The sequence below is a fragment of the Stylophora pistillata genome, chromosome 12 (genome assembly GCF_964205215.1).
Source record: "Stylophora pistillata chromosome 12, jaStyPist1.2, whole genome shotgun sequence".
Classification (NCBI taxonomy): domain Eukaryota; kingdom Metazoa; phylum Cnidaria; class Anthozoa; order Scleractinia; family Pocilloporidae; genus Stylophora; species Stylophora pistillata.
The window spans coordinates 22,514,117-22,658,295 of record NC_142530.1 but is presented as its reverse complement, the minus strand read 5'-3'; the positions used below and the strand labels follow the sequence as shown (position 1 = coordinate 22,658,295).

General features: G+C 39.4%; 5 protein-coding genes, 2 long non-coding RNA genes and 2 pseudogenes across 13 annotated transcripts; 7 read left to right on the top strand and 2 right to left on the bottom strand.

Annotated features, from left to right (window-relative positions):
- The first annotated feature begins 463 nt into the window (after positions 1-463).
- LOC148719303 (UBX domain-containing protein 4-like) lies at positions 464-11,172 on the top strand. The gene is made up of 14 exons (XM_088740089.1): positions 464-551; positions 962-1,024; positions 2,698-2,747; positions 3,160-3,215; positions 4,184-4,212; positions 4,647-4,765; positions 4,991-5,179; positions 6,489-6,541; positions 7,305-7,359; positions 8,387-8,676; positions 9,078-9,187; positions 9,576-9,700; positions 10,102-10,286; positions 10,843-11,172. The coding sequence occupies exons 1-14, from the start codon at positions 464-466 to the stop codon at positions 10,976-10,978; spliced, it is 1,548 nt and encodes a 515-aa protein (XP_088596215.1). The 3' UTR covers positions 10,979-11,172.
- A 1,327-nt stretch (positions 11,173-12,499) lies between these two features.
- LOC148719302 (uncharacterized) lies at positions 12,500-20,975 on the top strand. The gene is made up of 2 exons (XM_088740735.1): positions 12,500-13,128; positions 15,355-20,975. The coding sequence occupies exon 2, from the start codon at positions 15,381-15,383 to the stop codon at positions 20,073-20,075; it is 4,695 nt and encodes a 1,564-aa protein (XP_088596861.1). The 5' UTR covers positions 12,500-13,128; positions 15,355-15,380; the 3' UTR covers positions 20,076-20,975.
- Positions 20,976-29,342: 8,367 nt separating this feature from the next.
- On the bottom strand, positions 29,343-33,761 carry LOC148719301 (uncharacterized). The gene is made up of 3 exons (XR_015993901.1): positions 33,466-33,761; positions 30,014-30,064; positions 29,343-29,432 (listed from the first exon to the last, which is right to left on the bottom strand). It is a non-coding gene; the product is annotated as an uncharacterized LOC148719301 (long non-coding RNA).
- A 3,904-nt stretch (positions 33,762-37,665) lies between these two features.
- Positions 37,666-42,391, top strand: LOC148719300 (uncharacterized; annotated as a pseudogene). The gene is made up of 3 exons (XR_015994278.1): positions 37,666-37,781; positions 38,416-38,526; positions 39,049-42,391. The product of XR_015994278.1 is annotated as an uncharacterized LOC148719300 (transcript).
- A 12,027-nt stretch (positions 42,392-54,418) lies between these two features.
- Positions 54,419-91,082, top strand: LOC111346152 (uncharacterized). Of its 3 annotated transcripts, XM_088740732.1 has the most exons (11): positions 54,419-54,574; positions 54,659-54,730; positions 56,539-56,658; positions 57,275-57,325; positions 59,607-59,679; positions 67,104-67,213; positions 69,225-70,422; positions 71,730-71,843; positions 74,429-74,863; positions 78,224-78,334; positions 86,135-91,082. In XM_088740732.1, the coding sequence occupies exons 6-11, from the start codon at positions 67,196-67,198 to the stop codon at positions 89,845-89,847; spliced, it is 5,589 nt and encodes a 1,862-aa protein (XP_088596858.1). In that variant the 5' UTR covers positions 54,419-54,574; positions 54,659-54,730; positions 56,539-56,658; positions 57,275-57,325; positions 59,607-59,679; positions 67,104-67,195; the 3' UTR covers positions 89,848-91,082. The 3 variants fall into 3 exon arrangements, with proteins under 3 accessions (XP_088596858.1, XP_088596857.1, XP_088596859.1); XM_088740731.1 differs by lacking the exon at positions 56,539-56,658; XM_088740733.1 differs by lacking the exons at positions 54,419-54,574; positions 54,659-54,730; positions 56,539-56,658; positions 57,275-57,325 and having other exon boundaries at positions 59,589-59,679.
- Positions 91,083-101,929: 10,847 nt separating this feature from the next.
- On the top strand, positions 101,930-108,045 carry LOC148719299 (uncharacterized). 2 transcript variants are annotated; one of them, XM_088740738.1, is made up of 2 exons: positions 101,930-102,182; positions 102,297-108,045. In XM_088740738.1, exon 2 carries the CDS (start codon positions 102,323-102,325, stop codon positions 106,085-106,087), a length of 3,765 nt encoding a protein of 1,254 aa, XP_088596864.1. In that variant the 5' UTR covers positions 101,930-102,182; positions 102,297-102,322; the 3' UTR covers positions 106,088-108,045. The 2 variants fall into 2 exon arrangements, with proteins under 2 accessions (XP_088596864.1, XP_088596865.1); XM_088740739.1 differs by having other exon boundaries at positions 101,930-102,191.
- Positions 108,046-111,979: 3,934 nt separating this feature from the next.
- LOC148719298 (uncharacterized) lies at positions 111,980-126,169 on the top strand (annotated as a pseudogene). Its single transcript, XR_015993888.1, has 3 exons — positions 111,980-112,248; positions 114,352-114,910; positions 120,140-126,169. The product of XR_015993888.1 is annotated as an uncharacterized LOC148719298 (transcript).
- Positions 126,170-132,123: 5,954 nt separating this feature from the next.
- LOC148719296 (gamma-glutamyl hydrolase-like) lies at positions 132,124-139,512 on the bottom strand. Of its 2 annotated transcripts, XM_088740763.1 has the most exons (8): positions 139,397-139,512; positions 139,199-139,236; positions 137,971-138,082; positions 136,162-136,212; positions 135,484-135,568; positions 134,428-134,593; positions 133,656-133,762; positions 132,124-132,177 (listed from the first exon to the last, which is right to left on the bottom strand). In XM_088740763.1, the coding sequence occupies exons 1-8, from the start codon at positions 139,510-139,512 to the stop codon at positions 132,124-132,126; spliced, it is 729 nt and encodes a 242-aa protein (XP_088596889.1). The 2 variants fall into 2 exon arrangements, 1 of the variants encoding a protein (XP_088596889.1); XR_015993891.1 differs by lacking the exons at positions 132,124-132,177; positions 134,428-134,593; positions 135,484-135,568; ... (2 more) ...; positions 139,199-139,236; positions 139,397-139,512 and adding exons at positions 132,906-133,032; positions 133,264-133,357 and having other exon boundaries at positions 133,656-133,947.
- On the top strand, positions 132,905-133,583 carry LOC148719297 (uncharacterized). The gene is made up of 2 exons (XR_015993900.1): positions 132,905-133,043; positions 133,488-133,583. It is a non-coding gene; the product is annotated as an uncharacterized LOC148719297 (long non-coding RNA).
- Positions 139,513-144,179: the final 4,667 nt, after the last annotated feature.

Below are 144,179 nucleotides of genomic sequence, written 5' to 3'. Positions count from 1 at the left end.
TTGCTGTCTGTAATCAACGAAGAACCCTTCTCCAGAAATTTCCGCCTTCGCGACTGGTATTATACTTCCTGTAAACCACTGCATGTTAATTTTCGAGCTCTTTCCTTTGGTATATACGTTTTTCAATCTAAGAAAACCGAAATCATCTGATGAAAACTTCACAGTACGTGTCTGTTGGTTGTCTTTTGGTCCCGAGCAAGACTTAGTAACCGAGCAATCAGGTCAAAATTATTTTCAGTAGGGTGGGGATGGAAAGGATACATTTCATAAATAGATTTCATTTTCTTTCCCCCAAATTTTGGGCCACAGTTTCTGAAGGACTTAGATAAATCATAATGATAATTATATTTCAGACCAAGGTATGCAAAAAATAAAAATGTTGCCTTTCTATTTATGTGGACAGTGAATTTGTGTCACTCGTGCCTCTCCCCAGAAATGCGAGAACTTGCCTCGCAAATCCAAGATGGCTGCCATTGTAACGAGAAATCCTCGCTTATTGAGGAGTCTGTCTGCGTTTGTTTGGCAGTGCAGCCTTCCTAGCATTACGATGGGTTTGTCCAAAAAACAGCTGAGATGGAAGGGACACAGAGTTTGGAAAATTATCTCTCGAAATCATCACAGCAGTGCGCGGTGAGATGAAATTCCTGGCAGTCAACAACAGCGAAAAATATAGTCATTTTGGGTGATGCTCTATAACTGAAGAGGGCTGTTACATACATATATTGCCAGCGGTCTGTGGATCCCAGAGATTTAGAGCTGACCTACTACCCCTAATAACCACTTTAAATGAATTAGAATTACATATATTGATTAACGCGTAAGTTCTCCTCACATTTCAATACATAATTAAGGTAATAGGCGATGAGAATATGCAACGTTATCGGCAAAACGATGATATAATGATATAACTCCTTATTCAGTTAGTACTGTAATGAAAAACTTGTTCGAGGCTTGCCATGAGAATTTCCAGCAGCCATATCAGAATCTAGACAGAAAGGAGTCGTGTTTATCGTTTATATTGAAGGTAAGGTGTGTATAAGTTAGCTTAATTTTTTTAGTGAATCCTGCAAGTTTGCTTTCGTAATAATTATACCTAAGCAAAAATCGTAAATGGTTCTTAAGCTATTTCCCCCCTTCTGCACTGATCTAACTGAGATCCATAAATGAATTCGTAGTTACTAAAAGTTGGAATCACCTGAAACCACCTGAAACCACCTGAAACCATCTGAAACCACCTGAAACCACCTGAAACCACCTGAAACCATCTGAAACCCCCATGGAAACCATCTGAAATTACCTGAAACCACCCAAGAAGCCATCTAAACCCACGTGAATTAAACATTATCGCAAATCGGTATCTTAATTTTTAGCATGACGCAAAGCTTCTGTATTGCTAATTTACTCTACTTTACGTCTATTTTTATCTGTTATCTCACTGTCACTGACAATGAAATTAGTTTCAGTTTCGCGACGCATTCCAAGATCTCGTTTGATAACAAAGGGAAGAGAGATAAATCTTGTAATTACACACTGTGTACACGTTTTTCGAGCTGCGCGGTCTGCGGTCTGCGTTCTGCGTTTTTGAGGTCTGTGTTAACGAGACACCTGAGTTGCTTTGTACGATTGTACCAAAAATGATTTCATATAGTAGAAGTACTTTAACGTTAAAACAGATATTCCGAGATCTCGTCTGATAACATCAATGACAAAAGAGAGATAGATAAATCTGGTAATTACACACTGTATACACAAAGGAAAACTGATTGCGCACACGTCGACTGACTCAAAAGGCACACACATAACCTATGCAAGACTGGTACGGCTCGACAGTGGAGGGTCGTAACTGCGATATGTTCAATAAGAATTCAACTCCAATGTTTACATAGCAGTTTCGCTTACGCATTCCGTGATCTCGTTTGATAACAAAGGGAAGAGAGATAAATCTGCTAATTACACACTGTGTAGACTTTTTTCGAGGCGTGGCTATTCGAGGTGTGCGGTTTGCAGTCTGCGGTCTGCGTTCATGCCTGCGTGCTCTCATGTAATTTTCAGGTAATTTCAGATGGTTTCAGGTGGTTTCATTGGTGGTTTCAGATGGTTTCAGATGGTTTCAGATGGTTTCAGGTGGTTTCAGGTGGTTTCAGGTGGTTTCAGGTGGTTTCAGGTGATTCCAACTTTTAGTAACTACCTAAATGAATTCCCTCTCAAGTTATGTTAAGTTATGAGAATGGGCAAGATTTTTAGAAAGAGGGTGTTATCTTGATACACTCCCAAGATCTCATTATAGTAACTCTCCATACTGTTTGCTATACGATTCTTATGATGTTGGCTCAGAGAATTTAGTAGTGGATCAACTAACAATCCCCTAATTTATATTTTTCTTTGTTCCCATCACTTGTCTTCTTGATGCTGTATTTTAAGGAGAAATTCTCATGTGTCTTTCACAAGGAAATGTATAGAAGTCATTACATTACAGGATCAGTTATTGGATCTTGGAAGTGACAAGTTCGATTATTTTTCTCAATGCTTCAAGAGATCTGATAAAGCATTGCATTCCACATTTGGCAACACCTCTCATGACTAAACATTTCACACTTTATTGTATTTTCTTTGGTTGTAGCCAGGCTTGTAAAAAAACAATAAAAAAGTTTAAAATTAACCATTTAATCTGGATCATTCCAATTAAATCTTCTACAGGAGACAATGAGGAAACAAACAGAATGAATATAACATGGCAAGATCCAAAGGTACATAAATTATACTTCTACATTTCATTTCAATGCTCTCAGATCCTCTTTAAGATTGGTAGGATCGACTGTGTTGCATTTGCTTGTTTGTTATGTTATTAATTTTGTATGGTTGGTGGTTTTGTTTGTTTCTTTCAATCTTCTGTTGTAAAAATTGTGGTTGTAGAAAGTTAAGTCCCAATCTTGCATTTGTTTGGAAAAGGGAGTTAGATTTTGGATTAGAATTCCTTCCCCTGCATGAGTTCCTTTTTTCCTTAAAAAAAAAAAAAACCTTCCCTATCTCTCTCTCTAATTTTAGAGAATTTTTCATACCCCTCCCTCAGCGTTAATATTACATAAAATTTAGAATAAACTAGGATTTAAAGAGCTATACAAATCAGGGATAGGAAAAGCTAATGATAGTTAAATTCAGATTGCAGGGATATTTTCAAGAGAAAAATGCATAGCAATAAAACTGGATCACAAAAGGTAAGTACTGTGTAATAAATGCAATTTTGCCCCTGGAATACAAAATACATTTATTTGTAATGTAATATTTAATATGTAATAATAAATGGATACAGGAGCACTTGAGTGGATATTTTGTGAAACTTTTTTCTATAATATTGAGGTTGTAGAGATAATAATTATTTTACCTGAATTCTATCCTAAAAGTTAGCTGGAGTACTTGCAATGTGTGATCTCTTTCTTCATTCAAAATAAATATTTTAGTACAGTCTGTAGATTGAGACTTACGGCAAAGTGTAGGCTTTTTTGTTTTCAAGTGAACAATCAGGGTAGTCCTTGTAAGCAGATTGCCTTAGAAGCTGAAAAGGAGTCTAACTGAAGCTACTCACAAAAATGGTTCCTATAGGCAGCCTCCAGAGGAGACTTAGAAATTATGAACAAAGAAAAATGACTTAGTCTTAACCTCTCAGAGTGACTATGGCTGCAAGTGATAGTCAGGACTTGAATGTGTCACATACAAGTACAGAGTTTCACTTGTAGCTCAGTGTAAAATAATGCAGAGTTTTCATGTGAATTAAGATCTTTGCATAATTATCAGAGAAAGTGTCCCCTGTACTATGTTTGTGCACTCTTCAGTTATTAAGGAAAATTAGTGTCCACTTAATCTGTTTTGTCTGTGTTAAATTTTACACATCTGGGGCCTGTTTCTCAAAAGTCCCGGTAACCTAACAGGCTTGAAGCCATGTTTTAAAATCAAAATTTAAAGGATAGGAAAGCAGGTTCTAGCACCTAAACTAGCCCTTTTTGTTTCTTTAGCTGATAGTTTTATTGTATAATTATTTTCAAAACTTTTGAAATCCCCATCTTGAATGAAAACAGAACAGCTTTACAGGCCCATTAAGTTATCAGGACTTTTGAGAAATGGGCCCCCGGTAACATAATTCAGTAAGATAATTTCAGTCTTTGAATTTCTTCTTGATCAACTTTAGTGAGGACTGTAAGCAGTTTTCCAAACTTTGTATCCTTTGAAAGCATAGAAGTCACTTGTGATTGAAATTGTTGCAGATGAATCTAAACAATTATTATTGTTGACTTTCTTCAAAGATGTGAGGGAAACAATATATGATTATTATATTCATCCATTTGCGTTACAGTCGTTGAATTGCTGTGTATGGTTAGTGGTCAAAGCTTCAGGAAAACAACCTTTTTTTATATGCTTAACATGCTTCCAAATGTAGTTGTAACTTTAATAAAAATGTGTAACCCTGGAGTGACTGTTAGGAAAATGGATGAGAGCTAAATGACAAGGAAACCCTTCTAAAAGTTCACTTATTGATATGATTATTATTGATCTGTAGCAGATCTGTAGAAAATTATAATAATATGCTGCTTGTAGAAAGACTTTCTTATGTAACACGAAAAAATTCCTTAATTTGTCATCTTAATATTCAGACCCTATAGTTTGCATTCCTGCCACTTATTTTATTGGTGAAAGTGGTTTGCCTTTAGAGGTTGTTGGTGGAAGTCTTCCTGTTGACCAATTTGTTACAAAAGCAGAGAAGGTTTTTGAGGTACTATGAATATTTATATTAAAAATATGGTAGACTTTCTCAGTCATGTGTTATTTGAAGGGTAACCCTCATAAACTATGTATCAAGGTATACTGGTTCTGAAATTTAATATCTATCAAAATGCAGTCTTTATCTAATTGAAAATTGACTTGAAGCATTTAATTTTCACACCCTATTAATTATGCTAACTTTATCTTTTGAATTTTGGGCTTTGGTACATTTTAGACTCACTTGAAGTCAGCTCCAAAAAACCCCTCAACAAAACCTGCACAAAGCACTGTGTCTCAGAACAAAGAAGCCTCCAGTGCAAGCCAGCAATCTTCTGTGAGTAGCACTCCTTCGGCAGAGCCTTTATCACAACAGAACCAAGAGATTTCTAACAGAGAGACTGAACCTAGACCAGGGCCATCAGAGGTGGGAAAAATACTAAAGAGAATAAAAATTTTAAGTTGTGTTTGAGTTGCATGTTGATATCAGTCAGAGAAATTATGTGAAAGTGATTTAGATTGGCAAAAGCTTGGAATAATAAAGAAAATACATTAGTTCAAGGCCTCTGTATCAAATCATCCACTGATCCAGAGAATGTTAAAGGCCCATTTCCATCCGAGATCCTTTGCTGTCGTTTGTTTTTGTTTTGGAATCGCGCTATTGTTAAATGGCGAACTCTGATAGTCATTCACAAACACTATTAAAAAGGAAAACAAAGATTTGGTGAATAACACAGTAAACAAATTTGCAGCTAAATATTTGAGACTGAGAAATCATAAATCGAGTCTTTGTATAAAACTTGTACAAAGCTTACCTGATGTTGAAGGAAATTGTTTGGCTTCAACACTAAATAAAATGTAAACAAATAACCAATATTGGCCAAAACTGATTTACTTTATGCATTTCAATTATAGAATAATGACGTCTGCAAATGAGATCGCTTACATACATATCTCAGGATCTCAAGTAAAAATCAGTCAAATAATTATTCTCACCTCGAAAAAACCTCCCCGGAGTCTCTAGTTCCATCGTAGGAACAATGCAATAACATTTCTGCAAAAGCACTGTCTGTAGTGTTACCGAAACCCATGGTTGTTTTCCTTGCCCTCCATAAATCATACACAGACTCTCAAAGTTGAATAACCTTTGCCAAGCCAGGCAGACTCGGCCTTCCTCTGGACTGCTTCTTCGGCGGCATCAACTTTTCAAATGACGTTTTTCACCGTCATACATGTAAGAATTAAAAACTATTTACTGATATGGATACTATGATAGTTTGTTGTTCACAAATGGTTCAAGATGGAACTTTGAAAGCCCTAATTAGTAATATGGAAGAAGATATCAAAGCGATTCCGCAACTACAAGGAAAATAGCGCATTTTTCATATATGAAAAATGATCCAGGCACACAAGGCATATCTCGGCTGGAAATGGGCCTTTAAGAATGTGAACTGTTATATCGGAAAAATACTTGGAAGCTAAAACAATCAGATTTTCCTTTAGACCCCTCAAAGCAGAAATTAAAGAATTTGTATCACAGTGTGTGCCATTAAATCATATTGTCTATTTTTGGAAATTTTTCAAGGGAACAAGTCATGGTTGGTGTTTGTCCCAGGCCATGGTTGTACATGTATTTCTTAGACCAAAAAAAATCAAAATGTAATGGATTTGAGCTTTTGTAAACTTAGGAATAGTATGAACCACAACAAGTAATTATTTTTATGGTAAATGCTTAGGAACCTTACAGCAGGGATCAACAGGGAGAATTGCTAGATGATAAAGTGGAAAGGTTAGTCTTATATCTGTTGAAAAAGTTTGCACAGGTCACCAATCTATTCAATGCATATAAGCTTAAGAAAGTAGCCTGTGGTGTTAGGCTTCATACAAGGATGGTTTTGTGTATTCATGTTTTGACTTGTCAATATTGTGAGTAGTAGCCAATTTGGAACGCTTCTAGAACTAATTGTTGAACATGTTCAAATCTTGATTAAGTGTTTTCAAATAATTATTCAGGGCTTGACACTAACTTTTCAACTTACTAGCCAAGTTGCTATAGTGACATCTTAGATGTTACAACAATTTCAGTCTGTTGCCAAACTGGCTGGTGGAAATAGAAAACCATTAGCCAAAACTGAATTTCTACTAGTCTGTGGCTAGTGGGCTACTGTTACAGTAGTGTCGAGCCCTGTTATTCATAACTGACCGCTACTATAATGGATATTATAAAAAACTAGATCATTGGATAATGCAATTCAAGACTTTTTATTGGCTTAGCCATTATGGTATATGAGCCAATATACCATTATCTACAAATATGGTAAGTGTACGCGTCAGCTTTAAATCAAAAGGGAGCTAAAAAATCCAGCTTCTTACAAAATAATAATTTCTTGGGGGCGTTTTTAATAAAACAATTATTCCACTCGCGCTTGTTGCATATGAGATGATTATAGCCAACTCGGCGCTACGCGCCTCGTTGGCTATCTATCATCTCATATCCAACGCGCACGAGTGGAATAATTGTTAATTACCTCTCCTCTACTGTTGTTGAGCAGAGCAAAGCAACTCATTGAACAGAGGAGACTTGGGAAAGAGGAATCAGAAAATCAAGTGAGTCTGATTTTTAATCTAAATAAAGTTGTGGTATTTTTTTCTGATTGTTAAAACTCACAGTGTAGCTCTGCACTTTATGAATTATGGATGAATTATCAATTAAACTTATTTTAGTAAATATTTGTGTGAAATAATGCAAGGTAGTTGCTAACAGGTACTTGTCAAAATACCTAGTAAAAGTGAAAGGTTATTGGCTCTTAATAAGAACGTTGCTTTGAATCAATCTCCAAATTATTTATCTCTCTATGACAGAAACTCTTTATTATTATCTTAGTCATTATTACAGGTGGTATTATAAATCTTATTAACATAACTATTAGCATTATTAGTATTATTATTATTATTATTATTATTATCATTATAAGTGTTATTGTTATTATGGTTATTAATCTTATTCAAGCTGTCTAGAGGTTGAGTTTTGTTTCGGGTTCAACACTATACACTAGTAGAAATTCAGTTTTGGCCAGTGGTTTTCAATTTCCACCAGCCAGTTTGGCTAGTAAACAAATTGAAATTGTTGTAACATCTAAGTTGTCCCAAGCCACCTGGCTAGTAAGTTGAAAAGTTAGTGTCATTAAGCTTTGTTATTTTTTCCAGTACTAACTTACTTTTTTAAGCAGTATTTGTTCCTTAAAATAAAGTTTGTTTGTTCAAGAGCCAAGATCTAGCTTATCCCAGTTTCTACAGCATCACCCAAAGTAAGGAAATTCCCTTAAAATGAGATGCAGTCCATTGGAAGATATCTGGTATTCTCTGAGGTTTTCTACATGTTTGTACACCTTGGTGGAGAAGGATTCTGTGATTATAAATTGTTTCATTCAATCAGGGGTCCAGAATAATACTTATTGCCAATAGGCAATCATGTTTGTTAACTTTGAGCTGAGTATTTGTCAAGTTCAAGAAAGTTAAATAAATGTTATAAATCAATCACTCTGCTTTGCCACTTCAATTGAACTACTGGTAAATACAAATTTTGTTATCTTCACTGGCAGAGAGATGATAGAGGGAATTCTTTGCATTTTAGGAAACTAAGAGGAAAGAATTTGATAGACGTCATCAGGGACAAGAACTTGGTAAAGCCAAAAGGGACCGAGAGGAGAGACAGGCACAAGATATTGTCAATCAAATCAAAGAAGACAGAGCCAAAGAGCACGCCCACAGGGAAGCTGTGCGGCAGCAGATTGCTAGGGATAAAGTGGAGAGGGAAGCAAGGAGGAAGAATGATGCGCAGGAGAGACAGCGCACTCAGGCTGCCTCAGTCTCACCTTCACCTACCATGACTGAAGGCAGTGAGAGGCTGGGAAAGAGTGAGTGGTAAGTTTAAGGTAGAAATGCAATGAAACATGCCATTTGTAAAGGTTTAGAGTTCTTAAATATCCTTCACTTATCTTATAGTAGTAGTAGTAGTAGTAGTCTTTATTTCCACAAGATAAAAAATACATATCTTATGTTACAATATTTGAGTAAAAAGTATATATAAAATATCTAAATATATCTAAAATATAAACTTACACAGCTAAATTGTATTTAAAAATTAAGCGATTAATGAAAGAGTTCTTGAATCTATCTGTATTAACTTTCGGATACTGACTTGTTCGATACCTTAAATTGTAAAGATCAGTTAAATTGTAAAGATCAGTTACAAGTTTATTTTATATTGTCAATAACTACTTTGTACACTTTCATGTGACAGAGACTTTTTGTTTTTTACTCAGCATTTCTACTTGGCTCCAGTTTCGTCTTCCAGATGGCAGTTCAGTAACCAACTCTTTCCCAGCGGATACTCCTTTGGAGACCATACATCAGTATGTCATTACTCTGAGTGGTTGACTTTTTCATGTACTTGTATAACAATTAGCAGAATTTAATGTGCTTTCAGGGAATTCTATTTAGATAAGTACGGGAGAATTCTGTGTTAAATATACTTCAACTACAATTGTTAGGTTCTTATTTTAGGGGTCAAAGAAATTTTTTTCTTAATTTTCCACTTGTTAGTTCTACATTAGATTCTTAATTTTCTGCAACCTTGCCCATGTGTGTCCAAATAAGAATTCCCTTTAAGACCATTATTTTGGTATTTGTTAATTGTCCTTGCAGCTATAAACCTTTCAAAAATATGATTGAGTTCTTTTGAGCAAACATGTCATGTTAAAATACCAATTTTTTTTTTTATGATTATTAATGTGGTCTTTTCAATTGTTCTCAGCAACTAGGACTCAGCACTAGCTCAATAACACTGTACACCACCTACCCCAGGCGAGAGCTGACTGAGGAAGACCTGGGAAAGAGTTTGGCTGAGTTAGGTCTGGCACCAAGTTCAACTTTAATTGTAGCTGTGGTGAGTTTGAGATCAACATAAGGTTTTCTGTAAACCACCGGCATTGAAAAGAGTGAACATTTGTCACATGGGAACCTTGCTTATGGCTTGGCCCACCCATGAGTTCTTTGTTTATATGAATGTATGAGTTATAGTTGCAATTTTAAGAAATAAAAGAAGGGTTGTGTTGTAGAAAAGCTTGAGTGCCACAGGCATCCAACTAAGCAATTTTTTCTTCACTCTCTATGAAAGTTCAACCTATTCTTGTTATTTTTTTATTTTTCATTGGTTAATTATTACAATAATTGTATTCGTGGAAAATCTTTCTTTTTTCTTTAAGTAAATTTCCAGTTCCCCTCTACCAATCAGAAATTTCACAAAACTTAAAAAGATAAAAGCAATACTAAACTTTCATTTTACAGAAAGGAAGTAATGCCCTCACTCCATCTGGGAACTCATCATTCCCTGAACTGTTGTTATGGATTCTTTCGCCTTTGTTCACATTGATTAACTTCCTGAAGGCTTTCCTATTTGGAAGTCGAGATCAGTCTAGAAGGAATCCTCCTCCACAGAGAACAAACAGCAGCACACAGTCACCACCATCAAAGTGAGTCTCTCTCTCCATTTTTTTGTTTGCTCTGTGTAAACAGCTGCACAGTTTGTAGGTCAACTGCATCAAAACTGTTTAGTTGCCTTTTCGTTGGTGTCAAGAATGAAACTTTTCTCAAATATTAAAAAAAAAAAGGGAAAAGAATTCCCTGAAATTAGGTGTAAAGAATTTGATTTATAGTTAATTTTATTGCACATAATTTTTTTTTTTGTCTCAATGGTCAACGAAAAGTGCTGGAAGATTTAACAACTTATGACTGCTTGAAAGCACAAGTTTTATTCCACTGGTGTCTTTGGACTAAATATTGAATAATCACAGTTTGCAAATTTCACAAAAACAAATCTGATCTCTTGGTTTAGATTGTCATTTTCAAGGAATACAATGTTGTTTTTGTGTGAATTTTGGCACATAAAAACATACCAAAAATAATAATAAATAAGATAAACAGGCTCTTAGTCAAAGGGAGGGTCATGCACAACAACTAAACCCCTACTTCCTAAATCTGCATGCCAATCTTGCTGTGGGTTTTGTTGTTGTTGTTTTTTCGTGGCAGTTCTGGTGTACGTCATAGAGTCCCAGGTGGTGTTTCATCCATAAAGAAAGAAGGTGGAATTCACCGGCTTCACAACATAGAGGATGAAGATGATGACAATAACACATGGAACGGAAACTCAACTCAACAGATGTGACCAAATGATCCAAGATCACTAAAGACGTATAGAGAGTTTAAAAATTTTTGCTTTCTCATTTGGAATGAACCTTGTTAAACACATTTAATGTAGAGATAAACTTGGTTAGAGTGATGGGAGTTGATGGCACATAATACATTGATAAAGAAACGATGTTCCTTAGAAAGGAAGTAAACAGCTCAATTTTGTGTACAGTTCTATCTTGTGACTAGCCTGTTTTGTCCGTCATTCACAGAATATCAAAACAATCGAAAACAGTTAAAAGTTAATTTCCTAGAGTTGTTGATTGTTAATGACACCACAAAGTCAATTTTCGAAGTCTCACATAAAGTTCTGATCAACTTCCAGTTAATTATGACAGTTACAGTGAAATGTTAAAGAATATCACTCCCCAGTCTTTAATCTTCAAGAATGCAGAGAGAAATATGGGGACAAGGCAAAAATGCAATCTATTTAAATGGCATTGGAGTGAGCGGTATGAAATAAAAGAAAAGGAAGTTTTAAACAACTTACGAACTTACGTCATTAACATTTCTTTTTTCGAAAGTTTCTTTATCAGGGAACTCAATTAGACCATGAACATATGGCTGTTTTTATTTTCTATCAGTAATATGTTAGCAAGGGCTAAATACACCATGAAATACCCAGAAAAAATTCATAAAGTGAGACTGGGACACAAAATTGCATCCTAAGAAAAGCCAAGGCAAAATGAGAATATTGGATTAAAAGACAACAACAACAACAATAATAACAACAAAAACAAACTTGAGCCGCTGTCTGTTTTTCTTCCCACCTCACGATTCTATTATCCATATCCCTATTACTCTCCTTTCACTATTCCCAGGTCCCCAAGCGAACCGTAACATTTGTGCACAGGCTTACCTGGTTTTAGGTTTCTATGGTAATGGGTTCTGACCAGTGGCATTTACATAGCCGTTAGCAATGTAGTTCAAATTTATTGCCTCTAGAAGCTGTCCCTAGTAGCCAGTCTTAAAAAAAGTCAGCACCGAATAAAGATTAATAGTTCATTACTTGTTTGGAAGTGTTTTTTTATGCCAGAAAGCCTCAAAATCGCTCGTTTGGGGCTTTCAAAGTTCGGCGGTTAATATATTCGGCTCGCTCTTTCAAGTGAAGAAATGCAACAAGGCAGGCAGCTTAGGTCTCCAGATCCCACACCACCTCGTATTCGAGGCAAAAATGTTCTACCTTCTAGGTCTTATTTTCCTACCGAAATTCAACTGGCATTTCTTCACTAGAACGAGCCGAATTAACCGCCGAAGTTTGAAAGCCCCAAACGAGCGATTTTGAGGCTTTCTGGCAGAAAAAAAACACTTCCAAACAAGTAATGAACTATTCATTTTTATTCGGAGCTGATTTTTTTGGTGAAGACTGACTACAAGGGACAGATTCTGGAGGCAATATAAATTATTTGAACTTCATTGATAAGACAGATCTGAATAATGAAACGCTACGTCAGAGGTTATGCGGCCAACAACGCGGGCTCAGGTGTCCTAGGTCTAAAATTTCGCGAAAAATTAGCGGAAAATAATGAGGGCTGACTTTTAAAACCGAGGAACTCTGTTTTCTTTGAAGGCACTTTCCTATTTCCGAAGGTTTTAAGGAGTAAATTAATATTTGAAAATTTTTAGGGGGTGTACCAAGTTTTTGGAGGTTGTTCTGTAAAAGAAAAGCGGCAAGGAAAACGACGCCTCGAAGCAACAGAATAGGAAATCAACCATGCGAACGGCTCAAAATCCGTGTTTCCGCGGCAAAACCTAGCACATGTGTCTACATTATTCAGCTCTGTCCATTGATAACGGCTATGTAAATGCCCTGGTAAATGCCATAGGAAGCCATTACCATAGAAACCCACAGATATTTAAGATGGTAAGCCTGTGATTTGTGTTGATCAAATACTTTCAGTTTCGACTTCCGCTCATTTCTTCGATTTATAGTTTGGCAGTCAGTCGCTGAATTGCTGTGAAAACACTTGGGAGCTTTGATCAATCGCTTCAAGACCTTGGCACTGATAGTTAATCTTCATTTACGGTGATGTTGAGGTAATTGCTGTCTGTAATCACGAAGAACTCTCCTCCAGAAATTTCCGCCTTCGGGACTGGTAATCACGCGATGTAAGATCAGGCATTGTGGTAAGATTGCTGATTTTTTTTTCCGCTTATGTCTGCTAATGTTGTTTCCGTGCACTTGGTGGCTCACTACCAAGATTCACTAGACAAATGCAATTCCTCCTTGCGATAAATTTTTCAAATGGGCAATTTAACCGTTGACTTGACTTTGACTTCCACAAATCAAGAAAAATAATTACGATCAATATCTGTTACGCAGTTACTAATTGTTTGTACTTAATACATGCCTCTGTTCAGACAAGTATAACATCGCAGTAGTTTAGTTAGGGGTGCATGTGTACTAACTTATTTAGTAAAGCATGTAAAACTATATGCTCCATAAAGTGGCACGTTTACACTTGAAATCCCCGACTCTTGTAACAAAAGTGCACTCCAGGGAAAGCGTTAAGTTTCATATATTTCCGCGCAGTGGCGCACGGCTTGTTGTGGTTATACACCGCGGTGTGTACTTGACTAATAAGTTGTTTGTCTGATGAAGTAGTCACTCAGTCTAAGAAGGATCTCATTGTAAAGGCGCCTCACATTAATCCAATCACTCACTTTGCTGAAAGGCACTCTCTTAACAATAGTCACTTTAATCAGTTATCTTCTAAAGAATTTATTCGCCGCCTGTTTTCAAAGAAGGCGACTAAACATTGTAGATTGTTCGAGCTCGCAGTGGCTACCACATCGACCAAGCCCCATAGAGGAAGACCGCTGTGTTCTTAATGAAGTGATCACGCTTATTTTTAGAATTCGATACAAAAAAATCATTATCGTAGAATTCGTTTTTCTTTCCTCGTTTCTGTGCGGGATGGAATAGTTTCTGGAATATTTAAGGTATTTTTCAACAACTTCTCGTGAAGCTCCGACGAAGGGCTAACGCTCGAAACGTCAGCTTTTGTAATCATTACGGTGGCCAATTTACCATTTCAACTTTGTTGATATATCCAAATTATTCTCGTGAAATCGCCTAATTTTCCATGCAACTCAGCATTTGGAAACGACACATGTTCAGCGTCGATGTGCGTGACAGACTTAAAGAGAAAACGATAGGTCACGCGATGGCGTTGAATAAATATAACCGTTTACGGTCGTGTCGATACAAAGTCATTTCAATATAAGTTGATTCGATACAAACTGAAGTTGATTCGGTACATCGATTAAGTCGATTCTATCCACGTAGAGAGTCGTTTCGTCACAAATTCAGATAAAAACTCGTGAAGGTTTATCATTCAGACATCCAAACATCCGTATTAATTATTTATCTTTTTCAAAATGGTGTAGATCGCGCGTGCAGCTCGGTTTAAGGATTGCACAATAATTGCCGGGGGTGGAAGGGGGAAGGAAATCGAGAGGGGGCGGGCAGTATGTAAAATCATTGTTTTAGGGAGGTCGGGTAACGTGTCATTCTTTGTATGAGCTATGTGGTAAAACGTTTGCACATGTGCGTTTACTCTGAACATATCTAACATATCCTTTGAAGAAGAATTTGAATTTAAATAAAATGAAATTTAAATGAGAAAAGAAAAGAAAAACAAAAAGAAAACTACAAAAGAAATTGAAGCAGCCAGGGCTTGAACGTGATACTTTCGGACTCGAGTAGAGTAGGTAGCGTTAGATAGGTAGATATGCAAAGCGCACGAAATGGCGAGCTTTTCTACTGAAATAAAGTTGATGCACATTTTAAAAAATGTATTAAAATACATGTACCTATTCGGCTTGTCAATTGAACAGTGTTCAAAGTCTGCTCTAATTAAGTTTGGAATCGATAAGAGCTGTTCATTAACCTCTCTACATTTTATACCACATTTCTTTTCTACCTACATACAGTCATAGACTACCTTTTAATTCATAAGTATCACAATTTTTTACTTTTGGAGTGTTTCGGATAATTCCGAAATGATCCAGGATGTTTAAAAATGTTAAAGAATATTGCGGAATTTGACATGATGGTCTGTGGTCCTGGTTTTATAAATGAACCTTAATTCCCAAGCTTTATTCTCTCTTATTTACTTTCTACTTCCTTTTATTGATTTTCATGACTGAATGATTTGAAATTGATTCATCGACTAACGCTCTGCAAGAAGACTGCATGACGTCTTTCAGTACGGAGCTCCTTTGCCGCTAACACAGGTGTTAAAAGTACTGTTGCCAGTATTTTGCCTGAAGTTGAAGTAATTTGATTTCTAAAGTTGTAGATTTGTTAATTATTTTTATCATTAGCTAATAGACGTATTTTCAACAAAGGGTTACAAGACACGTCTGCAACAGACATGGCCGCTGCAAAAGAATATACCGATGAGCAACTAAACTATTACAGGATTTCTTCCGTCACAACTGATATCCTAACCAAAGGTTTGCGGACAATTTTCAAACAAGAATGGGACAGTCGTTACAGGATGACCTTTGGAGAATGGAAAGATGATCCTGGTAATGGGAAAGACTTTTACAATGCAGAGTCCCCGCCAAACCAAAGGAGGAACAAGCATCTATTGGCGACCATGATTAAAGGAAACAGAGCAGACTGGGACTGTACCATGCTGTTTTACGCCATTCTCTACTCCGATTGCATCTCTGGTCTAAACGCGGTAGTAAAAACGAATGTTGACAATCTCAGAAAATTTCGCAATGAAGAATTTGCTCACATGCCCCAAGGTCGACTTTCGGAGTTAGAATTTAACACTGCTATTGGCAAAGTTGTCGCTGCATTCCAGGCACTAGGTCTTTCCACTACAGAAATTCAACAGATCGCAAACCAAAAGACGTTTCCGACGAAGGAGTTAAGAGATGTTTTAGACAAAGTAAACGATTTAGAAAAAGACTTACAAGAAAAAGAGAAAGAAAACATGGAGATTGAAGATCAGCTAAAGGAGATAGAGACTGAACGGCAGAATCTGAAAGATCAGCTGAAGGAAAATGAAAAACAACTGCAGGGTCTTAAAAATGAGATCGAAGAAACAGAAGGAAAACGAAAGGGCCTTGAGGATCTCGTAGAGCGAAGAGAAAATGAACTGCAGGAAACAGACGAACACCGCAGGAACCTTAAAGAGCAGCTAAAGGGAACAGAAGAATTACAAAGGAACCTTGAAGATAACTTAAAGAAAACAGAAGAGAGACGAAAGAGCCTTGAATATCAGTTACAAGAAAAAGAAAAACAAGTGAAGAGCCTTGAAGATCTGCTGAAGAAATTTGAAGACCAACGACAGGTTCTTTCCGATCAACTGCTGAACGACACTTCCCCATTTTGCATTCTTCCTCCTAAACCTTCACACGACCTAGCAAGTCGCGATGTTGAGGTTGCTGACATCACAAAACAGTTGCATGAGCTTAAGCGAGCTGATGAAAGCAACTTAAGCATCTTGTATATCTCCGGGAATCCTGGCAGCGGTAAATCGCAACTGGCCGGTCTTGTAGCCAAAAGATTTTACGAGAAAGCCCAAAAAGACTCTTACTCTGAAGTGTTTGTAATGACACTGGATGCGGAAACGTTAGGCTCACTTCTGGAATCTTACATCAAGCTTGCTCGACAAATGAAGTGCCCGGAATATGCTATTACAAACATCCATAGATCAAAGGATTTGAAGACAGAGGAGAAGATCAACAGCCTGATATCCTTAATCAGCACAAAGATTGGTCAGTACGAGTCCTGGCTTCTGTTGGCTGATAACGTTAAAAGCTTATCTGAACTGCATGTTCATTTACCTCAGCAAGGACATGGACAGTGGGGAAAAGGTTATCTGTTGATCACGACCCAAGATACCTCCTGTATACCGTTACCAGGCCTTTCCATTCAACACATCTCAGCAAGCGAGGGTATGCAGTCCCAGGAAGCCTCTTCTTTGTTGGCTCTGATTTCTGGTATCAGTGACAATGAGCTGGGAGAAGTAGTAGCTAGAGAGCTCGATTACCAACCTCTTGCGTTAGCAAGCGCTGCCACCTATGTGAAGCAACTTCGACAGAGCAAACGTTTTTCGGAGTTTGGTTGGAACGACTTTCTGAAAAAAGTAGAAAAAGGGCAACGTGATGCGACAGAGACTCTACTTACAGAGATCAACCCTTGTTACAAGAAATCGATGACAACAGCAACAACACTGGCCGTTAAAGAAGTGATGAAATCAGACAAAATCATTGATCATGCATTAAGTTTTCTCTCCCTCTGCTCGTCACAGCCTTTAAATGAGGATATCGTGGTGAATTATATTGTCAACGCAGCAGGAATAAAAGATAAAGAGATGATAATTATAAAACTCCAAAGATGTTCGCTACTTTTGTCACATGAAGATGAGTTTGGTGTCCACATCCGGGTACATCAGGTTGTACACGATGCCGTTACGTCGTTGATTCAGGGTTATCCGGAAAGCCGTCGCGTGAAAAATTTGAAAAGCGCTGTGGCGGCGTTTAACCAGTTCATAGATAACGACTTACCAAATGAACCATCAGACTCAATTTTGCAAAGCTACGCCCTTTCCCTACATTTAAGATGTTTTATTCTTAATTTTAAAGACCTACTTTCAAGGGTTGCCCTTTCCCGAATCGACCAGCCTGAAATGGAGAAGCTGGGTGAAATTTGTAAGAACCATTGTCATTTTCAGGCCGCAAAGAAATGTTATGAAATTTTACTACAAGCCGCTCTCAAAAAGTTTGGAACTGAGTCCGCTTATGTTGCATATTATTACAATTGGCTGGGTGTGGTTAACATTGAGGTAGGCGACTTTGAGAAGGCCAAGGAGTATTTCGAAATTACTCTGAGTATTAGAGAGAAAAAGCTGGGACATGAGCATGTAACAGTGGCAACTATTTACAACAACCTGGGTGCTGTTCACAAGCAACTGGGCGACTTTGAGAAGGCCAAGGAGTATTACGAACTTGCTCTGAGCATTAGAGAGAAAAAACTGGGACCTGAGCATGTAACAGTGGCAACTAGTTACAATAACCTGGGTTCTGTTCACGAGGAACTGGGCGACTTTGAGAAGGCCAAGGAGTATTACGAACTTGCTCTGAGCATTGAGGAGAAAAATCTGGGACCTGAGCATGTAACAGTGGCAAGTAGTTACAATAACCTGGGTTCTGTTCACGCGGAACTGGGCGACTTTGAGAAGGCCAAGGAGTATTGCGAACGTGCTCTGAGCATTCAAGAGAAAAAACTGGGACCTAAGCATGTAACAGTGGCAACTAGTTACAATAACCTGGGTTCTGTTCACCTGCACCTGGGCGACTTTGAGAAGGCCAAGGAGTATTACGAACTTGCTCTGAGCATTAGAGAGAAAAAGCTGGGACCTGAGCATGTAACAGTGGCAAGTAGTTACAATAACCTGGGTTCTGTTCACCTGCACCTGGGCGACTTTGAGAAGGCCAAGGAGTATTACGAACTTGCTCTGAGCATTAGAGACAAAAAGCTGGGACCTGAGCATGTAACAGTGGCAAGTAGTTACAATAACCTGGGTTCTGTTCACAAGGAACTGGGCGACTTTGAGAAGGCCAAGGAGTATTATGAACGTGCTCTGAGCATTCAAGAGAAAAAACTGGGACCTGAGCATGTAACAGTGGCAACTAGTTACAATAACCTGGGTTCTGTTCACCTGCACCTGGGCGACTTTGAGAAGGCCAAGGAGTATTACGAACTTGCTCTGAGCATTAGAGAGAAAAAGCTGGGACCTGAGCATGTAACAGTGGCAACTAGTTACAATGACCTGGGTTCTGTTCACACGGAACTGGGCGACTTTGAGAAGGCCAAGGAGTATTACGAACGTGCTCTGAGCATTCAAGAGAAAAAACTGGCACCTGAGCATGTAACAGTGGCAACTAGTTACAATAACCTGGGTTGTGTTCACCAGCACCTGGGCGACTTTGAGAAGGCCAAGGAGTATTACGAACTTGCTCTGAGCATAAGAGAGAAAAGGCTGGGACCTGAGCATGTAACAGTGGCAAGTAGTTACAATAACCTGGGTTCTGTTCACAAGAAACTGGGCGACTTTGAGAAGGCCAAGGAGTATTACGAACGTGCTCTGAGCATTCAAGAGAAAAAACTGGGACCTGAGCATGTAACAGTGGCAACTAGTTACAATAACCTGGGTTCTGTTCACCTGCACCTGGGCGACTTTGAGAAGGCCAAGGAGTATTACGAACTTGCTCTGAGCATTAGAGAGAAAAAGCTGGGACCTGAGCATGTAACAGTGGCAACTAGTTACAATGACCTGGGTTCTGTTCACACGGAACTGGGCGACTTTGAGAAGGCCAAGGAGTATTACGAACGTGCTCTGAGCATTCAAGAGAAAAAACTGGGACCTGAGCATGTAACAGTGGCAACTAGTTACAATAACCTGGGTTCTGTTCACCAGGACCTGGGCGACTTTGAGAAGGCCAAGGAGTATTACGAACTTGCTCTGAGCATTAGAGAGAAAAAGCTGGGACCTGAGCATGTAACAGTGGCAACTAGTTACAATAACCTGGGCTCTGTTCACGAGGAACTGGGCGACTTTGAGAAGGCCAAGGAGTATTACGAACTTGCTCTGAGCATTGATGAGAAAAAACTGGGACCTAAGCATGTAACAGTGGCAACTATTTGCAATAACCTGGGTTCTGTTCACGAGGAACTGGGCGACTTTGAGAAGGCCAAGGAGTATTACGAACTTGCTCTGGGCATTGATGAGAAAAAACTGGGACCTGAGCATGTAACAGTGGCAACTAGTTACAATAACCTGGGTTCTGTTCACGAGGAACTGGGCGACTTTGAGAAGGCTAAAGAGTATCACGAACTTGCTCGTACCATTAGACAGAAAGAGCTAGGACCTAAGCGTGTTGAAGCTGCGTGTTTCCCAGCTACCAAAAGTTCTGTGGTGTCTGTTGATCCGGCTCTGGACATTTTAGAGGAAACCGATGAATATCCTGATCGTGCTCTTAACTTTCATTTCCGGAAACGTGCGGCTGAAGATGGTCTTGCTCCAGTGTCAATCGATGGTTTCTGTTAAACCTCGTTTGAAAGAGGTGTTACATCCACTAAAAAGCGAAAGATTAAAAAGGAGTGAAAAAGAGGAGGACAGAAATTGTTAGAATTACTCAAAGTTATCTTCTTGACCTCTGAGATTCCCAAACGAGAGAATGACAGGATTTATTTCGTGTTAAAAGACTTGAATACAACTTACGAGTTTCCATGCATATGTTGAGTTAAGATAATTGGTAACAGCCCGTGTTCAGTATTTTTCTAGGCAACTTTCCGACCAGGTGGAATAGATTTGTTTGTGGCTTTTCCTTTTTTCTGTTTTGGTCATTTTCTTGCTTATGTTTTATTTTGTTTCTTTCTCTTTTATTTAAAGGGTAGTTTTTATAGCCTTGACTTTTTGTAGTCGTTCTAATTTTCCTGGTTCTTTTTCTAATATATGGAACGTGGGCTGTCTAAAATATCATATATGTATATATGCTTAAGGCAAGGGCTGAAAATAACGAAAACCATCAATATTCTACACGGCTCTCAAGAGGGCTCCAACTTAACTAACTGAATTAAAGTAACTAACTAAATTAATAAGCAAAAATATTGATTAGGTTCTTGGTTTTCAGTCAGTAAATTCATTGTCTTAGGTTAAAAGCAAACCATTCTAATCTGGCAATTTTTTGTTACCTTACCTTACAGCTTTGCCATGAAAAAAGTGTTTAAAAGCCAACAGTAGTTTAGCTTTTCAATTGTACAAAGTACACTTATTGCGTTTGGAAACTGTTTTCTTTGATGATGCTATCGTTTTTACATCAGTACATTGGAAGCCTTAGTTCATTTTAGCAAAACATCCTTAGTTTTTAATTTTTGTCGTTCTTACATCAGTATATTAATAACCTTAGTTCATTTAGTGGCCAAACATCGTTCGTTTTTAATTTTTTGTCGAGTTTTCCTCTCATAATTGCAAGCGTGTATAGTGCCGTAGCAAGGGTAATATGAGTGGGGGGCACGCGAGCGCCGGAGGAGCCAGCCGCTAGGGGGATCTAGGGGCATGCTCCCCCAGAAAGTTTTGAGATCTTGAGGCTTGGAAATGCCATTTCCAGCGTTCTCCAAGAGCTATTTGTGATTTACGCTTATCGCGAACTATTTACTTCGTACACTGTCTCAGCAAACCAATGCACATTGAGTATAACACTTACAACGTCAATTACAAAATAGAAAACCGACTATCTTTGTATCTTGAAACCAGCAAATGTTTCACCTTTCAGAGTCATCATAGTAAGTTCGTAGTTATTAAACTGTCTGAGCTGCCTTAAAGGCAAACGTAGACTTTATCGGCAGGTCGTTTTTTGAAACAGTCACTTGTGCCGCCAGTTGTCCCCCACAAACAAATTGGCGACCTGCACCATGTCAATACCATCTGCCAATTCCTTGTGGAATTTTTTAATCTATTTTTTAATTTTTTAATTATAGACTAGTGAGCAGCACTTCTTCGAACAGTAGTTGTAAAACTTCTTGTATTTTCCTACGCTTTTCGTCTAACTGTCGTAGACTTCTTCAGGGAGTTTTACAAGTATGACTAAACGCCTGCATTTATAAGCCAAAGTTACAGGGGCCGATGACCGTAAAAGCTTGGCCGGACTTACGAACACGAACAGGCGAAGTTGTGAAAAATTTGTGAAAATTTAACACGTGTAAGGCAAGGTGAGAAAAGTATTTTGGGGGCCAGGGTTTTAGCTAAAACCGTGGCCCCCAAAAAACTTACATAGATTAGCTATTGTCACAGTTTTCTTGTAACACACAGTACAATCTAAGTCTGGCAGAATATTACTGATAACCTTCTTAATACGGGCGTGACTGCAGTTGAACGTAGTCTGAAAGGCAAGAGTCCTGCTTGGCCGAGATCTATGTTTAGGTGGCCGGGAGATCCAGGTCTCCCTGTCGAGGTAACGCACACCGTGAAACAGCGGCAGTAAAAAACTTAAAAGGATAGCCTCAAAGTTGCATTCGCTTCCAGAACGTATCCCTAGTCTCACAGAAAGACTCAAAGGAAGAACTGTTTCTAGCATATCTCATAAGCACCCCTTTTATAAAAGCTTTCTTGTTGCTAGAGGGGTAAAACGACTCGAATGGTATGTAGAGATATTTGTTAAGAGGCTTCTGATACGTAGAAAGTTGCAGCACGCTTGAGGAATTATCCTTATGCAGACAAAGATCTAGAAAAGAAATACTACTGTCGCTGATACAATGAGTAAGCTTGATTCGATCATTTTTAGTATTAAGAGCCCCAGGAAATTTCAGGAGGGTATCCTTGGGTCCACACTAAATAAAAAAAATGTCATCAATGAAACGCTTATAGAGCACGAGAAATTGAGAGTACTGCTCCACAATATCTTTTTCGTGGAAATACATAAAAGCGTTTGCGACTGTGACGGCGAAAGGAGTGCCCATAGCAATACCAAACACTAGGTGAAAAATAACCGGACTGAATTCAGATGATAAATAGTTATTGTTGAATACAATTCTGGCGAGCTCAATCAGTAGTGGAGTTTCGGGAGCCCTTGCTTCGCGAAGGAGCAAGTCGAGAGCCACTAAGGCTTTTTTGGTGTCTACGTTGGGATATAACGATCCAACATCCGCGGTGACAGGAAGATAGCTTCACTTAGGCAAGACTGTGCTCTCAAGTAATTGAATAAGCTCACCAGAATCCCTAAGGACCGTAGGCAGATGTACAGCGGGCTTAAAAAGCTCGTCAACAAAAATACTAATTGGCCTAGTGATATATGAATGGGAGGCAGCAATTGGTCTCCCCATCATGGGGTCTTTATAAACTTAGGGATGATGTAGAACTTAGCCGGGTTCATAAAATGATCGAAACTACGCAAAAAGCGAGCAACATTAGCGGAGATAAATCTGCTGTAAAAAGACATGAGCCTTTCGCGAGAATTAATTACATAAGCACGACTAGCATACCAGTCCTGTTGCGTGACTTTGCGGTATGACAGCTCGTCATACAGATGTCTAAGTGTCTCTGCTTGAACCCAATTCGTTGACAGAAGAGCTGGTCCAAGGTTTTTATCCGTGGCCAGAATTTTAATGTCAGCATTGGATTTCAACTCGTGGAGGTCTTCTCGCTCTTGCTTCGAGAGATTGTTTCTCCAGTGCGGTTTTTCAGCCGTGATGCTCTTTGGTAACTCTTTGCGAAGCACGAAGAGTTTGTCTTCAAGATCTTGGTTTTCCCTCAGTGGAATCCAGCCAGTTGGATCGTACAATCTGGGATTGAAATCACTGCTTTGAGGTTGTTTGGAAAACTTATCTTGGAGGCGAACTCTTCGGCAAAAGTCTTGAATTTGCTGGTCGAATTGAGGAACAGTCGGAGGTCGCAGGGAAGGTCTGAACTTCAGGCCTAGGCCCAGAACCTTAGACTGCCACTTAGTCAGCTCAACAGAAGTAAAGTTGTGGATTTCCGAGTTTCGTGGAAGCAGGTCAAATAGAGGTCGATTGGCCATCTTAAATAACCATTTCTGGAGTGTAGAACGTCTGTCTACTTTACGTGGCCGGAACCTTTGCCTCGGGCGTTTTTTGACGGCGCTCGAGAATTGTTAGGACTTGATTTTGACCTCTGGCGTTGGTTGGCCTTTCGGTGTTCGGGTCGGCTTTTCCGCGGGTTGCTGTCGTGCCTGGCACTGATTTTACCAATGCGCTTGGCACCGGTTTGACTGTTTTGCTTTCCATGAGGACCGGAGTGGACGATAGATACTTTGCGCTGTCGACCTGTATCGACACGGTTTGTTGTGCCAGAGGAAAGACGGAGTTCGTTTCGAACGATCTCTCGGATCGAAGTTTCAGAAGACACAAAACCCTCACCAACGTCCATGTTAACAAGACTTTTATGTTTTTCCTTGCGGTCCATCTCTGTTTGAAGAGCTTTAGAAGCTCCAGAGACTGCACTGTCTTTAGAAAGATCTTCTGCGAAGGCTGAAGCGGCGACACAGAGGCTGCTAGCTTGATGTTCCGAAATATCGGTTTTCCGGAGCACAACCTTCCATCGCGCAATCGTCCCTTCAATATTGGCAGTAGTGGAACGAACAGCCTCCTGATGGACTTTCACTTCAGCACAGAGATGATCTTTAGCAGCTTCCAACAGCTTCAATTCTGCCTCGCGAACAATATCGTCGAATTTGGCTTGAAGCTCGTCGACATTATGACCTTTGGCTTGGATTCTCATGATCCTAAGACCAGATAGAGTTATAGCTTGGCCCGCGTGAGTCTCTAGAAATTTGATTCTAGCTTGGAGAGAGGAGTAGGCTTTCTCGGCATCTGCTCGCATTCGAACTGTCCTTCGGAGGATGGTTTATGGTTTCGATAGTGGGGTCGAGTCTGGAGGAACTGCTTACTGGACCTGGTAGCTCTGGATCCAACAAGGCTGAAGATCGGCGACGTTTTGCTCCGGAGCGACTGTCACCAGTTTTGTTCGCCATGTGGCTTCTTCTAGTATTGACTTGAACAATTTTTTAATTATAGACTGGTGAGCAGCACTTCTGCGAACAGTAGTTGTAAAACTTCTTGTATTTTTCTACGCGTTTCGTCTAACTGTCGTAGACTTCTTCAGGGAGTTTTAAAAGTATGACTAAACGCCTGTATTTATAAGCCAAAGTTACAAGGGCCGATGACCGTAAAGGCTTGGCCGGACTTACGAACAGGAACAGGCGAAGTTGTGAAAACTTTGTGAAAAATTTAACACGTGAAAGGCAAGGTGAGAAAAATATTTAGGGGTCCACGGTTTTAGCTTGTATTTGTGCAATGATATGCAGTGTTCAAATGGTAAACGCCTCAGTTACAGAAGATCAGAAACAAACAAGTATGTTCTATGGCTTTTCTGATTAGGATTACATCGATTATTACAAGAAATTCAGAATAAGTGACTGTTGGAACTAGGTGCTGACTACTAATTCCTTAGAAGGCCACTAAGGATGATCTCCTTGTACTAGGAAATCATATCGAATTTTTGTTCCTACAGGTAAGGCTGTATTTACTAAGCTATTTTCCCCTGATTTAATAGCGTTCCCGTCGAATAAAGACTGAAAGTATGGTGCAGCTGGAAAAGCTATAATGGTAACCTAATCATTCTAAGCAACATACGGCAATCTGCGGTCTTTCCTTACACTTAGGTAGCACGGAAAGCCGTAAAACTCTTGAACAAAAGCTCATCTTTCAAGCCGGCAGTCTAAATCCCACAGGTATCAACGAACGCTTTTCATTCCACTAATTTCTTCGTGTTTTTCTCGTTGCCATGTTCCCACCAATCACGTAGCTCCATTTTCTGCCTTTAAAAGGACACACAACCCACAATTCCTCTATTCGCTCCGACGAAGGACTAACGCTCGAAACGTCAGCTTTTATAATCGTAACGGTGGCCAATTTACCATTTCAACTTTGTTGATATATTCAAATTATTTCGTTACCCCCGCCGACGCAGCCCCAAACTTTTCTTTAGAAACTATCAGCCTTTATTCATTTATAATGGTAACAGACGGTCTTGAATAAACTTACCAACAACCTAGTAGTCGTAAAATGTTTCCTGCCGATGTTGCCAGAGTAATAACGAAGAATCACCGCAATCGAATGTATATGATCGCGTTCATCCGTGAAACCATTTTTTCCATCCAAGAGGTTATGGAAAACATAAAGAGAGAATATTGTAAAAAAGTCCTGGAATTTTACTGATTGGAAAGAATACGAACCGTTGGTATGTTTTCTTAGTTCCTCAATTTAAGGATTTAAAGGTTTCATGTTTAATCACCAGATTCAAGACAGTACTTTGAAATCAGCTTAATTTTTTTCGAAGTTCAGTGGAATCCTCAGTACTCGAACTGTTAAGGGAAACGTAACGCAGTACGATATACAGGGGGGAGTGGGGTGAGTGAGCTGAGCTCACTTGGGATGGGGCACTACATTACTTTGCAAATCGCTCGCCAACTGCTAGTGATTGACACTTCTCATTCCATGTTCTTTGAACAGTCTGCAACGTTAATTAAGCCGGTAAACCGATTGAAAGTGCAGTATATTGCTTGAATGATCATTTTCGTGAATCCCGTCTTAGCATTTAAAAGTCGTTCAGTTTACATGTGATTGATTCCACTATTGGTTGGTTGTAGTCACCCATTTGGGGCAGCCCTTCGTACTCTTTTACGGCTGTTCAACATATTCCAAGTCTACGGCTCTTTGAAGCAAATACAAAAATACGCAATTTCAAATTTAAAATTATACATTATATTTGTCCACTCATGATTCGTAACCCATTTACTCTGAATTTGAACTAAAAAAAACGCAATTGAAATTCCCTGGCCATCAGCTCTTGTTTCGAAAAATCTGGTCTGACACCAAACGATTAAAAACAACAACAAATGTCGTTACTCCATTTAACGTTCCAGAAGAAAATCAAGTGTGGATGTCTTGTCGAGAGGCATTGTGCAAAGTGGGTGATGTGCTGGCTTCGCAGATCTTTCGAGACAGTTCTGTCAGTAGAGGGCTTAAAAGGTAACTTTCTCGATTATGAATATGGTCGATTTGGATCATTTTGTATGTGTCTATTCTAGAAGAAAGAAAGAAAGATCACAGTAAGTGACAAAATCCCAAATTCAGCTCATATGCTCCTGAGGGGATCGCCTTGAAGTTTCCTAAATCAGTCACTCCCATTGGCGGAGATCTCAGTGATAACTCAGAAATATCCATTTACGAGTTGTCCTCGCTAGGGTGAAGAAAGATGAGATGCACAAATCTATATAATGACAGGACATCAGTAATTGTTCTATCTACCTAATGGAGTAGGTAGACTGGGTAGCGCTTACCTGAGAATAAGGTAAACCATTTATATTTACCAAAGCATTTGATAAAGAAGTTCTTCTTATTTTTTCATTTATTCATTTAGGTTTTTTTTTTGCCACAAAAAACATGCCACGTAAAAACTTTGCGATTGAGTAATTAGAGAAGAATTATAATATTACAGTTATTTACAAATTTTCAATGACTATATATGAATTGAGTTCCTTATTTTGGGTTCCTCATACTTTTGATTCCTACCTTCCAAAGTTGAAATAAATTCAAGCCCTTGCGATCTTTGCTGGTAGAGACAATTCTAAAAAAGGCATTCAGGCGTCTGTACTTGCGATAATTCTGGCGCAAAAGAACAGAGTAGTGTTGGTCAATGTATAAACTGAAACATGTTAGGGCGTAAAGACTCATCCCATAACACGCTCTGATCACGATGCATATTCTCTTCACTGTTCTCTATACATTTCCCAGGGTGCTGACTAGGAGAATTTCCATTTCAGCCTCAGGTACAAGTGAAATAATGGCCGATCCCTTAAAACTTCACGATGAATTGAACAAAAAAAAAAAATTAAATAATAATTATAATAGTCACTAAGATTCCTCTTTGAAGAATGCAAGTAACATATTTCGACCAACCTGTGGGGTAATGGCCCACTTGTGGTTGTTGAATGTTGCATAGTTATTTTGTAGGAATTTCACAACGTTTCTTGGAGCAAATTTCCACAGAGAAGTTGTTTTGTAATCTACCGAAAGAAAATACGTTGTATCAGTAGGGGTCGCTCTAATATTTGTGTCTATTTGACAGTTCAAACTGAACTGTGGTCACCCTCTGCTGCAAATCTAATATACAGAGTGTTTTGAAAGAGGGCCTCAGTGGGGTGCTGGCTTTAACGGCTAAAAGCAGGTTAACATTTTAGCCATTTTACGGCTAACGGTTCATTGGTTTTGCTCTTTTACGGCTAAAGGTTAACCCCATAATATAATCTGTAAAGTTCAAAGATACCTATTTATACATGGGTTATTTTTCAGTGGTCAGATATCCACCAGAAAGGGAGCTAAGTAAATTGCTACGAGTTCGTTTGAAGTACAAAAACATTGAACTTACAGGGAGAGTTTAAAAAATGCTCAAAGGGTTATTCTGCAAGCTAAAACTTTCGGAATGTCTCAGGAAATTGAATCCAACTTTTTTACAAATAATATTGGTGCTGCTATGATAGAGGATACATTTACTGATTGCTGACATTATTATTAGCATAACTAATAAAACAGATGTGTAACGTTCTTCAGAGGTTAGACTAAAGAAGACCGATAGAATAATGAACGCAAAGCAGAATGCGTGTTGAATCAACTCTATTAGAATCAAAATCAGGACACACCCCTAAAGCGGGTTGGATTGGATAATACCGACCTCTAGGAAGAATTAATTTCAGGCCGACATTTTTTGCATCGACATTGCTGAAAAATTCTTGGTCTAGCTGCCCCTTTCGAAAACCTCTCCCAGCAATTAGCATTGAAAGCAACTCTAAGCCGAGACATTCTCCCCAGATCGGAAAGATGTCGCCTTCATCATAAGCCTGCGATAAGAAATAAAATCGTCGCACTTTGTAATAAAACTTATTATACTTTGTAACAAAAAAGTTATTGCACTTTGTAAGAGGGTCTCAGTGGGGTAAACCGATAGCCGTAACACGGCCAAAAAAACATAACTGCTCGTCGTAATTGAAGTTAACCGTAAAAATGTTTTTCCTCTCCTAGAGTGTGCCATTTTGGGCTAACCGTTTGCCGTAAAATGCCAAAATTTTAACCGTTAGCCGTAAAAGCCTTCATGCCACTGAGACTCTCTTGAGGTTTACATGGTAGAGAGGTCGGCAAGCAGGTAAACCCAAAAATAACCATCATCCCTATTAGTAACGACATTATAATATAATAATGAATATCAAATAATAATGTAACTTACTCAATTGTGCACCGTTTGGTTCTTTTCTCGTAGTGATAATAATAATAATGATTTAAGTAATAGTTTTAGATAAAATAATGATTTTATGTTTCGTATTTGATTCAATAGATGACAATAATAATAATGATACTGGAAATAGTATTGATTTAGCAGTTGATTAGGATTAATATTTGGAACATTCCAATGAAAGAACCTAAAGCAAAATCATAGGCTGCTATTTTCGGTGGTTCAAGACACAAATTAATTCTTTATTTGACAGTTTATTTGCGTATTCGCAAACAAACATGTTTTGTTCATATCATTCAGCTAGATGATGATAAATGGGTACAATTCGCTGACGTGTCTTAAATATTTCTTCCTTCAAAAAACTATCACTTGATGAATAAGTTTTCACCTTCACTGAGGGAGGTCTGGGGACGACAATTAGGGAAACAAAGCTGGTCTACACGTGACACGCCTCCCCGTGAGATAACGAATTGAAACCACTTGTGGAAATTAATTCATTTTATCTGAAATTTTACCTTAATTGACAGCTCTAAGATCTGTTTCCCTACTCTTGTGTAGTTTGTGTGGTGTAATGACCTATGGCCTCCAGGATATATGGCACTAATTTACGTAAAAGTCAGAGAAAAGGAGAAGAAAGCCAAATGAAATAAGTTAAGTATCATGAAAAATTGAAGTGTATTATGGGAAATTTCCCGTGGGAGGAGGGGTGAGGGTGGGGCACTATAGAGACGAAGCGAGGATTTATCAAAGAGAACGTTATCCCAGGTATGAATTTCTGTCAACTTTACGTGAAGTAGCTATGTTGTGTATCAGTGGGCTGATATTTGTGCGGTGAGTAAATGGATTATCTGGCACTGGTGAAAAGTTGTGCCTCATAGTCTCAAGTCTGATTTATAAAATGTGAATTTTGTAGACCTCAAAATAGTAATACTGTAATACTAATAAGAATAATAATTTCACAAAGAGGTTTACGGGAACCCCCCTCCCTCCCTCCCTCCCCCTCTTAATTTTGACTACGCCCCTACAACAAGCGAGAGCGAACATGGTGATGAATGCTAGTCTTAATATGATCGAAGTTTACACCATTCTATTTTTTTATCTAGCATAACCGTAAAGAATACCTTAAAAATAAAGGATTTTGCCACTTTCAGGAGGTCGGCTTTGTCCATCGCTCTACTTACCCATTAATCGAATAAAACAACTTTTCAATTTCTTCAGCGGTGGAGTTAGTGCTGCAGAATGTTGATTTAAGGATTAAGAATCGCATATCGCTAGGAATGGTACAAATACAAACAGGTTCCCAGGTTCAATATACTGTCGTGTAACGCTCCCGAACAAGCTGGCAACACGACCTCAGGAAAATCAATCACGGAAAACTCTCTGAATTAAAAAAGGTGTTGTCAGTTTTTTTTTATTTTTAGAGAAAAAGCTTCGAAAAAGGTTTCCAAGTTTGTATTCCTGCTCTAATTGTTACCCAGTCCCCTCAACTCCTCCGCTCTGACGAAAGGCTAACGCTCGAAACGTCAGCTTTGACGGAAACCCTTCTGACGGTGGCTAATTTACATTATCAATTCAGTTGATAAAACCTAAGTTACCTTGTTACTCCCATCGACGCAGCACCACAGTTTCTTTAGAAACTCGCCCCTTTATTCTTATTGCTACAGCTGTAGCAGCCCACGGCCTCCAAGGAAAAATTGACTAATGGTAAATGGGTATAAGTAAAAGGTAAAGTTTGCACCCGAGCCAAGTGTCCTATCCAGCGGAGGCTTATTCCAATTTTTTTTTTTAATATGAAAAAGGTACAAGTAGTGCTACTCCCCTCCCCCTCCCTGGAGGGTCATAAAATATTCCAGAATGTTCTGTTATTTATCATGTTGTGCTTGTTACGAAACGTGTTATCGCATAATTAATAATTGCAAAAAAACAAATAGATAAAGTAAATGATCGGTAGAATGTTAGCTTATACACGCGAGTGAATTATCTAGAGGAATTTAAGGCGTACGTTTGGGCTGGAACATCCTGTAACACATAGAAATATGTGACACGTGCTCCGCAAATAGTGGGTGTGGGTTTAATTGCTAGGGGCTAATTGGATTAGTCTGGGTAAGGACGCAAGTCAAACTGTGCGACAGGAAAATGGCTTAGTTAAGCGCAAATAAGCATTGTGAATCTCGAATTTACGTAACTAGGTGTGTATTTCCGTTGTGATAAATAGAGATAACATGCTGTAATTGAGGGCATTCGGAATAGACATTCAGATCGACTGAACGTAGATTATACGGAGATTGTAGAGGCGTACGCGGATCGTAAATAAACTTGAAAAAACCAGAAAGATACAGTCCTATTGATTGCTGTACCAGCGGAACGCAGGGATTTTCCTTAAAGTGCTACTGAAACGTAATTTTCATATCCGAGATTTTTGCAATATAATAGAGTTTGAACGTTATTTGCAAACGCTGTGTACTTTTTTTGGGCCAACGCATAGCGGAAAGTACATTTTTAACAATTCGAAGTTGACCGGCTGAGATCAAAATTGGCGGCCATCTTGGCGCGGCCAAAACAGCCCTGTGACGTCACTGGTTGTGTACTTCTGTGAAAGAAGGGTAAAAGCATGGACTGTGGCTTGCATGTTGGGAAGCCGAAAAAGGGGATTTCGGGCAAAATGCCATCCTCGTTTTCTTCATCGGCGGCCATATCGGCATCTTGGCTATCTGCGAGAGGTTCGCCTGGATAGGGAGCAAAATTCCCGACTGATACCGACAACGAATCTCTACCAGTCTATTTAGTTAATCGCAACTGACGAGATCCACAAGATTAGGATCGAAACCACGGTCTTGCCTGACCATCTACAGAAAATGTCGAAAGACATTATAACGGCAGATGGGCTACTAAACGCCCCGGACCAAGGCAATGCCATTCAGAGAATGAAGAAAACATGGAAGCCTCATACGACATCGCCACTGAAGATGATCTACTTGGCAAGTCTGAGGATAACGAACAAATCCCTCTGTACAAAATGCCTAGCAGAACATGCCTAGAATCCCTACAATATAGGGCGAGGGCCAAAATAAGAGCAGACGAGGATTTCAAAAATGAGATATAGCAAATCCTTAACAACGCGGAGCAAGAAACAGTAAAGGCGATCATGTGCTTCTATGAACGTGAAATCGGTCGTTTTAATACCGAAATAAAGAAAAGAAAACGAGCCAAAACGGCTGGAACACCGAACACTGAGAGCTGTAGAACGATCGAATCAGCGCGCGTGGCGCAAGCTGAAAGCAATCAAGACAACTTAACGATCGAGACAGTAAAAAAAAATAGCTGTACATCTACAAAGGCGAACGATTCGAAAAAGACGCAATCCCTGATGTGGGTTCTCAGTGCTACACAAAAAGCAAATTCTCATGAAAAACTGGCATTTAATAGAAACACAACCACTACTGAGCGAACTATACAAAAATCCGCCGCTCGTATCTTACAAAAGAGGGCGGTCGCTCAAAGACATACTCGTGAGGGCTAAACTTTGAATAGGCTACTCTAAACACACGCTGGGGAGTCGTGTAGGCCTGTCAACCCCATTTTACGGCACCATCTTCCTCTTCGCTACTGGAGACAACTTCGCTTCGTTCAGAAGAAGATTCACTTGACAAATCTTCAATATCTGCCATCTCCTTCGCCCACGAATACAAACAAACAGTAAGTGAAATAAACCACGCTATCGGAGTGAACACAACCAGTGACGTCATCAATCCATTTCGCTCGGTACCAGAGCCCGGACGTGGTTTTGTGTAAAATTTTTGATTCGAACGGTTAAAAAAGATATCTTTCGCCTCATTTTGGCCAAAGCAAATTATCTCATGATGATCACCATATTCAAAACTACAGGTTAGAGCAAAAATTTCAGATACGAAAATTTCGTTTCAGTAGCACTTTAACGCAGTGGAGAATTCTGCAACAGTGCTTAACCATGCTGAAAATGACTTACCAATAGAATTTGATGGAATCATATAGAATGATCTATCTATTTGAGTGGATTTCATTTCCATCTGTTGAGGTAGTCACTCGATAAGCTGTCATACCCGCCAGATATCTAACCTCCCCCCGGCTAGGTCAATGGATAGAGCACTGGACTGATGTGCAGGAGGCCGAGGGTTCGAGTCCCGGCCGGACCAACACTCAAGGTCTTAAAATAATTGAGAAGAATATGCTGCCTTTCTATAACATCAAGAAATGGTTTAGAGATTCTAGTCTTCTTGGATAGGGACAAATAAATGGAGGTCCCGTCTCCTGCAGGGTTAGGGGTAGGAGACGTTAATTTCCCACGCATGAGATTACTGTGTGATGGATGTCCTCCCCTGGGATAGGATGGGTGGGTTGTTGTCTTGCGTTTCATACATGAGCCTCTGGCTCGGGCAATATGGGTAACCATGCCCCACGTAAAGACATTAAACTTTGATTACTTACTAGTATTAGACCCCCTTCCCTTACCGGGATACCAGTATATTGCAAGTTAACCTACGGCATTTTGTCAGGGTAACCTTGCTATAGTTGATTCATATTCCCAGTTATTTTACATCTTAGAAGTGAATTAACTAACACATGACTACTAGTGGGCCAGAGTAATAAAGGATACAAAATAGGGACCATTCTCCCTCCTGCAGACTCGATAAACTTGACGTAAGTGGCTGCAATTAATTGACTTCCGAATTTCGTCACATTTCGATCCGTTTCTTGAGCAAGCACACCTTCATTGAAGCAAAAATAAGAAACAATAATAACTGAACAATATCGCCCATTTTCCTTTTGACACCCCTGTAGAATTTAGCATTCTTTGCATTTAATTTCAGTTTATTAGCATTCCCTCGGGAATACGTTTTGTTTTTCTTTCCCGCGTTCGGTATAATTTACATGTTGTTAATATTCTAGCTTTTTAGTTTCATCGTTGATTTCACCTAGAGAACATCTGGTTTAGAGTTGCCTTTTTTCGCGGCCTACAGCGCCGATACAATGTAAGTTCCTAGTTATTATGTTCATTGCGTTCGCTTTAGCCGCCTTTCAGTTTTATATTTCTGCATTTTGTAAACTTGTATTTTTGTTGGTTCTTCATTAGTTCAAACCTCTCCCTCCGATGGAGCGTTTGAAATCATTGCTGCAAGCGGCCACGAAAAGACCCGCCTTTTGGCAGTAACAACCCCTGCGATCGCAGCGTACTCAATTATTGTGCTCGAGCTTATAATTGTTTTTTTATTTTGTTTACCTTAAAAGATAGTGTTCGCTCTATATTTCTATATTTCTGGGAAAACATCTCGCAAATTTTAATGAGGGCGTCTTTTAGAGGCGTTTTATTCATGAAATCATGAAGCCAAATCGCAGTTCTTAGTTCTGTTTCTGCACCAGTAGCAGAAAATAATTATAGTTTACTGCTTGACCAAACAAGACTTGGCAAGACAGCGGAACTTCAAAGATGATAATAGATCTTTTCTTATGACGAGAACACTTCCACAGGCGTATCATTATTTTTGTAATGTTTGCTTACTTACATACGGCTTATACTATTTTGCGAAACGAAACGAAACGAAACGAAACGAAATTATACTATTTTGCGAAACGAAACGAAACGAAATTTTGCGAAATGGCGTTTTTTCGCCTTTAGTTAGCAAATATGTCCTCCTCGTCCGAAACAAAATGTTTTCACTAATAAAATGATCAATATTTCTAAGAGCCTGCTCACCTCTCATTTTATTGACCATAGTAGAATTCGTTTCGCAAAGTAGTAATTTTTGACAGAATTACTATTTTGCGAAATGGCGTTTTTTCACCTTTATTCGCCAAATATGTCCTCTTCGTCCAGAACAAAATGTTTCCACCAATAAAATGATCAATGTTTCTAAGAGCCTGGTGACCTCTCATTTTATTGACCATAACAGAACTCGTTTCGCAAAGTAGTAATTTTGACAGAATTTCTATTTTGCGAAATAGCGTTTTTTTCACCATTATTTAGCAAATATCTCCTCTTTCCCCGAAACAAAATGAAAGACAAGTACTTGTTTTTGTTCTCGATTGCTCTTTATTGGCTCGGAGTTTACTGTTTATTGTTGTTATAATTCTGTTTTCTATACTATTTTGCGAAACGAAACGAAACGAAATTTTGCAAGATTGCCTTTTTTCGCCTTTATTTAGCAAATATGCCCTCTTCATCCGAAACAAAATGTTTCCACTAATAAAATGATCAATATTTCTAAGAGCCTGGTCACCTCTGGTCACCTTATAACGTATTTTTCTAGCAGTTTGACCAAACATCGAGCGTTAATTGAGTTCGGCTGGAATTGCCAGTCACGCATGTGGCTTGTTGGTCAGCTATAAAATCGAGTTGCGGCAACCATAAAGAGAACAGAACAAAATACAAGGAATACAGAGCAGAATAGAAAACAGAATTATAACAACAATAAAGAGTAAAGTCCGAGCCAATAAAGAGCAATCGAGAACAAAAACAAGTAGTTGTCTTTCATTTTGTTTCGGGCAAAGAGGACAAATTTGCTAAATAAAGGTGAAAAAAACGCCATTTCGCAAAATAGTAATTCTGTCAAAATTACTACTTTGCGAAACCAGTTTCTATTATGGTCAATAAATTGAGAGGTGACCAGGCTCTTAGAAAGATTGATCATTTTATTAGTGGACATATTTTGTTTCGGACGAAGAGGACATATTTGCTGAATAAAGGCAAAAAAACGCCATTTCGCAAAATAGTAATTCTGTCAAAATTACTACTTTGCGAAACGAGTTCTGTTATGGTCAATAAAATGAGAGGTCACCAGGCTCTTAGAAATATTGATCATTTTATTAGTGGAAACATTTTGTTTCGGACGAGGAGGACATATTTGCTACATAAAAGCGAAAAAACGCCATTTCGCAAAATAGTAATTCTGTCAAAATTACTACTTTGCGAAACGAGTTCTGTTATGGTCAATAAAATGAGAGGTGACCAGGCTCTTAGAAATATTGATCATTTTATTGGTGGAAACATTTTGTTTCGGACGAAGAGGACCTATTTGCTAAATAAAAGCGAAAAAACGCCATTTCGCAAAATAGTAATTCTGTCAAAATTACTACTTTGCGAAACGAGTTCTGTTATGGTCAATAAAATGGGAGATGACCAGGCTCTTAGAAATATTGATCATTTTATTAGTGGAAACATTTTGTTTCGGACGAAGAGGACATATTTGCTAAATAAAGGCGAAAAAACGCCATTTCGCAAAATAGTAATTCTATCAAAATTACTACTTTGCGAAACGAGTTCTGTTATGGTCAATAAAATAAGAGGTCACCAGGCTCTTAGAGACATTGACCTTTTTATTGGTGGAAACATTTTGTTTCGGACGAAGAGGACATATTTGCTGAATAAAGGTGAAAAAACGCCATTTCGCAAAATAGTAATTCTGTCAAAATTACTACTTTGCGAAACGAATTCTACTATGGTCAATAAAATGAGAGGTGAGCAGGCTCTTAAAAATATTGATCATTTTATTGGTGGAAACATTTTGTTTCGGACGAAGAGGACATATTTGCTAAATAAAGGCGAAAAAACGCCATTTCGCAAAATTTCGTTTCGTTTCGTTTCGTTTCGCAAAATAGTAGAAGCCCTTACATACCAATAATTGGACGAGTGTTAATTGTCCTCCTGTTATCACTGCTATGTAGGGTCGGGAACAGGTTAGAAGGTAGGTGGAAGTAGCCGGAAAGGAATATGAAAAAAATCGACAATTAAAATTTAAGAAAGATGGACTAATGCTCGAAACCTTATTGGAGGAAGGAGAAATTTGCAAAAATAAGATTTTGAATCACCGTACCTGCTTTTTCCTTGGTCGTGTTTAGGGAGTGCTGCGAATGTATTAAATTCCACGGCCATAGAAATCTGCGCAACAGAAAGCAAAAATGTAATTTTCGTTATGTTTTCCCGTCTCATATTCCCTTTTTGACCGTCTTGAATCAATTAACTGATCCTCCGTGAAGCTGGTCAATAATAAATTGGCGTTTACTCTACAGGCTTACTGACCACAAACCACGTTAATGACCCCACTTGATGGGATTTATTTGAAAAGAAACTTGACAGGGTGTCGCTTTGTCATGGCCAATCAGCGTTGCGGGTGTCTTGCGGGTGTTCTCACCCTGAGTATCTCAGGAGGGTCGTTAAATTAATCAGGATTTTACTACAGGGTAACCTTTTAAACAGTAAAACAAGAGATTTTACTACAGGGTAGCTTTTTAAAACTAAAACAAGAGATTTTACTACAGGGTAGCCTTTTAAAACTAAAACAAGAGATTTTACTACAGGGTAGCCTTTTAAACAGTAAAACAAGAGATTTTACTACAGGGTAGCCTTTTAAAACTAAAACAAGAGATTTTACTACAGGGTAGCCTTTTAAACAGTAAAACAAGAGATTTTACTACAGGGTAGCCTTTTAAACAGTAAAACAATAGATTTTACTATAGGGTAGCCTTTTAAACAGTAAAACAAGAGATTTGTGAAGAGACCTGCAGGTTGCACGTCACTTTTGATTTCCAAAAGGATAGAAGAGACCGACCACGAATTTCTTATTTTTCCGGCCGTTTCTTTCTGCTGAAAATTGCTTCGTCTACAAACAGAACAAAATCGTTAAGAATAAAGTTGTAATGGAACAACAACAAAAATTTTTTGTGGTTAGCAAGATTTTTGCCCGTTACAGAGAAGGACTCGAGAAGGACTATGACTATGTCGTTAAGAATAAAGTTGTAATGGAACAACAAAAAAAATTTTTTGTGGTTAGCAAGATTTTTGCCCGTTACAGAGAAGGACTCGAGAAGCACTATGACGGAACACTTTAAACAAATTTTTCCAATATTTCCATACCAGCATACAAAACATCAATGAAAAGTTGGACACCCAGCTGAAAGAGGACACGAGGAATGGAGGTAAACAACTCAGCAAGATAAAAGAGCGTTATAGTAAAATTTTTCACAGGGAATATTTAAACTGTTGTGGACAAATACTCAGAAGCCACTTGATATTTAGTGGGAGTTACGTTAAAATATACTTGTGGAATATTCCAAAGATTAAACGATTTAGAGGTGCATGACTCGCTAACACTTACAGCTTAGATTGTGAGGGCAGAAGATAAGCAATCTGCACGCCGTGTTCGTGCGTTACGGGGCACATATGAAATTTTGTCAATTTATGTTCATTGGCCAACATATACCTTACTGGAAAGCTGATATGATGGTCTGCCAAATATGAAAGATAAACCTCTCCTAGAAAACTGCTTTTTGTTCAATGTTTTCAAGTCGGATATACCATGTTGAGATTAAATGTAAGCTGCAAAGGCACGTGTTAACTCTACTAGCTAGGTTCATGCAATCGCACTAATCAGCAAAGCTAAAATCGTTTTAAAGGAAAAGTTATGCTACTTTAGCCGGCGACCAAAAGATAACGGGTCCAAAGGCGCTAGTTAGTGGGCCACGCTGATCTTGGTACAATTAAGTGTGAATTTAGAATCTGTTATTTAACAATTTCAGCGGAAACTGAATAAAGAGAAATATTGTTTCGCAGAAAGTACCACACAAAAACTAAGTGAGATGAAAGGTGATATTAAAACGGTCAAACGAACATTGGATGACTTGATGAGCAGGCCACCATCTAACAAGAGACCTAGGAAGGAAGGTAAACGCTTTTAAGTAATAAATGTTAGTGTTGGATGATTCTAAAAAAGAAAATGGTGTAATGTGAGCAGAATCTTCCTACGTTCTATGATGCCAAGAGGAGACATAACTCTGCTAAACTGCTGGAGCTGATCAAACCACTCAAAGCATCACAGAAAATTCAACTTAAGAATCACGAGTTTTTTTTTAACCCTAACGCCTCTCCATGTACTCAAGCAGTGCCACCACTGAAACAGAATAGGGGCGCTTTCTGGAATAGGAGCGCCTAGTAGAAAAAGAGCGCTTATTAGAATAGGGGTGCTTATTAACAAAAACCTGATTCGAGAGGGGCACTCATCAGAAAGGGGGCACTCAGTGAGGCGAGGGCGCTAAATTGAATCCATACGGTACTCTATTACCTTTTATTTCCAGCGAGCATATATTGTCCAGAAAAATATCTCTGTTTTAAAGAACGTTCCTAGAGACAAGAGAAAAATCATGAGCTGACGCAGTAATAATTGCTAACGAGTAATTTTTACTTTAGATGACTTTGACCCCGCGAAAGTTATCGATGACGTTCGTCGGCTCTACAAAACCCGTGAGGGTTGGCTGGCACCGTTTTCCTGGTGTGAGCGATTTCACTTCTCATTTGGTGGCATCTACACCAGACTTAAAGTCATCTACAGAAAGAAAACGGGAGGAACAGCTACGGACCGAGTTGTCACGATGTCGGAAATCTTCAACCCGCACGAAGAATGTGAAGAGCCAAGAGTTGTGTTAATCGAAGGGAGACCTGGTATGGGAAAGACAACTTACTGCAAGAAAGTTGTTTTCGACTGGGCTACAGGAAAACACGCAACTGGAAATACCTTTAAAAACTTCCTAATGGTGCTTTTGATCAAATGTCGTGATATTCAGTCTGGCCTTTGGGAGGCCATTGAAGATCAACTTCTGCCTCGCGAAGTTGGTGAAGACCAAAGAGAAAGATTCTTCGACTTCATTCGCCGCAGTCAATCTAATGTTCTCTTGGTACTCGATGGATTGGATGAAGTTTATGAGAGGAAGCTATCTATGTTTTTAGAAATTATTCAAGGCCGAGTGCTGGCAAAATTTCGCGTTGTTGTTACGGCACGGCACAAAGCTGGAGTTAACGTTCGAAAATACTGCGACACACTGCTAGAGGTGAAGGGTTTTACAGAAGAAGACGTGGAAACCTTCATCGAAATTACTTTAGAGCGAACCAAGACTTGGCTGCGCAGCTTATCGAACGACTGTATCATGATAAAACCTTCTGTGAAATGTCAACGAATCCTCTCAACGTTGCGCTTCTTTGCCTGGTCTATGAAGATTTGAACGGTGTCTTTCCTGAAAGCAGAAGTAAGCTATACATGGACATAGTGGAGTGTGTCCTGAGAAGATACAAAACAAAGCAGTACCTACCAGAAAACGGTGAGGACCTTGTTGAACTTTACGAAGGCCAATTGAAACACCTTGGCTCGATAGCATTGACAGGTTTACTGGAAGACAACATGGACTTTGACGAGAAGGAGCTCGGAAAACACAAAGCGAGTGATTTACCTCAATTTGGATTTCTTTCGGTTCAGCCCGGAGGTAGTAAACGAAGACCGACTAGACTTTATGGCTTTCTTCACAAGACTTTCCAAGAATTCTTCGCAGTATATTATCTCAGTTTTCAGCTTATCAAGAAAGAAATAAGTACGGACAGCATAGCTGCTAACAGACGATATCGCTATCAGCTGAGAGAAGTGCTTCTGTCTACATTTGGCATTCTAGCCGCATGTTGCAAGGAAACTGTAGAGAACCTTGTCAAAAGTATGGCAACAAAGTTGAACCAGGAGGAAGAAAAAGACGCACCTGGTAGTTTGGTGTTTATATTAGAGTGCATTAATGAGTCCAAAAATAACAACAACGATTTTAGTATAAAGTTGGCTCGCACCCTTGGTGCTTGTCTGCGAATTGGAGCTGTTGACTATCATGATGCGAAGGAAATAGATGAAGCACTAGTTGTCGTTTTGGCCAACGTCCTTAAAACCAATTCAACTGTGACAAGGTTGGATTTGACAGGTGTTGTCAATGGTGGGACTGCTCTGGCTGAGCGTTTGAAGGATAATATATCTGTGACACATTTGACTTTGGCTGCTAATCGCATTGGTGATGCTGGTGCTGCTGCTCTGGCTGAGATTTTGAAAGGAAATACATCTCTGACAATGTTGGATGTGAGTGGTAATAACATTGGTTTCTCTGGTGCTGTTGCTCTGGCTGATTGTTTGATAGAAAATACATCTCTGAAAGAGCTGCGTCTGCCTGAAAATAAAATTGAGGATGCTAGTGCTGCTGCTCTGGCTGAGTTTTTGAAAGAAAACTCATGTCTGACAAAGTGGTATTTGCATTGGAAACATATTGGTAATGCTGGTGCTGCTGCTCTGCTGAGTGTTTGAAAAAGAATACATCTCTGAAAACGTTGTATTTGTGGAAAAATAACATTGGTTGCACTGGTGCTGCTGCTCTGGCTGAGTGTTTGAAAGAAAATAAATTTCTGACAGAGTTGTGTTTGAGGGAAAATAACGTTGGTGAACCTGGTACTGCTGCTGTGGCTGAGTGTTTGAAAGAAAATTCATCCTTGGGAAAGTTGGAATTGTCTCAAAATAAAATCGGTGATGCTGGTGCCGTTGCTCTGGCTGAGTGTTTGAAAAGTGATGCATCTCTGAATACGTTGTCTTTGTGGAAGAGTAACATTGGTTGCTCTGGTGCTGCTGCTCTAGCTGAGTGTTTGAAAGAAAATACATCCTTGAGAAAGTTGGATTTGTCTCAAAATTGAATTGGTCATGCTGGTGCCGCTGCTCTGGCTGAGTGTTTGAAAGAGAATACATCTGTGACAAAGTTGGTTCTGTCTGACGTTAGCATTGGTTACTATGGCGCTGCTTCTATGGCTGAGTGTATGAAATATAATAAAACTCTGACAAAGTTGTATTTGTATAGGAATGAGATTAGTGCTGATGGTGATGCTGCTCTGAATGCTGCGCAAGAATGTCATCCATTTCCGACAATTTACTCTGATAAAGAGTACAGGAAGCGTTAACGTCAAGAATAACGAACCACTATTGGCTTTGAACCCGCGTAGGGTAAATGTGCAGTAGCTTCTATTTGTTAATGTCAGTGTTTATACAAGACTTTATATGCTGCATCTATTACCTTTAGTGAGAGATTTTAAAGTGTAACACGTTGAAAGTTTGGCCACCGTAAAACTTTACAACGATGTTATCTAAGTAGCGTTTACTCTGTTTGCGATTGATATAATAATTAACTTTTCATGGCATTGCATTAGAAAGTATGCTTTATCCATGACGGGTGTGTGTAAACCGCGAGAATGTCCGCGCGAGGAATAAGCTGAATGCATTAAGGTCATATGCAAAAAGGCTGCCTCGGATTTTGTTTACAATGAAAATCGGCTGAATTTTTTTTGTCTTTAGCTGTAGATTCACCTCACATTTTCTTTAAGGAAATACCGTCAGATTTAGTCAAAGGTTAGAGTAATTATTTCTTTTCTGATCAGTTCCTCGATTCCCATCGACCTTGCGTGTGATAATGTGCTGATACTCTTCTGTATTTTGAGGAGAAATTTGATATTGCTAACTCTTGGGTTATAAGGGTTAATAAAATGAGTTTTAGTCCTGTCTTATCGTAAGACACTCACTGATAACTATATGAAGCTTTGTTAAGACCAGAAAAAACAATTTTTCTGTCGAGGTGAAACTTGTTTTAAAAATGCTGCCACAACATATATTTTCACTTTGTAAGGGTAACTTAGACGATAGATGTACTTCTGAGGACTTTTAACTGATGTAAATAAAAGTATTTTCGATAGATTTTCATTTTTTATCTCATATGGCTACCTATCCTGATTACATATTCCCATTATCCCCAAAAAAATCCATGCAATCTGAATGTTCTTCATCTTGTTGTTGTTTCCTCATCGTTTGTCAACTGGCCTTGAGTTTATGTTGAAAAGTCGTCACAACATGGACGCATCGGGAATGAAATTTGTCTCAAGAGTTTAATGTTTCATGCTCATTAGAAACCGTTCATAACATATTGCCTGAGGGGAGAGGGGTCGAGTGATTTTGTTTCTTTCATATTAAAACTAACCTGATCCTCACTAAGGCTCTTTAGAATTCTAATGACCCCTCCCTCATTTTCAGTATTTTTTCCATTATCCCCTGTTAGTAACCCAGAATCCTGCGACCCTTTACTCCCCCCCCTTCCCCCCTCGGTGATAAATGATGACTAAATGGAGCTTAATACGATTCCTCGGCTCACAAACAAGACCGATACAACGTAGATAAGTAAATTTTAAGACGGAGCACTATATTTCGGCTGGCCAAACCAGCCTTCTTCAGGTGCAGGTGCTCTTTCCGTTGTGGTAGAAACTGAGCTACTTGCCCCTACATCTCTGACGGTCTTACTAACTATACCTTTTTTTCTACCGGCGAACCACGTCCCATTAAATCTCACTTGACCTGTGACACTAAAAACCTAATCGACTTAATTCAGTGTAACCGCTGTAACTTACAATGCATAGGAGAAACTAAACCACGTTTAAAAGACCGTTTTAATGAACACCGCCGTACTATTGATAAACCTAACTCTAAATCTAAACCTACTACAGCGGCAGAACACTTCATTTCCTCTCCTAAACACTCTGCTCACGACATGGAGCTAATCGCTATCGAAAAAGTGTTTTCCAAGAGAGACTCGATACGCAAGGCCAGGGAAGCTTTTTTAATTTCAAGAGGCAACACTATTTATCCAGATGGCCTTAACGCTCGCGAAGAAATGTATTAGTTTCCAGTTATTTATCCAATTTACCTTACTTCATTTCTATTTTTGCTCACTATTTCTATTTTTATTGTTATCTCATTGTCAATCAAATTAGTTTTACATATTTCCGCTGTTACATCATACAGCTATCTATGAAGCATCACCCCAATTCTCTGTTAATTCCCACTGCACCTGAAGAGGGCTGGTTTGGCCAGCCGAAATATAGTGCTCCGTCTTAAAATTTACTTATCTACGTTGTATCGGTCTTGCCTCTATATTTATATTTCATATTCGTTAATTATTTTGGGCCGATCAGATCATCGCTGATCTAACGTACAAGAGTAGGAGTATCGTCCACGGTTGCCTGCTGAACATTTCACAAACAAGCTATTTGATCGTTGTTTGCGTCCAATGACAAGGCAGGATGAAGAACTAGGACAGCTCACGTGATGTGTGTAAACGAGCTCCTGCAAGATTGGTGAGACTGGTGAGAGAGTCTAACCATAGTTAGTAGAGGGGGACTGGTTAGGAAAGCCGGCGAACTACAGAGAAGTATGTTGTTGTTCTAGTTTTTTCGTGGTCACGTGGTGTTGACCCTGCACAGCATTTTCAACAATATGGCGTCCGATGTGCGATCCCTGACTGGGTAAGTGCGATCACAAAGACAAGAGTCTCGGACAAATCCTTCAAAGAACTAGTTGCTAAGGATAGGGTTTACATATGTGAAAGACATTTTGCTTCTAATAATATTGAAATATGTAAGTACTTGGTTTTTATTTTTAGTTTCTCACTCGATACTTCGTTCGATCTCTACAATATTGTCGTGAAAGGTTTGCTTACAGCTTTTCTCAATTTTCATGAAATCGTATCTGATATGTGTCTGTTCATACTTTTCGCAGTTACAACTGAGAAAATGATAAAGAAAAAGCCACGATTTGGTGCTCTACCAACGCTTAATATGCCGATAAGAAGTTGCGAAAGCAAGAAGCCACCTGAGCGACCACATGGAGCGTATGTTGTCAAAGAATCCCCAAAGTCCGGAATTTACCGAAGCTTTCAAGAAGTGTCACGAGGACTAAAAGATCTGAAATCTCTAACTGAATGGAGCTACAAAGCCCTCGAGGACAAGGTGCTTTTAAAGAAAATTCACAATGAATTCCTATTGCCACAAATGGAAGTAATTGTCGATGATGGCTTGGGTTTTACTGTGAAAGCATTTGGCTGTTCACTACCAGATGATCACCCCGTATATTTAACACACAGAAGGTCGGTCGTTTCATAGTTAATAGAGGGGACCTCTATTAACTATGGTCGTTTACATAACATTAAAGAATCTTGTCAAAGAGTTGGAGGCATACAAGCTGTGTTGTGGAGTGACTATGAATGAACTGAATGGTAATCTTTTCCATCATGTTATTCCTATGCGTGCTACTGACAAAGATGACAACAATCCATTCCCCAACAAAGGTTATTGGAGAATTAAGGGCTGCTCATTACTATGTGATGATGGTGATGCTTGTGATGGTTGTAATCAATTCTCTTCATCTGTTAAGATTACCAATCAAGCCAAGACCCGACAATTCAATTCAATTCAATTTCAATTCAATTTATTTATTTGTTAGCAATACAGTATTATCACAGTCCTAGGTGACCCGCAATTAGCAAGCTATTCTAGGCGGGCCACCCTTCTAAAACAAGTGCTGTCTCTGCTAATGATCACATACCCGACATCACATACCCGACATCTTTCAACACGAGCTCAGGTGAAAGCGCCTGTCTCCAAAACAGATCCAGCTAGGATTAAATTGACATTACAGGGGCAGAGATTACGATGCGCAGAACTAGAACGTGAACTTAGTGCAATGCGCAATGAACTGCAAAAGAACAATGTAGAAATTGATCATGAACTCAGCAATGATTTAGCAGATATTATGACTAAAGCTGGATCCAAAGTGACTCCCTTTATGAATCTTTTCTGGCAGCAGCAGCAGAAACTGTTTGGTAGCAAGGCTACAGGTGTGCGATATCATCCAATGATGATACGATAAATCTCTTTGATTAAAACTTTTGCTTGCGTATAAGCTACCGGCCCTTGAATTCGAGTGAAGAATCGCGTACAAATCATAATAATTCCGCGAAATAAGCGCATATTTAGACACTCATTTCCTCAACAACAGCTTCTAAATAGTCCTCGAAGTCTTCATCTTCGTGTAAAGCTTTAAATATAGCATCAAAATCGTCTCCAAACAGAAAATCAGTTGTAGAAGTCCCTACCGACGCCATGTTTGTTTGGTGTTGTGTGCAGGGTCGCGGTCACGTGACGGTACTTTCAACTTAAAAACACGAACAATAGGCTCACTCTTAGAAGTTCGCCGGCTTTCCTAACCAGTCCCCCTCTACTAACTATGGTCTAACTGGGGTGACGGCTTTTACGAATAATGGTTAATTAAGGTGCCCCTGAGATCAAAATTTTCGTACATCATTTTTTTCCATTTTCGTGTTCAGTGTGTCTCCTTCACCTACTCTGCCAAATTTCAGTTTAGACCGAGCACCAGAAATATCTTTTTTCGGGCCGTTAAATTCACGATTTCGCGTCCGCCGTTATTTGATCATGTTCTGGAAGTTGATCGCAGGACTCAGAGGAAGTGACGTCAAAGGCTCAACGCGAAAATCTCACATGGTAAAATGTCAAGCAAACATAACAGAGTGCTTTACTCTATTCTTCAAAAACGAAACAAAAATGACCGGGCATTGATGCGTAATTCAAAGCTGAAGTAATCGAGCAGACCATGCTGCAGGTATTTCTTTACATTGGAGCCTTGCAAATAGATCAGAGCGGGAAAAACGGACGCGATTTGTGCGACCTCGCCGGATAAACTTCAATCTACAGAAATATTTGTGATCTACTCCGAACACTTCTCGGAGGACTGTTTCGAGAGATCTGTGTACTTTGAAGGATCTAAACGTAGAATTCTGTCGGGTTCAGTGCCTACCATTGAAGAGAAGAGGGGACAAGAAAAACCGTCCTCAGTGCGATCTCGACGCCGGAGAGCGAAGTCTACGAACCTCCACGGGTTTTGTCACCTTTACATATGAGCTAATCAATATCCACCTTTAACAACTCTCTGGTAGAATACCTGACACAAAGGAAAGAACTCGGTGAACATCGTAAATAAGAATGATAAAATAGCCGAATTGAGGATTGAGATTTCTGACCTCAAAGAGCTCATTTTTATACAAAAGAGATGAAAAATATAATTGTGTTCTCTGATTCTAAAAAAAGCTGGCTTTAATACCAGCGAAAGCAGAACAAACAGCCTAAGATATAGAGCGTAACAACACTTTAAAATGTAGGCTTGCAGCCAAAAAACCGAGAAAATGAAAATTTCTTTAAAAACCTGTCAAAATATCAACCATCTGACAGCCAAGTCAGCTTGCTATCGAAGGGTCTCAAATTCAGCCCAACGCCCGTGACAAACGAATTTAAAATCAGGCCAACTTTTGCGAGATTTATTCGCAAGACGAATGCGCCTCCGTTACACCTTTCACGGACAAAACAAAGAACCACTTCTGTTTCATATCAAACTGAATGCCATCGGTTCAGTCTTCTATCGCCCTTCAGAGCTACTTGGAAAATTGTCATAATGCTACTTGCAGACTTCATCTACATATATACATCTACATTTGTTAGTCTTGCAAAGAGAGGCCATCACGCAAGACGCATCTAAGCCAAAAAATACTTTGTAACGCAATGGGGTCACGGCTCTAAAAGAGTTGAAACAAACTCTGCTTTAAACCTCACCGAAGCAACACAACAATAGTCATCATGATTAAGACAGAAAAAGCAAAAGAGGCCAAAGTGCAACTCAACAACAGAGTTCACTTCAAACCTCTCAAAGCACCGATAGTAAAAAACACGTAGGAAAGGGTTAATGAGATCATTGACCAAATGCATAGGGGAAAACACATTGATGACTTAGAAATGGCTTTCACAAACTCTCAATATCCGCCTTCGGATACACAATTAGCCATTGCTGAAAACTATTTTTACTAATCACCCGATCATTTCTTACAAAAAAGGAAAATCCCTTACGACAAGCAAAAATACAGTTCGGAGGCGATAAAGCGATGCGACCTACAAGAGCCACACGGGGAGTTCGTGCCGTTCTGTGTTTATCTTTATTCGCATAGCAAAAATTCTTCGTTTATCGGCGCAAAACTATCCACAGAAACTTCAGATGATTTCTGGGACAATTCATCGTCTGAAAAAGTCGAAATTTCCCGACTGACAACGAAACAGCCTTTGACGTCATGATGACGTTTTTACGCGCTCGGCTGGAACATGTTTTCAGCAATGGCGGACGATTTTTGGACGACTTTGAAGCGGTAAAAATTGGTCATCGAAGGTTTTTTTTTGAGTTTTTAATGGCAAAAATGGTCTTAACTTGACCCAATTCAAGATTGTGTAAACAATTTAGGCCAAAATAAAATGGTCAATTTTCGTCTCAGGGGCACTTTAAGACTTTCGCCATTTAACGACTAACGGATAATAATGTTTTGGCCGTTTTAAGGTTACTTCCTACCGTTTGCAGGTGTCCTTCGGGAAAAAATTCGTATGTGCGCTAATTGGAAGAAAACCCTAATAAACTATACATCAAAACAAAGTTTAATAAATGCAGTTTACGATAAAAATATAATTTAGGCGATTTTTTCATTTAGAAAGTGTCAGGAGTCGGCAAGGCGTGAAACGACCGAGGGTCCTTCTCTTGAATTATCGGGTATCGGATACCGCGGCACGAGAAAAATGGCTGCACAGTCTCATTCACAAGGTATCAATCAACAAAAGTGTGTCAGGCTATACATGTTATTCACCAGCCGCCCGGGAGGTCCGTATTGGGAGAAACTGGGCCCGAGGTCTTGGATGCCGCCCTCGGCCTACGGCGTCGGGCGGTACTCAAGACAGAGGGCACAGTTTTTCCCAATACGGACCGACCTATGCTGGTGAATAACATTTTTATTTTTATCTAACACATAACGAAATGATTGCCAAAAGAACCTGAATGATTTAGGGCTACAATTACGAGTTTAATTACGGAAAAATCTTCCATAAACTTAACAATTTGTTAGCGAGTGAATGATAAAGAAAACAGACGTTATTCAAATTAAAGAGAAAGCTTACATCGAAATATTTTATTCATAAATGTATCTTGAAAGGCTTCCGTGCAAACTTTGAAACATTTTTTGACAAGTAACTGTCACGATCTGACACCTGTCAATTGAGGAGGAAATACGGTCTATGCTTTTGCATAAACAACAGCACTTGAATGACAAACACACACGAGTTAAATGACCATGGGACAATCTTATCGTAGAAAAAAAAAAACAAAACAAAACAAAAAAACACTCAGAGATCTTACGGAAAGTACTGTTTATTTCCAACGACAATTAATCTTCGAAGATTTACCAGCTCTGTTCCGAATCCGTTTTGAAATGTCACGGAAAGTCAAACTGTAAGTAAACGCAATGTGTTTTGGAGTTGTCAGTCTGCTTGTTCGTTTTCTGCAATGGTGTGTGCAAATCTGTCTTTCTTACACTGAAAAGCTGAAGTCAATGAGACTCTTTCCAGCTAGACCCAAGGGGATTTAATGCGACTTTTACTCATCTAATACCTCCGGTTTCTGTTGTGAAATTTACGGTAGAAATGTCCAAATTCATGGCGTTTGCGAAGACTAAGCGAAAGTGTATTTATAGAAGAACTTAACCTTTGCTCAACCTATCACAAACGAACGAACTATGTGGAAGAAGGAAGAATTCAGATATTAATGAAGGAGAGTCACATTGATTAACGTAATTGTTAACTACAACTACCTCTCGTTTTAACTTTCTGAGTTACTTTTTGGGAAGGATTATTTTATAACAAATTGTTTTTAGGTCGCGTTTCAATCGTTTTCAAAACAAATTCAGTACCACCAAATCTATTTCGAAATCAATTTTTACAAAAAAACCAAAGTGATTTGAGAGCGAGAGGGGAGGAAGAATTAAAATTATTTATCACCAAAAGGTCGTGACCGAAGTCTTTGCTCCAAAATTCTGCCCGGCCTGCAAAATAAGATATATTTGTGAAGAAATTGCAACGAAGCTTGAGAGGTTCTGCAAAGACACTCAAGCGAAACGGATACCGCCCGCTGTGAGCGGGCCGGACGGGGAGAATACTGCCCGCTCTCGGAACCAATCAGATTGCAGGATTTGTAGAACACCGCCCACCCACGAACCGAGAAAAAAATTATTTCCGATATTCTGATTGGCTGTCTAGATATTCGCATCTAAAGTTAGAGTAGCGAAAAATATGCGAAGCGTGTTGCGTAAATGGACACCACGTAAAAACTATTTCAAATATCAAACTTTCCTGATACACTTTTGTTGGTCATCATCTCAGGAATGTAATATTTAGATATATCAACAAAGTTGAAATGGTAAATTGGCCACCGTAACGATTACAAAAGCTGACGTTTCGAGCGTTAGCCCTTTGTCGGAGCGAATGGCGAAGGGCTAAGGCTCGAAACGTTAGCTTTTGTAATCGTTACGGTGGCCAATTTACCATTTCAACTTTGTTGATATATCCAAATTATTTCGTTACTCCCACCGACGCAGCCCCAAACAGTTTCTTTCGAAACTATCAGCCTTTATCTCAGGAATGTGTTGGCGAAATTTCACGAAAATTGGTCAAATCTACATACCCTATAAATTCGCTCAAAGTGGATGTATTCCTCTCAAAATAGAATGCGAGATTTTAGCTCCAAAAGATTTGTAAACAACTAGCGCCATACCAGGAGATTATCTCGCCCCCTGAAACCAAGACGAGATCTCCTAGCGTCAATAACAATGTATCAAGATTTTCCCGGGAAAAGTATGGCGTAGCAATCACTTTTTTTTTTTTTTATCTCGCTCTCTTGATCGTTTAGTGATGGACAAAGTCGGCGAAGAAAAGATCCGCGGCAGAAAGGGTAAATCTGTCGCATTCTTCTTTTTCTCCATCGGTTTCCTCAGATCTGACGAAGAATCTTGTTTACAACCTTCTTTGGTATTGACTTTAACTTTTAAGCTGCTTGCCCCAAGAATAATCGAATGCTACCGATCGTCAGCGGATGCCGAGCTTGTCGAAGGCTCTTGGCCAAACTAAGAGCCTTTGTCGCTTTCAACAAGGACTGTTTTTTTTTTTCATTTGTTTCTTTTTTTTTTTTGTTTTTATTTTTTGACAAAATGCTACCATTTCTCTATTCTTTGGGCCTGTTTTTTTTTTTTCCTTTTCTTTACCCAAGGACACCTCTCTAATTTTGAGTTATGTTTTTTATTCATGAGAAAAGGCTTTCCACGAGCAGATAACTTCCACGTGTGGATTTTGTCATGTGCGCGATGTAAACAAAATATGCAAATGAAATGAAACTGCCGCGAATATTTCTCTGGGGGGTTCGCCCATTTACGAGATTGTGACACCTTCCTGATTTATTAACTTTTATTTGGAAATACGTTTTTCTAAAGAAGTCGGAAGCTTTTTGAGATTTTTAAACCTTTTTTTCTGTAAACGTTAGTTAAAATGTCTAACTTCAATCTAGTGCAAAAAAAAAAAGAAACGATTTTTTCGGCCTCTGAAGGTAAGAAGTAATCTTACAGTCAAACTAAGTGAAGCGTACCCCTCAAGATTACATTAATAAATTGATCATTTGGATATTGAAGCCGCCAGTCGTTTCAAGAATGCAATAATAAATTGATTATTTGCCATTGAACCCGCTAGCCGTTTCACGAACGCAATAATGGATTGATTATTTGAATATTGAACCCGATAGCCGTATCCGTTTTGAAAAAAGGCTGGTAGTTTCGAAAGAAACTGTTTGGGGCTGCGTCGGTGGGAGTAACGAAATAATTTGGATATATCAACAGAGTTGAAATGGTAAATTGGCCACCGTAAAGGCGCGGATCATTGATCAAATTAGAAGTCCATCTCTGAAGTTCAATGAGATTGTTCTATTTGACGAGGAATCCTGAAAATGAACAAACTGCACTGTAAAAACACTGCGAAAACTGTCGATCGCAAATATTTACGAAATAAAAAGTCTGGCAATGGCTTCGCCCGTAAACTTTTTTTTCGACCATGAATACACGCAAGAATTTCTGCAAGCTCGTCAAGATGTAAATAGGCCAAGAAAGCTCTCGATAACATTCCATTTACGGCATTTACAAGAAGTTCTATACAGCACTCGAACTCACCTTTCCCCCCAAGTCTGACGCCATGTTGAAATAGTTCCGATCTATCATCACGTGGTCGCACAATCCAATCAGTAATGGAATTCGGATTTGAACAATGATCCGCACCTTTTCAAAACGAATACGGCTATTGGGTTCAATATTGAAATAATCAATCCATTATTGCATTCTTGAAACGATTAGCGGGTTCAATATTCAAATAATCAAATCATTAATGTAATCCTGAGGGGTATGCTTCACTTAATTTGACAGTAAGAGTATCAGTTAACTCCACCGAAACCTCCAGGTAAGTCTAGTAACCCTCACAGAAATAAAATTTAACGTCAAAATACCGACCAAATATCGCCCGACTAAAAGACACATTTGGTAGAAGACTTTTCAAAAGAAAAATTATATGTAATCAAAGCAGGACACAGTCTGAAAAAGTCAGAAGCTCTTTTTCATCTTTTCTGTAGCACGGGTTTTTCCTCCACCCAGTCCTGCTTCATGTTCAAAGATATCAGGCGCATATCAGAAATTGTTAACCATAAACTGATATGCAGTCTCGCCAACTGAATGACGACACGCGTTTAGGCTAAGAACTCATCCAATAACTGTGCTAGTTTTATCTCTATATTTTGAGATGATTCTATAAGGCTATATTACGATCATGTTTGTAATCCCTATCAGACTTTCATTAAAAAAATTAGAATTTTTCACTAATTGGTTAATTCCATTCTGTCTTTTCCAAGAGAAACAGAAACAGCCGCGTTCTTTTTTTGTATTATTTTTGAGACTGGACCAAGTAACTTGTATTGTATTTCACTCAATCGGAATAAAAGAAAACAGTATTTGTAGCCACGAGAGTTATTTTTTATCAGTTCTGTCGTTCGTCTTTGTTAATTGTAAATGAGTGCAAATAGTTCTCGTCTCGATAGTTCAGTTCTGTATTTATCAGTTTGTATTTTTTCGTGCTGTCAAAATGTAAATTAAGTTTGTCAGCGTTGTTTCATGTAATCGCCTTTGAGTATTGTGTAGCTTTGTTTAGTCTGTTGTTTTAGCCTTTATCCGCTATATAACATCGTAGTTGTAATTTTTCTTTCAGTCGTTGTTATTCCGGAGTGCCGTACAGATCTTGTAAGTAGTTACGCCTTCGTTTGTATTTTCCTGTTTTTTTTTCGTATTCATTTCGTCGTATTTCAGTTTCTTTGGGTTTAAGTTCGCATTGTTAATTCTGTATTTTTTTGTGTGTGTTATGTATAAGTGAATCGTCGAGACTAAAAAAGGTACGCATTTCAAACTGTGACGAAGTGTCAGTTACAGTATTCTTCCAACAATCGTTTCTTCTCCCCGTTTCTCATCTTTCCTTTCCCAATCCTCTGATCCTGAGTGTCAATTGAAAGTACGGGCATCATATAAAGATCAAGATTTGATATTTCCTGTTAACAGCTCTGCTGATTTACCTCTTCAGTCAGTTTTTTTCTCTGTCACAGTGGGTCTTATTTACATATTCCACACAGGTCACTAGTTGAGACCGCTGATTATGTATCGCGAGAAGGGGAGAGGGGGGTGTGGTGTTGGAGGACTTTGGTTGTGTCATGATGAAATTTAGCCGATCCCCTCTCTAGGCTCTTTGATATTCTTTTACCCCCCTTATTTTTTGGCAGTTCATTGGCAGCCAATTTTCTCTATGCTCCACTCCATTTCCCTGAAAACCACGAGATCCTCTCAAAATCTTCTACATCCCCACCCCCCCCGGCATAGAATAATGACTGGTCACTAAACGTAACTTTTTCACTCGCTCTATAGCTTAGAGTTTGTGATGGTCCAAAGCTAGAAATACATAAACAACGTCCTTTAAACCCTAAACTCCCACGATAGTCTCCCTCGCAGCCGTTTTTAGTCTCGTCACGCAACGCTCCATTGTGGGGAAGAGCGTTGCGTGACGAGACTAAAAACGGCTCCGAGGGAGACTGCTACCACGCGTGACCGAGAAAGAATTTCTCCTCACAAGATCAGTAGAATTTTAAGCAGACAAGTAATGGAAATAAAGAAAAATATCAATTAGGGATTATGAGATGATCCAAGGCTAAATTCTCCAAACTCACTTCATAAGAATTGTATGGAAGACATTAAGGAGTAGGCCTAGCCACAAGTTGCCGATGAATCCCAAAAAAGTTGCCGTTAAAAGTGTCTAAAAGTTGCCAAAAAGTTGCCGAAAAGTTGCCAAAATTTTTTCTGCTTTTCGTACCCTTTTTGGGTGTTAAAGATTAAAAATTCGCACATTGCTTCTCCTCAAAACTTTATTTGTCAAAGTCCAATGATAATATCAGAGGTTCTTTCCATTTCGCTTGATCAACAAAAACTGTAATTGTCCGCCATGTTGAAAACATGCAACGTGATACCGCTGACCTCCTGATAAGGCATCACAAAGATCAACCCATCGGGGGAGCCCTAATTATTGTATTTTAGAATAAATTAAATAAATGTCTATCAAAAACTGCACAATGTGGTTCAAAACGTGAAGAATGTGGCTTCCATGAACCTCAAAAAGCCCAAAGTTGCCGAAAATTCTAAAAGTTGCCAACATTCTAAAACTTTGCCGAAAATCTCAAAAGTTGCCGAAAAGTTGCCGAGCAACTTGTGGCTAAGCCTATTACGGAGAATCACTAATAAATGAGGCCTTGGTAGTGAAAGGCTTAAGGATTTCATTACATTGTCAGTTGTATTTAGTGATACGGATGAGTGCTACTGATCCTTCGTTAACAAATGATTGACGTACGGGGGGGGTGGGGGAGTCTCTGATCACGTGATTGGGTGATGAAGCAGACATATTGCGTCGCCTCTCCCTGGACCTGCGGAATCGAACCAAGTGCAGCGTTTTCAAAATTCATAAAGAGCAACTCGTTTGTTGACATGTAAAAAATGGGGTTTGGAACCAGAAGTGCGGGTACTAGACAGACGAATTGAAGAATAACCTTCTACTTGAGGTATTTGATCGAGAATCGAAACCGAGCGGATTCATTTGAGTGAGTAATATTGTGTCTTGAATTCATATTAATTTCTTCCAATAGCTGTTGATCGAATCGATTTCAAGCGTGTGCAAGAGACTGTGTAAAATTCAAGAGAGAAGCTCAAAGCTAAAGGTAAGGGGAATGCTTTTAACAAATCATCGTGAAATAGTGATGCGGTGACATTTACGAATCGCACGTGAAGTAACGCACACCCCAATAACCCTGTTCACAGCTTCTCAGTTCTTTTAACTCAGGAACTTTATTGTTATATGTAAGCTAAATCTTACTGTAGGCTACATTTGAATTTCGAAAGTTGTTTTCTTTTTTTTACGCATAACGCAACATGCAAGAATCAACTTTGATTTCGAGAATCAAAGAAGGCGGAAGTGAAATGGTCTGAGATAGAAAGACATGGGAAATATTAATTCCTCAAGCTATTTTAGAAATCAGTTTTGTTTTCTTTGCTGTATTCTTATGAATGTAAATGATGTTTTGCATGATTTAAAGAAGCAATAAGTACATGTATATGCATACAGGTGCTGTTTGAATAATAACTAGAAATATTACACCTTCGAATTCGATTGATCGAATTACATACATACATACATGCATACATACATACATATACATACATAGTTTATTTGGTAACGCAGGTTAGTTAGTGGCAGCATTAAGCTGATGTGGACCTGCAATAAATCTAACTTCCAATCAATTAAGGTAAATTACAAAAAAAGTAGAAAACTCCTAGCATGAATTAAAATAAATTATGAGTAGTGATTCAAACTGGTTTATAATCCTAGCATAAATTTCAATACAGGTAGTAAGTTAAAATTCCTAAAATATTTAAAATTTACCAAATCTTTGTTGCCAACAAGAACAGTTTGATTAAAAGATATCTTCAATCTCAATAACAGTTGAAAGGGAACTGAATTTGTTCTTAAATCTCTTATGATCCTCTATCCTCTATGCTGAGGTAAGGAATTCCAGGCTAGTACAGACCTATGTCTAAAAGACAGTCTTCCAACATTGGTGTGTGGTCTCTCCAGAGTTTGTTTCAAATTGTCCCTCGTATTTCGTATATTTGGACTTTTCCTAATAATTGTTACAACCTGCTCAGGACAGATCCTATAAAAAACTTTGTGTCAGAGAAAGGAGCCTCATCTTGTAGAAATAAGTTATGGATTTCCAAGAAGATGGTATCAGTGATTGGGACTTGGTACCTCCAATTTTTGATTAGGAGTGTAAGACGAGGTATATGGAACATGGAGTCTGGAATGGGAATTGAGTATAGGGGTGCCGAGAAAGTCAGTTTCACAGCTTCTTCTTCTTACAGCCTGCAATTATCACTTATCATGTTTAGAGTGCCAAATGGTGTTCAAACTAATCTGAAAAACAAAAATATTCAAAAGCAGTATAATTACATACAGTATTGATCGCTTGCTGAATGTGTGTTTATACGTGTACATCTGACAGAAGCCATTCAACAAACTGAACTCAACATTTTCCTCATCCACCAACATATCCTAATTGATAATCCCATAATTTTAATACTGGAGTTCAATCCTCTAAACAATATATTGATAATGCATTGAAAGCCAGATGGGAGATTTTCATCAGTTTAACATCTAATTGCCAAGATCTAATTGTTGATTCTCAAAAAATTTGGTATTCAAGGCAAAAAGCTTCTACCTGATAAGTTTGAGTATTCTCCCTTCCTTTATAGAGTTCTATAGTTAATATCACTCCTTCTGTACAATGGAAATGTTCTTTTTTTCTGTTGTGTTTATTGCAAATAAAACACAAGCATAGTGTTGATTGTACCATGTTGAATATTAACCACATATTTGTGTTGCATTTAATATTATCACTTTTCTTTAACTAATGTTATGTAACTTAGTTGATACCTCTGTGTGGTTGTTCAACATATCCACAACATATAGACTGCTATCTGATGAGCTCACTATCTAAAATTCTGTGACAAACAGCGACATACAGCAGAACGGCTGTCTATACAATCCCTCAACAGCATGTGGACTGGTACACACCATGAAAATGAAAATGTGAGCCCATTTTGTTATAAAGTTCAGCACATCTAGTGAATTAGTATATTATTTTATTCCTTTCACTCCCATCAGATCTTCTTCGTAATTCTCCTTACTGTCTGCCATACAATTCTTATCATGTAAGTTTGGAGAATTTGGTATTGGATCAACTTAAGATACCCTTGTTGATAGTTTTCTTTATTCTCAACACTTGTCTCCTTGATATTGTATAGATGTTGTAAGGAGAAATTCTGTCTTGGTCACTCATGGGAGTTAAAGACTGAGAGTTAAATAGCTGATAAGGGACTGGAGCCCACTAAGCTATGTTAATCCTTTAACTCCCACAAGTGATCAAGACATAATTTCTCCATACAATATCAATACAATATAAAGCAGACATTAGAGAAGAGAATAAAGAAAAATATCAACAAGATGATTTTAGGTTGATCCAATACTAACATTATAAGAATTGTATGGCAGACAGTAAGGAAAATTACCAATGGGAGCTTGGGAATGAAAGTGTCCACTATAATATTACGTGATTAAAATCCTGAGCCGGAATAAGATTTTTTAAAAGTATTTTACTAAACATGAAGGTAAAGATGTTAATAATTCACGTCTGAACTTATTTCAGGAAGAAGTCAGCTCCATGCCAGGTGCATCACAGTCTTGGTATTCACGTGAGGTAAGAAAATTACCAGTAAAATGAACAGATATTGAACATTTTCAGTGATATCTTATATCACTTTTCTTAAAGTATGTGAAATCTTAAGTGATATAATTATCATGACATCATGGTTGATAGGAATTTCTGGCTTATTTAAGCTATATTAATTTTATTGAAGAGGCAATAAGGGTGGGGGGGGAGGGCACTCACTGAGCTGCACAGGTTTCACCCACATCAAAAAGTTTAAAATAATGTTGAAATGTTTAAAATAATTATCGTAATTGCGAATTCACCTCGACTACGCGCGGCGGGAAAATTAGGTCATGTGACTCATAATTTAAAAGGAAAAATTTATGCTGTAACAACATTCGAAGCTGGTCATCAACGGTTGTAAACGTAAGCATCAAGATAAAGCGTCGAGATAGCAAATCAAGGGTTCCAACTACTCAGAAACACAAATTTTGACTGATTTGTCCCTATGGTCGAAGGGGCTACTTATTCTGAAGATTAGCCCACCAGGGATCAACGTTGTCAGTTATATGTACTAGAGTGAGACACGGCTTGTTACATCCGTGGTTACGTGGTAGTCAACTGAAAATTAAATAATTTCGGGATACATTATTATCTACAATATTCTCAGTCAAAATTTGTCATAGAAGATTACGCCGAGTTGCAAAATCATCGACGACCACTGAACTTCGCATCAGTACTGACAATTTGAGCCGTCACAGATTACACGAAATCGTCATGCATGCCCTCGAATTACACCGGATCTTCGTGAAGATTAAGCTGAACTGTCTCTGCTAAGGACAAGCGAGAATATCTGATTTGTTTGACATTTTCATTTCATTTTCATCTTCATTGCTGGATTATCAAATAAGGACGGTAAAATCACAGGTGGTAACACCGCATGAAAACGAGGCTGGAGTTAAACTTGAATAAATTGAATTCTGCTTAAAATGCCGCCTAAAGTAGACATCAAAACCCTCATAGGGAAGATGGAAAATGCTGCAAGAATCCTCTACAAGTTAATAGAAGAATTTGAAATAATTTTCTCAGTAAAGCCAGAACTGCAAACACTTGAATCCGCATTCCATCAAGTAGAGACAAGATACAGGCTTATCAAAAAGCAGCAAGAAACCATTATGGACAGACTGGTCGATGATAGTTCTGACACCGACGAGGGACTCTTGCTAACAACCAGGAAACTTGGAGATAAAATCAGGGCTGATTTTCTTCAAACTGCTTTGAAATTTGCCACATATCAAAAGGAACAAAATTCCTCTGAAAAGTCCTTTACACACTTCGCCACAACACTAGCTCGTTACGTAAACGATATGGGAGATAATGGGTGCCCTGTGCTAGAATCTTCAGAAGCACCATTCCTTATGTCCCAACTGTTGTCCAAACTGGATCCAAAGGACAATCCAGATTTTGGCAGAGAAATGAAAAGAGAAGGGAAGGAAGAAACCGTTTATCATTTCGACTAAGAATATTGTAGATAATAATGTATCCTGAAATTATTTAATTTTCAGTTGACTACGACATGACCACAGATGTAACGAGCTGTGTCTCACTCTAGTACAAATAAAAACTGACAATGTTGATCCCTGGTGGGCTAATCTTCAGAATAAGCAGCCCCTTCAACCATAGGAGCGAATCAAATGCATAAAAAAAACAGATATTGAATAACTTTCAGATTCCCATATTGCAAAAAGCAAAAGTTCATGGGGTTCTCATTTCATGTATTTTCACAACAACCTGGTTTGATTGGCTTTATGAACACATTGCAAGTATTAATATAATGGCTCATCAAGCACATAGATAATTTTGCCTTCACTGAGAAGAGTAAATTATCTGTCTCTGTACATACTAGGAAGAAATATAACTATTACTTCTGGTGTCTGCCACTTTTGGAGTTCATGTATAAGTAAGAATCCTGTTTGTAACTTGCTGCAATATACATCACTATAATTTTTATAAGCACTGCAGATATTAGAAAGGCTATTGGTCTGGCCGGTCCTTTCAGTTGTCAATTTAAAGTAGTAAATTCTCTCAATGTGGTGAGAAAATAAAAATATTATTTGCATTTTTGACAATCGTTTTCAAAATTTTCACAGAGCAACCCACGTGTTATCATATAGAAGATATAGTTTAGGACCAGAAAAATGGGTAAGAAAGACAAGTTGGCGAACAACCTTCAATTTGAGGCATTTCATAGAGAATCGAGAGCGAGCGGTTTCATATGAGTGGGTTGCAGAATACTATGTGTTGAATTCACTTCAATTTCTTCCAACAGCTGTTGATTAAATCAACTTCTAGCGTTGTGTAACAGATTGTGCCTAAACCAGGAGAGAAGCTCGTGGCCAAAGGTAAGAAAAATGCTTTTAACAAAACAATGTCATAAAGGGACATAATATATGATTACATACGGGTATGATCACACATAGAGAAAGGACGCTTAAGAAACGCACATTGTCAAATCCATCTCAGCTCTTTAACTCAGCAAGGTTATTGGTATGTACAAGCTCAATTATACAGTGGGTAACAGCCGAATTTCGAAGGTATTTTTTTTCTTCTAACTTATAAGGCAAAATGCTAGAATCAAAATTTATGAAAGCAGAACCGAAGTCGAAAGTGAAATAGAAAGAACTGGAAAATATACCTCAAACTGAGTTGTTAAATAAATCAATTTGTATTCTTTGCTGTGTTGTTCAAAATGTAAGAGATTTTCTTCCATGGTTTCAAGAAGTAATAAGTGTAAGGATACAAGCGTCTGTTGTGATTACAACCATAGATTATTCTAGCTTTTGATCCGTGCAGTCTTTAATTAGGTAAGTTTACTTGGTAGGAATTGGTCGAATTTGGAGCACTATTTTACATTTCCAGCACTCTTGAGCACTTAATTGACTTTTTAGCAGAATTTGAGCATTCCTTAGTTTTTTTGAGGAGCATTTCAGCAAATTTTTCACAATTTTCCAGGTTTACATGTAAATGCAATATTTTGTCTTTGAAACGTAATTAGTACAGCCGAGTAATTGGAATTAAATGTATAATTCCACCTTTCCGCCTGACTGGCTGACTGTTCTCATAGAAATGTACGAGCTATGGTCCTTTTAAGCATAGGAATAGTCGAATTTGGTTCGTGACTTCTTTTAGCGCTCTTTTATTGAAGCTTCTGTGATGCTTCGATACAATAGATCGAAGAGAGGCTAACAACAGTTGTAGCAATACGGTTGATTGCATACAGTTCCGTGATGCTGCGTGCTTTAGAAACTATCCTTGACTGATAATAAAACGAAGGTAATTTGGTTATATCAACGAAGGTGGAATTGTAAATTGGCCACTGCAGAGAGTTAAATACTGAGCTGACGTTTCGAGCGTGAGCCCTTCGTCAGAGCGAATGGATCAATTGTGGGTTGCGCGTGTGTTTATATGCAGAAAGTAGGCTACGTACGCTATTGGTGGGAACATGGTGACGAGAAAATCAAGAGTAATATAAAGTAGTAGAATAAAAAGTGTTCGTTGATAACTAAAGGGTCAAGAGTACCATTTGAAAGATAAACTGTTGTTCAAGAATTTTGCGGCTTTCCGAGCTACCTAAATTTAAGGAAACACCTTAGATTACCATATGCTGCTTAGAATTATTAGGTGGACTAAAGTGTCTAGCGACTGGTTTGATGCGTCCTTATCATTCCTTTCTACGTTGGCGAAGGTGTTCTTGGAATTGGTCACCTAGTCGTCTTCTGTTTCACCGATCTTTAACTTTTAGCAATAAGTGCAAGTTAAACAATAGATGATGTTGGAAGAGGTGCACATGAAGTGATCAGTGATCTTAATGGATCATTAGGGTTCCGATATTTTCTCAGCGTTGGGAATGAAAAGACAAGTTTTGCATCGATATCGTGCGTGAGCGCATCTAAAAGTGCTGGTTTGGTCATTAGTTTGATAAAGTTATGTAAAGAGTTTTGTTTGACAAATGCTGTCATACTTTAAAGAAAATTGAGGGTTAAATGTTTCATAACCAGGAATATGTATAAATCTCTGCTTGGAAATAATAAAAAATCAAAAACTTAATTTCAAGCACTTTTTATAGAAATCGAATACTATTTAAGAACTTTTTTTGCCATGTTTTGAGCACTTTTTGGTGATTTTTCAGCGCAATCAAGACACGCCTAAATGTAAAATGAGGAATTTGGAATATGGAGTTTGGAATAGGAATTGAGTATACGGATGTCAAGGAAGTCAGTTTCACTCCTTCTTTTTCTTGTAGGCTGCATTTATTACATAAAATATTTGTACAGCCATAAGGCATTCAAACTAATCTAAAAAATGAAAAACATTTAAGAGCAGGATAACTTGCCCACAGTATTGCTTACTGTTGGTGTGTTTGTACATCTCTATGCAGAACATACAAAATTTATTCCAACCCATACATGTTAAGTTGGATGATATTCTCAAATTAACTCACCCGCACTAATCGAATATGTGGAAGACCACCTAGGAAACTCAGGGAGACTTACTGTGATATTTGCAGTGTTCTACTAACTGTCGAAAGAGATATGGAATGGCAAATAATGTCAGTTAAGGAGGTTTGTCGAGAGTTCAAAAAAACTATGCTATGGTGCTCTTTTCCTTTGACAGTGTAGTTACTTCATAAACCGAAAGGGGGTCAATCTTCACAGACTTTTACCATAATCTAGCTCTCAGATAAGCAATACGTTGGTGTTTTTGAGCCTTCAATTGGACTGAAAGAAAGGGGCTGTTCTCTAGGAATTAAGCTAGTAGACGTGGTACCCATTCCAAAACAGAAACCTGTTGAAGTCATCAATAAGCATTTACGACCCATCTCCCTTACACGGCCCATTTCTAAGTTAACCGAGGACTTCATGGTATCTGCGTTCATCGGTCCGGCTGTGTTGAAAATTATCGATCTCGACCAGTTCGGAGCCTTACCGAGATCCTCCATGGCCCAAGCTCTGACGTCCATGCACCACCACTGGATGCACGCAACAGATGGCACGGGATCTGCAGTTCGGGTGGTCCTGTTCGACTACCACAATTCCTTTTACTAAATTGACTATCATCTGCTCACCCGTAAAATCTACAGTCTCGAGACTCCCTGGGGCGTGGCAGTTGGGTGGTCGACTTCTTAGTGCATCGTTATCAACGCGTAAAACTCTCTGCTGATTGTTTCTCTGAGTGTGGCCCCGTACCAGCTGGCGTACCCCAGGGGACAAAATTGGGGTCGTGGCTCTTCCTGCTAATGATAAACGATCTGAGAATTCCCCAGGTTCAAACTTGGAAGTACGCTGATGACACACACAGTGTCAGAGACCATCCCATGCAATGCATCAGGTGATGCCCAAACCGCTGTCAAAGTCGTGGAGGATTGGTCCAAAGCACAGAAGATGCAGCTTAACGCCGATAAATGCGAAGTCATTGTCATCGACTTCAAAAGGCAGAAACACCATTTCACTCCTCTCCTGGTAGACGGCAAGGAATTAAAGACTGTAGAGATGGCTAAGATCCTGGGCATGACTATTTCGCGCAACCTTAAGTGGAATAACCACGTTAATAATTCCATCAAAAAACCAAAGAAACGATTACACTTTTTAGTCCTCCAAAGGAGAGCCCGTGTTCCATCAGAAGATAATAATTAATTTCTATCGTACAACAACACGTCCTGCTCTGGAATACAGCGCGCAAATATTCCATCATGCATTACCCGCATATCTTAGTTATGACATCGAAAGGGTCCAAAGGCGCGCATTATCTATTATTTCACCAGAACTGTCAGATCATCACTCCTTAGATAGGCATGGTTTAGCTTCGTTCTACGTCAGAGACAAGAAGTTATGTACGGATCTGTTTTTGTCCATCTCAAATCCATTTCATAAATTATACAGTTTGCTGCCAGATAGACATCATCCAGTGTGCAACAAAAGACGCCAGCGCGTTTTTAACATGCTGCACCTCTGCACTGATCGTTTTAAGCCTTCATTTATTCCGGCTATGTGCGCAAGGGCTAATCTTGGGTCTTAGCATCGACTGCGTTTTATTTTACTGTATAATTGTGATTATTTTAGGTCTTAAAATTTTTTGTAAATTTTGAAGTTTTATATAGTCTCATAATTATATGTATTAATAAATAATTGTGAAAAGTACGCAATTCAGCCTATGGCTGCAAAGTACTTTTTATTTTTTTGGTGATGGACTGTCTCTCTAAAAGGTACTTTTAGTATGAATCAATAGACGTTCGCAAATTAAATGCCTTTTTTCCAGTAAACAACTTGAATTTTATGATATAATCCTACCTCACTAAAATATATTTCACAAGGAACATAATGCTACTTTTAGTCAATTTTCCAAGCAATTCTCACATGCTTAGACATGTTCTACCCAACAAATTCGCTTCTGGCTAGCTTGGACTTCACCTCGTCATGTGTCAATTTCTTCATAAACATCCTGCGTCTTATCACATATTCCGCACACACCAGACAAAGTCCAGATAGATAACTACCAAATAGGGAGCCCATGTTGTTATTGATATATGCCGATACGTTGTTACTTAGTTGAAGAATGAAGACTGAAAAATATATTTGGTTAGAAGCTATTGGAGATAAAATAGTTTCATTTTGATTCTCACTATTTGAATTTTAATTTTTTTCAGACAAGTAGCTGAAAATCAGTCATTTTGATTTTATCTCTGATGAATGAACTGCATTTAAAGCATAGTCGTAGCTCGTGAGCAGACGGCAGTTTATTCCTGGCTGTGAATGAGATTACCAGAGGCGTGGCACTGCAGTTTAGTTTTGCTAACAATTGTTCAGAAACCAGTAGCAATAGACCAGAAAATATTATGTCTGAGTCTGTTTCAGATAATTTGGATAGTTTGTTTTGTGTTCTCTATCAAACTTTATTTCCACTGATATCTTTTGAAAGTAGATGCTCTTTTTCTTTAACAAAAGTGCAAACATAACCCAGGTAAAAACGCAGCCAGGATTTAGGAAGGATCCTGCCAATCTTACCTGGGATCCCAGGTGGGAATGATGGGATCCCACCGTTTCCCTGCTGGGATTTCACCTCCCACCCAGGTTTGCAAGCGGGATGAGCAGGATCCCATCTGTCCCAACTGGGACTCGTGGTTATCCCACCTGGGATCCTGCCTCCCACTCAGGCCTCCAGGAAGGATAAGAGGGATCCCATCTTGGACTTAAGGTCATCCTAACAGGGATCCCACCTCCCAGGCAGTATAAGTGGGATCCCATCCTGGCCAACATGGGAAACACATCTCAAAACTTAAGAGATGTGATTTAAGTCGTGTGAAAAAGTTTATCGAATGAAACTTTGTGTGTGAGCCTGCATCTGAGAGTTTTCACATTCATTAAAATTTAGAATCAAGTCCTGGTTCAACATTTGAAAATATAATGTGAAAGAACACCATGTGAAAAAATAATGTGAAAGAACACCATGAAAAAAAACCAGATGAAAAAATTGCTCTCAAAGGTGAGAAGTTACCCATGCAAGACTCGATCGGCATGTAAGGCAGGTCTGACCCAGATTTGCAAACTTGACATGCATGTCAACTTCTCTCATTATAATTGAAACTGGAAGACTTTCTGTGAGCTTAGAACGTTACTCACAGGACCATCGATTAATCCCATGTTAGGACAGAAAAAATTCTTGACGCACTTTAAAAACTTTCGCTACAATAATGATGCTCACGACGATAAGGACAAAAACAAATTTATTGAAGCGGAGCGATGAGACGTAAACAACGTTGAAAAAGGAGCGATGCGTAACGAAGCGTTGATTGGGTGGTATAAAGATAATGTATAAAGCGGTCTTGAAAACTAGGAGATAAATACAGCAAAAACTGTAGTGAGATCAACTAGAAACTACCTTAAAACGTCGAAAACAAACATTAGATCTCAGTAATACGATGCACAACATGCACAAAGTGAATGACTTACTTCTGTGTCCGCATTATGGATTTCACAGCTTTGACGTTCATAAAAATTATCCTCCATTACAGCTATTCATTTAAAATGGTACCAATGAATCATTAAATTTGGTTTGACACAAATTGTGAGCAAAATATGTAGATTCTTTTCCATGAAATACAATAACCTGAATTATAAATACTAGTAGGACAACAATCTTTGCAGAAATGATCACTACTGAAGCAGTAGTGAAAATGTTGGGCCTGAAAAAAAATTCAGGCCTTCTAACAGGATTCGAACCCATGACCTTTGCGATACCGGTGCAGCGCTCTACCAACTGAAATAACGAGCCACCTTGGAGCTGGTCATTATGTTGATTCTATTATGAGTCAACTTTTTGTGATTATATGTAATTATATATTTGAATTGCAGTTAAAGAAATTAGTGTACTTGACAGCGGTCTTCACAGTAATGATCACTACTTAAGCAGTAGAGGAAATAAGACTAATACTATCAGTCCAAAAATAGTCTTTAAATGAATCATTTGAATTTGGTTGATGATCCAAATGGATGGTTGATGATCTAAATTCCTCTCAGAGTAAAGCTTCTGCTTAATTTTATGTGGTTCACTTAGTAACTTCTTTGCATAAAACTCTTGTGTGTTAACATTCAAATGTAAGCTGTCAAGCAGCATTTTCATGTTACTGTTTTTGTTGATTCTGCAAATTAAAATTCAAAGATCTCAACTCAATTTTAGCTTAACAATCTTGGGAGTGAAGGGCTTATTGATTTTTTTATTAAAATCTTGTTGTAACTGTATTAATAAATTAAATTGCAATGAAGTTATCCTAAACTGCAGACTAAGCGGCTGTTTCTCGTTTTTTTCTGGGCTGACACAGCTTGTCAGACGTGACTAAAATAGTCCTGAAACCCCAATGAGCCATGTAGCCCTGTGTATGGATAGTATTTTCAAAGCAATGTAAGTTGATATACAGTATAATATAATTCTTCCGAGAAAGTAAGTTTGCTGTGCAGGCTTTTTCTGGTTTGTAGTACAATATAATATAAACCATTCAAGTAATATAATCTTTATCAACTGAATTAAGCATTTAAGTACCTTTTCAGTGTAGTTATTTCCTATATACTTGATCAGACTTAAGCTTGAACATGATTTACATTTGTGTGAGACGTTTAAAGTAATTACGATCTTTGTCAACTGAAGGCATCAGTACCTTTTCAGTAGTCATTTCAATTACTTAATTGGACCTGAACATGATTTACATTTGTGTTTGTAAATGAATTAGCTTTTCAAGTTTCCTTTGCTACATTAATTTTCCTGCTTTTTACATTTAATGGTATAATTATGTGTTCCATTTTCATATTTTTATTTTTTTTCTTACACTATAATAGAATCTTTATTCCTTAACCTTTCAATTTTCTCCAGCTCACATATTGAGCCCTTGTTTTTCATGAATAAGTGACGTGAAGTTTACATGGCTTGAAGTTTTATATGTAACCTTTTTACATTTTAGCTGCAATATTCAGTACTAAAGGTTGTAGAATTTAGCATTCTTTGCATTTTATTTCAGTTTATTAGCATTCCCTCGGGAATATGTTTTGTTTTTCTTTCCTGCGTTCGCTATAATATACATGTTGTAATATTCTAGCTTTTTAGTTTCATCATTGATTTCACCGAGAGAACATCTGGTTTAGAGTTGCCTTTTTTCGCGGCCTACAGCGCTGATACAATGTAAGTTCCTAGTTATTATGTTCATCGCGTTCGCTTTAGCTGCATTTCAGTTTTATATTTTTGCATTTGTAAACTTGTATTTTTGTTGGTTCTTCATTAGTTCAAACCTCTTCCTCTGATCGAGCGTTTGAAATCATAGCTGTGAGCGGCCACAAAAGGACACTCCTTTTGGCAGTAACAAAGGTCTTTCTGATGTCTGGGCTATCAAAGGTAACAATAATGTGAATCTTCTTATTGGATCCTGCAGGTTAGTTTTCATTGCAATGAAAAATCCTGCTAAAGCAATGCATGTTAACCTTCATTATCTGTTTATGGGTCTTTTTTAAATTCAAATATTGGTAAATGTAATTTAACATAGTCAACAACTAGGAGCAAACCTGGTCTGTTTCGTTTGGCTGGCATACCGTTAGCGTGTTAGCGCTCTGTTAGCGTTTGCCTGGCCTTTGTGCGCGTTCTGTAGCATTGCAGCAACTTTGTGGCTGTTGGTGGCCTGGGGTGGGCCGTGCCCAGGGTTTACCTTTAACTGTACATATGTTGATTCTCCCATGTGCTTGCATTATGTTGGCTGTACGTTAGCGTGGTATTGTCGTCCATGAGCATAGCCTCTCGGCGTTCCCTCCCTCCCTTCCCATTTTGAATTTTCTTAGGGGTTTTAGTGCGTTATGTTTGTTCATGTATTTATCTATTTATTTATTTCTCTCCTTATTTTTTCTGCCACTAAGCCTTCCGGCCCTAGTGTGATGGGTGCTTGTCAGGGCTCAGCACAGGGGTTGCATGGCTGGGTTGTGGCCATGGGTTGGGCAGGCCAGTCAGGTGTTCTAGTGCCTTAGGTACAACTGCGGTTGCAGCCCCCTGGCCCCTTGAGCACCTGACCTCCATTTGCGACATGGGCGTTAAAGACTTTTAAACTGTAAAACACTTAACATTATTATTTGGTTAAGATCTTATGTACATGTATTTCAACCAGCTAAGGAAATTTGATTTATAAACCAAGAAAAAACTTGTCTGACTATAGTTTTGTATACTTTACTACCGATTAAATGTTCTTAAAGACACGATACTAATTCAGGACCTCCTTGTTTGAAGAGGTAAATATCCCATTTATTACTGATTTTACTGAGGGAATGCAATGCAGGAGTCAATTGCTGTTGGCAATATTTCTGGTTTTATTTTGCCTAAAAACTGCTTCGAACAGCAAAATATTCTTGAGTTCAAGCTAATGGTGGCTAGAAAGTTTCCACCAATTAGCTGGCTATCATCAAGGTTTTGACATCATCAAGGCTTTTATTGCACAATATACTTACAAAAATTTTGTTGTTGCATGCAACTCGTTATGTGATGATGTGAAATCAACTCACTAATCTGGTTGAGAAATTTGTCGGACAGTTCAAGTAATAATTTGGATATATCAACAAAGTTGAAATGGTAAATTGGCCACCGTAACGATTACAAAAGCTGACGTTTCGAGCGTTAGCCCTTCGTCGGAGCGAGTAGTAATAATTGTCGTGTAGGAATTGTATATGAATGAGAGATTGTATCAAACTAGTGATTATTATTATTATTATATAAGAGAGTTAACTGTAACCAGTAACTGTAGATTTAAAACTGTCACACAACTCACACCTACCTATTACCTACTAACACTCTGCTGCTTTAAACTTAATGGCGTATTCTAAAATTACCTGCATACATAAAGTGTTTCAAAGAGTAAAGAAGGTAGTTTAAAAAGTGCGTGTGTATTTGTTGTGCATACAGTTATATGCATTCTATAAATAGGCGTGGCCAAATGGTTAGGGTGCTGGACTTGTAATCCGGTGTCCCGCATTCAAATCCTTTACCCTGCTACTCACTGGATTTGTTCTCAGTTGCTCCTAGTTCAACTCCTCTGCTGCGCTCTGTAAATAGCCCTCTGGTCTGCCTCCAACCAGTGGGGATTTCTAAGCTGAAAAGCCCCTAAGGGGGAGCTTCAATTACGTATTTTTATTTTTTTTTTGGTATTTTTTTTAATAGGTACATTTATTTAGATGTCAGGAGGTTGATGAAACTTTAACATGATGCATCTTATACATGTATCTGGCTTTGTGACACAATAAGAAGAATTAACACAACTACAAATTTATGAAGAAATTCATAAAACATATTTTTACACATGTACTGGTAGTTCCATTAAAGGAAACTTGCAATTGATTTCAATTGAAAACTTTTCGTTTTTCTTTTGTAGGATTTTGACATTCCAACTGTAGCCTCTACATCACAAGAAGGCCAGAAGAACAGGAAACTGAAAGTCACTTTGCTGAGCAGCGAGTGGAGATCATCAACTGATAGAGACCTGTCAACCATCAACAGAGAGCTTGCCATACAGTTAGCTAAACACTCCAGTATTGAAGTTAGTGTCTATCTTCCGCAATGCAGTGAAGAAGACAGGAACTATGCAGCAAGTCATGCTGTTCGGCTGGTTGTTGCTGAAACACTGCCTGGTATGAATCCAACTGACTGTCTGATGGTAGTTCCAGATGGACATGTCATGGATTGTGTGGTAGGACATGGAGTCACTCTTGGCAAACAAGTGCAGGTCATTAGAAAACATCACCACTGCAAATGGATTCAAGTTGTTCACACTGCCCCAGAAGAACATGGAATGTACAAAAGCATTTCACAAGGTGAACAACTGCAACAAACAGAAGTAGCATTGTGTAAGAAAGCTGATCAAGTTGTAGCAATTGGATCCAAGCTGACAGATGCTTACAAGCGTCACCTTCGTTGCTGTCAAAAAGAGCAAAATGTTTTTAATCTGACCCCAAGCATATTCTCTGAATTTTTGAATGTAAAGCAAGCCACTGAAGAAAGAGGAACATTTAGTGTTATGGTCATTGGAAGTAGTGACAGCTTGGAAGATTTCATCTTAAAAGGTTATGATCTTGCTGCTCAAGCAATTGCTGAGTTGAAAGATAAATCCTACCAGCTCAAGTTTCTTGGTGCACCAAGAGGGAAAGAAGATGAAATAGCAGAAAAACTGCTTAAGCATGGCGTTGATCATAGTCAGCTTATCATTCCCAGCTTCAGTGACGGCAGAGAAGTATTAGCTGACTTATTCTGTGAGGTGGATCTTGCCATAATGCCAACCAGGACTGAAGGATTTGGAGTCACTGCTCTTGAAGCCTTATCTGCTGGATTACCTGTACTTGTCAGTGCCAATTCAGGACTTGGAGAGGCTCTGAAGGAGGTGCCTTTAGGATCACAGTGTGTAATTGAATCTGAAGATCCTAAAGACTGGGCCAAGGAAATCAAGGCTGTGCGACAGAAAAAGAGGAGTGTGCGACTTGAAGAAACAATGATTCTTCATAAAAAGTATCTTGAGATGTACAGCTGGGAAGAACCTATTAGTAGTCTTGTGGAGAGGATGCACAGACTCGTATTTGGTAAGCAAGTCTCTGCACTAGTTTGAGAAAATCAGTTTTATTAAGACAAGTGAATTTACTGATACCTTAAGTATTCTATGAGAGTCCAAAAATCGAATTTTTTATTTATTTATCAAGTGGGAAACAAGGTTCTTTTTCCATTTTCCAGATGGGAAAATTGGTAACCAAAACGTGGAATCATAAGATTTTTGTTTCATGGCAAAAAGCAAGAACAAAGTGAGTTGTCTGAGGCGTAGGGGTGTTCCTGGTCAGCAGTCTCCTTTAAATCGCAGGGACATCAGCAGTCTTGTAGCTGTTGTCTTTGAGCTTGCATGCCTATAAGACTTATAAGGACCATAGAAACTTTAGGGCCATGGCTTCCCAAATCCATGAGCCCTTCGCTCTGTCCTTCCCAATGGTCAGCTTTAAGCATTTCTCAGTAACCTTGGAGGCTCAAGGCTTAGTTGCAGAGTTTTACCAACCATGGTAGTGTTATTCTATGTGGAAGTTGGTTGCCCATAGTAGAAGCTTTAATTTGTATACCCAAAACACCCTCCTTCCATTTAAGTAACACACCAAATCCTTGTAACTGAAGTACCACCTAATGGTATGAAAAGCTTGAACTTAGTCAGAACAACCACGTCTAATTGCATAAGTACAACCACTATGACAACTCAGTGCAACTAAAAAAAATTAGTGGAATCTCATTCACAGGGAAAAGTTTAACCCCCTGCCTTTTGTGCAGCTCTTAATTTCACCTTCTCAATTGTACAAGTGTCACAGACTAAAAAAATTTCATTTTTCATTCATTTTTTACTTTCTTGCTGTTTGAGTCTTGGCCTTTTCAAGTCTGCTTATTAAATCGTGGAGTCTCTCTTCTCAGTGTGTTAGAAAAACAAAACAGTTAAAAAGGTATTTAAAGAAAGAATAAGATAATTTTTAGTTGGTGATCACGAAATAATTTTAGAAAATTTATTGATTGTGTAGTTTTCTATTTTGGCTTGGGTGACCAAAAAGCAGACCAGTCATTCGAATTAGAGATGCAGTAAGAGGCCAAGCTCCACTGTTTTAGGTGATCAATATTCTGATCAATTTAGGAGAATTAATCCATTATGATCACCTTGTAGGCAATATTAGGATATTAAATAATTCCAATTATCCGATTTATTTTCAAATGACTCCCAAATCTAAATACCTTGTAAATTAAGGCTCAATATTAGTGCATCATATTATTTTTTCCAAAACCATTGCCTCAACTTTTCACTTTTATGAGTAAAATTAATTCATGGGGCTGTAATTCACTGCGATGATGTCTGTTTTGTCTCCAGAAGGATCCTCTGGTGGTCACACATTTCATTCTCCCGTGGAATATGGGCAGTGTCCACTTCCTGTAGCCTCTGTGACTGAAGGGAAATCTGTTCAACAAAGAGGTCCTTCTCAGGGTAAGTAAAACTATGAAGAAAAATGTTGTTTTAATATTTAGGAGTCTTCATGAAAACTATTAACATTATCATTACAATTATTGTACTTTCTACCATTATGAGAATACTTTTACCAAAGCCCAAACTTTACAACTTTTGTGCTTCATTAGTTTTGTTTCAGAAAATTAAGTATTCTGTTTTACCCAAGTAAAGTACAGTATAGGCATTTTCAGTCATGATTAATTGCTTAAAAACCGGAACTTGGTAAAGCTAGCAGACTTTTAGAAGAACACTTCCGGAACAACTAATGATTTTAGGTTTCCTGGTAATTTTTTGATGAGTTCCGTGCATTTTAATGTAAATTATTAAGTGATCAGATGATTTCTTGTGTAAAATTTTATAAATAAGCACTTCCGAAATTTTCAGGCAAACTACTCTTGTCCCAATCTAGGCTTTCGCAGTTTTGTTAGTTTGAGAATTTTCCCGTGCTATAGTCCCTTTTGTAATATTCCACACTGGTACTTCATACGTTTGATATTCTTGTCTAGTTACTCTGTCGGTAGTCTCTTCAGTAATATTACCCCCTGATACTCCAAACCTGTGATATCCATGTGTAGTCGAAATCCACAAATCCAAGAAATTCGCACCTTTACTAGTGATTCGCTAAAAGCCAATGTACATAAACAAGTTAAATATACAGAACAGGAAAGCAAAACGAAATACAAATAAAACAGCCAAAATGACGGACAAAATAACGAAACTTACAAGATTATGTGGCGACTACGACGACTAAAACATAATGACAACGGCGACAAGTAAACTACGGCAGAAGAACCTATACCAAACAATAGAAACAATGCATAAAAAATGAGCACGAAAATATGAAATGTGACGTAACCTAAATGACTGGCAAACCTAATAAATAACAAATATGCACGAAACAACTGAAAACGGAAAACAATGTACAAAGGACGTGAATGCAAAACAAAGGCGAGGCGCCGTAACTACACCATGTATAGTTCCCCTGTAGATAATCTCTAATGTACTATTCCACCCTGGTACTTCATACCTTTGAATCATTGTATCTGATTTATCATCACGGGTTTATTACTAATCAACTTAACGGCCTGCTCCCAGTTGGCTTGTTAGCTCAATTGGTAGAGCGCTGCACTAGTATCGCAGAGGTCAGTGGTTCGAATCCCGTACAGGCCTGATTTTTTTTCAGGTCTGATTTTCGCTCTTGCATAAATAGCGCTATCTACTGCGAAGGATCGTGCATCATACGAAGATTGTTCTATATGACGAGGAATCCTGAAAATGAACAAACTGCAGTGTAAAAACGCTGCGAAAACAGTTGATCGCAAATATTTACGAAATAAAAAAGTCTTGCAATGGCTTCGCCCGTAAACTATTTTCTTCGACCATGAATGCACACAAGAATTTCTACAAGTTCGTCAAAATGTAAATAGGCCAAAAAAGCTGTCGATAACATTCCATTTACAACATTTACTTTACAAGAAGCTCAACACAACAGTCGAACTCACCTTTCCCGCCATGTCTGACGCCATGAAATGGTTCCAATTCATCATCACGTGTTCGCATAATCCAATCAGAAATGGGCCTCTGATTTGAACAATGATTCGCGCCTTTTCAAAACGGATACGGCTATCGGGTTCAATATTCAAATAATCAAGCCATTATTGCATTCGTGAAACGGCTAGCGGGTTCAATAATCAAATAGTTAATTCATTATTGCATTGTTGAAACGACTGGCGGGTTCAATATCCAAAAATCAGTTAATTAATGTAATCTTGAGGGGTACGCTTCACTTAGTTTGACTGTAAAATATATTCCATATTGAGATAACTCAGAATTTCAATTATTAAATTTCAAGGAGATAAAGTCGCAAAAAAAAAACCCTGAAAGAAGCAATGTACTTGCGTTATTAATCAAGCGTAGGGTCAAGATGGCTGGATATTGGCTGAGTTGTGTTTTTGCATTTTTATAAAATGCGAAAAAAGAACGAGGTCAATATCCAACCATCTTGACCGAACGAACTTGGTTGATAAAGGATTTATTATAATGCAAAAATATTTCGCTTTATTAAGAATAAAGAATGACTTGTTTAATTCGAGAGCCAGGAAAGAAACGCAACTATGTTTGTAGCACAACAAACTCACGAGAGTCGTTTCCATTTTCTTTGTTTTGACTATCTTCTGTAGCTTTTACGTTTTCATCGCCGAAATGGTCCAAGAGTTACGAACGTAGTTCTAATTCAATTTTTTTTTTTTTTATTTTAATGCGCGAGATCAATGCGGGCAATTCCGAGCGGGCAAGATGGACCCATTTTGCCAGCTCAGGCTGCCAATCAGAACAGGATTTGCTTCATCTTGCCCACGGGCGCTGTGAGCGATGTAATAAATGGTAATAATTTTCGCGTCAGAAAGTTTTGTTTGCATCTCCTCATTGTAAACCAGGTCTATGTTTAACTAAGTAAGCCCCAATTAGTGTAATTTAACTCACATTTTAATGGATCAAATACCTATGCAATGAAAAACCAAGTAAACTGAGAAAACATTAAATTGACTTTCTTTACAAATCAACAGGTGGTGCGACAAATATTAGAGTTGATGTGGCCAGAGCAATATGTGTTGGATGCCAAACGGCTCAGCGCGAGATGAAATCTACCAAACCTGAGGAAATCCTCATCTGGATTGCTAAGAATTACCTCCAGACTACACCACCACAGTCACCGGAAGAGCACAATCATTTTATAACATACTTGAGAGAAATGAAGGTGCTCCTTACAGGTGTCTCTATAGGAAGTTTGTTGATAACTGTGAAGTGTGATTCTCTTGAAAGCTTGGAGAGATTGTGGGAAGAACACTCCTGTGGCCATTTGGATAAGATGGTTCAAGATTGTTTTGTTACTGAAAAGGTCTTGAAGGAACTGCACCTGGTAGAGCTTAAGCTGAAGACGACAATGGACATAGAGGAGTACAATGCATGCAAACTGTTCTTTGAAAGAAATGCACTCAGAGGTCAGTAAGAAGAGACTAACAAGGGTTTGGTCTTTTCATCAAATAGTTGAAAAGGCTGGGTAATGTGTTACGAGGATCGAGTTGTTTTCACTGAATCTGTCACGCAATCCCAGACTTTTCTAGAATTATCTTTAGTTTGTAATATTCTAGAAACTTCTTTCATGTGCCTCAGCAGTTTCCAAAAATAGTACAACTTCTAATACGCTCTAAATAGCAATAGGACATTCTAGATACCTAACGTAAATGTATAAAAGCTGCCTTGTGAAAAGTACAAGAAAGATTTTCCCGAGGGCTTTCCCTCGTGGCCGGCTGACTGTGAAAGCTATGATGTGACGAGGCTATGACCTTTTTGACCTTGAGATACCCGGAGAGAGGAAAGAGAAGAAAGAGACGATAGCCGAGAAAGGAAGAAGATAAAGAATACAGAGTTCACTATAGCTGTGGTCACACTACAGGGTTTTGTCCCAGGGAAACTAGACTTGTTGACAGTTTCCCTAGGGAAACTCAAATTTGCAAGTGTGACCGATTTTTCCCTAAGTAAATTACCTCGGGAAAGTTTTATCGTATACGACTTGAAAACCGCAAAAGAACAAAAGAATGTCCTGTGGATCTCCCCTGACAACTACCCCAAGGCAGAAAAAGGGAAAAATTAAATACCAGAGTAGCCGACCCATGGACGGTCGTCGGCGATCGCGCTGGTGACAGATCCGGAATAGTCCATTTTACAGTTGTGTGCTTGGTTGCCAAGCCTTTGAATGGGAGTGAGGCTAGAGATGACCTTGTTATGATACAAACCTTGCTGCCTTTCAAATGTAAATCACTTTGTTATCATGCTAAGTAGATACAGGTCTCTATCACAACAAGGTCATCTTTAGCCTCACTCTGAATCAAAGGCTTGGCAACTAAGTACACAACTGTAAAATGGCCTATTATCGTTTTGTGAAACTAATTTTGGAAGCGCTTGAGAACGTGACTTCTGTTGAAGATTTTGCCGCGTGACCGCGAAAATCTACGATGTCGCGATTTAGAGAAATCATGTGAGTATAAATCGCTTCTGAATTCCTTATTTTTCTCTGATTGACTCCAGGTTTAGTTTTTTCTTATAGATATCCATGCAAAAATAGTCAAGAATTGACTAATTGCGGTTCTTCGTCGCCTTTGAATCCTTCGAGAAATCAGGCGCTGCTGTAAAATTACTCTTGCTTGTCTTGCTCTTTGAAATAAAGTAATGAACAGCAATGAAATAAGATTAAAAGCCCCTCTTTGATCCGTTTGATTCTCGAGCATGTTTTCCGTTTTTGCGCCAAAATTTTGAACTCGCGACCTGAAATTTAATCCTTTGTGGCGTTAAACCTCCCAAAGTCCAATGGTCTCCGGTGTGACCTTTTAACCTAGGGAAAATGAAACCTGAGGTACATTTACCTAGGGAAATGTTTCCTAGGTAAAACGATTTTCCCCGGGTAAAAGCCTGTAGTGTGACCAGAACTAATGGAGTCCTCCGGAAGAGTTTGTGTACACGAAAAAACGTGATGAATCAAGAAAACCAGGCGTTGTGGTCTTCAGTCGGCGGAAGTTGGAATCCACAGTTGATCAAGACGATGAATACTTACGCGGCATAAAGGACTGTAAGCCTGCTTTACGAACTGCTTAACTTAATGATTTACATTTTATGATTTACAAGATTTGCCGACAGGCACGGACACCGCAACAGCTTTGCGCCAATTACTGCGGGCCCAGCAACCCACCCAACCACCCCAGGGAAGGACATCCATCACACAGTAATCTCGTGCGTGAGAAATTAGCGTCTCCTACCCCTAACCCTGCAGGAGACGGGACCTCCATTTATTCGTCCCTATCCGAGAAGACTAGAATATCTAACCGTTTCTTGATATTATAGAAAGGCAGCATATTCTTCTCAATTATTTTAAGATCTTGAGTGTTGGACCGGCCGGGGCTCGAACCCTCGACCTACCGCACAACAGTCTAGCGCTCTATCCATTGAGCTAACCGGGAGGCGGTTAATCTTTAACCTAAGTAGATTAGACAGTGTAAAACTAATTAAATAATAGTTAAAATGGGTAACTGCTTGTTACATTTTTGTTGCGTGCCTTATATTTTACTCGGGAGTTTAATTTCTATACATGCTATGTTAGCGGACATCTGTTGGTCATTCGTGCACGTAACAAATGCAATGCTGTAATTAACTGCTGTGATATCTACAATAGTGGTGAGCCACGATTACACACTTATCTTGTCTGCATATCTTGTCTGCTAGTGTTGTAAAGACCTTGGTAAGAGCCAAAGATTCTAGTTAATTAGCTCGCTGGCTTTTGTTTTTTTTTTTTGTTTATATTTTGTTTCTTTTTTGCTTGTGGCCCTTTATTTTAAAACGCCCTGGCTACTCCTGTGATTAATTTTTTCGGGCTTTTATTGTAAATTGCTGTTATAGCCAGAGTGTTGACTTATGTCTAAATCCTTTAAGAGGAAGTGTGGCCAAAAATCGAACTGTTCCGAAATATCATGGCAACAGCCAAAAAATCGATTCGGCTTGCTGTTTCAATTTAGGTAGGCCTTACAGTGAAACAAACCACTGCATACTTTGTTTGGCTGAATATCGATTTATTTCGAGAAAATCGATAATAACTGAATTCCGCCCAAATGCCGCTTTAGAAGCTCTTGGACCAATAAAAAGTACCAAATCTTGAAAAACAACATCCAAATTTAGGTCCTTGATTGTTTGTATACACAATCTAATTGAATTTATCCGACCTTCTTACGACTAAATTAAAAATAGGTCAAAAGTAACCCGTTATTTAACTATGTGCTAAACAAAGTAATCGACTGAAAATCTGGCTTCTGTGATTTATTTCCCATTGAGACCTACCTAACTTTGAAATGTGGGCGAAATTGATTTTTCAGCTGTTGCCGCCAAATGTGGCCATTGGTAACATTTGTTCTTAAAAGTCAATGAAAGTGTAAAAACTGTTGTAGTGAATTTGTGAACGAAGACGTTTTGAAAAGCGTTTGCAATGGTTCGTTGAAAGATGGGTAAGAGTCATTACCAAGATCGATTTTGTTCAAAAATTCTAAATGTCACAACAGTTTTTCCAAGATACATAACAACACACTTGCCATGTTAGCTTCTCACTAGATCTCGCTAAAAAAGTGGCGAATGATAATACCGGTAAGCAGTCAATATCTCCAGCACTGTTTCCGTTATCTCAACCAAGAGCGGATAATCTCGGTCCGAAGGCGCTGGTAACTGGTTCTCTGTTACCCTGAGAAAATTAAGTGTAGATTTCAAATCTGTAAGATAATGATTTCAGTAAAAGTTGATAAATGAGAAAAACTGTTTTGCAGAAAGTACCACAGAAAATCCAAGGGAGATGAAAGGTGAAATTCAAGTGGTGAAACATAAATCGGATGACTTGATGAGCGGGCCACCACCTAACAAGAGACCTTGGATGGAAGGTAAACGTTTTTATGTAAGAAATTTTAGTCTTGAATGATTCTGAAAATGAAAATTATGACAGTGTGTAGAATCTTCATATGTTCTATGAAGCCAAAAAGAGACACAATTATTCATTAAATTGTTGGGGCTGATCATACCACTAAGAACTTCTTGGAAAATTCAACTTGACAACGGGTTAAGAGATTAATGTGAGGCCAGAGATGCAACTTCCGACACAAAAAAGTGGTGAATGATAATACCTTTTCGGGTCTGAACCCGCAATGGGAGGATATCACGCCCCAGTGAGACTGGACTTGTTATGGGACCACCCTGCTAAGGACATTATGGGATATAGGAACATGTGCTTTTCACTTGAAGTTAGCAGTCTTTTCGTTGGAATAAAAGGGGTGATTTAAACCGTTGTCAAAAGTTGAAGTTATTTAGTAGTCTGAACAAAACATTATGGTCCTTCGGAGCCGGATCTGAGAAACCTTTGGGGAAGCAAAGCACTAAGCCGAAAAGTAAACATCGAGATTAACGATTACAGGATTGAATGTAGAAGACAACTGTGCATCATCAGCGGAGGAAATAGTGACTGAAATGTCTCTTTCCCAAGTCAAAGCTGAGTTACAAAGGAGAGGAATACCGGCAAAAGGAAAGAAATCGGCTCTCATTGCTCGACTTATCGTTGCTATGAAACAAGAAGAATCTAATCCTCCATCTTTGCAAAACAAAAGTAAGGAATCGACTTATATAGGCTCTAAACAGGCCTTGCCAGTTGACAACGTGCCCGCAGCATCAACTGGTGAACTTTTGTCGTCACAGTCTCCCAATCATCAGTTAAGTAATTTTCAGTTGTTAAGAAGGAAAGAAATGATCCTTAAGATGGACATTAATGCTGTGATACAAGTAATACTTGATACAAGCAAAAGTCCCAGCAACGTCATAAGAATGGAAAATTGTGTTCAAAAGTTGAATAGTTACATGGAGAGTTGCATGGAGTGAGGTAAGAGAGGAAATTATTGCTCTTATTTCTGAAAGTCCTTCCCAACAGAGATAAACGAACTGATTTATCGGAGCAGATAGATCGTGACACTCCATTTACGGCAGATAATTTTGAATCGTTACAATAGAGTAGAGCAGACATCTATATTTATATAGGAGAGCCCCTTCAGTGCAGTAAACACTGGTATCAACGGGGGTCCTGTTACCCACCCCAGGGGAGGACATTCATCACACAGTAATCTCGCGCGTTGGAAATTAACGTCTCCTGCCCGTAACCCTGCAGGAGACGGGACCTCCATCTATTCGTCCAAATCCGAGAAGACTAGAGTATCTAACCATTTCTCGATATTATATAAAGGTAGCATATTCTTCTCAATTATTTTAAGACCCTGAGTGTTGGTGCGGCCGGGGCTCGAACCCTCGACCTCCCACACAACAGTCGAACGCTCTATCCATTGAGCTAACCGGGAGGCGACAATCCGACAATGTTTCCGACAATCTTTCATGCAGCCCCAATCGTCGCCGATGAGCTGTTCTCGCGTCCACGTGGCAGTAGTAAAATAATTGTGATTTCACCGCTTCAAACGTGATGGTTGAAGGAGTAGGATTCGCTTTAACGGGTGACAGGAAAACGGAAGAAGAAGAAGATTTCGAGCTGATAGTCTTTCGAATCATAGAGTTCACAACACAAAGATTCGTCAGAAGAGCCCTTCGTTTCTTTGAAGTCGACAGGCAATTTCTGCAAATGTAAGGGGAATCCATAGACACTTTACACTCCAGCGACAGCAACTCCTCCCGGACGTTAAAACTCGAGCTGGGTTAGTCAACGAGATTTTTATCTCAATTCTGAACGATGTTTTTCCCTTAAAGAACACACAAACTCATCGCAAATTCGCTCACTTGTTATTGTGAGAGCAGTGTGTACTTTGAGAGAAGGCTTCACATTTCAGAGGTCAATTCCCCGCGAAATTGATAACCATTCGAAACCCGTGGTTCATATGATGTAATGATCTACGAGTAACAGCCAATGAGTTCATTTTCCACACATTCCGGGAAAAATCACGTGGTCCCCATACACGATTAGCAACGGTAAATCACAGACGCTCCCTCCCCGATTTTTTTGAGGGGATGGGGCAGCTGTACAAAGGCTACTTGTTGATAAGCCGCAAATCTAAGATTAAACGCTTCTTGCCTGAGGACTGCACAGATACAGATAAAGGATTCACGTTATGCGGTATTGCGTCCATTTCAAAAAAACCATTGATGAGTAGCAATTCAGATATTGCTTCTTCGACGAAACCCGCATTGGCTAAGGAAGACTTATTGTTATCTGAGAAGCTAACCGGGGCATGGAGTAAAAAGGAATACGATAGCCTGTATCTATAACATCTAAAATATACGGACTGGCACCAATAGATTTCCAAAACTGAATGTGGGTCTTAAGTCTACCCGCTACAATAATATTAGAGCGTAAACCCTGCTCATATTCATAGAAGTCATGATTTAGGTCTAAGTACTCAGGAGAAAGAATTAGAGACTTATCTCTGTTCGGTAAAAGCATGGAGCTTTCCGCGTCCATTAAATTCGCTTTCTGGGCTGATTAGCTGTGGACTGAACACCACGAAAAGGGCACTGGCTTCGAAAATGGCCAAACTTTCTGCAGGCAAAACAAGATCCTCACAGGGCGGACGAGCTGCTGGGCCAGGTAGTAGTGGAGGTATTGTGCGAGGCAGTGGCGGGAAATGTTATACGTTTGTTGTCGTCACTGTTTTCGGCAAGCTCTCTGTGCTCTTATTTATTAACCACACTTCCCAACCTTCTTCGGAGGAATCGGCGATTAAGATAAGATTATCCCTGTAAGCGAGCTTTTTCTCACCTACTTCAAGTTCTACAAGGGCCTTTTCAACTTGTGGTGGCGTAGATTGAGGAAATGAGGAGGCTGAGTGAACGTCAACAGGACTTGAGTATTCGCCTCAAACTGCTTCTCGTTGCTTTTCTTCTTAAATCTCGGTGCTGATGAAGGGGTGGATTTGAGTCTTTTTATCGCTGATTCGTGCTCTTCAGATAACTCTGTATTGAGGGATGCAAAACCATCGCGAACCTCCTCCTTTGGATTGGATAAGGTTTTGGCGAGGTCAATTCCAGGAGCGGACGGCGTTTTAACATAAAACTAGAAAAGTTCGAGAGCTGAGATGAATACATTACAAATGTGAAATCTTAAATACACCATACAACAAAAGACTCAATTAACGGCATAGCAGCCCACATGCTAACATACCAATAGGAAAATATTTACATTCTTTGTCACTGCCACTTACCGTTTAGTTCCGCCGAATGTAAATACATTGGTCTGCTGATGTACGCGCTTGTTTAAAACCTAAGGAAGGCACCAAATGGGAGAGCGCAAAAAGCTTTGGAATACCCTCAAAGACACCAACAACTTTGAAAACGCTTACTTTCCCGAAGTTGGTGATCTAGAACTCCACGTGTAGATTATGAAAAGACGCACGCTTATCGCGATTTATCAAGTAGACTGTCGAGTACCGTATTTTCTCGATTAAACGCCCATGGCGTTTAATTAAAAGTCGGGCTGATCCTCAGTGTAATAGCCACATCTGACGTCATGAGTCGCGCACTATCAAGCTTCAAATAAATATAACTCTGAGTCACGGTAATTGTGTAGTTCTCAGTAGTTCTCTCGTTCTTGTGGTTCTTGTGGTTCTTATACTATCAGACTTCACATAATATAACTCTTAGTTACGGTAATTGTGTAGTTCTCCGTAGTTCTCTGGTTCTTGTGGTTTTCGTGGTTTTCGTGGTTCTCTTGCTTCTCTTGGTTCTCGTGGTTCTCGTAGTTCTCTGGTTCTTCTGGTTCTCATGGTTCCTCCCCTCACCCCAGGTTGTGGGTTGTGCCTAAATCCTACCGGCTAGAGGTACGCCCGAGGAGCACTAGTGACGAGTTTTCAAGTTAGGCGCTTATCGGAAATTGTCGGCTATTTCAATATGGCGGACTATTCCAATAATACTATTTTCTATTTAACAACACTCAAGCGATGTGACTGAACCAGATTTGAACATTATTACATACTTTATATGTGACTAAGACATTGTAGAGGTTATATCAAGGAGATTTCGGTAAGATATTTGTACGTCTCATCACTTCATCCTCGTCGATCTTAAGTTTCTTGTTCCGGACTCAGCAGTGTTAGCTTAACAGACTTAACACTGTAGTCGCAAGGACCTACGCTTGTAATGGTAAACAAAACGTATGAATAGTATCATTACTACGTATGATGTGCGATCCTCGCAGTAGATAGCGCTATTTATGCAATAGCGAAAATCAGACCTGAAAGAAATCAGGCCTGTACGGGACTCGAACCATTGACCTCTGCGATATTAGTGCAGCGCTCTACCAATTGAGCAAACAAGCCAACTGGGAGCAGGCCGTTAAGTTGATTCGTAATAAACCCGTGAAAGTGATAAATGAGATGCAATGAATATATGAAGTTCATATATTTTGAACTGCGGTATATAGTAGATATAGTAGATAGCGCTATTTATGCAATAGCGAAAATCAGATTTTCGCTATTGCATAAATAGCGCTATCTACTGCGAGGATCGCACATCATACGTATCTAATACCGCAGTTCAAAATATATGAACTTCATATATTCATTGCATCTCAGTATCATTACTATAAAGCCCTTTTCATCGTGTTACTGGTTAGAAAGATCCCCAAGATGAAATTTATGTTGTCTTGTACCTCTACCACGGTAGGATATCTCGGAAGTCTTGGAAAATACTACCGGCTAGAGGTACAGCCTGCATATCTAGTCCACTTTGCTGAATTTTTTTACTACAGTTTGCTTCAAAGTTTACTTTTTTGCACCTTTAATTAGCCTTACACTCCTATGAATCTTTCTTTTTTTTTCAAGAATACATTTACATTTACATTTACAATATTTTATTACAGCTTCCTTTGCATTTTACAATTTGGCATTCCATGTTAGTCTTACTATACAGTGGAATCAGGTTTTTCAAGAATATCCTCTTGTCCCATGGTCATGTACCTCTAGCCCATATAATCTTTGCTGGCTTAGAAAAAACCACAGGCAAGAGGTCCAGCTTGCATTATTGGTGAATTTAGCCATAGTTAACAGCTCATTTCATTTCATTTTTGAGTTGTGGAAAACCTTTCTACATTCTACGTCAGTCTTATATAGGTGTGGAGTCAATCCATAGGTATATTTCCATGCTTTGCAGTCTTGTTCATCTGGCTAGTAGGAACTTGGAACACTCAGAGAATACTTCCAGTCGGAGGGGCTGCCTATCTATCTGAAGTAAGCTTGAAATGACTGACAATCTTATGTTTTAAATGAATTTATGATAAACAAATTTTAAACTAGTCTGATCTGTATTTTCTTTGGTTTTGGATTTATTTCAATACAAATCAAACCAGTTTTAGATGAATTTGACTTGAAATTCATTTCAGACTTGAACATGTCAACCAAATTTACTCAAGTTTATCATGTAATATTCCGCATAAGTAAGAGTGGAATTTCTCAGAATGGAATTGGAAATGGAATTTCTCTATTTTCATGATATTTGTGTTTGATCAGTATTGTTGACAAGGCCAAACATGGTTTGAAGTACTAAGTCAACTATAGATAGTTCTCGGATAATGTGATTTTAATTCACCAAATTTACATTTTCCATTTGTATTTTCACTGATATTTAACAGCATGTATGACTATATGACAACCTTCAGGCAAGTTATTCTTGAAAGAATAGATTGTTCTTTTACTATGGAATTTTACAATTGAACAAATGACACTAGCTTGTGTTGTCTTACTCATTATATTTTTCAAATGAAATTCTATTTAAGAGGGAATAAAACATTCTTATTTGAATATCAACTAACTCCTTACATATTTCCTAATAATGCCTACTCCCAAAGGGAGAACCTTGACATGTGCTTTTCTTTCAGCTGATTTCCCATAAATAGTCAGAGTTGATGCTTATAGCTTGTGACCTATGCCATCAAGTCAGTAGTTGTAGATCCGCATGGAAGGTCTTAGGCATCTCATATGAAACCCCATCTCCCTGTCACCTTCCCTGCCTTATTTGGAGTGTAGAGAAGTTAAATGTGAAGCAAGCCATGATAAAAAATTGAGCAAAGTCAACTAACTGTGCAAGCTGTACTTCTGGCCAGTAGTATTTTCTAGGTCGTTAAGATCCTACCAGTGAGAGGTACAAGACTAGAAAACAAAAACTAAATGTAAATTCATCCATGAAGAAAGTGATTCCAAGGAGTGTAAGACTAATTTGGAGAACACAAAAGTTAAATGTGAAGCAAACTGTAATAAAAATTGGGCAAAGTCAACAAAATAAGCAAGCTCTACCTCTAGCCAGTAGTATTTTCTAGGCCCCTTAAGACCTTACCAGCTAGAGGTATTATAAAGACCGGCAAATAAAAAAAGGTAAATGTATTATTGAAAAAGAAAAGATTCATAGGAGTGTAAGACTAATTAAGAATGCAGAAAAGCAAACTGTAAAGCAAACCGTGGTAAAAAAAAAAAGTTGAGCAAAGTCGACTAAATATGCAGGCTGTACTTCTAGCCGGTAGTGTTTTCTTAGCCTCCCGTGATCCTACCAGCTAGAGGTACAAGACAGTATAAATTTCATCTTGGGGATCTTTTTCCAGTCGCAAGATGAAAAGGGCGTTACAGTGGTGATACTATTCATACGTTTTAATTACCATTGCAAGCGTAGGTCCATGCGACTACAGTGTTAAGTCTGTTAAGTCTAGCACTCTGCTGAATCGAACAAGAAACTTGAGATCGCCGAGGATGAAGTGAAGAGACGTGCAAATGTTTTAGCGAAATTTCCATGATTTAACCTCTACACTGTCTTAGTCACATATAAAGTATGTAATAATGTTCAAATCTGGTTCAATCACGTCGCTTGACTGTTGTTAAATCGCAAATGGTGTTATTGGAATAGTCCGCCATATTGGAATAGCCGACAATTTCCGATAAGCGCCCGACTCGAAAACTCGTCCCTAGTGCTCTTCAGGCGTACCTCTAGCCGGTAGGATTTAGGCACAACCCACAATCTGCCGGGGGGGGGGGGGGAAGCACCACGAGAACCAGAAAACTACGAGAACCAAGAGAACCACCAGAACCACTACAACTAAGAGAAGCACGAGAACCAAGAGAACCAAGGATTCTCCCATACAGATCTCTCGCTCGGTTAATAAGAACTAAAAAATCATCTGCATTTTTTTTTCCATATTTAGGAATTATACCAGCTCATTAATTTGTTTGATTTCCTTTTTTTTTTGTTGATTTGTCATGATTATTATGCATTTTTTATGTTCTTGTAGGTCGTAAAATGTTTTATGTGGTTATTGAGAACTTTTGTGGGCTGAATGAGAAAATTTCATGTAAAATTTTTCCCAAAATGGGTGTTTGACATTGTTACATTTTCCTGCTTTTATCCAGGTCTCCCAAAGTCCAGTAATTCTGCTCTCTTTTCTTTATTATTTGATTGATTATTTGATGGGTGATTCCATGAATGAATGAAAGTTGATTTATTGATGAAATTCATCGATTTATTGACTGATTTAACTTTAAACTTTAACCTGCTCCAGGTAAATCGCAGACCGCCTTTCAGCACATACCTGTTTCGGCCCAAATACTGTTCTTAAAAATACTGTTTCTAATAGTTTCTCCAACTTGAAATAATTTGATTCCTGATGTTGTAGGTTTGGTAATTATTTTGACTGTTAGCTGATATTATTGTTTTCAACAAAGGGTTGCAAGACACGCCTAAAACAGACATGGCCGCTGCAAAAGAATATACCGAGGAGCAACTAAACTATTACAGGATTTGTTACGTCACAACTGATATCCTAACCGAAGGTTTGCGGACAATTTTCAAAGAAGAATGGGACAGTCGTTACAGGATGACCTTTGGAGAATGGAAAGATGATCCTGGTAATGGGAAAGACTTTTACAATGCAGAGTCCCCGCAAAACCAAAGGAGGAACAAGCATCTATTGGCGACCATAATTAAAGGAAATAGAGGAGACTGGGACTGTACCATGCTGTTTTACGCCATTCTCTACTCCGATTGCATCTCTGGTCTAAACGCGGTAGTAAAAACGAATGTCGACAATCTCAGAAAATTTCGCAATGAAGAATTTGCTCACATGCCCCAAGGTCAACTTTCGGAGTTAGAATTTAACACTGCTATTGGCAAAGTTTTCGCTGCATTCCAGGCACTAGGTCTTTCCACTACAGAAATTCAACAGATCGCAAACCAAAAGACGTTTCCGACGAAGGAGTTAAGAGATGTTTTAGACAAAGTAAACGATTTAAAAAAAGACTTACAAGAAAAAGAGAAAGAAAACATGGAGCTTGAAGATCAGCTAAAGGAGATAGAGACTGAACGGCGGGATCTGAAAGATCAGCTAAATGAAAATGAAAAACAACTGCAGGGTCTTAAAAATGAGATTGAGGAAACAGAAGGAAAACGAAAGGGCCTCGAGGATCTCATAGAGCGAAGAGAAAATGAACTACAGGAAACAGACGAACAACGGAGGAACCTTAAAGACCAGCTAAAGAGAACAGAAGAACTACAAAGGAACCTTGAAGATAACTTAAAGAAAACAGAAGAGAGACGAAAGAGCCTTGAATATCAGTTACAAGAAAAAGAAAAACAAGTGAAGAGCCTTGAAGATCTGCTGAAGAAATCCGAAGACCAACGACAGGTTCTTTCCGAACAACTGCTGAACGACACTTCCCCATTTTGCATTCTTCCTCCTAAACCTTCACACGACCTAGCAAGTCGCAATGTTGAAGTTGCTGACATCACAAAACAGCTGCATGAGCTTAAGCGAGCTGATGAAAGCAACTTAAGCATCTTGTATATCTCCGGGAATCCTGGCAGCGGTAAATCGCAACTGGCCGGTCTTGTAGCCAAGAGATTTTACGAGAAAGCCCGAAAAGACTCTTACTCTGAAGTGTTTGTAATGACACTGGATGCGGAAACGTTAGGCTCACTTCTGGAATCTTACATCACGTTCGCTCGACAAATGAAGTGCCCGGAAGATGCTATTACAAACATCCATAGCTCAAAGGAATTGAAAACAGAGGAGAAGATCAACAGCCTGATGTCCTTAATCAGCACAAAGATTGGTCTGTACGAGTCCTGGCTTCTGTTGGCTGATAACGTTAAAAGCTTATCTGAACTGCATGTTCATTTACCTCGGCAAGGACATGGACAGTGGGCAAGAGGGTATCTGTTGATCACAACTCAAGATACTTCGTGTGTACCGTCACCAGGCACTTCCATTCAACACATCTCAGTAAGCGAGGGTATGCAGTCCCAAGAGGCCTCTTCTTTGTTAGCCCTGATTTCTGGTATCAGTGACAGTGAGCTGGGAGAAGCAGTAGCTAAAGAACTCGATAACCAACCCCTTGCGTTAGCAAGTGCTGCCACGTATGTGAAGAAACTTCGACAGAGCAAACGTTTTTCAGAGTTTGGTTGGAACGACTTTCTGAGAAAAGTAGAAGAAGGGCAACGTGGTGCGACAGAGACTCTATTTGCAGAGACCAACCCTTGTTACAAGAAATCGATGACAACAGCAATAACACTGGCCGTTAGAGAAGTGATGGAATCAGACAGAATCATAGATCATGCCTTAACGTTTCTCTCCCTCTGCGCGTCACAGCCTTTAAATGGCGATATCGTGGTGAATTATATTGTCAACGCAGCAGGAATAAAAGATAAAGAGATGATAATTATGAAACTCCAGAGATGTTCGCTACTTTTGTCACATGAAGATGAGTGTGGTGTCCACATCCGGGTACATCAGGTTGTACACGATGCCGTTACGTCCTCGATTCAGGGTTATCCCGAAAGTCGTCACTTGAAAACTTTTAAAAGCGCTGTGGCGGCGTTTAACCAGTTCATAGATAACAACTTATCAAAGGAATCGTCAGACTCAATTTTGCAAAGCTACGCCCTTTCCCTACATTTAAGATGTTTTATTCTTAATTTTGAAAACGTACTTTCAAGGGTTGCCCTTTCCCGAGTCGTCCAGCCTGAAATGGGGAAGCTGGGTGAAATTTGTGAGAACCATTGTCATTTTCAGGCCGCAAAGAAATGTTATGAAATTTTACTACAAGCCGCTCTCATAAAGTTTGGAACTGAGACCGCTGATGTTGCATATTATTACAATAGCCTGGGTTCTGTTCACAAGGGACTGGGCGACTTTGAGAAGGCCAAGGAGTATTTCGAACTTGCTCTGAGCATTGACCAGAAAAAGCTCGGACCTGACCATGTACATGTGGCAACTATTTACAATAACCTGGGTTCTGTTCACAAGGGACTGGGCAACTTTGAGAAGGCCAAGGAGTATTTCGAACTTGCTCTGAGCATTGACCAGAATAAGCTCGGACCTGACCATGTACATGTGGCAACTATTTATAATAACCTGGGTTCTGTTCACAAGGGACTGGGCAACTTTGAGAAGGCCAAGGAGTATTTCGAACTTGCTCTGAGCATTCAAGAGAAAAAGCTGGGACGTGAGCATGTAACAGTGGCAACTAGTTACAATAACCTGGGTTCTGTTCACAAGGGACTGGGCGACTTTGAGAAGGCCAAGGAGTATTACGAACTTGCTCTGAGCATTCAAGAGAAAACGCTGGGACCTGAGCATGTAACAGTGGCAACTAGTTACAATAACCTGGGTTGTGTTCACGAGGACCTGGGCGGCTTTGAGAAGGCCAAGGAGTATTACGAACTTGCTCTGAGCATTCAAGAGAAAAAGCTGGGACCTGAGCATGTAACAGTGGCAACTAGTTACAATAACCTGGGTTCTGTTCACAAGGGACTGGGCGACTTTGAGAAGGCCAAGGAGTATCACGAACTTGCTCTAAGCATCTGCCAGAAAAAGCTCGGACCTGACCATGTACATGTGGCAACTATTTACAATAACCTGGGTTCTGTTCACAAGGGACTGGGCGACTTTGAGAAGGCCAAGGAGTATCACGAACTTGCTCTAAGTATCTGCCAGAAAAAGCTCGGACCTGACCATGTGCATGAGGCAACTATTTACAATAACCTGGGTTCTGTTCACAAGGGACTGGGCGACTTTGAGAAGGCTAAGGAGTATTACGAACTTGCTCTGAGCATTCAAGACAAAAAGCTGGGACCTGAGCATGTAGCAGTGGCAACCAGTTACAGTAACCTGGGTTCTGTTCATGAGGAACTAGGCGACTTTGAGAAGGCTAAAGAGTATCACGAACTTGCTCGTACCATTAGACAGAAAGAGTTAGGACCTAAGCGTGTTGAAGCTGTGTGTTTCCTAGCTACCAAAACTTCTGGGGTGTCTGTTGATCCGGCTCAGGACATTTTAGAGGAAACCGATGAATATCCTGATCGTACTCTTAACTTTCATTTCCGGAAACGTGCGGCTGAATATGGTGTTGCTCCAGTGTCAAAGATGAAAAAGGAGTGAGAAATAGGAGGACAGAAATTGTTAGAATTACTCAAAAGTTATCTTCATGATCTCTGAGATTCCCAAACGAGACAATGACAGGATTTATTTCGTGTTAAAAGACTTGAATACAACTTACGAGTTTCCATGCATATGTTGAGTTAAGATAATTGGTAACAGCTCGTGTTCAGTATTTTTCTAGGCAACTTTCCGACCAGGTGGAAAACATTTGTTTGTGGCTTTTCCTTTTTTCTGTTTTGGTCATTTTCTTGCTTATGTTTTATTTTGTTTCTTTCTCTTTTATTTAAAGAGGGTAGTTTTTATAGCCTTGACTTTTTGTAGTCGTTCTAATTTTCCTGGTTCTTTTTCTAATATATGGAACGTAGACTGTCTAAAAAATCAGATATGTATATATGCTTAAGGCAAGGGCTGAAAATAACGAAAACCATTAATATTCTACACGGCCCTCAAGAGGGCTCCAACTTAACTAACTAAGTTAAAGTAACTAACTAAATTAATAAGCAAAAATATTGATTAGGTTCTTGGTTTTCAGTCAGTAAATTCATGGTCTTCGGTTAAAAGCAAACCATTCTAATCTTGCAATTTTTTGTTACCTTACCTTACAGCTTTGCCGTGAAAAAAGTGTTTAAAAGCCTACAGTAGTTTAGCTTTTCAATTGTACAAAGTACACTTATTGCGTTTGGAAACTGTTTCCTTTGATGATGCTATCGATTTTACATCAGTACATTGGAAGCCTTAGTTCATTTTAGCAAAACATCCTTAGTTTTTAGTTTTTGTCGTTCTTACATCAGTATATTAATAACCTTAGTTCATTCAGTGGACAAACATCGTTTGTTTTTAATTTTTTGTCGAGTTTTCCTCTCATAATTGCAAGCGTGTATAGTGCCGTAGCAAGGGTAATATGAGTGGGGGGCACGCGAGCGCCTGAGGCGCCAGCCGCTAGGGGGGTCTGGGGGCATGCTCCCCCAGAAAGTTTTGAAATCTAGAGGCTTGGAAATGCCATTTCCAGCGTTCTCCAAGAGCTATTTGTGATTTACGCTTATCGCGAACTATTTACTTCGTACACTGTCTCGGCAAACCAATGCACATTGAGTATAACACTTGCAACGTCAATTACAAAACAGAAAACCGACTATCTCTGTATCTTGAAACCAGCAAATGTTTCACCTTTCAGAGTTATCATAGTAAGTTCGTAGTTATTAAACTGTCTGAGTTGCCTTAAAGGCAAACGTAGACTTTATCGGCAGCTCGTTTTTTGAAAACTTCCCAAACAGTCGCTTGCGCCGCTGGTTGTCCCCCACAAACAAATTGGCGACCTGCACCATGTCAATACCATCTGCCAATTCCTTGTGGAATTTTTTAATCAATTTTTTAATTTTTTAATTATAGACTAGTGAACAGCACTTCTTCAAACGGTAGTTGTAAAACTTCTTGTATTTTCCTACGCGTTTCGTCTAACTGTCGTAGACTTCTTCAGGGAATTTTACAAATATGACTAAACACCTGCATTTATAAGCCAAAGTTACAGGGGCCGATGACCGTAAAGGCTTCGCCGGACTTACGAACAGGAACAGGCGAAGTTGTGAAAAATTTGTGAAAAATTTAACACGCGTAAGGCAAGGTGAGAAAAATATTTTGGGGGCCAGGGTTTTAGCTAAAATCTTGGCCCCCAAAAAACTTACTTACATAGATTAGCTATTGTCACAGTTTTCTTGTAACACACAGTACAATCTAAGTCTGGCAGAATATTACTGATAACCTTCTTAATACGGGCGTTACTGCGGTTGATCGTAGTCTTAAAGGCAAGAGTCCTGCTTGGCCAAGATCTATGTTTAGGTGGCCGGGAGATCCAGGTCTCCCTGTCGTGGTAACGCACACCGTGAAACAACGGCAGTAAAAACTTAAAAGGATAGCCTCTAAGTTGCATTCGCTTCCAGAACGTATCCCTAGTCTCACAGAAAGACTTAAAGAAAGAACTGTTTCTAGCATATCTCATAAGCTCCCCTTTTATAAAAGCTTTCTTGTTGCTAGAGGGGTGAAACGACTCGAATGGTATGTAGAGATATTTGTTAAGAGGCTTCTGATACGTAGAAAATTGCAGCACGCTTGAGGAATTATCCTTGTACAGACAAAGATCTAGAAAAGAAATACTACTGTCGCTAATACAATGAGTAAGCTTGATTCGATCATTTTTGGTATTAAGAGCGCCAAGAAATTTCAGGAGGGTATCCCTTGGTCCACACCAAATAACAAAAAATGTCATCAATGAAACGCGTATAGAGCACGAGAAATTGAGAGTACTGCTCCACAATATCTTTTTCGTGGAAATACATAAAAGCGTTTGCGACTGTGACGGCGAAAGGAGTGCCCATAGCAATACCAAACACTAGGTGAAAAATAACCGGACTGAATTCAGATGATAAATAGTTATTGTTGAATACAATTCTGGCGAGCTCAATCAGTAGTGGAGTTTCGGGAGCCCTTGCTTCGCGAAGGAGCAAGTCGAGAGCCACTAAGCCTTTTTTGGTGTCTACGTTGGGATATAACGATGCAACATCCGCGGTGACAAGAAGACAGCTTGAGTTAGGCAAGACTGTGCTCTCAAGTAATTGAATAAGCTCACCAGAATCCCTAAGGACCGTAGGCAGATGTACAGCGGGCTTAATAAGCTCGTCAACAAAAATACTAATTGGCCTAGTGATATATGAATGGGAAGCAGCAATTGGTCTCCCCATCATGGGGTCTTTATGAACTTAGGGATGATGTAGAACTTAGCCGGGTTCATAAAATGATCGAAACTACGCAAAAAACGAGCAACATAAGCGGAGATAAATCTGCTGTAAATAGACATGAGCCTTTCGCGAGAATTAATTACATAAGCACGATTAGCATACCAGTCCTGTTGCGTGACTTTGCGGTATGACAGCTCGTCATACAGATGTCTAAGTGTCTCCGCTTGAACCCAATCCGTTGACAGAAGAGCTGGTCCAAGGTTTTTATCCGTGGGCAGAATTTTAATGTCAGGATTGGATTTCAACTCGTGGAGGTCTTCTCGCTCTTGCTTCGAGAGATTGTGCGGTTTTTCAGCCGTGATGCTCTTTTGTAACTCTTTGCGAAGCCCGAAGAGTTTGTCTTCAAGATCTGGGTTTTCCCTCAGTGGAATCCAGCCAGTTGGAACGTACAATCTGGGATTGAAATCACTGCTTTGAGGTTGTTTGGAAAACTTATCTTGGAGGCGAACTCTTCGGCAAAAGTCTTGAATTTGCTGGTCGAACTGAGGAACAGTCGGAGGTCGCAGGGAAAGTCTGAACTTCAGGCCTAGGCCCAGAACCTTAGACTGCCGCTTACTCAGCTCAACAGAAGTAAAGTTGTCGATTTCCGAGTTTCGTGGGAGCCGGTCAAATAGAGGTCGATTGGCCATCTTAAATAACCATTTCTGGAGTGTAGAACGTCTGTCTACTTTACGAGGCCGGAACCTTTGCCTCGGGCGTTTTTTGACGGCGCTCGAGAATTGTTAGGACTTGATTTTGACCTCTGGCGTTGGTTGGCCTTTCGGTGTTCGGGTCGGCTTTTCCGCGGGTTGCTGTCGCGCCTGGCACTGATTTTACCAATGCGCTTGGCACCGGTTTGAGTGTTTTGCTTTCCATGAGGACCGGAGTGGACGATAGATACTTTGCGCTGTCGACCTGTATCCACACGGTTTGTTGTGCCAGAGGAAAGACGGAGTTCGTTTCGAACGATCTCTCGGATCGAAGTTTCCGAAGGCACAAAACCCTCGCTAACGTCCATGTTAACAAGACTTTTATGTTTTCCCTTGCGGTCTATCTCTGTTTGAGGAGCTTTAGAAGTTCCAGAGACTGCACTGTCTTTAGAAAGATCTTCTGCGAAGGCTGAAGCGGCGACACAGAGGCTGCTAGCTTGATCTTCCGAAATATCGGTTTTAATAATAATAACAATAATAATTAATAATAATTTTATTTATATAGCGCTAAAATCCAATAATTGTCCAAAGCGCTACCTAATTACAATATAAAATATAAAAATATATAATATAAAATATCTACAATATACAATATAATTCAAATATAGCCTAAGTTATCTACTATATAAATCAAAAACATCTCAAAACAAAACGAATCTCATAACCTATATGCTAACTTAAATAAAAAAGTTTTAAGGGATTGCTTAAAAGTTGCCACTGAAGCACATTTCCTAATCTCTAGAGGTAAATCGTTCCACAATTTAGGTCCTGCAATAGAGAAAGCTCTGTCTCCATATGTTTTCAATCTGCTTCTTGGAACCACTAAATATTCTTTACATGAAGAACGCAATGACCTAGAGTATGTTTTAAAATTCAAAAGGTCAGAAATATAGGAAGGTGCAAGGCCATGAAGGGCCTTGTATACCAATAAAAGGACTTTAAAAGTTATTCTAAACTCAACTGGTAACCAATGAAGATCAATTAAAATAGGAGATATATGAACATGCCTCGGTGTCAATGTGACAACACGAGCTGCAGCATTCTGAACTGCCTGTAGTCTAGCCAACAGATACTTAGGAAGGCCATGTAATAAGGAATTACAGTGATCAATTTTCGAACTAATAAATGCATGGACTAAGATTTTACATGTATCTTGGCTTAAGTACTTGCGGATTTTAGCAATATTTCTCAAATGATAGAATGATGATTTACAAATGTTCTTAATGTGCTCCTCAAAACTAAATATGCTATCAAACTGAACCCCTAAATTACGAACAGAGTCACGAGGTGCAATGCACTCAGAACCAACAGTAATGTGACCGATGTCAGGCATGGGATGGTATCTGGAACTGATGACTACAAGGTCCGTTTTGTCCTGGTTTAGTTTAAGATAGTTTCTTATCATCCATTCATCAATGTCCCTCACACAGCATTCCACTCTCAACTTCACTTGTTGGATGTCATTCAAGCTGGTAGATTTAAAGGTAATATATAATTGGGTGTCATCAGCATATAGATGGTATGATAGTCCATGATCATTTATTATGTCCGCAATAGGTGATGTGTATAACAAATACAACAAAGGGCCCAGAAATGATCCCTGAGGGACACCACACTTCAGTGCACGTTGTGAAGAATGACTATTCCCAACTTTAACAAACAGCTTACGTGAAGACAGGTATGATTTCAGCCACTTAAGCACAGTTCCTTGAAAACCAAAACAAGTAGACAGCCTTGTCACTAGAAGAGTATGGTCCACCGAATCAAACGCCGCCGACAGATCCAAAAGTACCAGTATGACCGACTCATTACGATCTAAAGCACAAAGAATGTCATTTTGAACCCTCAGTAGAGCCGTTTCAGTGGAGTGAAATGACTTGTATGCGGATTGAAACGTTTCCGAAAGACCATTAGATGTAATATAGTCTGTAAGCTGGACACATACCGCTTTTTCCACAAGCTTAGACACAAACTTCAAATTAGAAATAGGTCGAAAACTTTCATATTTAGTGAAATCAGCATTATGTTTCTTTAAAGTCGGTGTCATAGCTGCAATCTTCAAGACATCAGGCATAACTCCAGTAGATAAAGATGTATTCACTATGTTAGTCAACACAGGAGTTAGTAAATTGAAACATTCCTTCATTACCACTGCAGGCAGAGGATCAAGTACACAGGATTTATTAATAGACCTCAATGCAAGTCCCTTGATGTCTTCGTAACTGACATTAATAAAGTCTGAAAACACAGAGTTACATTCCACGTAGTTACCAAGAGTCACTTCATTAGCATCATTACCTTGCGCAGAATTCTTCTCTATTAGTGTGGCATGGATACGATCAATCTTGTCAATGAAATAATCAGCGAAAGAATTAGCTAGTGCATCGCTACAAGATGATGGATACCGTGCAGTTGATTGCTTTTGTAGTAGTTTTGATACTGTATTAAACAAAACCCGTTGATCACTTGAGTTTTCAGTAATGATGGTAGTGTAGTAAGAGGATTTCAACGACTTGATCAAATTATTCACAACGCAGCACTGACGATTATATTCTTGTCGATCAGCCTGCAGCCTGGTTCTTCGCCATTTTCTTTCAAGGCGTCGTTGCTTACGCTTCTCTACAGATACCTCATTAGTGTACCACGGAGCAGCAGGCCTAATAGTAACAACTCGGCGCTTGACAGGAGCATGCTTGTCCATTATTGATCTTAATAAGGTGTCATACTGTTGAACTAGATGATCGAGATCGCTGGATGGGTCGATGACGAGAGGGCAGTCAGCAACATCACTAAGAAACGACTCCATGTCAAGAGACCGAAGCTTCCGATAGAAGATAACTTCCTTCCTAAACTGGGGCTTTCTTATGGAGACATCACACATTACCGCCAAATGATCAGAGATGTTAGGATCACAGACTTTGATATTATTGAGCATGTCATCATCAGACTTATTTATAAGTAAGTCAAGAGTATGGCCATTGCGATGAATCCCAGCACAGACACGTTGTTTAAGGTCAAAAGATTCCAAGATGTCAGTAAAACGTTTGGCATTTACATCATCTTGACAATCCATATGAAAGTTAAAGTCACCAGTAATTAGGACTCGATCAGAAGACTCCACAGTTACAGATTCAAGTAGATGTGAGAATTCCTCAAAAAATCGATTGAAAGAGGAATTATCAGGTGGACGATAGATGACTAAGATCCTGACACTATATAGGCTCCGAAGACGAACATCCATGATTTCAAATGTATCATAATCAACTGTTAATGAAGTGTTGATGTTCAGCACATCCTTAAATAAGATACCAACACCGCCTCCTCTTCCTTGTTTCCTGAGAACATGTAGGAATCTATAACCTGTTGGACACAGTGTTCCAATCTCAACATCATCCATATTGTGTGGTCTCAGCCAGGTCTCAGTAAAAGCTAGTATATCTACATCAAAATCCACCACAAAATCTTTAACCTCCATTGTCTTATTACGCACGGAGCGTGTGTTCAGTAGAGAGAGATTTAAGCAATGCGATAAACCATTTTCACTGTATGGAATTTGCGCAGAATTTTGTGAAGAAACTTCAGGCCCAGGATGCGGATGTACGTCACCACTAACCAATAGAGATATTGCCATGGAGTTAAAAGAGGCCGTAGTATTACTGCAATAAGATATTCTGCTTTTAAACCATTTTCTCTTCCGAGTCCTTAATAACAAACCTTTGTTCGGGCTCATAAAGAAAAACATCCCATGGGAGGAGAATGCAAATAAGCTTCTCTGCCAGCGAGTAATCCGAGCATGACTCATAAAGAAAACCATCCCATGGGAGGAAAATGCAAATGAGCTTCTCTGCCAACGAGTAATCCAAGCGTAACATATTCCCGGTGAAGTTGGTTCAACGACTCTTTGGAACTGGTTTTCGAAGCTGTCAAACTCAGAGGTGACTTGAAAATCCCCGCCAACACATCTCAGTAGGATTATCAACCACAAGGACCAATTTAGAAAACGAATGGCCATCTTTAAGCGCATAAAAAAGTAGATAACACCAGAGCTTGTGAGGACACGTCCGCACCGCACCGCACCGCAAATCGCCTATGATGAAGCTGTGTTCCTGTGCTTGGTACTTCACTCGCCGGAGTGGAGGCCCATAGCAAATTGTTCGCTCCGTCGTTTTCCTTTCCAAAGAACGCAAAACAAATCCTGAGCCTTGCGAGAAAGAAAAAACAGCTTCTACCTGCAATATCAACTTTCTTCCAGAGATTCTGCACTCGATAAGACAGCTTGTTTCACGAAAGCTTTCCTTCGCACGGTTTTCCGGAGCTCAACCTTCCATCGCGCAATCATCCCTTCGATATTGGCAGTAGTGGAACGAACAGCTTCCTGATGAACTTTCACTTCAGCGCAGAGATGATCTTTAGCAGCTTCCAACAGCTTCAATTCTGCCTCGCGAACAATATCGTCAATTTTGGCTTGAAGCTCGTCGACCGTTATGACCTTTGGCTTGGATTCTCTTGATCCTAAGTCCAGATGGAGTTATACCTTGGCCCGCGTGAGTCTCTAGAAATTTGATTCTAGCTTGAAGAGAGGAGTAGGCTTTCTCGGCATCTGCTCGCATTCGAACTGTCCTTCGGAGGATGGTTTATGGTTTCGATAGTGGGGTCGAATCTGGAGGAACTGCTTACTGGACCTGGTAGCTCTGGATCAAACAAGGCTGAAGATCGGCGACGTTTTGGTGCGGAGCGACTATCACCAGTTTTGTTCGCCATGTGGCTTCTTCTAGAATTGACTTGAACAATTTTTTAATTGTAGACTGGTGAGCAGCACTTCTGCAAGCAGTAGTTGTAAAACTTCTTGTATTTTCCTACGCGTTTCGTCTAACTATCGTAGACTTCTTCAGGGAGTTTTACAAGTATGACTAAAAGCCTGCATTTATAAGCCAAAGTTATAGGAGCCGATGACCGTAAAGGCTTGGCCGGACTTACGAAGAGGAACAGGCGAAGTTGTGAAAAATTTGAGAAAAATTTAACACGTGAAAGGCAAGGTGAGAAAAATATTTTGGGGGCCACGGTTTTAGCTTGTATTTGTGCAATGATATGCAGTGTTCAAATGGTAAACGCCTCAGTTGCAGAAGATCACAAACAAACAAATATGTTCTATGGCTTTTCTGATTAGGATTACAACGATTATTACAAGAAATTCAGAATAAGTAACTGTTGGAACTAGGTGCTGACTACTAATTCCTTGTCTCCTTGAGCTCCGCAAGAAGGCCACTAAGGATGATCTCCTTGTACTAGGAAATCATATCGAGTTTTTGTTCCTACAGGTAAGGCTGTATTTACTAAGCTATTTTCCCCTGATTTAATAGCGTTCCCGTCGAAAAAAGACTGAAAGTATGGTGCAGCTGGAAAAGCTATAATGGTAACCTAATCATTCTAAGCAACATGGCAATCTGCGGTCTTTCCTTACACTTAGGTAGCACGGAAAGCCGTAAAACTCTTGAACAAAAGCTCATCTTTCAAGCCGGCAGTCTAAATCCCACAGGTATCAACGAACGCTTTTCATTCCAGTAATTTGTTCGTGTTTTTTCTCGTTGCCATGTTCCCACCAATCACGTAGCTCCATTTTCTGGCTTTAAAAGGACACACAACCCACAATTCCTCTATTCGCTCCGACAAAGGACTAACGCTCGAAACGTCAGCCTTTATAATCGTAACGGTGGCCAATTTACCATTTCAACTTTGTTAATATATTCAAATTATTTCGTTACCCCCACCGACGCAGCCCCAAACTTTTCTTTACAAACTATCAGCCTTTATTCATTTATAATGGTAACAGACGGTCTTGAATAAACTTACCAACAACCTAGTAGTCGTAAAATGTTTCCTGCCGATGTTGCCAGAGTAATAACGAAGAATCACCGCAATCGAATGTATATGATCGCGTTCATCCGTGAAACCATTTTTTCTATCTAAGAGGTTATGGAAAACATAAAGAGAGAATATTGTAAAAAAGTCCTGGAATTTTACTGATTGGAAAGAATACGAACCGTTGGTATGTTTTCTTAGTTCCTCAATTTCAGGATTTAAAGGTTTCATGTTTAATCACCAGATTCAAGACAGTACTTTGAAATCAGGTTAATTTTTTTTCGAAGTTCAGTGGAATCCTCAGCACTCGAACTGTTAAGGGAAACGTAACGCAGTACGAGTACAGGGGGGAGTGGGGTGAGTGAGCTGAGCTCACTTGGGATGGGGCACTACATTACTTTGCAAATCGCTCGCCAACTGCTAGTGATTCACACTTCTCGTTCCATGTTCTTTGAACAGTCTGCAACGTTAATTAAGCCGATAAACCGATTGAAAGTGCAGTTTATTGCTTGAATGATCATTTTCGTGAATTCCTTCCTAGCACTTAAAAGTCGTTCAGTTTACATGTGATTGATTCCACTGTTGGTCGGTTGTAGTCACCCATTTGGGGCAGCCCTTCGTACTCTTTTACGGCTGTTCAACATATTCCAAGTCTACGGCTCTTTGAAGCAAATACAAAAATACTCAATTTCAAATTTAAAATTATACATTATATTTGTCCACTCATGATTCGTAACCCATTTACTCTAAATTTGAACTAAAAAAACGCAATTGAAATTCCCTGGCCATCAGCTCTTGTTTCGAAAAATCTGGTCTGACACCAAACGATTAAAAACAACAACAAATGTCGTTACTCCACTTAACGTTCCAGAAGAAAATCAAGTGTGGATATCTTGTCGAGGGGCATTGTGCAAAGTGGGTGATGTGCTGGCTTCGCGGATCTTTCGAGACAGTTCTGTCAGTAGAGGGCTTAAAAGGTAACTTTCTCGATTATAAATATGGTCGATTTGGATCATTTTGTATGTGTCTATTCTAGAAGAAAGAAAGATCACAGTAAGTGACAAAATCTCAAATTCAACTCATATGTTCCTGAGGGGATCGCCTTGAAGTTTCTTAAATCAGTCATTCCCATTGGCGGAGATCTCAGTGATAACTCAGAAATATCCATTTACGAGTTGTCCTCGCTAGGGTGAAGAAAGATGAGATGCACAAATCTATATAAAGAGAGGACATCAATAGTTGTTCTATCTACCTCTCCCCCCCACCCCCAGACCCGAGAGAAACAACCACGAAACGCGCGCACGTATTCTCTGGGAAAAGTGTGCGAGTGTCTGGTAGGTGTGTTGTTCTTATAGTCAGTTTAATTTAAAAGGTTATCCAAAATAAATTTAATTTTGCAAAAGTCATTTCAGCCAGAATCAGGGAAAATAAAAATGAATAATTACATTATAAGTATTTCACAAATTCATATTCTCTGTTTGCTATTGTATTGTTTAACTTATGTGGAAAAAAATACATAGATAGGAAAAAGTTTTTGTTAAGTTTTGTTGGAGGTAGTTGCGGTTCGGTTTAGTCGCCTGGTGTTCTTTGAAGTGTTCTTTTCTAAACAGGATTCCTGCAAGTCGTTAAGTGACCTTAAAAAAAGTAAGCTTGTAAAAAAGGCAGGTAGTCTTGTACATCAGTTGGTTTGTAGTTATAAATCACGCTTATTTTTAGAATTGAAACAAAAAATCATTATCGTAGAATTCGTTTTTCTTTCCTCGTTTCTGTGCGGGATGGAATAGTTTCTGGAATATTTAAGGAATTTACAACAACTTCTCGTGAAATCACCTAATTTTCCATGCAACTCAGCATTTGGAAACGACACATGTTCAGCGTCGATGTGCGTGACAGACTTAAAGAGAAAACGATAGGTCACGCGATGGCGTTGAATAAATATAGCCGTTTACGGTCGTGTCAATACAAAGTCATTTCAATATAAGTTGATTCGATACAAACTGAAGTTGATTCGGTACATCGATTAAGTCGATTCTATCCACGTAGAAAGTCGTTTCGTCACAAATTCAGATAAAAACTCGTGAAGGTTTATCATTCAGACATCCAAACATCCGTATTAATTATTTATCTTTTTCAAAATGGTGTAGATCGCGCGCGCAGCTCGGTTTAAGGATTGCACAATAATTGCCGGGGGTGGGGAGGGGGGAAGGAAATCGAGAGGGGGCGGGCAGTATGTAAAATCATTGTTTTAGGGAGGTCGGGTAACGTGTCATTATTTGTATGAGCTATGTGGTCAAACGTTTGCACATGTGCGTTTACTCTGAACATATCTAACATATCCTTTGAAGAAGAATTTGAATTTAAATAAAATGAAATTTAAATGAGAAAAGAAAAGAAAAACAAAAAGAAAACTACAAAAGAAATTGAAGCAGCCAGGGCTTGAACGTGATACTTTCGGACTCGAGTAGAGTAGGTAGCGTTAGATAGGTAGATATGCAAAGCGCACGAAATGGCGAGCTTTTCTACTGAAATAAAGTTGATGCACATTTTAAAAAATGTATTAAAATACATGTACCTATTCGGCCTGTCAATTGAACAGTGTTCAAACTCTGCTCTAATTAAGTTTGGAATCGATAAGAGCTGTTCATTAACCTCTCTACATTTTATACCACATTTCTTTTTTACCTACATACAGTCATAGACTACCTTTTAATTCATAAGTATCACTATTTTTTACTCTTGGAGTGTTTCGGATGATTCCGAAATGATCCAGGATGTTTAAAAATGTTAAAGAATATTGCGGAATTTGACATGATGTTCTGTGGTCCTGGTTTTATAAATGAACCTTAATTCCCAAGCTTTATTCTCTCTTATTTACTTTCTACTTCCTTTTATTGATTTTCATGACTGAATGATTTGAAATTGATTCATCGACTAACGCCCTGCAAGAAGACTGCATGACGTCTTTCAGTACGGAGCTCCTTTGCCGCTAACACAGGTGTTAAAAGTACTGTTGCCAGTATTTTGCCTGAAGTTGAAGTAATTTGATTTCTAAAGTTGTAGATTTGGTAATTATTTTTATCATTAGCTAATAGACGTATTTTCAACAAAGGGTTGCAAGACACGTCTGCAACAGACATGGCCGCTGCAAAAGAATATACCGATGAGCAACTAAACTATTACAAGATTTGTTACGTCACAACTGATATCCTAACCGAAGGTTTGCGAACAATTTTCAAACAAGAATGGGACAGTCGTTACAGGACGACCTTTGGAGAATGGAAAGATGCTCCTGGTAATGGAACAGACTTTTACAATGCAGAGTCCCCGCCAAACCAAAGGAGGAACAAGCATCTACTGGCGACCATGATTAAAGGAAATAGAGCAGACTGGGACTGTACCATGCTGTTTTACGCCATTCTCTACTCCGATTGCATCTATGGTCTAAACGCGGTAGTAAAAACGAATGTTGACAATCTCAGAAAATTTCGCAATGAAGAATTTGCTCACATGCCCCAAGGTCAACTTTCGGAGTTAGAGTTTAACACAGCTATTGGCAAAGTTTTCGCTGCATTCCAGGCACTAGGTCTTTCCACTACAGAAATTCAACAGATCGCAAACCAAAAGACGTTTCCAACGAAGGAGTTAAGAGATGTTTTAGATCAGCTAAATGAGATAGAGACTGAACTGCAGAATCTGAAAGATCAGCTGAAGGAAAATGAAAAACAACTGCAGGATCTTAAAAATGAGATTGAAGAAACAGAAGGAAAACGAAAGGGCCTTGAGGATCTCATAGAGCGAAGAGAAAATGAACTGCAGGAAACAGACGAACACCGCAGGAACCTTAAAGACCAGCTAAAGAGAACAGAAGAACTACAAAGGAACCTTGAAGATAACGTAAAGAAAACAGAAGAGAGACGGAAGAGACTTGAAGATCAGTCACTAGAAAAAGAAAAACAGCTGAAGAGCCTTGAAGGTCTGTTGAAGAAATCCGAAGATCAACGACAGGTTCTTTCCGAACAACTGCTGAACGACACTTCCCCATTTTGCATTCTTCCTCCTAAACCTTCACACAATATAGCAAGTTGCGATGTTGAGGTTGCTGATATCTCAAAACAGCTGCAGGAGCTTAAGCGAGCTGATAAAAGCAACTTAAGTGTCTTGTATATCTCCGGGAATCCTGGCAGCGGTAAATCGCAACTGGCCCGTCTTGTAGCCGAGAGATTTTACGAGAAAGCCCAAAAAGACTATTGCTCTGAAGTGTTTGTAATGACACTCGATGCGGAGACGTTAGGCACACTTCTGGAATCTTACATCACGTTCGCTCGACAAATGAAGTGCCCGGAATATGCAATTACAAACATCCATAGCTCAAAGAATTTGAAGACAGAGGAGAAGATCAACAGCCTGATATCCTTAATCAGCACAAAGATTGGTCAGTACGAGTCCTGGCTTCTGTTGGCTGATAACGTTAAAAGCTTATCTGAACTGCATGTTCATTTACCTCAGCAAGGACATGGACAGTGGGGAAAAGGTTATCTGTTGATCACGACCCAAGATACCTCGTGTATACCGTTACCAGGCCTTTCCATTCAACACATCTCAGCAAGCGAGGGTATGCAGTCCCAAGAGGCCTCTTCTTTGTTGGCCCGGATTTCTGGTATCAGTGACAGTGAGCTGGGAGAAGTAGTAGCTAGAGAGCTCGATTACCAACCTCTTGCGTTAGCAAGCGCTGCCACCTATGTGAGGCAACTTCGACAGAGCAAACGTTTTTCAGAGTTTGGTTGGAACGACTTTCTGAAAAAAGTAGAAAAAGGGCAACGTGATGCGACAGAGACCCTACTTGCAGAGATCAACCCATGTTACAAGAAATCGATGACAACAGCAACAACACTGGCCGTTAAAGAAGTGATGAAATCGGACAAAATCATTGATCATGCATTAAGTTTTCTCTCCCTCTGCTCGTCACAGCCTTTAAATGAGGATATCGTGGTGAATTATATTGTCAACGCAGCAGGAATAAAAGATAAAGAAATGATAATTATGAAACTCCAAAGATGTTCGCTACTTTTGTCACATGAAGATGAGTTTGGAGTCCACATCCGGGTACATCAGGTTGTACACGATGTCGTTACGTCGTTGATTCAGGGTTATCCGGAAAGCCGTCACGTGAAAACTTTGAAAAGCGCTGTGGCGGCGTTTAACCTGTTCATAGATAACAACTTACCAAAGGAATCGTCAGACTCAATTTTGCAAAGCTACGCCCTTTCCCTACATTTAAGATGTTTTATTCTTAATTTTGAAAACATACTTTCAAAGGTTGCCCTTTCCCGAATCGTCCAGCCTGAAATGGGGAAGCTCGGCGAAATTTGTGAGAAGCATTGTCATTTTCAGGCCGCAAAGAAATGTTATGAATTTTTACTACAAGCCGCTCTCAAAAAGTTTGGAACTGAGTCCGCTGATGTTGCATATTATTACAATAGCTTGGGTGTGGTTAACGAGGAAGTAGGCGACATTGAGAAAGCCAAGAAGTATCACAAACTTGCTCTGAGTATTAATTTGAAAACGCTGGGACCTGAGCATGTAACAGTGGCAGCTAGTTACAGTAACCTGGGTTCTGTTCACGAGGAACTGGGCAACTTTGAGAAGGCCAAGAAGTATTACGAACTTGCTCTGAGCATTGAAGAGAAAAGGCTGGGACCTGAGCATGTAACAGTGGCAACTAGTTACAATAACCTGGGTTCTGTTCACGAGGAACTGGGCGACTTTGAGAAGGCCAAGGAGTATTACGAACTTGCTCTGAGCATTGAAGAGAAAAATCTAGGACCTGACCATGTAACAGTAGCAACTAGTTACAGTAACCTGGGTTCTGTTCACGAGGAACTGGGTGACTTTGAGAAGGCCAAGGAGTATTACGAACTTGCTCTGAGCATTGAAGAGAAAAAGCTGGGACCTGAGCATGTAACAGTAGCAACTAGTTACAGTAACCTGGGTTCTGTTCACGAGGAACTGGGCGACTATGAGAACGCCAAGGAGTACTTCGAACTTGCTTTGAGTATTGAGGAGAAAAAGCTGGGACCTGACCATGTAACGGTGGCAACTAGTTACAGTAACCTGGGTTCTGTTCACGAGGAACTGGGCGACTTTGAGAAGGCCAAGGAGTATTACGAACTTGCTCTGAGCATTGAAGAGAAAAAGCTGGGACCTGAGCATGTAACAGTAGCAACTAGTTACAGTAACCTGGGTTCTGTTCACGTAAAACTGTGCGACTTTGAAAAGGCCAAGGAGTATCTCGAACTTGCTCTGAGTATTGAAGTGAAAAAGCTGGGACATGAGCATATAACAGTGGCAATTAGCTACAGTAATCTGGGTTTTGTTCACGAGAAACTGGGCGACTTTAAGAAGGCCAAGGAGTATCACGAACTTGCTCTGAGCATTAAAGAGAAAAAGCTGGGACCTGAGCATGTAACAGTGGCAACTAGTTACAGTAACCTGGGTTCTGTTCACAAGGAACTGTGTGACTTTGAGAAGGCCAAGGAGTATCACGAACTTGCTCTGAGCATCTACCAGAAAAGGCTACGACCTGACCATTTACATGTGGCAACTGTTTATTGTAACTTGAGTTTTGTTTACAAGAAACTAGGTGACTTTGAGAAGACCAAGGAGTATCACGAACTTACTCGTAGCATTAGACAGAAAAAGCTAGGACCTAAGTGTGTTCAAGTTGCCTGTTTCCCAACTACCAAAAGTTCCGTGGGGTCTGTTGATCCGGCTTTGGATATTTCAGAGCAAACCGAGGAGTATCCTGATGGTGGCCTTAACTTTCGTTTCCGGAAACGTGCGGCTGAAGATGGTGTTGCTCCAGTGTCAATCGATGGTTTGTGTACATCAAACCTCGTTTGAAAGTGGTACTATATGCACTAAAACGCGAAAGATGAAAAGCGAGTGAGAAATAAGAGGACAGAAATTGTTAGAATTAATCAAAAGTTATTTTCTTAACCTCTGAGATTTTGCAGACGAGACAATGATTTATTTCGTGTTAGAAGACTTCAATACAACCTGCGGTTGTTGATGTTGAGTTAAGATAAATAGTAGCAGTCCGCGTTCAGTATTTTTCTAGGCATCAAAACCTTTCCAAGTAGGTGGAATAGACTTGTTCGTGGTTTTTGCTTGTTTCGGTTGGCTTTTGTTTCTTTTTCATAAATTTCTACAAACTGTTTTTATGACAAAAACGCGAAATACCAACTGCTATAAGACCGATTTCTGTTTTGGTCATTTACTTCCTTATGTTTTGTTTGTTCGTTTCTCTTTTATTTAAAGAGAGTAGTTTTGACAGCCTTGACTTGTTGTAGTCGTTCTAATTTTCCTGGTTCTTTTTCTAAAGTATGGAACGTGAGCTGTCTAAAAAATCATATATTTATATCTGCTTTAGATGACGAAAACCATCGACACAGCATTCAAAAGGTAGTCTAAATTACGTATGCTTAGTCGTACTTAATTAACTAAATTAAGGTGGTGAAGCCTGCTTATGAGCCAAGTGGCCCATCCAGTTTCTGTAGCATGCAGCGACTAGGAGTAATTCTACTCCCCCCTGGATGTAATGGTGGTCCATTGCAGAGTTACTTCAAGCATTAACTTCGCCGGTATCCATTTAATTCTCCTCGGTGAAGAGAAGCACTGTGAGAGTAAAGTGTCTTGCCCAAGTACACAACAATGTCCCCAGCCAGGGCTCGAACCCAGACCACGCGATCCCGGACCGGGAGTCGAGCGCTCTAACCATGAGGCCACCGAGCCTCCACTAACTAACGTAACTAATTAAAGTAATAAGCAACAAAATTTTGAATAGGTTCGTGCGCGTGTTAAAGAGACTTTTCCTGATATATATTGGTTTTCAGTCAGTGAATTCATTGTCTTCTGTTAAAAAACAAACCATCCTAATCTTGCAATTATTTGTTACCTAAGAAAGCTTTGCCATGAAAAAACTGTTTAAAAGCCAACAGAAATTCATCTTTTCAATTGAACGACGTACACTTACTGCGTTTTGAAACTGTTCCTTTGATGATGCTATCGTTTTCACGTCAGTACATTGGTAGCCTTAGTTCATTTAGAAATCGAACATCCTTCGTTTTTAATTTTTGTCGTTTTTACATCAGTACATTGGTAGTCTTAGCTCGTTTAGTAGCCAAACATCCTTGGTTTTTAATTTTTGTCATTTTTCTACCATTACATTGGTAGCCTTAGTTGATTTAGTAGCGACACATCCTTCGCTTCCTCTCAAAATTGGAAGCATGCAGCTGAAAAGATATTCTTAAGATACCATTATTAGTTTCAATTGATCGATTAATTTTCCTTCCTGGGACTTTACCTGAAGACTGTATTCTCGGAATGGATAACAAGTTTATTTCAAGACTCCATTTCACCTTTTCTAGCTTTCCTTCGTCTTACTTTCTTACTTTAAGTTGTGAATATTTTTATTGTGGAGACTTTCAAACTTGTAACTTCGCTCCTTTGTCTAAGGTGCTTTTCGCTTGTGTTTGTGCAATGATATGCAGTGTTCAAATGGTAAACGCCTCAGTTGCAGAAGATCACAAACAAAAAACTATCCTTTATGGCTTTTCTGATTAGGATTACATCGATTATTACCAGAAATTCAGAACAAATTACGGTTGGAACTAAGTGCTGACTACTAATTCCTTGTCTCCTTGTCTCCTTGAGCTCCGCAAGAAGGCCACTAAGGATGATTTCCTTGTACAAGGAAATCTATCGAATTTTTGTTCCTACAGGTAAAGCTATATTTTACAGAGCTATTTTCCCCTGATTTAATAACAGTCACAGTGCTGAGTAAACCTATCGACAACCTAGTAGTCGTACAATGTTTCCTGGCGATGTTGCCAGAGCAATAAACAACGAACAAACGGCGCAATCGAATGCATATGATCCCGTTCATCCGTGAAACCATTTTTTCATCCAAGAGGTTATGGAAAACATAAAGAAAGTATTGTAAAAAAGAAAGTCCTGGGATTTTACTGATTGGAAAGAATACGAACCCTTGTTATGTTTTCTTAGTTAATTATAATAATAATAATAATTTAATATTTATATTGCACAAATTAACATGTGGATATGATCAAATGCGCATCACTACATTTTTCGGGGGACTTTGGCCGGACTGCATCAGCAGTTTACAAACAATCGAAGGAAACTTGTTTGAAAATGCCCCCTGCCCCCCAATTCCCAGTAAACAGGCCAGACCACATCACAGTAATCTCGTGATTGGGTTCTTTGATGTCCCCTGCCTAACCAAATTGAGTAATTAATAGATGCAGGAGACAGGACCTACGGTTTATTCGTCCTTATCCGAGAAGACTAGAATGTCTATCCATTTCTTGATATTATAGAAAGGTAGCGCATTCTCCTCAGTTATTTTAAGACCCTGAGTGTTGGTCCGGCCGGGGCTCGAATCATCGACCTCGACCTCCCGCACAACAGTCCAGCGGTCTAACCAATTGAGCTAACCGGGAGGAGGATTTTTAATCGCCAGATTCAAGACAGGACTTTGAAATCAGGCTAATTGTGTTTTCAAAGTTCAGTGGAATCCTCAGTACTCGAACTGTGACAGGAAACGTAAAGCAGTACGATATACAAGGGGGAGTGGGGTGAGTGAGTTGACGGTAGATAATTGAAATCAGCTTGACGTGTTACTCTACTGTGGGTTACCATCTATTATAAACTAACTGAGACACTATGCGCATGCTTATTGGTCAAAAAGCTATCATTCTGAGTACCGATAAACCCCCAGCTTTTTAATAAAAGAAGTAGCCCGCACTCTACATCACTTGGGTTGTTGGTGGAAAACTCCATTGCTTCGCTTTTGTCACATGGGATGGGACACTACATCACTTTGCAAATCGCTCGCCAACAGCTCATGATTCACACTTCTCTCATGTTGTTTCGACAGTCTGCAAAGTTAATCAAGCCGATAAACTGATAGTCTTCTTCGCAGCCGTTGTTTGTCACGCAACGCGCCCTCCCACACCGTTGTGGGGGAGGGAGCGTTGCGTGACGAGCCCAAACAAAGGCTGCGCAGGAGATTAATAAACAGATTGAAAGTGAAGTATCTTGCGTGACTGATCATCTTCGTAAATCCCGTCTTAGCATTTAAAATTCATTTAGTTTGCATGTGATTGATTCCACGGTTGGTCGGTTGTGGGTAACTGTTACCCGTTTGGGGCAGCCCTTCATGCTGTTTTACGGCTGTACATCATATTCGAGGTCTAGCACTCTTTGCAGCAATTGCATTTACAAAAAAATACGTAATTTCAAAATCAAAACTATACAAATGTACATCAGTTGGTTTGTAATTATAAATCAAATAAGCTCTCTCTTCCTTTCCACTGGAGAATCGATGAGTACTGTGGCGCCCTGCAGAGAACAGATAGAAATTACTATCATTATAATTACTGTTACTCTTTCATTAACCTTTTTACTCCTGAGATCTAATTGGTAATTCTCCTTACTGTCTGCCATATAATTCTTATGATGTTGGATTGGAGAATTTGGTATTAGACCAACTGATAATCATCACTTGTCTGCTTGATATTGTACTGATATTGTAACGAGAAATTCTGTCTTAGCCACTCGACGGAGTTAAAGAGGTTATGAACAGTCTTCTTCCATGATCGCTACAAGCTCCGAATTGAGTGTGTCTACATCGAAGTACTCTCATCAGTTTACGGTACCACGTGCTGTTATAAGGTTCACTTAAAGCAAAATCAACCAATCATACCTCAGGAAATAAACAAGATTCCACTGACAATTCAACAATAAGTAAAGGAAGCAAAATGCAACAAGGCATTCAAAAGTAGTTCATTGTTCGTTGTAACATGTTGTGTGACATGTCATTTCGTCATTGATCTCCTGTATGGAAACAGGCGTTTTTTTTTGTCTTTAATCATTTGCTTTGAATTAAGAGAATGTCGTCTGTGTTTTTGTTTGTTTCCTCGATCCATTTCTGCATTTCGATACACCCATTTATGTCAGTTTTTGTTCGGGGATTATCACAACCCAACTCGCGCCGAAATAATTCTATAGATTATCGATTTGTCATCAATTATGGTTACTTTGTTAAGAGAAAAGGGACTAAATCTTTATTCATGCTCACCTTTTGAATGAGGAACTTTGCCAAATACTGGCCAGCTAGAACATCTGCAAGCAAGTGATTATGTCCCAATCTCTTCATCATTCAAACTAGGATTTAAACGGGTGCCAGTGGAAAGGATAGTCTGTACAGAGCTTACCCGTAAATGATGCAATTGGAAGTTTTAAATATTTCCATGACTGTGTCGAGGAGGTTACTGTAAAGACATACCCCATCGAAGGATATTAACGTTCCATGGAGTTAAGGCGAATTTAGAAAATTTACATTAGTTTAAGTCACTTAAGCTTTCTCAGCTTTAATTTCCGCATAATTAGTGTAGTGGCTTGTATAATAATGGCTGCGCCCATTATTATACAACTAGGAAAGAAAACTAAGCTTTTTATTTCCTTACTTCTTACGGTGTTTCATTATCGGTAGAGGGGTGCCGTCAGGCACTAGCTATAGCCTTAAATATATCTTATTAACCACGCGCGAGAGTCGCACTAAGAGAATATCGGCCCGAGGTCTTGACAGTACGGACCGAGCACAGCGAGGTCCGTACAAAAATGACCGAGGGCCGATATATTTCCAGTACGGTCCCGAGCAAGCTTGGTTAATAAGAGGACTGAAGTTCAAAGGGACAGAAGTGCGGTATCATTCGGGACCATTCGGGACAGTGCCCGGTCCAATACTGGGAGAATATTAACCGGCAATAGAGCATTTTGATTGGTTGATTTTAGTTATTGGCCCTCTGACTGCCCGAGTTGTGTAATAAAAAATCCTTACTACACTTATCACCAGTGTTACAGACAATGTAAAGAAGACTCGAACTAGCGAGTTTCCTTTACTAATGCCTATCTCAAGTTAAGATTTGATAAACACTGTTTGCACTCTAGATCCTATTTATGCTCAAAATAAAAATTGACATCGTAAATTGTGTTTCTACAATTGAGTTTCTTTGTTTTCTCTCAGTTTTAAATACTTGCATATCCTTCTAGGTGTAAGGCAGTACAGTATTTCTTTTGCTGCAGTCGCGTTTATTTCAGTAGCTTGAGTTTTGAAAATTTCACTTCGCATGGGCGTTTATTTCTTGAATAAAGTTATCCAGAAATCATTGTTATTTGTTCCAAAAGGAAGTCGTTTGTGGGAAGTGAAATCCCTTAATTTTCCATGCATTTCTTTCGATTCAGCATCTGAAAACCAAGCAAACGTATGCAACGTGCGTGACAGGCTTCAAGGAAACACGATAGGTCACGCAATGTTTCACCACGCAGAGCAACTGCTTAGAATACATGTACAAGCATATCGAAAAAGGTATAAGGAATTTTCAAAGGAAAAAAAAAGGATACAATCAAAAAAACAGCCAAGAGGAACTTCTGAAGGATAGAAGAATTCAGTTATCTACCAATTATCTTTCAGGAGCGGTCAATTATTTTGGTACATCTGTCAAAGACGCTATCCAAATCGAATTCTCGGATACCTGTGATCCTTTGTGCAGTGATAGTATTTACACAGTGAATCACTGTGACATTTAAGTAGTTCAATAGAATACCCAAGGCAAAATAAGAAAAATTTAATTGAAAAAAAAAAGTTGAGCGGCAGTTTGTCTTCAGGCTCAACCCGCCTCGACCCACTATTCCCAGGCTTCAAACAAACTTTGTCGATTGTGCCGATGAAGCATTTTCATTTGTCGGAGTTTTTCAGTCGCTGAATTGCTGTGGAACAACTTGGACATTTCGATCAATCTCTTCGAGACCTTGCCACCTATAATTAAGCGTTTATTACGCTGTCTTTGGGGAGAGTGCTCTTTTATATCGCAACCGAACAGACGGGTCATCATCTTGTAGTGGTCAACTGAGAATCTTCCTCCTTTCAAAATTTCTGCTTTCGCTACTGGTAATCACGCGATGTGAGATCAAGTATTGAGGTAAGATTGCTGCGTCTTTTTTTTTTTTGTTTTATGTCTGCTAATTTTGCTTCCGTGCACCTAGTCACTCACTAGCAAAGAATCACTTGTGAAGTCCAGTAATATCTCGGGGAAATATTTTTAAAATTGGCAATGAGGTTGATACATATCAGAGCCGCGTATTGTCAACTCTCCTTTACGGCTCGGAATGCTGGCGAATGACAGAACAGGACCCCTCAAGATTAGCATCCTACCACACAGCTAGCCTCAGGAAGATTCCGAGAATCTTCCGAGGCAGGGTTGGAAGGATTTCGTGGCTGCCCTATGTACCACACAGGCATGATTGGCAGTAAACAAAACATAAACTCTTGAGCCAAAAATGCACCTCTGTGAAAACGTTTCATTTATCCTCGCACAATAGACGTAAAGCAGATCACTTGGGGTTGTTCATTACGGTGGATACTTCAGTAATGAAGTATTGTTACTATTGTTTTTCTGATAAAGCGGTCACTTAAATTTAAATTCGCCTTCACCTGGTTCCAATCCGTTCGCCTTGCTCAAGAGGCACATTCTATACATCACCCTCTTCAATCAGTTATCTTCATAAGAAATTGTTCGCCGCCTCTTTTCAAAGAAGGCGACTGAACTTTGCACTTAGTTCAATCTCGCTGTGGCGACCACATCGACGTTGTGTAAACAAAATTATAAAGGAACACAGCCAAAGTAAATTCTGGATGAGTAGGAAAATTCACTCTATTTCAATTTGGATTCTGTCTGAGTTTTTCCCACAGGCCCACATTTCTTTTTGTTTATTGCCAGGTATCTTTCAGTTTTTTTCCTAGTTGTCCTGCTAAGTAGAATCTAGAATATATCACATATTGTGTCATCATATATATTCCCCAGAATATAGACACTCACTTACTCAACCTCATTTTCCCAAGTGGAACATTAGGTCTCAGTTAGGTCCTTCATGATCATGCCATCTTGGGAAAATCAATCCCCTCATCTAGTACCAATTTCCTCTACATTGATTTCTGATGTCCTCTTTTCCTTCATCCTTCCAAAGACAATGTCAGAATGGCTCTTGCATGATGTGGGTTTCATTTCTTGCACATGGTCAAGCTAAATCATTTCCATCTTATCAGTTTGCCATGAAATGGTTCTTATGCACATTAAATTAGTCTGGCAGTGGTGATTTAATTAGCCCAGAACAGTTGCATGATTCTGTTAAGACATGTGGTGTGGAAGGTAGCAAGTCTGTTGATATCCTTTTCAGTCATTCTCCCCTTTGCCTCCATCCTTCCAGAGTTAATGTCAGTGTGGTTCTTGCTACCTGTAGGCCCTATTTTTAGCACATGGTCAAGCTATATCATTTACACCTCATCAGTTTGTCATACATGGTTCTTATGCACATTAAATTAGTCTGGCAGTGCTGATTTAATTAGGCCAGAACAGTTGCATGATTCTGTGAAGACAGGTGGTGTGGAAAGTATCAAGTCTAGTGATATCCTTTTCCGTCATCTTCCAGCACTCTGATCCATACAGAATTACCAATAGTACATTGCTTCTATATAGAGACTAAGTTGGGTCTCAGGGCTATAGCTGCTGGATTTCAGTATTGATCTCATGTGGGCTAAAGCAGCTCTTGCTTTATCCAGGTGGGACATAGTCCTCTTCTTTCCCACACTACCTAATAGATAAGAGAACTTGTCCACAAACTCTAGTACTCACTTACTAATTAATACAAATGGCTTCCTTGTTAGGGTAGCTTTGCCTCAGCTGATGCAGTGCAATGCTGGCAAAGTCATTTAAACTCAAACTTTTTTTTATTGGAATCTTGAGTGTGATAGAGCAAAGCAATGTCCTCAGAAAAATTAATTCCAAGTCTTCAAGTTTTGTGCAAAGCATCACTTGATGCCAGTGGGCTGCTGCTCTGTACCACTCTTCATAAGCCAGTCTATGATAACTATGAACAAGAAGGCAGACATGACACATCCTTGGAGCACACTTGAGTTTTATAGCAAAGCTCAGAGCTTTGAGAGTTCTGCATTTTACAGATAAAACATTTTATGTTACAGATAAAATATTTGTTGAATTGTCTGATGATGTTGGTACCTTTTGTAGGGGATTCCATATGATAATAATTACAGAAACTGGCTCTTTGGAAGCTGTTGAATGACTTCACAAAATCTACCAAGCTACATGTAATGTAGATATTTTTCTGCTGTTTATTGCACTGCTTGTAAATGTTCCATAAAGTGAAAATGTTTTCCTCACCCCTTCCAATCTACCTAGCTCTTTCCAAAGGGTACTCAATGTTCACTGCATTCTCTATCCTCATCATTATCATTTTGCAGAACACTTTGCCGGATATTGAAATCAGTGTCATGCCTTTCCAGTTCATGTAGTCTGTTAGGTTTTCCCTCTCAGGGATTTTGACAATGCTTTCTCAAGTCTATAATTTTGGAAATTCATCTTTCTCCCAAATGTCCATAAACAAAGATAATAGGGACTAATAATTAATGTACCAGCTGCCAGCACAGAGTTCATCTTGAGTAGCCCCACCTTTAATGCATCCTGACCTGGTGCTTTGTTGTTCTTTATAAGAGCCTTTCCAGCCTTGCTGACATCCTCCCTGGAAGGAAATTTCTTGGAGTCAGTCTTATTTAAAACCTTAGAAAAGGTAATAATTTTGATATTTATATTATCTAAATTAACATTTGGATACAATTCAAATGCGCATCACAACACTTTTCAGTGGACTTTGGCAGGACTGCATCAGCAGTTTCCAATCAATCAAAGGAAACTTAATTGAAGATGCCCCCTTCCTCCCCCCTCCCCCCAATTCCCAGTAAACAGGCTAGACCACATCACAGTAATCTCGTGAGTGGGTTCTTTAACATCCCCTACCTGACCAAAATTAATTAACTAATTAATAGAAGCAGGAGATGGGACCTACAGTTTATTAGTCCTCATCCGAGAAGACTAGAATGTCTATCCATTTCTTGATATCATAGAAAGGTAGCACATTCTCCTCAGTTATTTTAAGACCTTGAGTGTTGGTCTGGCGGGGGCTCGAACCCTCAACCTCCTGTGCAACAATCCAGCACTCTAACCAATTAAGCTAACCTCCTTCTCCCTCTACAGTCAGTCAGGTTTTTCAGCGTATGTTAGCTGGGGATGTTAATGTGGTGCTTATTAACACAGATCTGCTGAGTGATCTTGTAATTGTTCCCATTTCATACTTTGAAGCTGCAATTTCTGATGTTTGTGCCAACTCCTCCATGTAAAACAAATTATAGCCTCTAATTTTTTGTAGCACTTTCCTTGACTGCCTAACTATGTGGATTCTATTTTGCTGGTTAAATTTTCAGCTGTGGTTTAGTCAGAGCTCTGACAATTAGTCTCATGCTTTAATTAGTGCGAGACTCACCCAAACAATTTAATCTCTCACACTCTCATGCTGAAATTATTATTTTTCCTGCACCTATTGTTCCTGATTTGAACTATGATTTTGAGACTGCAAACTCCTGCTTTAGTGAGTAAGTAGCTACAAAATTATGATTACCTTAAAGTTTCTAGATATAATTTACCTCTTCAGATCCCTTTGTACTTTCTTTGAACTCTTTCCAACAGTAGAACCTCTTACACACTTCAGAGCCTTCAATTGTTACACCACTCACTGGGTTTATAAACCCACAGGCCAGTAATATGGACTCTCTTTGTGCACTTTATGAATAGGGAAAATGTATCTTATCTACTTCATTCTTCGATTATCTGGGGGAACATATCCAATACAAGGGATCTAAACCAACTTTTTATTCAGCAACATATTATCAATCTAATGTTCATTCTGTCCATAATTTAGCTGGATTTGTGAATAATTTTGTGAGGGATTATTGATGCTTCCTCCAATTACAAGCCATTTTCCATGCAGAAGTCACTGAGCTGCTTTCCATTAATTGTCATTCAATCATGTAACTTCAACCTTGCTTGCCCGTACCTTCAGCTTCTGGTTGTTGTTATTATTCCCCATCTTTAGCTTTTAAATCCCCAATTACAAGCTGGGCTTCATGCACTGAAACCTTTTTACTTACGGCTCCTGTAATCTGATGTATAAGGTGCCAGGCATCATTCCCCTTATCATCTGCATCATTTCTTGGGGCGTTAATGGCATTGCCACAAAATCTTGCTCTTTTCAGTCCCTTGTTTGTTTCAGGCTGCTATGCAATGAGGATATTTTCAATCATTTTTTAAGATAGTAAGAGCAACTCTTGCAGACTGATGATTATCATAATTCCTCTCTGAATACAGGACAATGTCTTCCATAGACAGGTTATTTTATAAGGGCCCTGAAAATGGCAGATAGCTTCATCCTCTATAGTACCACCTCTTGATTGTTTACCTCCAAGTTGATGTCTTAACTCATAGTTTGATGTAATGTTTGGGTAGACTCAGTGTAATTCTTAAACCTTTACCTTTGTTCTTCATTTGTGGTCACCTCAATGGAACCATGCACTGGGTTTGTTAACTATTTGATCTTTAAGAAATTTTTCAGTGCTCAATGATTGGTTTGTTCGATTGCTGATTTTACTCTCACTTACACTTCCTTGATTTTTTTGGATTTGATATCTGACTTCAAGCTTTGCAGTGATTGCTAGATCCAGGGTCATAGCTCGCATGCCTGTAGCAGCTTCTTTTTGCATAATTTTGATTTAAAAAAATACTGCAGTATAGGAATATTTACTGACAATCCATACATGTAACTGTTGAGAATTGGTAGGAGAGAGATACAAATGAAAATGTATCCCAATACAAGTTCTACCCGACAACTTCAATAGTGGAGCTATATTCAGTCTGAAGCTTAAATTACCATAATTTTACTTGAAAGTTTGAACTGTGAAAATTGATCAGAGGTGACCTTAGACATAAACTTTATAGAACTTAAATAAATCTTAGCAACAAATGTCAAAAGAAATGACCATCTGGTTCAAGCAAAACAGGTTGATGTTGCATTAATTGGTGATGGACAAAAACACTGTACCCAATTACTATGGACCAATATATCAATGAAAGTATTGGTTGAGGGTACCTACAGTAAACATGATCCAAATGGACTAACCGTATAAAATCCTATTTTAAATGGTTTTATTGAAAGCACTGCTATCTATTACTTACCTTGCACATGCCTTCTTTATTTCCATCATTTGATGAGATATATTTTTCAAACACATGCAGTATTTTTTAGTTATGGGTTATTGTTTATAAGAAGTTCTTTTCAAGTCAAACCTCAACTTCGAGTCAGCAACTTCAAGGTAGTGCAAGGAACATCAATAGATTGTTTCGTCAGTTAAGTTAGTTTCAGCATCTTGTGTCCAGTTTAATACAGCTAGTTTAACACAGCTAGGATATTGCATAATTCTGCTTCAAGCTTGTAAACACTTAACTCTTAGAGGGTATAGTGCAGTGTTCTTTGTTTCGCTTTCAAACATTCTACTGCTGTAAACTACATGCACTTTTGAATGTAACAATGAATGGCTGTGAAGAATCTTTGAAGTACATGGCAAATATTAATGTATCAATCTGAATACTGAAGTAGAAAACAATGAATATTATCAATTTCTCCCCTGACCTTCTGACTGATGTTGAGGAAAGTTTGACTGCTAGCAGTTTTTCAAAAGAATTTAGTAATTTTAGTATTTGAATTAAATGCCAAATTGTGCGGTGGTTGTTGCGGCTAGTCCATGAGCGTAGTCTATGATGGAGTGGGCATCAGTGTTTTGTCCATCATTGCCATTAATTGATGGCCTAATTAGCAAATAAATGTATTACATTGTAACAACGAGTTTACGTTAAAAAATACTCCATTTAATTCTTTACTTGCGGACTGATTACAAGATGCAAAAAACCTTTGGACTAGGACTTGAATGCATATATATGTAAGCCCCACACACATGCAGAGGCACAATAATAAATACTACTAATTATCTGATGCTAATCAAATACCTAACATTATGTAATGAACACCACTAATGATCTAACACTATATTGTCACAAAATGTTTGTGGCTTGCATCAAAATGAAGCTCTTAGCATGTTCTTGAGGTCTTCTTTCATTTGTCATTACACATAGTTCATACTTGTGATCTGTTAAACTGTTTTAAAGAAGGAATACAGTGGTGAAATAAGTAAAATTAGGTATATGATGATACTAAAGCACTTTTTTCCTCAAAGGTTTAACTTAATTTTTTAGTGCATCTTGTCGAGTTACCCAAAGCACCATTGGTCAGTTTTTTCAATTTTTTCTATCTATTTCTCCACACATACTGTTGCCTAGTAGCCTTTCCTTCCATCAGACTCTCTTCAATTTTTAAAGGTAGCTGTTGATTAAAGCAGAAAAATTAAACATTCTGGACCATCATGAAACATCAAAAAAATCAAAAAGTATAAGTTAAAACTTAGATGTAGATAAATACTCAGAAACAAAATTTACTAAATAATTTTTGAAAATAACTTGTTTTAACTCTAGATTTGAACAAAGATGCAAATAACTATACAGTGAAAGAAAAGTTACACCTGTGTAGCAAGGTATCTGAAAACTTAACCTCACATAGGGGAAGAATTCATGGTGCCTTCCCTATCAAGAAAAAATTTTATAACCTCTTCCTCCCTTTATTAATTTATTAGGAATAAATTTTGTTTGTCATTATTTTAGAGAAAAACAAAATAGTTTTCCTCCCTTAGGCTATGGGTCTGGGGGGTGCCCCCCCTCATTTTAGACTTTCTTCTGATAATTACCACACAGACCCTGAATGATCGTAAAGAAGTGCCCCAGCTCTCCCCATAAAACTACTCCGGCAAGTTGTATCCCATTAGTGTCACCACCATGTGACTGTTTCTTATTCATTATGAATAACTGATTGATATGTAGCTGTGTTTAAACTTATGTTAAACACCAAGCAGCATTTGATTTTACTTTGAACACCAGCTAGTGTTATCAACATCCTCTTTGAAAGATTAAATTTAATTGGTTCAGTAAATACCTTTTTTTATTATATGGCTGTGTCTCACAAGGACTGGGAAGTACCGAATTTACAAATTTGATTGGCTGAAATCAATACTGAAAGCGGTCTAGATTTTTCCATCTAGACCTGCATCTAGACCAGTCTAGAAAAAAAAAGGTACAAAGAATATAAAAAATTGGCATATAATAAACATCTTATTAACCGAGCAAAGTCAGTCTGTATGGGAGAATCTTGACCTCGGTCGCTGGTACAGACCTCACTGCATTTGGACTGTACTGGCAACCTCGATCAGGATTCTCCCATACAGACCTCTCGCTCGGTTAATAAGAACTAAGAAGTCATCTGCATTTTTGTTTTTGCATATTTAGGAATTATACTAGCTCATTAATCTGTTTGATTTCCTTTTTTTTTTTTGTTGATTTGTCATGATCATTATGCATTTTTTTATGTTCCTGTAGGTCATAAAATGTTTTATGCGGTTATTGAGAACATTTGTGGGCTGAATGAGAAAATTTCAAGTAAAATTTTTCCCAAAATGGGTGTTTGACATTGTAACATTTTCCTTCTTTTATCCATGTCTCCCAAAATCCAGTAACTCTACTCTCTTTTCTTTACTACTTGATTGATTATTTGATGGGTGATTCCATGAATGAATGATAGTTGATTTATTGATGAAATTCGTCGATTTATTGACTGATTTAACTTTAAACTTTAACTTGCTCCAGGTAAATCGCAGACCGCCTTTCAGCACATACCTGTTTCGGCCCAAATACTGTTCTTAAAAATACTGTTTCTAATAGTTTCTCCAACTTGAAATAATTTGATTCCTTATGTTGTAGGTTTGGTAATTATTTTGACTGTTAGCTGATATTATTGTTTTCAACAAAGGGTTGCAAGACACGCCTAAAACAGACATGGCCGCTGCAAAAGAATATACCGATGAACAACTAAACTATTACAGGATTTGTTACGTCACAACTGATATCCTAACCGAAGGTTTGCGGACAATTTTCAAACAAGAATGGGACAGTCGTTACAGGATGACCTTTGGAGAATGGAAAGATGATCCTGGTAATGGGAAAGACTTTTACAATGCAGAGTCCCCGCCAAACCAAAGGAGGAACAAGCATCTATTGGCGACCATGATTAAAGGAAATAGAGCAGACTGGGACTGTACCATGCTGTTTTACGCCATTCTCTACTCCGATTGCATCTCTGGTCTAAACGCGGTAGTAAAAACGAATGTTGACAATCTCAGAAAATTTCGCAATGAAGAATTTGCTCACATGCCCCAAGGTCAACTTTCGGAGTTAGAATTTAACACTGCTATTGGCAAAGTTTTCGCTGCATTCCAGGCACTAGGTCTTTCCACTACAGGAATTCAACAGATCGCAAACCAAAAGACGTTTCCGACGAAGGAGTTAAGAGATGTTTTAGACAAAGTAAACGATTTAAAAAAAGAAAACATGGAGATTAAAGACCAACGACAGGTTCTTTCCGAACAACTGCTGAACGTCACTTCCCCATTTTGCATTCTTCCTCCTAAACCTTCACACGACCTGGCAAGTCGCGATGTTGAGGTTGCTGACATCACAAAACAGCTGCATGAGCTTAAGCGAGCTGATGAAAGCAACCTAAGCATCTTGTATATCTCCGGGAATCCTGGCAGCGGTAAATCGCAACTGGCCGGTCTTGTAGCCAAGAGATTTTACGAGAAAGCCCGAAAAGACTCTTACTCTGATGTGTTTGTAATGACAGTGGATGCGGAAACGTTAGGCTCACTTCTCGAATCTTACATCACGTTCGCTCGACAAATGAAGTGCCCGGAACATGCTATTACAAACATCCATAGCTCAAAGGATTTGAAAACAGAGGAGAAGATCAACAGCCTGATGTCCTTAATCAGCACAAAGATTGGTCTCTACGAGTCCTGGCTTCTGTTGGCTGATAACGTTAAAAGCTTATCTGAACTGCATAATCATTTACCTGGGCAAGGACATGGACAGTGGGCAAGAGGGTATCTGTTGATCACAACTCAAGATACTTCGTGTGTACCGTTACCAGGCACTTCCATTCAACACATCTCAGTAAGCGAGGGTATGCAGTCCCAAGAGGCCTCTTCTTTGTTAGCCCTGATTTCTGGTATCAGCGACAGTGAGCTGGGAGAAGCAGTAGCTAAAGAACTCGATAACCAACCCCTTGCGTTAGCAAGTGCTGCCATCTATGTGAAGCAACTTCGACAGAGCAAACGTTTTTCGGAGTTTGGTTGGAACGACTTTCTGAGAAAAGTAGAAGGGCAACGTGGTGCGACAGAGACTCTATTTGCAGAGACCAACCCTTGTTACAAGAAATCGATGACAACAGCAATAACACTGGCCGTTAGAGAAGTGATGGAATCAGACAGAATCATAGATCATGCCTTAACGTTTCTCTCCCTCTGCGCGTCACAGCCTTTAAATGAGGATATCGTGGTGAATTATATTGTCAACGCAACAGGAATAAAAGATAAAGAAATGATAATTATGAAACTCCAAAGATGTTCGCTACTTTTGTCTCATGAAGATGAGTTTGGTGTCCACATCCGGGTACATCAGGTTGTACACGATGCCGTTACGTCGTTGATTCAGGGTTATCCGGAAAGTCGTCACATGAAAACTTTTAAAAGCGCTGTGGCGGCGTTTAACCATTTCGTAGATAACAACTTATCAAAGGAATCGTCAGACTCAATTTTGCAAAGCTACGCCCTTTCCCTACATTTAAGATGTTTTATTCTTAATTTTGAAAACGTAGTTTCAAGGTTTGCCCTTTCCCGAGTCGTCCAGCCTGAAATGGGGAAGCTGGGTGAAATTTGTAAGAACCATTGTCATTTTCAGGCCGCAAAGAAATGTTATGAAATTTTACTTCAAGCCGCTCCCATAAAGTTTGGAACTGAGACCGCTGATGTTGCATATTATTACAATAGCCTGGGTTCTGTTCACAAGGAACTGGGCGACTTTGAGAAGGCCAAGGAGTATTTCGAACTTGCTCTGGGCATTTCTGAGAAAAAACTGGGACCTGAGCATGTAACAGTGGCAACTAGTTACAATAACCTGGGTTCTGTTCACAAGGAACTGGGCGACTTTGAGAAGGCCAAGGAGTATTACGAACTTGCTCTGAGCATTAAAGAGAAAAAGCTGGGACCTGAGCATGTAACAGTGGCAACTAGTTACAATAACCTGGGTTCTGTTCACGAGGAACTGGGCGACTTTGAGAAGGCCAAGGAGTATTACGAACTTGCTCTGAGCATTAGAGAGAAAAAGCGGGGACCTGAGCATGTAACAGTGTCAACTAGTTACAATAACCTGGGTTCTGTTCACGAGGAACTGGGCGACTTTGAGAAGGCAAAGGAGTATTACGAGCTTGCTCTGAGCATTGTTGAGAAAAAACTGGGACCTGAGCATGTAACAGTGGCAACTAGTAACAATAACCTGGGTTCTGTTCACCAGGATTTAGGCGACTTTGAGAAGGCCAAGGAGTATTACGAACTTGCTCTGAGCATTGAAGAGAAAAAACTGGGACCTGAGCATGTAGCAGTGGCAACTAGTTACAATAACCTGGGTTCTGTTCACAACGAACTGGGCGACTTTGAGAAGGCCAAGGAGTATTGCGAACGTGCTCTGAGCATTGTTGAGAAAAAACTGGGACCTGAGCATGTAACAGTGGCAACTAGTTACAATAACCTGGGTTCTGTTCACAAGGAACTGGGCGACTTTGAGAAGGCCAAGGAGTATTACGAACTTGCTCTTAGCATTAAAGAGAAAAAACTGGGACCTGAGCATGTAACAGTGGCAACTAGTTACAATAGCCTGGGCTCTGTTCACGAGGAACTGGGCGACTTTGAGAAGGCCAAGGAGTATGACGAACTTGCTCTGGGCATTTCTGAGAAAAAACTGGGACCTGAGCATGTAACAGTGGCAACTAGTTACAATAGCCTGGGTTCTGTTCACGAGGAACTGGGCGACTTTGAGAAGGCAAAGGAGTATTACGAACTTGCTCTGAGCATTGTTGAGAAAAAACTGGGACCTGAGCATGGAACAATGGCAACTAGTTACAATAACCTGGGTTCTGTTCACGAGGAACTGGGCGACTTTGAGAAGGCCAAGGAGTATTACGAACTTGCTCTGAGCATTTCTGAGAAAAAACTGGGACCTGAGCATGTAACAGTGGCAACTAGTTACAATAACCTGGGTTCTGTTCACGAGGAACTGGGCGACTTTGAGAAGGCCAAGGAGTATTACGAACGTGCTCTGAGCATTGTTGAGAAAAAACTGGGACCTGAGCATGTAACAGTGTCAACTAGTTACCATAACCTGGGTTCTGTTCACAAGGAACTGGGCGACTTTGAGAAGGCCAAGGAGTATTACGAACTTGCTCTGAGCATTAAAGCGAAAAAACTGGGACCTGAGCATGTAACAGTGACAACTAGTTACAATAGCCTGGGTTCTGTTCACGAGGAACTGGGCGACTTTGAGAAGGCCAAGGAGTAGTACGAACTTGCTCTGGGCATTTCTGAGAAAAAACTGGGACCTGAGCATGTAACAGTGGCAACTAGTTACAATAACCTGGGCTCTGTTCACGAGGAACTGGGCGACTTTGAGAAGGCCAAGGAGTATTACGAACTTGCTCTGGGCATTTCTGAGAAAAAACTGGGACCTGAGCATGTAACAGTGGCAACTAGTTACAATAACCTGGGCTCTGTTCACGAGGAACTGGGCGACTTTGAGAAGGCAAAGGAGTATTACGAACTTGCTCTGAGCATTGTTGAGAAAAAACTGGGACCTGAGCATGGAACAATGGCAACTAGTTAAAATAACCTGGGTTCTGTTCACGAGGAACTGGGCGATTTTGAGAAGGCCAAGGAGTATTACGAACTTGCTCTTAGCATTAAAGAGAAAAAGCTGGGACCTGAGCATGTAACAGTGGCAACTAGTTACAATAACCTGGGTTCTGTTCACAACGAACTGGGCGACTTTGAGAAGGCCAAGGAGTATTACGAACTTGCTCTGAGCATTAAAGAGAAAAAGCGGGGACCTGAGCATGTAACAGTGTCAACTAGTTACAATAACCTGGGTTCTGTTCACGAGGAACTGGGCGACTTTGAGAAGGCAAAAGAGTATTACGAACTTGTTCTGAGCCTTGAAGAGAAAAAGCTGGGACGTGAGCATGTAACAGCGGCAACTAGTTACAATAACCTGGGTTCTGTTTATGAGAAACTGGGCGACTTTGAGAAGGCAAAGAAGTATCACGAACTTGCTCTTAGCATTAAAGAGAAAAAGCTGGGACGTGAGCATGTAGCAGTGGCAACCAGTTACAGTAACCTGGGTTCTGTTCATGAGGAACTAGGTGACTTTGAGAAGGCTAAAGAGTATCAAGAACTTGCTCGTACCATTAGACAGAAAGAGCTAGGACCTAAGCGTGTTGAAGCTGCGTGTTTCGTAGCTACCAAAAGTTCTGTGGTGTCTGTTGATCCGGCTCTGGACATTTTAGATGAAACCGATGAATATCCTGATCGTGCTCGTAACTTTCATTTCCGGAAACGTGCGGCTGAAGATGGTCTTGCTCCAGTGTCAATCGATGGTTTGTGTCAAACCTCGTTTGAAAGTGGTGTTACATCCACTAAAAAGCGAAAGATGAAAAAGGAGTGAGAAAGAGGAGGACAGAAATTGTTAGAATTACTCAAAAGTTATCTTCTTGACCTCTGAGATTCCCAAACGAGACAATGACAGGATTTATTTCGTGTTAAAAGACTTGAATACAACTTACGAGTTTCCATGCATATGTTGAGTTAAGATAATTGGTAACAGCCCGTGTTCAGCATTTTTCTAGGCAACTTTCCGACCAGTTGGAATAGATTTGTTTGTGGCTTTTCCTTTTTTCTGTTTTGGTCATTTTCTTGCTTATGTTTTATTTTGTTTCTTTCTCTTTTATTTAAAGGGTAGTTTTTATAGCCTTGACTTTTTGTAGTCGTTCTAATTTTCCTGGTTCTTTTTCTAATATATGGAACGTGGGCTGTCTAAAATATCATATATGTATATATGCTTAAGGCAAGGGCTGAAAATAACGAAAACCATCAATATTCTACACGGCTCTCAAGAGGGCTCCAACTTAACTAACTGAATTAAAGTAACTAAATTAATAAGCAAAAATATTGATTAGGTTCTTGGTTTTCAGTCAGTAAATTCATTGTCTTAGGTTAAAAGCAAACCATTCTAATCTGGCAATTTTTTGTTACCTTACCTTACAGCTTTGCCATGAAAAAAGTGTTTAAACGCCAACAGTAGTTTAGCTTTTCAATTGTACAAAGTACACTTATTGCGTTTGGAAACTGTTTTCTTTGATGATGCTATCGTTTTTACATCAGTACATTGGAAGCCTTAGTTCATTTTAGCAAAACATCCTTAGTTTTTAATTTTTGTCGCTCTTACATCAGTATATTAATAACCTTAGTTCATTTAGTGGCCAAACATCGTTCGTTTTTAATTTTTTGTCGAGTTTTCCTCTCATAATTGCAAGCGTGTATAGTGCCGTAGCAAGGGTAATATGAGTGGGGGGCACGCGAGCGCCGGGGGCGCCACCCGCTAGGGGGGTCTGGGGGCATGCTCCCCCAAAAAGTTTTGAAATCTAGAGGCTTGGAAATGCCATTTCCAGCGTTCTCCAAGAGCTATTTGTGATTTACGCTTATCGCGAACTATTTACTTCGTACATTGTCTCAGCAAACCAATGTACATTGAGTATAACACTTGCAACGTCAATTACAAAATAGAAAACCGACTATCTCTATATCTTAAAACCAGCAAATGTTTCACCTTTCAGAGTCATCATAGTAAGTTCGTAGTCATTAAACTGTCTGAGCTGCCTTAAAGGCAAACGCAGACTTTATTGGCAGGTCGTTTTTTGAAAACTTCCCAAACAGTCGCTTGTGCCGCTGGTTGTCCCCCACAAACAAATTGGCGACCTGCACCATGTCAATACCATCTGCCAATTCCTTGTGGAATTTTTTAATCTATTTTTTAATTTTTTAATTATAGACTAGTGAGCAGCACTTCTTCGAACAGTAGTTGTAAAACTTCTTGTATTTTCCTACGCTTTTCGTCTAACTGTCGTAGACTTCTTCAGGGAGTTTTACAAGCATGACTAAAAGCCTGCATTTATAAGCCAAAGTTACAGGGGCCGATGACCGTAAAGGCTTGGCCGGACTTACGAACAGGAACAAGCGAAGTTGTCAAAAATTTGTGAACAATTTAACACGTGTAAGGCAAGGTGAGAAAAATATCTTGGGGGCCAGGGTTTTAGCTAAAACCGTGGCCCCCAAAAAACTTACTTACATAGATTAGCTATTGTCACAGTTTTCTTGTAACACACAGTACAATCTAAGTCTGGCAGAATATTACTGATAACCTTCTTAATACGGGCGTGACTGCAGTTGAACGTAGTCTGAAAGGCAAGAGTCCTGCTTGGCTGAGATCTATGTTTAGGTGGCCGGGAGATCCAGGTCTCCCTGTCGTGGTAACGCACACCGTGAAACAGCGGCAGTAAAAACTTAAAAGGATAGCCTCTAAGTTGCATTCGCTTCCAGAACGTATCCCTAGTCTCACAGAAAGACTTAAAGGAAGAACTGTTTCTAGCATATCTCATAAGCTCCCCTTTTATAAAAGCTTTCTTGTTCCTAGAGGGGTGAAACGACTCGAATGGTATGTAGAGATATTTGTTAAGAGGCTTCTGATACGTAGAAAATTGCAGCACGCTTGAGGAATTATCCTTATACAGACAAAGATCTAGAAAAGAAATAATACTGTCGCTAATACAATGAGTAAGCTTGATTCGATCATTTTTGGTATTAAGAGCACCAAGAAATTTCAGGAGGGTATCCCTGGGTCCACACCAAATAACAGAAAATGTCATCAATGAAACGCTTATAGAGCACGAGAAATTGAGAGTACTGCTCCACAATATCTTTTTCGTGGAAATACATAAAAGCGTATTCGACTGTGACGGAGAAAGGAGTGCCCATAGCAATACCAAACACTAGGTGAAAAATAACCGGACTGAATTCAGATGATAAATAGTTATTGTGAATACAATTCTGGCGAGCTCAATCAGTAGTGGAGTTTCGGGAGCCCTTGCTTCGCGAAGGAGCAAGTCGAGAGCCACTAAGCCTTTTTTGGTGTCTACGTTGGGATATAACGATGCAACATCCGCGGTGACAAGAAGACAGCTTGAGTTAGGCAAGACTGTGCTCTCAAGTAATTGAATAAGCTCCCCAGAATCCCTAAGGACCGTAGGTAGATGTACAGCGGGCTTAATAAGCTTGTCAACAAAAATACTAATTGGCCTAGTGATATATGAATGGGAAGCAGCAATTGGTCTCCCCATCATGGGGTCTTTATGAACTTAGGGATGATGTAGAACTTAGCCGGGTTCATAAAATGATCGAAACTACGCAAAAAGCGAGCAACATTAGCAGAGATAAATCTGCTGTAAATAGACATGAGCCTTTCGCAAGAATTAATTACATAAGCACGATTAGCATACCAGTCCTGTTGCGTGACTTTGCGGTATGACAGCTCGTCAGACAGATGTCTAAGTGTCTCCGCTTGAACCCAATCCGTTGATAGAAGAGCTGGTCCAAGGTTTTTATCCGTGGGCAGAATTTTAATGTCAGGATTGGATTTCAACCCGTGGAGGTTTTCTCGCTCTTGCTTCGAGAGATTCTTTCTCCACTGCGGTTTTTCAGCCGTGATGCTCTTTTGTAACTCTTTGCGAAGCACGAAGAGTTTGTCTTCAAGATCTGGGTTTTCCCTCAGTGGAATCCAGTCAGTTGGAACGTACAATATGGGATTGAAATCACCGCTTTGAGGTTGTTTGGAAAACTTATCTTGGAGGCGAACTCTTCGGCAAAAGTCTTGAATTTGCTGGTCGAACTGAGGAACAGTCGGAGGTCGCAGGGAAGGTCTGAACTTCAGGCTTAGGCCCAGAACCTTAGACTGCCACTTAGTCAGCTCAACAGAAGTAAAGTTGTGGATTTCCGAGTTTCATGGGAGCAGGTCAAATAGAGGTCGATTGGCCGTCTTAAATAACCATTTCTGGAGTGTAGAAGGTCTGTCTACTTTACGTGGCCGGAACCTTTGCCTCGGGCGTTTTTTGACGGCGCTCGAGAATTGTTAGGACTTGATTTTGACCTCTGGCGTTGGTTGGCCTTTCGGTGTTCGGGTCGGCTTTTCCGCGGGTTGCTGTAACGCCTGGCACTGATTTTACCAATGCGCTTGGCACTGGTTTGAGTGTTTTGCTTTCCATGAAGACCGGAGTGGACGATAGATACTTTGCGCTGTCGACCTGTATCGACACGGTTTGCTGTTTCAGAGGAAAGACGGAGTTCGTTTCGAACGATCTCTCGGATCGAAGTTTCCGAAGGCACAAAACGCTCGCTAACGTCCATGTTAACAAGACTTTTATGTTTTGCCTTGCGGTCTATCTCTGTTTGAAGAGCCTTAGAAGCTCCAGGGACTGCACTGTCTTTAGAAAGATCTTCTGCGAAGGCTGAAGCGGCGACACAGAGGCTGCTAGCTTGATCTTCCGAAATATCGGTTTTCCGGAGCTCAACCTTCCATCGCGCAATCGTCCCTTCAATATTGGCAGTAGTGGAACGAACAGCCTCCTGATGGACTTTCACTTCAGCGCAGAGATGATCTTTAGCAGCTTCCAACAGCTTCAATTCTGTCTCGCGAACAATATCGTCAAATTTGGCTTGAAGCTCGTCGACATTATGACCTTTGGCTTGGACTCTCTTGATCCTAAGACCAGATGGAGTTATACCTTGGCCCGGGTGAGTCTCTAGAAATTTTTTTCTAGCTTGGAGAGAGGAGTAGGCTTTCTCGGCACCTGCTCGCATTCGAACTGTCCTTCGGAGGATGGTTTATGGTTTCGATAGTGGGGTCGAGTCTAGAGGAACTGCTTACTGGACCTGGTAGCTCTGGATCAAACAAGGCTGAAGATCGGCGACGTTTTGATCCGGAGCGACTATCACCAGTTTTGTTCGCCATGTGGCTTCTTCTAGTATTGACTTGAACAATTTTTTAATTATAGACTGGTGAGCAGCACTTCTGCGAACAGTAGTTGTAAAATTTCTTGTATTTTCCTACGTGTTTCGTCTAACTCTCGTAGACTTCTTCAGGGAGTTTTACAAGTATGACTAAACGCCTGCGTTTATAATCCAAAGTTACAGGAGACGATGACCGTAAAGGCTTGGCCGGACTTACGAACAGGAACAGGCGAAGTTGTGAAAATTTGTGAAAAATTTAACACGTGAAAGGCAAGGTGAGAAAAATATTTTTGGGGCCACGGTTTTAGCTTGTATTTGTGCAATGATATGCAGTGTTCAAATGGGAAACGCCTCAGTTGCAGAAGATCACAAACAAACAAGTATGTTCTATGGCTTTTCTGATTAGGATTACATCGATTATTACAAGAAATTCAGAATAAGTAACTGTTGGAACTAGGTGCTGACTACTAATTCCTTGTCTCCTTGAGCTCCGCAAGAAGGCCACTAAGGATGATCTCCTTGTACTAGGAAATCATATCGAATTTTTGTTCCTACAGGTAAGGCTGTATTTACTAAGCTATTTTCCCCTGATTTAATAGCGTTCCCGTCGAAAAAAGAATGAAAGTATGGTGCAGCTGGAAAAGCTATAATGGTAACGTAATCATTCTAAGCAACATGGCAATGTGCGGTCTTTCCTTACACTTAGGTAGCACGGAAAGCCGTAAAACTCTTGAACAAAAGCTCATCTTTCAAGCCGGCAGTCTAAATCCCACAGGTATCAACGAACGCTTTTCATTCCAGTAATTTGTTCGTGTTTTTTCTCGTTGCCATGTTCCCATCAATCACGTAGCTCCATTTTCTGCCTTTAAAAGGACACACAATCCACAATTCCTCTATTCGCTCCGACGAAGGACTAACGCTCGAAACGTCAGCCTTTATAATCGTAACGGTGGCCAATTTACCATTTCAACTTTGTTAATATATTCAAATTATTTCGTTACCCCCACCGACGCAGCCCCAAACTTTTCTTTAGAAACTATCGGCCTTTATTCATTTATAATGGTAACAGACGGTCTTAAATAAACTTACCAACAACCTAGTAGTCGTAAAATGTTTCCTGCCGATGTTGCCAGAGTAATAACGAAGAATCACCGCAATCGAATGTATATGATCGCGTTCATCCGTGAAACCATTTTTTTCTATCTAAGAGGTTATGGAAAACATAAAGAGAGAATATTGTAAAAAAGTCCTGGAATTTTACTGATTGGAAAGAATACGAACCGTTGGTATGTTTTCTTAGTTCCTCAATTTGAGGATTTAAAGGTTTCATGTTTAATCACCAGATTCAAGACAGTACTTTGAAATCAGGTTAATTTTTTTCGAAGCTCAGTGGAATCCTCAGTACTCGAACTGTTAAGGGAAACGTAACGCAGTACGATATACAGGGGGGAGTGGGGTGAGTGAGCTGAGCTCACTTGGGATGGGGCACTACATTACTTTGCAAATCGCTCTCCAACTGCTAGTGATTCACATTTCTCATTCCATGTTCTCAGTCTGCAACGTTAATTAAGCCGGTAAACCGATTGAAAGTGCAGTATATTGCTTGAATGATCATTTTCGTAAATCCCGTCCTAGCACTTAAAAGTCGTTCAGTTTACATGTGATTGATTCCACTATTGGTCGGTTGTAGTCACCCATTTGGGGCAGCCCTTCGTGCTCTTTTACGGCTGTTCAACATAATCCAAGTCTACGGCTCTTTGAAGCAAATACAAAAATACGCAATTTCAAATTTAAAATTATGCATTATATTTGTCCACTCTTGATTCGTAACCCATTTACTCTGAATTTGAACTAAAAAAACGCAATTGAAATTCCCTAGCCATCAGCTCTTGTTTCGAAAAATCTGGTCTGACACCAAACGATTAAAAACAACAACAAATGTCGTTACTCCATTTAACGTTGCAGAAGAAAATCAACTGTGGATATCTTGTCGAGAGGCATTGTGCAATGTGGGTGATGTGCTGGCTTCGCGGATCTTTCGAGACAGTTCTGTCAGTAGAGGGCTTAAAAGGTAACTTTCTCCATTGTAAATATGGTCGATTTGGATCATTTTGTATGTGTCTATTCTAGAAGAAAGAAAGATCACAGTAAGTGACAAAATCCCAAATTCAGCTCATATGTTCCTGAGGGGATCGCCTTGAAGTTTCTTAAATCAGTCATTCCCATTGGCGGAGATCTCAGTGATAACTCAGAAATATCCATTTACGAGTTGTCCTCGCTAAGGTGAAGAAAGATGAGATGCACAAATCTATATAAAGAGAGGACATCAATAATTGTTCTATCTACCTCTCCCCCCCACCCCCACCCCCGAGAGAAACAACCACGAAACGTGCGCACGTATTCTCTGGGAAAAGTGTGCGAGTGTCTGGTAGGTGTGTTGTTCTTATAGTCAGTTTAATTTAAAAGGTTATCCAAAATAGACTTAATTTTGCAAGAGTCATTTCAGCCAGAATCAGGGAAAATAAAAATGAATAATTACATTATAAGTATTTCACAAATTCATATTCTTTGTTTGCTATTGTATTGTTTAACTTATGTGGAAAAAAATACATAGATAGGAAAAAGTTTTTGTTAAGTTTTGTTGGAGGTAGTTGCGGTTCGGTTTAGTCGCCTGGTGTTCTTTGAAGTGTTCTTTTCTAAACAGGATTCCTGCAGGTCGTTAAGTGACCTTAAAAAAAGTAAGCTTGTACAAAAGGCAAGTAGTCTTGTACATCAGTTGGTTTGTAGTTATAAATCAAAGAAGCTCTTTCTTCTTCTTCACTGGAGAATCTATGAGTGCTGTGGCGCGCTGCAGAGAACAGATAGAAATTACAATCATGATTACAATTAACGATTTTATTAGCAATTCGTCTTACAGTCTGCCATACAATTCTAATGGTGCTAGCTTTGGGGAATTTGGTATTGGATCAGCTAATAATCCCCCCTATTGATGATGTTCTTTATTCTCATCACTTGTCTTCTTGATCTTATATTGACATTGTAAGGAGAAAGTCTGTCCTGGTTATCCCAGGGAAGTAAAGCCAAAGTATCTTTTTGAGTAATCTTACAAGCTCGGAACAGAAAATGTCTAGATCATAGTACTCTCATCAGTTTACGGTGCTACAAAATTTACACACTATACGATATAAAGAATGATTCCAACTTAATTTGATTATAAGCAAAACAAGCGGAAAAATATAATGAAGTGTTCAAATGTAATTCGTTGTTCGTTGTGACATGTTGCGTGATATGCCGGTTGAGGGTCATGTTACTTCGTCACGGATCCCCTGTGTGTAAGGAAGCTTTTTCTCGTCGTGAATCATATGCTTTGAATAGAAGACAATTTTGCATGAAATTTTTCCTTTTTTTGTTCCATTTCTGCATTTTGATGCACCCTTTTGTGTAAATAGATTGCTGAGTTTTTTGTCAGAGGATCATCATAGCAACCAACGGTCGCAATTTTATCTGCAAGTTATGGTTATTTTTTTGTAAAGGGAAAGGAACTAAAACCTACTCTAAAGCTGACCTTTTTGAACGAGGAAATTTGCGAAATACTGGCCTGCCATAACTTCTGCAAGCAAGTGATTAATGTCCAGATATCTGCGCCATTCAAACTGGGATTTAGCCGGGTGCTAGTGGAGAAGGTAGACTGGGTAGCGCTTACCTGAGAATAAGGTAAACCATTTATATTTACCAAAGCATTTGATAAAGAAGTTCTTCTTATTTTTTCATTTATTCATTTGGTTTTTTTTTTGCCACAAAAAACATGCCACGTAAAAACTTCGCGATCGAGTAATTAGAGAAGAATTGTAATATTACAGTTATTTACAAATTTTCAATGACTATATATGAATTGAGTTCCTTATTTTGGGTTCCTCATACTTTTGATTCCTACCTTCCAAAGTTGAAATAAATTCAACGCCCTTGCGATCTTTGCTGGTAGAGACAATTCTTAAAAAGGCACTCAGGCGTCTGTACTTGCGATAATTCTGGCGCAAAAGAACAGAGTAGTGTTGGTCAATGTATAAACTAAAACATGTTAGGGCGTAAAGACTCATCCCATAACACCCTCTGATCACGATGCATATTCTCTTCACTGTTCTCTATACATTTCACAAGGTGCTGACAAGGAGAATTTCCATTCCAGCCTCAGGTACAAGTGAAATAATGGCCGATCCCTTAAAACTTCACAATGAATTGTGCAAAAAAAAACAACAGTTTAAATAATAATTTTAGTAGTCATCAAGATTCCTCTTTCAAGAATGCAAGTCATATATTTTGACTAACCTGTGGGGTAATGGCCCACTTGTGGTTGTTGAATGTTGCATTGTTATTCTGTAGGAATTTCACAACGTTTCTTGGAGCAAATTTCCACAGAGAAGTTGTTTTGTAATCTACCGAAAGAAAATACGTTGTATCAGTAGGGGTCGCTCTAATATCTGTGTCTATTTGACAGCTCAAACCGAACTGTGGTCACCCTCTGCTGCAAATGTAATATACAGAGTGTTTTGAAAGAGGGCCTCAGTGGGGTGCTGGCTTTTACGGCTAAAAGCAGGTTAACATTTTAGCCATTTTACAGCTAACGGTTCATTGGTTTTGCTCTTTTACGGCTAAAGGTTAACCCCATAATATAATCTGTAAAGTTCAAAGATACCTATTTATACATGGGCTATTTTTCAGTGGTCAGATATCCACCAGAACGCGAGCTAAGTAAATTGCTTCGAGTTCGTTTGAAGTACAAAAACACTGAACTTACAGGGAGAGTTTAAAAAATGCTCAAAGGGTTATTCTGCAAGCTAAAACTTTCGGAATGTCTCAGGAAATTGAATCCAACTTTTTTACAAAAAATATTGGTGCTGATATGATTGAGGATACATTTACTGATTGCTGACATTATTATTAGCATAACTAATAAAACAGATGTGTAACGTTCTTCAGAGGTTAGACTAAAGAGGACCGATAGAATAATGAACGCAAAGCAGAATGCGTTCTGAATCAACTCCATTAGAATCAAAATCAGGACACACCCCTAAAACGGGTTGGATTGCATAATACCGACCTCTAGGAAGAATTAATTTCAGGCCGACATTTTTTGCATCGACATTGCTGAAAAATTCTTGGTCCAGCTGCCCCTTTCGAAAATCTCTCCCAGCAATTAGCAATGAAAGCAACTCTAAGCCCAGACATTCTCCCCAAATCGGAAAGATGTCGCCTTCATCATAAGCCTGCGATAAGAAATAAAATCGTCGCACTTTGTAATAAAACTTGTTATACTTTGTAACAAAAAGTTATTGCACTTTGCAAGAGGGTCTCAGTGGGGTAAAACGATAGCCGTAAAACGGCTAAAAATGATAACCGCTCGTCGTAATTGAAGTTTACTGTAAAAAATTTTTCCTCTCCTAGAATGTGCCATTTTGGGCTAACCGTTTGCCGTTAAATGCCAAAATTTTAACCGTTAGCCGTAAAAGCCTTCATCACAGTGAGACTCTCTTATGGTTTAAATGGTCGGCAAGTGGGTAAACCCAAAAATAACCATCATCCCTAGCAGTAACGACATTATAATATAATAATAATTATCAGATTATGTAACTTACTCAATTGTGCACCGTTTGGTTTTTTTCTCGTAGTGATAATAATAATAATGATTTTAGTAATAATTTTAGATAAAATAATGATTTTATATTTCGTATTTGATTCATTAGATGACAATAATAATAATGATACTGGAAATAGTATTGATTTCGCAGTTGAATACGATTAATTTTTGGTACATTCCAATGAAAGAACCTAAAGCAAAATCATAGGCTGCTATTTTCGGTGGTTCAAGACACAAATTAGTTCTTTATTTGACAGTTTACTTGCGTATTCGCAAACAAACATGTTTTGTTCATATCATTCAGCTAGATGATGATAAATGGGTACAATTCGCTGACGTGTCTTAAATATTTCTTCCTTCAAAAAACTATCACTTGATAAATAACTTTTCACCTTCACTGAGTGAGGTCTGGGGACGACAATTAGGGCAACAAAGCTGACCTACACGTGACACGCCTCCCCATGAGATAACGAATTGAAAGCACTTGTGAAAATTAATTTATTTTATCTGAAATTTTACCTTAATTGACAGCTCTAAGATCTGTTTCCCTACTCTTTTGTAGTTTGTGTGGTGTAATGACCTATGGCCTCCAGGATATATGGCACTAATATACGTAAAAGTCAGAAAAAAGGAGAAGAAAGCGAAATAAAATAAGATATAGGATCAAGAAAAATTGAAGTGTATTATGGGAAATTTCCCATGAGGGGAGGGGTGAGGGTGGGGCACTATAGAGACGAAGCGAGGATTTATCAAAGAGAACGGTATCTCAGGTATGAATTTCTGTGAGCTTTACGTGAAGTAGCTATGTTGTGTATCAGTGGGCTGATATTTGTGCGGTGAGAAGGATCGGTAAATGGATTATCTGGCACTGGAGAAAAGTTGTGCCTCATAGTCTCAAGTCTGATTTTATAAAATGTCAATTTTGTAGACCTCAAAATAGTAATACTATAATAGTAATGAGAATAATAATTTCACAAAGAGATTTACGGGAACCCCCCTCCCTCCGTCCCTCCCCCTCTTAATTTTTGACTACGCCCCTACAACAAGCGAGAGCGAACATGGTGAGGAATGCTAGTCTTAATATGATCGACGTATACACCATTCTATTTTTTTATCTAGCATAACCGTAAAGAATACCTTAAAAATAAAGAATTTTGCCACTTTCAGTAGGTCGGGTTTGTCCATCGCTCTACTTACCCATTAATCGAATGAAACAACTTTTCAATTTCTTCAGCGGTGGAGTTAGTGCTGCAGGATGTTGATTTAAGGATTAAGAATCGCATATCGCTAGGAATGGTACAAATACAAACAGGTTCCCAGGTTCAGTATACTGTCGTGTAACGCTCCCGAACAAGCTGACAACACGACCTCAAGAAAATCAATCACGGAAAACTCTCTGAATTAAAAAAGGTGTTGTCAGTTTTTTTTTATATTTTTAGAGAAAAAGCTTCGAAAAAGGTTTCCAAGTTTGTATCCCTGCTCTAATTGTTACCCAGTCCCCCAACTCCTCCGCTCTGACGAAAGGCTATCGCTCGAAACGTCAGCTTTGACGGAAACCCTTCGGCCTCCAAGGAAAAATTGACTAATCGTAAATGGGTATAAGTAAAGGGTAAAGTTTGCACCCGAGCCAAGTGTCCTATCCAGCGGAGGCTTATTCCAATTTTTTTTTTAATATGAAACAAGTACAAGTAGTGCTACTCCCTTCCCCCTCCCTGGAGGGTCATAAAATATTTCAGAATGTTCTGTTTTTTATCATGTTGTGCTTAACCATGCTGAAAATGAGTTACCAATAGAATTTGATGGAATCATATAGAATGATCTATCTATTTGAGTGGATTTCATTTCCATCTGTTGAGGTAGTCACTCGATAAGCTGTCATACCCGCCAGATGTCTAACCTCCCCTCGATCAGGTCAATGGATAGAGCACTGGACTGATGTGCGGGAGGTCGAGGGTTCGAGTCCCGGCCGGACCAACACTCAAGGTCTTAAAATAATTGAGAAGAATATGCTGCCTTTCTATAACATCAAGAAATGGTTTAGAGATTCCAGTCTTCTCGGAGAGGGACGAATAAATGGAGGTCCCGTCTCCTGCAGGGTTAGGGGTAGGAGACGTTAAATTCCCACACACGAGATTACTGTGTCATGGATGTCCTCCCCTGGGGTCGGATGGGTGGGATGTTGTCTTGCGTTTCATACATGAGCCTCTGGCTCGGGCAATATGGGTAACCATGCCCCACGTAAAGACATTAAACTTTATATGAGCACGATCCTTCGCAGTAAAGCACTATTTGAGCAATAGTGAAAATCAGACCTGAAAAAAATTTTAGGCCTGTACGGGATTCGAACCACTGACCTCTGCGATACTAGTGCAGCGCTCTACTAGTATCGCAGTAGAGCGCTGCACTAGTATCGCAGAGGTCAGTGGTTCGAATCCCGTACAGGCCTGAAAAATTTTTTCAGGTCTGATTTTCACTATTGCTCAAATAGTGCTTTACTGCGAAGGATCGTGCTCATATACGTCTCATAACCGCAGTTCACACATATGTTTCATATGTTTGTTGTTGTTTGATTTGTCATCTACGGGTTTATGTCGAGTTAATTTGATGGCCTGCTCCCAGTTGGCTTGTTAGCTCAATTGGTAGAGCGCTGCACTAGTATCGCAGAGGTCAGTGGTTCGAATCCCGTACAGGCCTGAAATTTTTTTCAGGTCTGATTTTTCACTATTGCTCAAATAGTGCTTTACTGCGAAGGATCGTGCTCATATACGTCTCATAACCGCAGTTCACACATATGTTTCATATGTTTGTTGTTGTTACATTAAACTTTGATTACTTACTACTATTATACCCCCTTCCCTTACCGGGATACCAGTATATTGTAGGTTAACCTACGGCATTTTGTCGGGGTAACCTTGCTATAGTTATTTCATATTCCAAGTTATTTTACATCTTACAAGTGAATTAACTAACACATGATTACAAGTGGGCCAGAGTAATAAAGGATACAGAATAGGGACCATTCTCCCTCCTGCAGACTCGATAAACTTGACGTAAGTGGCTGCAATTAATTGACTTCCGAATTTCGTCACATTTCGATCCGTTTCTTGAGCAAGCACACCTTCATCGAAACAAAAATAAGAAACAATAATAACTCAACAATATCGCCCATTTTCCTTTTGACACTCCTGTAGAATTTAGCATTCTTTGCATTTTATTTCAGTTTATTAGCATTCCCTCGGGAATACGTTTTGTTTTTCTTTCCCGCGTTCGGTATACTTACATGTTGTTAATATTCTAGCTTTTTAGTTTCATCGTTGATTTCACCGAGAGAACATCTGGTTTAGAGTTGCCTTTTTTCGCGGCCTACAGCGCCGATACAATGTAAGTTCCTAGTTATTATGTTCATCGCGTTCGCTTTAGCCGCCTTTCAGTTTTATATTTCTGCATTTTGTAAACTTGTATCATCATCGTCATCATCATGTTTATTTGTTCAAGCGGGTTGAATATAGCTGATGTGGACCTGCTGTTTTCCCACCCAACCCACCCCAGGGGAGGACATCCAGCACACAGTAATCTCGTGCGTGGGAAATTACCGTCTCTTACCCCTTACCCTTTTAAGAGACGGGACCTCCGGCTTTACGTCCCATCCGAGGAGACGAAACAATGTGAGTGAAGTGTCTTGCTTAAGGACTCAACGTTAAGCTCCAGCCAGGACTTGAACCCGGGCCGTTTAACCCAGAGTCCATCGCACGGACCACTGGTCTACTCACGCCTCAATTATCTTTGTTGGTTCTTCATTAGTTCAAACCTCTCCCTCCGAAGGAGCATTTGAAATCATCGCTGTAAGCGGCCACGAAAAGACCCGCCTTTTGGCAGTAACAACCTCTGCGATCGCAGCGTACTCAATTATTGTGCTCGAGCTTATGATTGTTTTTTATTTTGTTTACCTTAAAAGATAGTGTTCGCTGTATATTTCTATATTTCTGGGAAAATATCTCGCAAATTTTAATGAGGGTGTCTTTCAGAGGCGTTTTATTCCTGAAATCATGAGGCCAAACCGCATTTCTTAGTTCTGTTTCTGCACCAGGAGCAGCAAATAATTATAGTTTACTGCGTGACCAAACAAGACTTGGCAAGACAACGGAACTTCAATGATGATAATAGACCCTTTCTTATGACGAGAACACTTCCACGGGCGTATTATTATTTTTGTAATGTTTGCTTACTCACATACCAATGATTGGACGAGAGTTAATTGTCCTCCTGTTATCACTGCGATGTAGGGTCGGGAACAAGTTAGAAGGTAGGTGGAAGTAGCCGGAAAGGAATATGAAAAAAATCGACAATTAAAATTTAAGAAAGATGGACAAATGCTCGAAACCTTATTGGACGAAGGAGAAATTTGCAAAAATAAGATTTTGAATCACCGTACCTGCTTTTTCCTTGGTCGTGTTTAGGGAGTCCTGCGAACGTATCAAATTCCACGGCCATCGAAATCTGCGCAACAGTAAGCAAAAATGTAATTTTGGTTATGTTTTCCCGTCTCATATTCCCTTTTTGACTGTCTTGAATCATTAAACTGATCCTCCGTCAAGCTGGTCAATAATAAATTGGCGTTTACTCTACAGGCTTACTGACCACAAACCACGTTAATGACCCCACTTGATGGGATTTATTTGAAAAGAAACTTGACAGGGTGTCGCCTTGTCATGGCCAATCAGCGTTGCGGGTGTCTCGCGGGTGTTCTCACCCTGAGTATCTCAGAAGGGTCGTTAAATTCATTAGGATTTTACTACAGGGTAGCCTTTTAAAACTAAAACAAGAGATTTTACTACAGGGTAGCCTTTTAAAACTAAAACAAGAGATTTCACTACAGGGTAGCCTTTTAAACAGTAAAACAAGAGATTTTACTACAGGGTAGCCTTTTAAACAGTAAAACAAGAGATTTTACTACAGGGTAGCCTTTTAAACAGTAAAACAAGAGATTTTACTACAGGGTAGCCTTTTAAAACTAAAACAAGAGATTTTACTACAGGGTAGCCTTTTAAAACTAAAACAAGAGATTTTACTACAGGGTAGCCTTTTAAAACTAAAACAAGAGATTTTACTACAGGGTAGCCTTTTAAAACTAAAACAAGAGATTTTACTACAGGGTAGCCTTTTAAAACTAAAACAAGAGATTTTACTACAGGGTAGCCTTTTAAAACTAAAACAAGAGATTTTACTACAGGGTAGCCTTTTAAAACTAAAACAAGAGATTTTACTACAGGGTAGCCTTTTAAACAGTAAAACAAGAGATTTTACTACAGGGTAGCCTTTTAAAACTAAAACAAGAGATTTTACTACAGGGTAGCCTTTTAAACAGTAAAACAAGAGATTTTACTACAGGGTAGCCTTTTAAACAGTAAAACAAGAGATTTTACTACAGGGTAGCCTTTTAAAACTAAAACAAGAGATTTTACTACAGGGTAGCCTTTTAAACAGTAAAACAAGAGATTTTACTACAGGGTAGCCTTTTAAACAGTAAAACAAGAGATTTTACTACAGGGTAGCCTTTTAAACAGTAAAACAAGAGATTTTACTACAGGGTAGCCTTTTAAAACTAGCGAAGTCCAATTTACTTAGTTTGTTAGATCTACATCACCGAAAAAGGACATCCTCACTAGCATGCCTTCCCCCACCCCCCCTTGTTATCTTTCACTCTTAACCCTCCCATCCTTGGAATAAACCTGCCGGGTAAAAATTAATATCAGTGTTAACTTCAAGGACGTATTGCTCTGGTTGAATGTGGTGTTACGAAGAAAGAGGGGGACATGGGGATTTGCAGCGTTGCGGTGTGGTTTTTTCCCGGTTAGCTCAATTGGTAGAGCGCCGGACTGTTGTGCGGGAGGTCGTGAGTTCAAATCCGGCCGGACCAACACTCAGGGTCTTTAATTAACTGAGAAGAAAGTGCTGCCTTTGTAATAATATCTGCAAATGGTTAAACTTTCTTGTCTTCTCGGATAGGGACGATAAATGGAGGTCCCGTCTCCTGCAGGGTTGGGGTAGGAGACTTTAATTTCCCGCACACGAGATTACTGTGTGATGGATGTCCTCCTCGGGGTGGGATGGGTGGGTTAAAAAAGGGGTTGACGAAAGTTCTGTTCCTTTCTCCTGCCATTCCTGTGACGAATGAATTAAACTAAACTTAAACTTAAACTTTTACTGCGGTGATGCGGTGAATAAAATCTCAATTTGTGGTGTTGCGGTGATCGCAAATCCCTCGGTGTGCGATGTTTGTATTTTTCACGCTGCGGTGTTCGGTGAAATGAAAATATTTGCGGTGCTGTGGCTTCTTGTTTGGTCTTTCTCACGTACCATTGTGTTTAATTTTTAATAAATTACAGACCAACATTGTCAAGTTAATCTTCAATATGCTTAACCTGCCTATTTTTGTTAATGTTGTTAATAAATACGTAACTAGACAAGTAACTTGACCTCTGCAACGCGGAGCTCTGCCTTCTTTAGACGCGTGGAAACCATGGCCGAGGTCATAGAAATTAATCCTAGTAATTCTGGAAATGACGAGAAGGAATGCATCATCGATTGCGTGGTTTTTTTTCTACGAAGAAGGAAAGGGGGGGGGGGGCGAAAACTACCGGTCAAAAAATATATTCAGATATCGTGTCAGTAAGGAGGAAAGACGGCTTTGTAAGCTAAGGGAGTGCATTTGGTAAGTTTGTAACTTAGACACTCTTAGACACCTTTACTATTATTTCTTCTTTGACCTTTTTCCTTTGCTATTTTTTATATCTGAAAGTCGTCACGGTTTAGGGTCGTCCAGAGGTCATTTTGATATCAGTCTATATCGACTTTCTCGATTTTTTATTTTTTCAAATGATTATCGGTATCGAAGGATAACACCTACTAAACGAGTTCGAGAGCCGTACTTAGTTCTTATCGACCGAGCGGGAGGTCTGTATGGGAGAATCTTGACCGAGGTCGCCACTAGTACAGACCGAACGCAGTGAGGTCTGTACCAACGACCGAGGTCAAGATTCTCCCTTACAGACCGACCTAGCTCGGGGAGTAAGATGTTTATTACATGGATGTGTCTTATATGCCAATTTTTTATATTCTCAGCACCTTTTTCTTCTAGACCTGTCTAGTTGCCGGTCTAGATGGGAAAATCTAGACCGCTTTCAATATTGATTTAAGCCAATAAAATTCGTGAATTCGGTAGTTCCCAGTCCTTGTGAGACACAGCCATATAATAATGTAAGTTACGGACCGAGTTTTCTCCGTTCGGATTTATGGCCCAAGGGCGACGAGTGCGGGCCATAAATCCCACCGGAAAAACGAGGATCCGTAACTTACGGTACGAGCCGAGAAAACGAGGTTACTAAGATATTTATTGTATCTCTCTGGGTTCACAAATAAACTTTTGAATTTAGGGGGCCGTACAGTAAAGCCTGCCAAATTGATCAATCACAGCGCGTTTACTACCTGAGAGATATAATAAAAAGGGGTCATTGAGCGCGCTCCGGAGAGCGATACCGGTAGATCGTTTTCACTGTCACGCAACGAAAAGATAAATCGAAAAATCTTCTGTGGATATAGTTAAGAAATTGTAATGTCATAAGAGATAGATGAAGAAGACTCTTCCCCAAGTTTAAGGTCTCTGCGTTTTCCCAAACTTCAGATATTCGTCGAAATGGCTTTGCGCAAATTTACAGCGCAGTTACAGTGCCCGGATATGGAGCCGGATATTGGTTTACCTCCGTGATACACTCTTTTTTATGCATAAGAACGTCAAGTTTTAGAGCTGAGGCTGAACTTTCATATATCGTTTTACGATTTGAGGCTGAAAACGTTCTTAAGACGTTCTTAAATTTACATGGCACACCGTATTTGCAAAAATTAAAGCTGAGAGAATGTAAAGTGAACTACCTTAAAAAGAGTTAGTCAAAATTTGCATCACCTTATGAATTTGATGACCAGGAACGCAAGTTGAAATGGGCTGCATTCATGATTGATCGTACCTCCTTTTAGTACTCCACTGTTACTTGTTCTTGATTGCAACCGGAGATGACATTGTCAACATGGATATTCTATTTCATGTCCTCAGCTATTAGTGTGCTATATTGGTTTAGGTGCTGGTGTAGTGTTCCATTGAGCATGAACAGGGAACTTGTCGAACCAATCAAAACAGTTTTGAATCGGTACACTTGGAAGTCACTTTCCGGATCCTGGGGGTTTGAGAGCTAGAGAAATCTTGTTAAGTCTATATCATCCTCATTAAGACCTACGTGAAGAAATGCCTTCTCAATGTCTGCTGAGAAGCCAAAGGGGAACGAACGGAACCGAAGGATAATGGAGCACATGTCATGGGAGAATGGAAGACCAACAAGGAGGCAATCATTGAGACCAGGGGTGTCCGGGGAGGAGTGGAAACTGCAATCGTAAACGATTCTAATGGGTGTTGTAGCTGACTCTTTCTTGACTGGGTGGTGGGGAATATAGTGAGCTTTGTCTGTAGTCTGTAGTATGCGTGTCATCAACTCTCTCAATAAATCCCCGTGCTTCATGTTCAGATATAATGTTGCCATAGGTGGTCAGGAGTTCAGGTGTGGCAGCGAGACGGCGAGCCGTAGACCGGGTGCGTCCCTTACATGTGGTGTACTTTGTTGGGAGGAGGGCTGCGTCATCCTTCCAGAGGAAATTTGCACCGTAGCTACCATCTTGATTTCTTGAGACTGATGTGTTGATGTAGTTTTCCAGGAATAACTCATCATCATTCTTCTCTGATTGTGGAAGGATGCCCATGGTCTCTAGAGACCAAAAATTCTCTAGGTCAAATTCATCCTGCTTTGTAGATGATATTGTTTGGAGCAAGTTTACAACTGTCATGGAGGGTTGGCTTGTGGATGTTTGTAATGGTCCTGAAAGAAGGTAACCAAGTTTTGATGCAACAGCAGTGGGTCCAAGTCCCCGGGGCCATTGAACCGGGTTGGCGTGACCTGTTAGCTCGAAGACTTTTTTTTCTGGGCCGTGTTCACAGGATTTTCTCGCTTTCGCGTTGTCGCTAGCGAAAGAAGTTTTTCATGCCTCTCCAAGAATTTATAGCTCAGTTCAAAACAAGGAAGAACCTCAGGCTCACTTTGAGAAACGCTTTTTTTGTCTCTGGTTCTTTAAAAGGTGACAATGGTTTTGAAAACACTTTAAATTGACTCAGA

Bases quoted from the DNA above. Each gene is read 5' to 3' on its own strand.
- LOC148719303 (XM_088740089.1), top strand. From the start codon at position 464: ATGGCTGCCATTGTAACGAGAAATCCTCGCTTATTGAGGAGTCTGTCT. The intron at 4,766-4,990 runs GTACTATGAATA...GGTACATTTTAG, and splicing joins AAGCAGAGAAGGTTTTTGAG to ACTCACTTGAAGTCAGCTCC. The intron at 5,180-6,488 runs GTGGGAAAAATA...GTAAATGCTTAG, and splicing joins CTAGACCAGGGCCATCAGAG to GAACCTTACAGCAGGGATCA.
- LOC148719302 (XM_088740735.1), top strand. From the start codon at position 15,381: ATGGCCGCTGCAAAAGAATATACCGATGAGCAACTAAACTATTACAGG.
- LOC111346152 (XM_088740731.1), top strand. The intron at 71,844-74,428 runs GTAAGTAAAACT...ACAAATCAACAG, and splicing joins ACAAAGAGGTCCTTCTCAGG to GTGGTGCGACAAATATTAGA. The intron at 78,335-86,134 runs GTAAACGTTTTT...TTTTCAACAAAG, and splicing joins CAAGAGACCTTGGATGGAAG to GGTTGCAAGACACGCCTAAA.
- LOC148719299 (XM_088740738.1), top strand. From the start codon at position 102,323: ATGGCCGCTGCAAAAGAATATACCGATGAGCAACTAAACTATTACAAG.
- LOC148719296 (XM_088740763.1), bottom strand. From the start codon at position 139,512: ATGAGACGGGAAAACATAACCAAAATTACATTTTTGCTTACTGTTGCG. The intron at 136,213-137,970 runs GTATCCTTTATT...AACATCCTGCAG, and splicing joins GGGAGAATGGTCCCTATTCT to CACTAACTCCACCGCTGAAG. The intron at 132,178-133,655 runs GTTAGTCAAAAT...TGTTCTCTGCAG, and splicing joins AGTGGGCCATTACCCCACAG to CGCGCCACAGCACTCATAGA.